Genomic DNA, 144,179 nt, shown 5'->3' with positions numbered 1-144,179 from the left:
TTGACTCCGAGCTTTCCTTTGCCCCCCCCCCTCACTGGCTCGCTCTTGTCATTTGCACCTCCAAAACATTTCTAGAATTCGACCTTTTCTTACTTTTGACTCCGCAAAAACTCTTAATGTTTCTCTTATTCATTCTCGTCTCGACTATTGTAACTCTCTTCTAATCGGTCTCCCTCTTATCAAACTTCCCCCCTCCAATCTGTCTTGAATGCTGCAGCCAGAATCATATTCTTCACCAATCGTTACACCGATGCCTCTACCTTGTCCCACTCATTACACTGGCTGCCCATCCACTCCAGAATCCAGTACAAACTTATTACCCTCACCCACAAAGCACTCCATGGCTCAGCACCACCCTACATCTCCTCCCTTGATTCAGTATACCACCCTACCCCCCGCCCTCCGTTCTGCTGATGACCTGAGGTTAGCATTCTCAATAATCAGACCCTCCCACTCCCGTCTCCAAGACTTTACAAGTGCTGCGCCAATTCTTTGGAATGCACTTCCCAGGTCAATACGATTAGTCCCCACTCCCCACAATTTTAAGCGTGCCCTGAAAACGCATTTATTCAGACTGGCCTACCGCCTCAACACATTAACCTAATCTATCCCTGGGTGGCAGTCAAAAGTTTTACTATAACCAGGTTCCCCGCATCATGTTCCCACATGCTTTATGCATCCATTAGCCCTCTGTGTCTGTACAGTTACACAATTAACATTATGGCTGGTCCAAACAATCAGGGCAACTGTTACCACCCACCTTTCGTGTCTACCTCTTTCCTCATAGACTGTAAGCTTGCGAGCATGGCCCACATTCCTTTTGGTATCTGTTATGATCTATGTGATTATTGTTATGCTGTAATGTCTATTATCTGTACAAGTCCCCTCTGAAATGTAAAGTGCTGCGGAATATGTCGGCGCTATAGAAATAAAATTTATTATTATTATTTAGCGCTATAGCAAGATTTTGTGCGTTTTGCAAAGTCTGGATAGACGTTAAGCGTTTCACCAGGGAGAAACAATAGACAGGCACCATTTGTCTATATTGAAACTAGAAGTATTGACAGTGATAAAAACTTCCAATATCCATACCATAGGATGATCCCAGAAAATCAAGAGCAGCTGGCATCTGTAGCCAAGGGGGGTTAGGTAGTGTCAACACTAGCCCCTTTATAGCTGCACAGTACCTGGCTGGTAGATGTAAGACAGTTTGAGGAATATTTGCATGTAAATTATAGAAACACAAATCACACATTTGATTGCTTATTGGAGAGTTAGCAGTCGGTGACAGCTGTAATGAGCAGCACGTCTCTCTCTATCTGCTCAGGCTATAATAAGATGGGATATGTTAATAGGAAGATTTTCCGTTCTCACTCTGCCTGTGATACACTTCTCCCTGCATACAGTCATTATTCATCTCAACTCCTTAATATACAGCAGCTTCCCCCGGCTAACACAATGATTAGGAACACAAGCCTGCGCCGCGCCCGCGAATATGTGTGTTTTGCCAATGGTTATATTTCATCTGAATATGCCGAGGACTGGGGTGACTCTACGGGCGACAATAATAAAGACATAGTGCAAATCCGCATTTATCAACATTACATTAATTTAAAGGGGTATTCTAACAGTTATTGATAGGGTTATCCAAGATTAGGAAAAAAGGGTCAAGTAGAACATCAGAGTGTGGAGCGGAGAGCGGAGCAGAGCGTCAGGGTGTGGAGAGCAGAGCCGCAGGTTACGGAGCGGAGAGCAGAGCAGAGCCGCGTGATGTGGTGCAGAGAGTGGAGCAGGACCGCAGGGTTCGGAACAGGAGCATAGCAGAAGGAGTAGACACAAGGCTACACACCACTGAGTAGGGAAGGAAACAGGCAGGTATAAGAACAGGTACAAGAAACGGACTTAGAACAGACAAGGACGGACACAGGAACAAATTCAGGACAAAGGATTCAGGCCTGGGAATGTAGCCCCCAGGGAGGCAGAAAGCACTGCAGGACCTGGCAACTCAGTAGCAGAGCGCAGACTGAGAGAGTTTGTTGCTCAGGCATCTCTGTTGTGAATTCTCTCTCTGGCTTCCATCTGGTGATTACTGAAGGTAGTGGAACTGGTCAGATGGACAGAGGGGTTGCAAGTTCTCTTTCTGGACTCCCTCTGGTGGTTATTGGAGGTAATGGAGCTGATCTGATTGACAGAGGCTTGCCACCTGATAATGAGGAAGATGATTGGAGATCTGGGATTTCTGATTGGGATTTAAGACAGCTGACTCCCTCTATCCCTGCTGGTGATTTTCTTCCTGTGCCCTCTGAGGTCTAATGTCTCCTGCTCTTTCCCTGCAGTGTTCAGCTAAGTGGATCATTTGTTATTCTGTTTGCATTTGATCTGGTTTTGTTTATCTCTGCTTTGTGCGGGTGAGCCTTCTCCGGCTGGGGCTGTGCTGAATCACCGCCCATATGTTACTGCATGTGCCAGTTTGTTTTGTCCCCTGTTATGTTGGTCTCTTTTTGCTTTGCTTTCAGAATATACCAGAGTGCTGATATAGTGGGGGCGAAGTTATGCGACTTCAGTGTTTTTTGTGCATCAGACGTGTTGGACTTTTTGCAGGGTTTTTTGCGTGATTGCAGACAGTGTCTTTCCTTTCCTGTCCTGTCTAGTCAGTGTGGGCCCCATCATTTGCTCAGTCTATTTTTCTGCCTGCATTTGTGTTTTCATCTTGTCTCACCGACAATATATGTTTAGGGGCTATCTATTCCTTTGGGGTCTGCTCCGGGGCAGTTTAGATTTCCCCTTTCTTGCTTTAGGCTTAGTTAGCTCTCCGCCTGTGCTGAGGCATCTAGGATCATCGTAGGCACGCTCCACGGCTACTGCTAGTTGTGTGGACAGGATCAGGGGTCTGCATCCGCTTAGTTACCAACCTCTCTGGTTTTCTGTGGCTTAGCTTGGACCTGCTATCCTCCTCGGTGCCCATTCATAACACATCTCCCTATGGGTGGAGATGCCTTAAGCACCCGATACCTCTTGGCAATAGGCTAGGGACATATTAGGAAAGTGCACACAGTCTCTATGAGACTCAGGAAGTGCAAGCGCCATCGCCCTAAGCATACAGCCAGGAAGTATGCACACAGTAAGTCAAGGACATAAGGTTCACACCATGGAGAAGACAGAGGGCAGAACTCACAGCATGGCCCAGAGAGGTAAGCAAGATGCTGTATCTGCCTGATGGGAGATGGAATTCCATACAGTAATGCCGGCAGGGACGTTACACCTGCTGCCCCTCTAGCTGGTATGACCTGCTGCCCCTCTGGCTCATAAGACCTGCTGCCCCTCTGGCTGGTATGACCTGCTGCCCCTCTGGCTGGTAAGACCTGCTGCCCCTCTGGCTGTTATATAAAACAACACCATACGGAACCAAATATACACTCACTGGCCACTTTATTAGGTACACCATGCTAGTAAGGGGTTGGACCCCCTTTTGCCTTCAGAACTGCCTCAATTCTTCGTGGCAGAGATTCAACAAGGTGCTGGAAGCATTCCTCAGAGATTTTGGACCATATTGACATGATGGCATCACACAGTTGGCGCAGATTTGTCGGCTGCACATCCCTGATGCGAATCTCCCGTTCCACCACATCCCAAAGATGCTCTATTGGATTGAGATCTGGTGACTGAGGAGGCCATTTGAGTACAGTAAACTCATTGTCATGTTCAAGAAACCAATCTGAGATGATTCGAGCTTTATGACATGGCGCATTATCCTGCTGAAAGTAGCCATCAGATGTTGGGTACATTGTGGTCATAAAGGGATGGACATGGTCAGCAACAATACTCAGGTAGGCTGTGGCGTTGCAACGATGCTCAATTGGTACCAAGGGGCCCAAAGAGTGCCCAGAAAAAATTCCCCACACCATGACACCACCACCACCAGCCTGAACCGTTGATACAAGGCAGGATGGATCCATGCTTTCATGTTGTTTACGCCAAATTCTGACCCTACCATCCGAATGTCGCAGCAGAAATCGAGACTCATCAGACCAGGCAACGTTTTTCCAATCTTCTACTGTCCAATTTCGATGAGCTTGTGCAAATTGTAGCCTCAGTTTCCTGTTCTTAGCTGAGAGGAGTGGTACCCAGTGTGGTCTTCTGCTGCTGTAGCCCATCTGCCTCAAAGTTCGACGCACTGTGCGTTCAGAGATGCTCTTCTGCCTACCTTGGTTGTAACGGGTGGCAATTTGAGTCACTGTTGCCTTTCTATCAGCTCGAACCAGTCTGCCCATTCTCCTCTGACCTCTGGCATCAACATGGCATTTCCGGCCACAGAACTGCCGCTCACTGGATTTTTTTTCTTTTTCGGACCATTCTCTGTAAACCCTAGAGATGGTTGTGCGTGAAAATCCCAGTAGATCAGCAGTTTCTGAAATTCTCAGACCAGCCCTTCTGGCACCAACAATCATGCCACGTTCAAAGGCACTCAAATCACCTTTCTTCCCCATACTGATGCTCGGTTTGAACTGCAGGAGATTGTCTTGACCATGTCTACATGCCTAAATGCACTGAGTTGCCGCCATGTGATTGGCTGATTAGAAATTAAGTCTTAACACACAGTTGGACAGGTGTACCTAATAAAGTGGCCAGTGAGTGTATATCCCAATAGAGTCGCCCACTTTGTAGTGCCGACTCAATGGGAATGAGGAATGGACACTCCAGCATAACATATTACACAGGGAGAAATGGAGTACAAGTCCAATATCATAAAAAATGACAAGATTTAATAAACATATAGTACTTACAAATTACATACATATATGACACAACTGAAGGATCAGATAATGTCCGCTACTTATTAGTCCTACAGATTACAATATAAAGTGCTTAGTGCTTATAATGGATATGGGCCATACTTAAGGGATAAAAAGGTAAAGAGAGATCCTAACAGGTGCGCATCCTGAAAAAATCCCACTATCCCATGCAATAGTGCTTACCCATATTGAACTCCACCAGGACAACAAGCAGCGCCGCCACCGACGCGCGTTTCGCCTCTTTCTCAAGGTGCCGTGATGTGTTGTGTAAGGGACCGGGTTATATATCCTGTTACCAGGTGCTCAATCATGCGGCGCGTGTGTCCGGTGTCCTGCCCCGGAAGCTGCATCACCACCGGCGACAGCGTGGCGTCGCGCAACAGACGACGTCACTGTGACGTCACTGACCCGCAAGCGTCACTGGTGCGCCTCAGCAATGCTCCACGGGCACGCACCGCAGACATGCGCACTAGAGCCACAGTCTAGGCAGTACATCTAAGGATCTGGAAATGGATCCTAAGAATGGTGGCTGTGCAAAATGAATACGTGTGTAAACGAATGCTGAAATATTACATAAAAGCAATCTAATGACAACTATATCAATATTAGTAAATGTGAACATTGGTGATTGATAAAATACAATCCATTATAATAGACATTTATGTGATTACACTATCCACTATGTCATCTTTTTATATATATAAAAAAGAGTGCATGTGAAGTACTTCAAAGAAATACACACATAATAAAACATGTGACATATATATAAGAATAATATGATACACGAACGTGGATATGAATATTATTTATCTTTTTTTCAAAGAAGTACACACATAATAAAACATGTAACACATATATAAGAATAATATGATACACCAACGTGAATATGAATATTATTTATCTTCTTTTCTTTTTTTGTCTTTTTTTCTTCTTTTTCTTTTTAATTGACTTATAGTCCCATTTAACCAACTTGATATAATGTTCTTAAGCCCAGGATATAACACTGGAGGTCCCTCCAGATCTTCCCCACTCAACGTCCTAGAAATTACGGTGTCCAATTAGAGATAACTGGATAGGGAAACAAACCAATACAATAAACATACATACATATATGAATAAAAACACAAAAAACTAATAACACAACACAAAATTTACAAATATGAGCTGAAACTCAACTGCTCATTGAGTCCAGCCGGTGTGATGGTATCAAGAACCGTAATCCACCGGCATTCCCTTTGATCTAAAACACATTTCGTGTCGCCCCCTCTTATTCCCGCACAGATCCTGTCAATACCCCACGCTTGTAGTCCACTCGGACATTATCTGATCCTTCAGTTGTGTCATATATGTATGTAATTTGTAAGTACTATATGTTTAATAAATCTTGTCATTTTTTATGATATTGGACTTGTACTCCATTTCTCCCTGTGTAATATGCCCCTCTGGCTGGTATGACCTGCTGCCTCTCTGGCTGCTATGACCTGCTGCCCCTCTTGCTGTTATAATCTGCTGCAGACATGATGCATAACCAGACACCAGCTTCTGGCAATGTTCCTAAGGAGTCTTACCCCATTTCTTATGGGCAATGACCTCCAGTTCACTAATATTTTTGGATTTGCTGCAACCTCCTTCTTCAAATCTCACCAAAGTTTTCTATGGGGCATAAGTTGTGCGATTGTAGCAGTCTCTCCAAATTCTTCCAGTACATTTTCTGAAACCAATTCTTTGCAATGGGGATTGAGTAATTTTGATTGTAGTAGAGCAGAATTGTAAAGACAGTTAAAGGGGTTGTCCAGGCTTGAGGATTAAGTCTGCAGTCACACTATGTGACTGCAGACTTGTGAATTGTCACAGCTTGCAAAGTGCACACTGTCAGTATTCTCTGATGCTGGGATTTGCATACTTCTTGTCACACTCCGACTAGATGTGTCCAACCTCGCTCAGTTCACTTGTATTGAGCAAAGCGTGCACGTCACGAGCCTACCAGCATCGGAGAATCCTAACACTGTGCACTGTGACAGAGTCAGCTATCGATGAGTCGTTTTCTAGAGTGGACCTCTGGGTCGTGGCACCCACCCACCGAGGGCAAGCTGACCTTGTGAGGAACCACCCCCTATACAGGGAGTGTCAGGGGCAAGACCAAGGGGGTGAGCCACCACGACTGCTGGAACCAGACGGCCGGCTCAAGGAAGACACGAGTGTCTGACGACAAGGGACATCCAGGAAACAAGACAAGACGTGATTTCAAGGTATCTTCATTAAGGCAAACTCAGGGTAACATCAGGTGCAAAACGTGATAACAGCAAAACACAGCAAGGTGTGTGCGTGGCACACCAAGGTCCATGGCATGGTACGTGCTTGATGACACGCCTAGGTACAAGCAAGGCTGGATGGCATCGGACTCCGGACAGCTGGCAACGATCGACAGGATCAAAGCATCAGGCTGCGGACATCAGATCCGGACATCAGGCCGCAGTCGACAGGCTTACGATCTCTGACAGCGATCGGCAGGTTCCGGGCATCTGGCAGGCAAAGCAGGGTTCAGGCAAGGAGGCACGACAGAGCTCCAGACATGGTGCGTGTTAGGGAAAACGCCAAGGTCCAAGGCAAAGTCCAAGGAAGGGTGCGTGCTAGGGCACACCAGGGTCCAAGGCAAGGTGCAAGGCAGGGTGCGTGCTAGGGACACGCCAGGGTCCAAGGCAAGGTGCAAGGCAGGGTGCATGCCAGGGTCCAAGGCAAGGTGCAAGGCAGGGTTCAACACACTAGGCATGGTGCGTGTTTAGGTGACACGCCAGGGTCAGAGTTCAAGGCAAGGTCCTGCACGTGCCGAAGGACACGCCAGGGTCAGGGTTCAAGGCAATGACCTGCGCGTGCTGAAGGACATGCCAGGGTCAGGGTTCAAGGCATAGTCCTGTGCATGCAGAGGGGCACGCCAGGGTCTGGTTCAAGTCAGGGGCCTGCGCGTGCTAGGAGACACGCCAGAGTTCCGGCTAAGGCAAGGGCCTGCGCATGCTAGGAGGCACGCCAGGGTTCAGGCTAAGGCCTGTGCATGCAAGAGGGCACGACAGGGTACAAGCTAGGGCCTGTGATTGCAAGAGGGCACAACAGGGTACATGGCAAGACCTGTGCGTACTTTTACAGAAGCACGGGGAGGTATGCCAAGGAGCTGGCTAGGGCCTGCGCGTGCTATTAGAGAAGCACGCAATGCACAGTGCGGGGCAGTGTGGGTGCAAGGAAGCACAGAACACAGCTGGGGCACTGGCTAGCTGGTCGGGCTGAGGCTCAGACCGGCGGGCACGACCGAGACAAGCACGGCTTAAGCACAACAGGCAGACACAGCTTAGTCACTGGCCGACGAGCATGGCTGAGGCACAAACAGGCGGGCATAGTTAAGGCGGGCACGGCTGAGGCACAGACAGGCGGGCGAGGGAAGGCCAGGCATGTGCAAGGGGCATGCGAAGAAACAAGGCAAAGCAAGGCAAAAAACAAGGCAAAGCAAGGCTAGGAAAAGTATAGAACAAGGAGCAGAATGTAGGCAGAAGCACAGAGCCGGGTCAGAGAGAGGATAGGGCTAGCAGCGGAGCGTAGGCCAAAGCCCAGAGCCGGGTCAAGGGAGAACCTTGAGACTAGCCAGGAAATGTGCTAGAGAGCACCATAGGACAGAGTCTAGCAGCGGAGCCCAGAGCCGGGTCAAGGCAGAACCTTGAGACTAGACATGGAATGTGCTAGCGAGCACCAGAAGCCAGAGTAAAGAAAACCAGACAAAGACAGGGAACATGGAAGTACTACAAGGCTCAGAATAGCAAAGACCAGACATGGTGAAACAAGCAAAGGCAGAGAACATAGGAAGTACTACAAGTCCAAGAATAGCAGAGACAAGACATGGCGAAGCAGGCAAAGGCAGAGGACAGAAAAGTACTACAAGTCAAAGAATAACAAGAACAAACACAGCACGAGAGACGACACAAGACAAGGCACGGGACAAGAGGCAGAGTACAAGCACAGAGCATGTGCAGAGAAGCACTACAGGGCAGAGTGCAGGGGCACAGAATACAGGGAGCGCCCGAGCATACCAAGCAGCCATGCAGGGAAGCAACACGATACTCAGGCCCCGACCATAGGAAGGAGCGGTCTGATATAGGGCATTAGCACCTGCACTTCCGGGTCAGAACCAGAAGAGGACTTCCAGTTCAGATCCTCCAGGATCATAGAGAGGCTAGTTAGACCAGATTCTGCTGGACCATAGAGAGAGTCACATGATCAGGGCCTCCAGGACCATCAAGAGGATTGCTGGATCAGATAATGCTGGACATAGAGAGGGTCACATGATCAGGGACTCCAGGACCATAGGGAGGATTGCTGGATTAGATTCTGCTGGACCATAGTGACGATCACAGCAGGCAGAGCAGAGATGGGTGCGCACACAGCAACGGCATGCAGCCATGAGGTGAGGTGCGCATGCACACTGCACCAGGATTGACGCAGCAAAACAGTCATGAGGTGCACGAGCATACTGCTCCAGGGGTCTTGCGGCATATCAGACATGGCGGGCATGACATCATGCAGCACACAAGACATGACGGGCAAGACAGTTAGGTGCGCTTGCACACTGCTCCAGGGGTCATGCGGCATATCAGACATGGCGGGCATGACATGCACACTTCACAAGTCTGCAGTCATATTCAGAGACTGCAGACTTGAACCCTTAGCCTGGACAACCCCTATAATGGAGCCCGTCTTACACTGAGACTTTAAGGGGCTTTCAAAAGTAGCTGATCGCGACATGTTTCCTGCACAGACATTTACATGACAAATGTGACAGGAGAAGGCACCATTGAAAACCAGTGGGCAGCCATGTAATACACGATTGCATGAAAATCCCCTCTTTGCTGCATTACTTCCCTTTAGATGATAGATTAGTATAATAAATGAGAGGAGTGGATCTTACAAACATCTGATTAAAGTTGTAAAATAACATCACAAATACAACCTACACCACCAGTGTGGTATCATGCATGCATCTTTATAATATTTTCCTCTTTAAGTTTACGTCCTCTTGGGAATTATCCTCTGCAGGATGCACACCGTGAAATACACAGAGGGAAAAGCTCTACAGATTTTGCCACATAAACAGTTGTGAATTTCCACTCTGCAGCACAGGTCAATTTATGCTGCAGATTTTTTTTTTCTGCAGCACGGTCTTAAAATATCATCTCACTCCACTTTGCTGACATTGCATTGAAATATCAATCCTGTTACTCCTAGGAATTTCTAAATGATCTAAACTACAAAAATTTTTTTAAAAAAAGTCCATCTTGTTGTCTAACTGCAACTAACTGAAAAAGGAAAAATGGAAAAATCAAAAACACTGTACCCATATGGTCACCACAGCACTAAGGGCTCATGCAGACATCCAATTTTTGCATATGGGTGCTATCCATGATTTTCACGGATAGCACTCGTACCTGTAATAGCCTGTGGGGCCATTCACATGACCATTACTTTTCACAGACTAATCAGACATGTCCTATTTTGATCCGATGATCACGGACACAGAGAACTAAGTCAATGGGCCCGTAAAAATGACATCTGACTGCAGTTCTATTTTCACTGACTGTCAGAAAGAAAAAAGATGGAGAAACTGATTTTTTTTCTATTTCTCCAAATGCGAGATGATACTCATAAGACGCTCAAAGTTTGATCAGAATAATCGGTCCATTTTTCAAATGCGTGGAAAAATCGGACGTGTGAATGAGTCTTTTGGGGTGCACCCAGAACTGGAAAAATTCGGCCCCGAGAGTCTTCCTATGAATGACTGTTAATATGTGTCACATTGATGCATCGTCTTATATAATTATATACAGTTGTGGCCAAAAGTATTGACACCCCTGCAATTCTGTCAGATAATACTCAGTTTCTTCCTGAAAATGATTGTAAACACAAATTCTTTGGTATTATTATCTTCATTTAATTTGTCTTAAATGAAAAAACACAAAAGAGAATGAAGCAAAAAGCAAAACATTGATCATTTCACACAAAACTCCAAAAATGGGCCAGACAAAAGTATTGGCACCCTCAGCCTAATACTTGGTTGCACAACCTTTAGCCAAAATAACTGCGACCAACCGCTTCCGGTAACCATCAATGAGTTCCTTACAATGCTCTGCTGGAATTTTAGACCATTCTTCTTTGGCAAACTGCTCCAGGTCCCTGATATTTGAAGGGTGCCTTCTCCAAACTGCCATTTTTAGATCTCTCCACAGGTGTTCTATGGGATTCAGGTCTGGACTCATTGCTGGCCACCTTAGAAGTCTCCTGTGCTTTCTCTCAAACCATTTTCTAGTGCTTTTTGAAGTGTGTTTTGGGTCATTGTCCTGCTGGAAGACCCATGACCTCTGAGGGAGACCCAGCTTTCTCACACTGGGCCCTACATTATGCTGCAAAATTTGTTGGTAGTCTTCAGACTTCATAATGCCATGCACACGGTCAAGCAGTCCAGTGCCAGAGGCAGCAAAGCAACCCCAAAACATCAGGGAACCTCCGCCATGTTTGACTGTAGGGACCGTGTTCTTTTCTTTGAATGCCTCTTTTTTCTCCTGTAAACTCTATGTTGATGCCTTTGCCCAAAAAGCTCTACTTTTGTCTCATCTGACCAGAGAACATTCTTCCAAAACGTTTTAGGCTTTTTCAGGTAAGTTTTGGCAAACTCCAGCCTGGCTTTTTTATGTCTCGGGGTAAGAAGTGGGGTCTTCCTGGGTCTCCTACCATACAGTCCCTTTTCATTCAGATGCCGACGGATAGTACGGGTTGACACTGTTATACACTCGGACTGCAGGGCAGCTTGAACTTGTTTGGATGTTAGTCAAGGTTCTTTATCCAACATCCGCACAATCTTGCGTTGAAATCTCTTGTCAATTTTTCTTTTCTGTCCACATCTAGGGAGGTTAGCCACAGTGCCATGGGCTTTAAACTTCTTGATGACACTGCGCACGGTAGACACAGGAACATTCAGGTCTTTGGAGATGGACTTGTAGCCTTGAGATTGCTCATGCTTCCTCACAATTTGGTTTCTCAAGTCCTCAGACAGTTCTTTGGTCTTCTTTCTTTTGTCCATGCTCAATGTGGTACACACAAGGACACAGGACAGAGGTTGAGTCAACTTTAATCCATGTCAACTGGCTGCAAGTGTGATTTAGTTATTGCCAACACCTGTTAGGTGCCACAGGTAAGTTACAGGTGCTGTTAATTACACAAATTAGAGAAGCATCACATGATTTTTCAAACAGTGCCAATACTTTTGTCCACCCTCTTTTTTATGTTTGGTGTGGAATTATATCCAATTTGGCTTTAGGACAATTCTTTTTGTGCTTTTTCATTTAAGACAAATTAAATGAAGATAATAATACCAAAGAATTTGTGTTTGCAATCATTTTCAGGAAGAAACTGAGTTCTATCTGACAGAATTGCAGGGGTGTCAATACTTTTGGCCACAACTGTAAATATAGTACAGTATATAGTAGCCATGATGTAAATTACTCGGAGGAAGCAGCTCAATATCATTATGGAGGTCACGGATTTCTTGCCGTCTGATTCCTCGGCACACTAAGGAGGAGAACGTTAAGATCTGCTGATACGATCAGGGTCTGCCAGCAGAACGTGAGGGTGATATTCCTGGCAAATCTTTACAGGCTCCCAGGAGCCCACAAGACCTGCCGTAATAAACTGCTTTCAGGATCTCGAAAGCCCAGGAGACAGTGTCATTGCAATTTTTGCTGTTTATGAACTCAAGTGGTAAATTGGATGCTTGACATTTGCTTTGACACCTATAGTTCAATGCAAGCATATGTTCATGCCGTGATATCACACACATCAACCTATGGTATATGGTTGGAGCAACCTAGACAGACCCCTAGGGGTCCGAGAGGTCAGGGGCACTACTACCCCTAGGTGTAATTGTGCATTACGGACTGCAAAGGACCCATATACTGTTCTTGCACAGGGCCCTCTTCTGTCTGTGGTAGCCCCTATTGTATACCATTATTCTATATTTCTATCTGATACCGTTTTTCTTCCTGTTTATAACTATAATAATAATAAGAAATCTGTACAAACACAATTGTGAGTGTTCCATTATGTGTTTTTTATGTGTGCATATGAGGGTTCTCTGGCACAGAATTTTGATTACTTAAAACCACCACTAGGTGGCGCTCACCACACATAGATTTATGGATGTATCAAAAAGGGAAAAAAAGCCCAAAAAATGAAAACTGCTTATAGAAAAAAACACTATTGTAAATTGGCATAAGAAAAATGCCCACATGGAAAATAACTCCTGAAGCTCGGTGTGATCTTGGTGGAGCCGTGTAATTGGAGCAGCGTGTATTGCGCTCCATGTATTAACCTCTGTGACACCTGATAACTGAACAGTATGATCCTACATCCAGACTTGAGTAATATCACACTGTCCGGTGTGTAGATAACACAGAGATTTATACGTGGCGCACTGACACTGTAGTCTGTGCAGACACTGAGCTGCCAACACCTTCTAACATCATCACTCTCTCATGTAGAGACAAATCAAGTTTATGAAGTCCTGTCTGTCTCTTCACATCTCTGCTGTCTGGAGAGCTCAGGGGTGCGGGATGTATGTAGCAGCATGATGGTGTGCCATGTCTGGCATTGTATGAGGTCACAGTCAGTGGCTTAATTAAAGTCCAATGGGCGCCAGTGCAAAATTTGGACTTGAGACTCCCCACTCCTACATATTGGCCAGATGCATCCTTCATCCTGGGTTCCTTTTTGGTATAGATGGCATATATGTCCAGCATCTTGGGTTCCTTCCTGGCATATATGTCTACCGTCTTGGTGTCATTCCTGGTTTATATGGCATATATGTCCCCCATCCTGGGTTCCTTCATGGAATATATGCCCTCCTTCTTCAGCCCTTCCAGGTATGTATGTCCCGCATCCTGGGCCCCTTCTTGGTACAAATGTCCCCCATCGTGGTATATATGCACCCATCCTGGGCTTGGTCATGTTTGGCAGTGCAGGGACCCAGTGAACATCCAGCTAAATTAGGTGCTGGCATTGTTGGACACCATTTCCACAATGGCCCATTCTAGGTCTAACCCTCTGTGACGGAGATCGTTACTCCCCTGGGCACTGTCTGGTATTGCTGTGTGACATTATCTGACATTACAGTGCTACTACATTCAGCATTATGGTGGTGCACTGTGGTAAATCATAACTTTGTTTCTCTGACTTCTTTAAAACACACCATTGTCTGCACTACAGAAAAACTAAAAAAGAATATTTAATCTAATAATATACGTATATGGAAAAGAAGTAAAAATAGTTGGGCTGTATTTTTTGGACTTTAGGACTACACATTTCCAATGGAAAATATTTAGGGTGATATAATAAAGATAGAGTACCACTGTGCTCCACAATAATGCCAGATCGCATTACACCATTCCCTTGCTACAATGCCAGATAGTGCACCACTCAGGGTCAGGATGAGGAGTAAGCAAGGGTAGATGCCACCATTGTACAAATTGAGTTCCTAACATTTCTTCCCTCCTCCTAAATCTTCCTCCATCACCTGTGAGTGATATCATTAAGTGGAAGGAAGCGTAGAAACTCTTAGAACCTGTAACGTTACAAAGCGGTGTCACCGATTGATGAGGAGCAGAGAACAGAAAAGTTCTGACTCCATAACTGCAGAGTCCAAACTTCCTCTGGTATAACATCAGCACAAACACTGCGCCCCCAACGGGAGCTACATGTCCGAGCAGCTGCATGCAGCCTTACATCACCAAGCACAATGCTGAGCATCGGATGGAGTGGTGTAAAGCCGCCACCACTGGACTCTGTGTTCTGTGCAGTGATGGATCACACTTCTCTATCTGGCGTCTGATGGTTGAGTCTGGGTTTGGTAAATGCCTGGAGAATGTTACTACCTGACTGTATTGTGTCCGCTGTACAGATGGTGGAGTAGGATAATATTAAATGCTTGTTTTTCAGAGGCCTGTCAACACCTAAGTTAGAGTGAAGAGAAAATGTAATGCCTCTGCACAAGGTATTGTGGACAATTGTAGCTTCTAGCTTTGAGGAAGCAGTTTGGAGAAGGTCCTTTTCCCAGTGCACCAGGTCCATACAGACATGGTTGGGTGAGTTTGGTGGAAAACATGATCCTCTCACAGAGCCCAGACCTCAGCCCTATCCAACATTTTTGGGACAAACTAAAATGGAGATTGTGAGCCCTGTCTCTCCCCAACATCTGTTCCTGACACAAATGCTCTTCTGGTTCAAGGGGTAAAAATGTTCAAAGTATTTTAGAACCTTCCCAAAAAAGTAGGAGCTGTTATAGCTGCAAAGGGGCTAAACTCCATATTAATCTGTATGGAAGGAGAATGGGAGGTCAGAAAAGTCTTAGGCTCTGTGCACACATTGCGGATTTTGATGTGTTTCCTCCGCTTTTTTGATCCATGGAATTGCATGAAATCCGCAGTGTAGTTCAGTACCAATGATAGTCAATGGGAATTTGAGAATTGGTGTGCACATGCTGCAGAAAAATCCGTGCGGATTCGCACCGTTTTATTTTCCGCAGCATGTCAATTCTTTGTGCAGAACCGCAGCGTTTCTGCACCCATTGACTATACATTGAGTAGGGCAAATCCGCACATCAAAAAACGCATGACAATCCACCAGAAATCAGCAAGTAATCCGCAAGAAATCCGCATCAATTCCACATTAGATCCACACAGATTTTTACCTGCGTTTTCTGCCAAGAGATGCGGAAAATTCCGCATTCAAATCTGCAACATGTGCACATACCCTTATTGAGGAGTCACATACTTTTCTCCACATAGTGTAAGATAGATAATAGATAGATAATCGATAAACAGATAGATGGATAACAGATAAAGAGATAGGTAGTAGATATATAGATAAAAGATAGCTAGCTAGATAGATATGAGATGGATAGATATGAGATGGATAGATAGATAGATAGATAGATATAGATAATAGATAGATATGGGATAGATAGATAGATAGATAGATAGATAGATAGATAGATAGATAGATAGATAGATAGGTGATTGATATATGGAGGTGATTAGAAGTCAGGCTACATGACCAAGCACTGAATGTTGAAGATTTATTTGGAATTTTACAGCTCATGTTTAATACCAAAAAGTTAATATTCTGCTTTGAAAGACTTGTCAAAACGAGGGACACAGCCAATATCAATATCAAGGTAGAATCTTTGAATAAAAATGTCCATACTTTACAAAGGTTGATAAGGCAAATCAAGACAGGATCGAGTACAGTCATAAAATAGTTTTCACCTTGATTTAGTTATAAATGTTACAACTCAATTTATATTTCAGGCAAACGCCTTTCAAAATATTGGAATTTCATTTCCATAGACATCTGATATCCGTGACTTTATACATGGTCATTTGTACTAATAAAGGAATTGTACCCATTCAATTAAGTTTCTATCCCAGCATTAGTTTATTATAAAACAACAAACTGCGCTGTACTCACCTTCCTCGGGTCCTTCCAGCAGGTCTCCGCCACTGTTACCAGTGTCAGGCATTGTGTGCAGCGTTGATGTCACATTGACAGCCCGGCAGCCAATCAGTGAGTTCAGCGGCTCTGCCAGCATACATGGAATGCCCCCTTCAGAGCCGCTGAGCTCACTGATTGGCTACTGAGCTGTCAATGTGACAGCGCCACAGCGAATACCAGACATTGATAGCAGCGGTGGAGACTCGCCAGTGGACTGTTGTATTTTAAATGGAAAGAATCATATTGTTTTGTAATGGTAACTCTTTATTTTTTTATTACTTTTTTCCAGAGCCTTGACCTAAACCCAATTGAGCATCTCTGGAGAGACCTGAAAATGGCTGTCCACCAACATTCACCATCCAACCTGACGGAACTGGAGAGGATCTGCAAGGAAGAGGATCCTCAAATCCAGGTCTGAATACTTATGACTATGTGATATTTCAGTTTTTCTTTATTAATAAATTTGCAAAAATTTCTACACTTCTGTTTTTTTCAGTCAAGATGGGGTGCAGAGTGTACATTAATGAGAAAAAAATGAACTTTTTGAATTTACCAAATGGCTGCAATGAAACAAAGAGTAAAAAAGTTAAAGGGGTCTGAATACTTTCCATACCCACTGTATATACAGTATATACTGTATATATATATATATATATATATATATATATACAGCATATATCATTGTTACGCAGTTTGCCCTCCAAGAGATCATAAAAGATCTCTAGGGAATTTTTCTTCCCTTTATTGCTCACTTTTTCCACGGTAACTGAAACATCCATATGAGCCCCAGTTACAGGGGAAAACAGCGCCCACTACAGTTATAGAGGTGGAATGGCAGACCTGATCTCGGTCTGCTAGGACCCAGCAGCCTATCTATGCAGAGACCCGGTGATCACGTGATGCTTTTCTTCACTCCATAGTGGTCACTGAGCAAAAGAGAAGATAGAAGCGTTGTTAAACTGTAAATTGATGGCACTTTTTTGTTGTCAGGTTAAACTAAATGGTCATTCAACTGACAGCGGTTCCTCACAATCTTCCCCCTGAATATATGCATGCTCATTTCACCATGCATGACATTTCACTGAGGAGAAAGGTATAAACTCATGCTAAACACCTCTGTCTGCAGCTTAGCTCCCTTGAGAACAAAGAACAAAGGATTAGGCATGTTGAAATTCAATATGCCAAATCCTTTTTTTTTGCCTGACATAGGTTGAACGAACATCAAATGAACATCAAAGTCACATTATATGTCCCTAATTTGGTAGGTTCGGCTGACCTTAGTGTATTATTTAAGGCCACGTTTAGAATCTAAAGCTATTACAGAATGCCCTCCATTGTTTCTATATATCCCGTAGACTGAAATGGAGACTTCCTACTCCAGTACTGCCTCTCTTCCAACAGAAGTAAGAAACATGTGTCCCAGTCTAGTGATCGTGAAGGTTCCAGTTGTCTGACCTCTTTAACTATGGGACTACATCCCTTGGTGGGTGGAGAGTCCAGTCCTTTATTCCATTCTACAAGTCATTGCCATTAGACCACCATCCAGCATTTTGTCCTATTATTCTGACCCCTTCTCCTCCCGTACAATCCCCCTGTGCTCATTATTCATTCTTTTTCTGTCCTTTGCTTCTACTACAATGAATTCTGCACCTGTCCTCGAGAAGGAGAAAAATCCCTTAAAGCTTCTCACTCTTGACTACATATTTTGGACACTTTGCCTTCAATGTCAGACTTCCGCTCTTTATTACGTTCTTTATATTTGAATGCAACATACAATTAATGAATTCTTCTCTTTCTAAATATATTTCTCAGTTTATGCAAAACTGCAAAGCTCGGCTCCAGATTACGTTCTTTTCTAGTCGTCACCAGAGACATAAAGGTCCACAAGCAACCGAGAATTAGTGCTGGAAACAGATTTTAATCCACACTTTTTGGATTAGCTACTATATTTTTTAAAGTGGCTTATATGTCTGTTTTCTCCCAGAAACAGTGTCCAACCAGTCCACTGGTTGTGTCTGGTATTGCGACTCTTATTTACTCCTTTCAATAGTGCTGGGCTGCAATACCAGGCACAACCCAAATACACATATGGCGCTGTTTCTGGAGTAAAGCAACCAGATTGTTCCAAGTTTAAGTCTACAATTTTCACTTCTTATTTCAATTCACAAAACCTCGCAAAACAAATGTGTTAAGGTGGACTCATCAATTCATAATAATCAGCTAAACAATTAGTGTTAGTAACTTTGCAAATCAACAGGAGAACGGATAACAATAAGTTTAGAATAACCAAGAAATTCTTTCACTATTTAACGTTAATATTAATGTGGTGCGCCAAACATGGAAGTCACCATGTATGGTCTCTCTAAAGCTATGGCCCTAGTGGGGGTCACCAGGTTTTCTGCTAGGCTGCAAGTCTCTTCCTGACGTAGTCTATCAGAACATATTGAGCTTCCCACACACCAACCACCCCCATCCCACCCTGTAATCCTAGTCCCAACCGACCCCGCTACCGTAGGTGATAGCTGGAAGTAATAGCCCTGCTCTCTTGCGCCGTTCCTCCGCTATTGCAGGAGTTCCTCTTCTGTTGCAGTCTTCACTTGGTTCTTCTCGGCTTGACTGTCGGCAGAAGTACCTCAGGCTCGGGGCGGAGAGGACTGGGCATCAGCTCTTTGCAGGCATAGTCTCGTTTTGGAGGCTTGACCAGCACAGAGTGCAGATCCTGGTTCTGATCAGCATAAGCGGTACTTGGGAATATTCTCCCGGGAGAAGGTGGTGACCAGTACCGGGGTGTTCCAGACTTCCCGCTGAGGCCCATCACGTTGGTCTCAGCCATGTCTCTGGAGCACGTCTGCCCTGCTCTCTTCCATGGTACCAAATCTCAGTGTGGTCTGGCAAGCAGGGTTTTTATATAAGGGCAGTCCTTCCAGTGGGTCACCTGATGCAGTCCAACACCTGAGTTCACTCCCCTTGCAAATCTTTCAGCACACTTTGGTTCCACTTGATTTCGGCTGCCTGTAAGGGACGTTATTATTCCCCACACTCGTCACGATTCTGAATGTGTATATACTGTTTTGTACTCATGTGCTGTTGAATGTATACTGATGCTTAGAGAAAGTGCAGTACCTCAGTTAGGACACTAGATGGGGTACATTAGTGTATATAGTTAAGATAGGAGGGGCCACTGTGGGTAAGCTAGGAACATTTCCTGATTGTGAGCAGTAGGGCCAGGGAGCCCACATAGTCCGGTCGAGCTTTAGAGCCCTAGACAGTGACCCCGCAATGTTGTGAAGTTAGGAGCTCAGTCATCCAGGGCCTATAGTGGCCAGAAGCTATAGGACAAGGCTACAGCAGAAAACAAAGAGGAGCAGCATCCAATCCAGGTGAGAAATATATAAATTTTTTCAGCCATGATAAAATGCAACGTTTCAACCACCAAGTGGTCTTTTTCAAGCATACGTATTGGATGCTGCTCCTCTTCGCTTTATTGGAATTCCTGTGGTCCTGTTGGGTCTCTGGACGGTGAGCGTGCATCCACTTGATCCTGCAAGAGCTGTTTGCCATTTTCTTTTTCAAGGCTACAGCAGAAGTCACAGCAGAATAGAAACCCAGGTCGCTCCAAGATGTGGCAGCTTTCTACGTGGGCAGATGCCCTCATGTCTGGAGTGAAGTGGACATGGGAACTCCTAAAAGTAATTAAGTCATACAGGGAGGATGCTGTGTTTCCAAGCGAGACAGTATGCCTGGGAGTATACCCGGAGACATGAGGAGGAGCACAGGGAGAGTGAAGGATGCAAAAATTAAAGATGTGTCTGGCAGGATATCAGGACTCTTCAGACCTACTGATGACTACCTATTCCTGCTAATAAGAATGAACAAGGAAAAAAAATGCAAACACACGAAATACTAATATAAAATGTAATAATCACATTAATGTAAATAAAGATATATAAAAAAGTGTGATTGAACCAATCTCCCAAGAAAAGGATGGCAGACCATCCGGTGTGTATGAAAAGATTTACCTGTAAGCCAATGACCGCAATGTGGATAGTATAGTAACGCGCCCCGACGCGCGTTTCGGAAATAAAATATCCTTCGTCAGGAGATTACCTTACAGGTATTTTTTTGTTCCAATAGCACACGCCTTAGGGCGCTTTGTATTATTTGCACAGCTGCACTTTTGCACTTTTGGCACATTTATTAATGTATTTTTTTTGTGTCACTATAAATATGCACTCCTCTACCTGTATTATTAATTCAGCCTTTTTTGTTATGGAACGGGTTTTCCAGTATACATAAGTATACCGCAAATGTGGTTGTATATTTTATTATTATTTTTTCTTTTTTATTATTATATATACATATATAATTTTAATGCACTTAATTGTTGTGCCAATATTTTAATAAAGGCATTTTTTCCACAAAAACTTTGCCATCTATTATTATCATCTTTATTATTTTATCATTGTATCATCATTCATGCTGCACATTTTGCTCTGATCTTGTGGCATTTTTCATTTCTATCCACCCTTGAGTAAATCTTTTCTATTCCTGCTAATACATGTGGGGACAAATGACACAGCAAGAAACAACCTGTAAACCATCTGCAGTGACTTTGAAAACTTAGGTAAGAAAGTGAAAGAACTGGAAATGCAGGTGGTCTTCTCTTCCATCCTCCCAGTGCATGGCCATGGAACAAGGAGGTGGAATAAGATTCTGCAGGTGAACAACTGGCTACGTCGATGGTGCCGTCAGCAAGGATTTGGATTTCTGGATCACGGACTGAATTACCTATACGATGGACTACTTGCTAGAGATGGGGTGCACCTTACGAAGACTGGAAAACATGTATTTGTAAGTTGCCTTACTATACTATACTCATCAGGAGAGCTTTAAACTAGAACAATGCAGGAAGGGAAGCAAAAGGCCAGAAAAAGCCATACACCTGACAAATGCTATTGAGAACTCTGCTGTTAGAAATGGCAGGAAAGAACAAAGACAAAAAAATCTAAATAATATAAATATTGGAGAAAGAGAAACCAATCACAAACTAAAATGTTTCTATACTAATGCACAAAGCATGGGCAACAAACAAGGAGAATTGGAACTACTAACGCAGGAGAAGAAATATGATGTCATTGGAATCACTGAAACTTGGTGGGACCATACACATGATTGGAATACAAGACTAGAAGGATACAACTTATTAGCAAGAAACAGATTTGATAAATGAGGAGGAGGTGTCGCATTGTATGTTGGAAACGCATATATCTGCACAGAGATTGAAGCTTCAGAGAATGGGAGTTCTGTGGAAACTGTTTGGGTAAGAATACAAGGACAGAACAATGGAAAGGACACCATTGTAGGCATTTACTACAGGCCGCCTATGCAAGCTGAAGATATGGATGAACTCTTTATGCATCAAATGGCCGAGTTCTCCAAAAAATATGACATAGTTGTCATGGGAGATTTCAACTATCAAGACATTTGTTGGGAATCTCTCTCAGGCAAAACTAACAGGTCAAGGAAATTCTTATCCTCTCTTGCTGACAACTTTATCTTCCAAAAGGTAGGGGAGAAAACAAGGGGAACTGCTACCTTGGATCTAATCCTTATAAACAGGGAGGAAATGGTTGAGGAGGTAAAAGTGGCTGGGACCATAGGAAGTAGTGACCATGCTATTTTAGAATTTTGGATAACTAGAGGAGGAAGACCTGTGAAGACTCAGACGTCAAGGTTTGATTTCAGAAAGGCAGATTTTAAAGGATTAAGAAAGAGAATTGGAGGGATCCAATGGCTGGATATCCTTAAAGACAAAAATGTCCAGGAAGGATGGGAAATCTTGAAAAATGAAATTCTCAAAGCACAATTGTTAACAATTCCGAAAAGAGGGAAGAATAGGAAGCATTTAAGGAAACCAGGATGGATGAACACAGAATTTAAACACATGCTAAAAAGGAAGAAAGAAATGTTTATAAAATGGAAAGAGGGAGGCATATCTAAAGAAGAATGTAATGCTGTCTGCAGAACCTGCAGGGCACGAAACAGATTATCTAAAGCTGACAATGAATTGAGGCTTGCAAGAGACGTCAAAAGCAATAATAAAGGATTTTGGGGATATGTCAAAGATGCTATAGGATTTTTACAGGATGAAAATGATGAAATTGTAAGAGGATGTTGAGAAGGCCAAACTTTTAAATTCCTATTTTGCATCTGTTTTCTCTCAGAAAGGAAATTTAACATCAACTATTCTTCACTGTCCTATTAAGGGAATAGCAGAATCCAGGATAGCAGAAGAAATTTTTGAACCACTCTCCATAATCTTTGAAAATTCGCGGAGAACAGGAGAAGTCTCAGAAGACTGGAAAAGAGCAAATGTTGTTCCTATCTTCAAAAAGGGGAAGAAGGTGGACCCAGGCAACTATAGGCCGGTGACTCTGACTTCTATACCAGGAAAGATCTTTGAACAAATTATCAAACAACATGTATGTCAGTACCTGGATAAGAATAAAGTGATTAAACAGAGTCAGCATGGGTTTGTAACTAATAAGTCATGTCAGACTAACTTAATTTACTTCTATGACGGAATCACTGATTGGGTGGATCAAGGAAATGCTGTAGATATAGTATATCTTGACTTCAGCAAAGCATTTGATAAAGTATCTCATACAATCCTTATTGAAAAAATGACTAAGTAGACTAAGTATGGAATGAACAAGGCAACTGTTAGGTGGATTCATAACTGGCTTAGTGATCAGACCCAAAGAGTGGTCGTAAATGGCTGCACATCCAGTTGGAAGAATGTTTCAAGTGGGGTACCACAGGGCTCTGTCCTGGGCCCTGTATTGTTCAACATCATTATGAAGGATTTAGATGAAAGAATTGAGGGTAAACTGATTAAATTTGCTGATGACAGAAAAAGCTAGGAGGGATAGCTAATACTAGAGAAGAGAGAGAGAAGATTCAAAAAAATATAAATAAACTGGAGCAGTGGGCAGCAACTAACAGAATGGTTTTTAACAGGGAAAAATGCAAAGTACTACATTTGGGCAATAAAAATGAAAAAAGCATATACAGAATGGGAGGAATAGGGCTAAGCAACAGCACAGGTGAAAAAGACTTGGGTATACTAATAGATCACAGACTGAATATGAGTCAACAGTGTGATGCAGCAGCAAAAAAGGCAAATGCTATTCTAGGATGTATTAACAGAAGCATACAGTCTAGATCACGTGAAGTCATTATTGCCCTCTACTCCTCTTTGGTCAGACCTCATCTGGAATACTGTGTCCAGTTTTGGGCACCACATTTTAAATAAGAAATCAACAAACTGTAGCAAGTTCAGAAAAGAGCGACCAGAATGGTGACCGGTCTGCAAACCCTGTCTTACGAGGAAAGGTTGCAGGATTTGGGAATGTTTAGCTTGCAAAAGAGAAGACTGAGAGGAGACTTAATAACTGTCTACAAATATCTCAAGGGCTGTCACATTGCAGAAGGATCATCTTTATTCTCAATTGCGCAAGGAAAGACTAGAAGCAATGGGATGAAACTGAATGGGAGGAGACACAGATTAGATATTAGAAAAAACTTTTTGACAGTTAGAGTGATCAATGAGTGGAAAAGGCTGCCACGAGAGGTGGTGAGTTCTCCTTCAACAGAAGTCTTCAAACAGAGGCTGGACAAATATTTGTCTGGGATGATTTAGCGAATCCTGCTTTGAGCAGGGAATTGGACCAGATGGTCCAGGAGGTCCCTTCCAACTCTACGATTCTATGATTCTACTGTGTGAATCCCATGTCAATGCAGTAACTGATCTGAACATGCTGCGTATGGAATCAAGTAAAGTTGTTCATTTAAAGTTGGAACTGAACTCTGTCTCTTTATGTTCTAAAATGAAGGAAGAAGTTTCACTGCGACTCAGGGAGGAACCTGAGAACCAGCAAGTGATGAGACAGTGGGACTATTTGTATGTGGTGCAGGTGGCCATGGCACGCTAAAACAGACACCTTTGTGGGCCATGACTATGGCCCTGGCTGCCACTCACACTTGGCGTAGTCGGCAGGATCCCCCAGCCTTGCAACGCGGGGATGCTGTGAAGAATGAAGATGTTGATACCCTGAATGAGACTAATACATTGGATGTGACTGAAACCGTGGATGTGACCGACACTGTATTTTTGACCAAGATTGCAGCTTTGGAGATGGCGGAGGAAAAAAGAGAACGACAACTGATCTCATCCTTCGTGGGCGTTCTGGCCCAGGTATAGCGTGAAGATCTGTCTGGCAACATCCCCCGGTGCGCCCATGGTAGGCGCGTCTGAGAAGGAAAAACCTCACCCTCTACCACCAAATGCTGATAAATGGGTGGAATGGATGGGGTCCAGGAGAAAACTACGTGTGCTGCTGCGTGGCTCCATTCGTGATAATGCACCGGCAGCGATGGAACATTCATGTACAGTACACATCACTGCGGAGGAGTAGGCCGTGTCGAGTGGAAATGGCATTAAAAGAGGAGAAGGCCTGACCCGGAAGAATAAGGGGAGTTGACGACGAATTCAATATGGACCGATTCCCTGTACCTGTGGAGGAGAGTTGGCAGCAGCTGCCGGAGCCGGAACATCATCCTCGGGAGCTGGAACCTCTTCACCCGGAGCTAGTGCTACAACATCATCGGTGTCATGATCCAGGTTGGATTATGACAGATAAATGCACAAGTAACTTTTTTTTCCTTAAGCTGTGTGCTTAAAGTTAGTTTCGCCCCCGGTGGCCATTAGGGTCATTGCACTCTGGTTACTTTAGTTTAGTGCACGTGATTATAAAGCAGGTGTGATTGCTCTGGCTCTGACCTATAAAAGAGTGTCAGGTGTTGCAATCACTGTTGGTGATATTGGTCATTTCCAACCATCCTTGGTGGAGGAAGGAGCTAGAGAGAGTTCCTTGCAGCACAGTCAGAGTCCTGGTGTGGAAGGACCCACAGTGAGGAGTTCCTTGCAGCTCTGACAACGCTTGGTGACGTAGCAGCTATTCTGGAGGGAAGCTGCCTTCTGGTGCTGGACTCTGTTGCTGGGAGCAAGAGCAACAGAGCAAAGCTAAGTGGTGTTACCCCTGTTTGTACCTTTCCTTTTTGTGTGTTTCAGTGCAGTGGTGGGATTAGTTTCTGCACCGTCCATTTCACTAAAAAGGGCTAGATGCTGTGCGAGCTAGGGTTTTTAGGTATCCTGCTCAGCGACAGGTGCGGAGCCTGCATATGGACTGTCAGGAGTATAGAGACACTGACTCAGGGGAGTGCAGGAGGTCTCCACGTCCCCGTTCCCTATCGCAGGGCCCTCCATTGTATCGTTTTCCCTGGTGTTTCCCTTTATTATTTAAATTTGCCCTGCTGGAGGCGGTGTATCCAGATACATGTGTAATTCTGAAATTCGCCTGCTGGAGGCGGTGTATCCAGCTGCACGTTATATTATTTAAATTTGCCCTACTGGAGGCGATGTATCCAGGGTCACGTGTGTCAGCGAAATTCGCCCTGCTGGAGGCGGTGTGCAGTCACACGTAACATCACATTCGGGAACTGGAAACAATGACTGCCCTGAAGGAGCCGGCGCCGGAAATGAGCCAGAACTTCAACATCGGGAGCCAGAGTGCGCAGCTGTATCGGCAGAGGAATTCAGCGGACGCGGGATGGGCACGGCCAGGATGCCGGAACAGGAAGTGGTGAGTCCACCTTGGCCTTTGGTCCCAGAAGGCTGGTCCATGCCTCGGCCACTCTCCACAGAAGCCCCGCCCGTCACTTGGTCTCCCATACTGGGGTACGAGTCCCTGCATAGCGGTTCCGTGCCTCTCGGCCTGTTTCATGCTCATCCAACTCAGGAGGCCAGACTCACGTCTAAAACAGCTTGTCTCTTTGATTGTTGTGATTCTATCGGGCGGTGGATAGCTGGATTGTGGGAGTTATTGAATGGAAAAAACAGTGTGAGAAGAAGGCCTGGGCGGAGCTACAGCAGAATAGAAATGCAGGCCGCTCCAAGATGTGGCAGCTTTCTACATGGGCAGCTGCCCTTATGCCTGGGGCAAAACAGACAGGGGAACTCCTAAAAGTAGTTTAGGCTGTACAGGGAATACGTTGCGGTACCAAGTGAGATGGTACGACCCGGGACTATAATAAATTATAATAATAATAATAAATTTTATTTTTATAGCGCCGACATATTCCGCAGCACTTTACATTTCAGAGGGGATTTGTACAGACAATAGACATTACAGCATAACAATAATCACATACAGTAGATTATAACAAATACCAAGAGGAGTGAGGGCCCTGCTCGCAAGCTTACAGTCTATGACTATAAACAGAGACGTGAGGAGGAGCACAGGGAGAGGGAAATGCAACACCGCAGAATAAATTCTAATCTAAGGGGGTCAGATTCCTTGTAGGAATGCTCGGACCTGACACCCATAACGTGATGGTGCACCATCTTGCTGGAAATACTTAGGTAATGTGAGAGGGCAACACATCATCATGTAGCAATTTCAGATATCCAGTGGCATTGAGGTTTCCATTGATGAAGAATGGCCCAACTATCTTTGTACCTCATATACCACACCATACCATTAATTATGGGTGTAAAGTCCGAGAATTCCTACATAAACAGTTTCCTGGAAAGTGGATTGGTCAACGTGGACCAGCTGAATGGCCACCAGGGTCTCCCGATCTGCCCCCCATAGACTTTTATCTGAAGCCAATTGTTTATGCTGTGAAGATACGAGATGTGCAGTATCTGAAACAATGGATACTGGAAGCCTGTGCTAGCATTTCTTCTGCAGTGTTGCTATCATTGTGTCAAGAGTGGGAGTGTCACGATCCAGGTCGGATCTGACAGATTAAATGCACAAAGTACTTTGGCTGTGTGCCAATGGTGGTTTTCCCCCCGGTGGCCATTAGAGTCATTGCACTCTGGTTACCTTAGTTAGTGCACGTATTATGTAATAGGTGTGATTGCTCTATAAGAGAGTGTCAGGTGTGTCAATCACTGTTGGTGATAAGTTCCTCATTTGCAAGCAAGCCTGGGTGAAGAATGGAGCTGAAGGAGAGTCACGGGCAGCTCAGTGAGAGTTCTGGAGTGTCAGCTATGGTGTCTGCAAGGAGGGCTGGCATGGCTTGGTGGAGTCACAGCTATGGTGTCAGCAAGGAGTTCTTGCATGGCTTGGTGGAGTGGCAGCTATGGTGTAGAGCTGCATTCAGGATGCTGGATTCGGTTCCTGGAAAGCTGGACTCAAAAAGTTGGACTCTTTGGCAGAAAAGCTGGACTCATTTGTTGGACTCTTTGGCAGAAAAGCTGGACTCATTTGTTGGACTCTGTTTCTGGACAGCTGCACGCAGGTGGTGGACTCTGTTTGCTCCAAGGCTGCACTGTTGTGAGTTCATTGAGTTCTCCTTCCAGGCTCCCTCTGGTGGTAACAGGAGGTAGTGACTCTGATTTTATCAGTAGAGATCTGCCACCTGATAATGAGGATGACGATTGGACCTCAGGAATCTCAGATTGGATTTAAGACAGCCGACGCCCTACACTGGTGCTGGTGATTCCTTCTGCTTGTCAGGTCTTGGTTCTCAGCTCTGTTCCAGTCAGCTCAAGCTAAGTTTCTCTGCTAATGTTCACACTTGATTTTGTTGTTCTATTCAGTTTTTTGTGTGATCAGCCAGCCCCGGCTGGGGCTGTGCTGAATTTCCACTCTTGTTTATTTGTATTTGCCAATTTGCTTTTTGTCCCTTATTAGATTGGCCTCTTTTTGCTCAAACTCAGAATATTTCAGAGTGCTGATATAGTGGGAGAAGTCTAGTGACTTCAGGGTTAATTTTGTTATCAGAAGTGTTGTAGGGTTTTGGGCAGATTGCAGACAGTGTCTTTCCTTTCCTCTCCTTTCTAGTTAGTTTGGGCCCCATCGTTTGCTCAGCCTATTTTCCTGCCTGTGTTTGTGTTTTCATCTTGTTTCACCGTCAATACATGTGTGGGGGCTGTCTATTCCTTTGGGGTCTGCTCTGGGGCAGTTAGTTTTCCACTTTTCTTGCTTTAGGCTTATTTAGTCCTCCGGCCATGACGAGGCGTCTAGGTTCATCATAGGTACGCTCCACGGCTGCTGCTAGTTGTGTGGTTAGGATCAGGGATCTGCAATCTGCATAGTTACCAACCTCTCTGGTTTTTCTGGACTTAACATGTTTAGGTTTTTTCCTCCTCGGTGACCCATTCATAACACTGCACTATGGTGTTAGATCCGGTCGAAGGAAAAGATGCATGCAGGTGGTGGGCTCTGTTGCTGGGAGAGTAAGCAACAGAGCAAAGCTAAGTGGTGTTCCCCTGTTATGTCACTTTTCCTTATGTGTGTTTAGTGCAGTGGTGGGATTAGTTTCTGCACCGACCAATTCCCTAGTGAGGGTTTAGGTGCAGGGCGAGTCAAGGTTTTTAGGTTCCTGATCGGCACCCAGTGCGGAACTGGCCTAGGGAACGTTAGGAGTGTAGAGACACTGACTCAGGGGAGTGCAGGAGGTCTCCACTTCCCTGTTCCCTATCGCAGGGCCACCATTGTTATTGTTACCCAGGTTTTCCCTATTCCCTTGTCTTATTGTATTAGTTACCGGCCTGCGGGCCGCGTCACATAGGACAATTACACGTGCCGCATCCTGTTGTATCAGTTACCGGCCTGCTGGCCGTGTCACTCAGGATGGGGCACGTGACAGGGAGAAGAGGGTTGCATTGACAATCCAACACAATGGGCAGTACTTTGAACACATTTTTTAAGTGGTCATAAACTTGTAAATAACTCATGAAAGAATAAAGTTACTTTAAAACCAAGCAAACCATTGTTTTTCTTGTGAAATTCTCAATAAGTTTGATGTGTCACATGACCCTCTTCCCATTGAAAAAAAATAAAGTTGGATCCAAAATGGCCTACTTCAAAATGGCCACCATGGTCACCACCCATCTTGAAAAGTTTCCCCCTCCCATATACTAACGTGCCACAAACAGGAAGTTGATATCATCAACCATTCCCATTTTATTTAGGTGTATCCATATAAATGGCCCACCCTGTACTATTACTATTTACTTGCTGTAGGGTATATGCTCATTTTGTTTATTGGACGGTTTTTTTTCAATAACAGACAATAGTAGCAGCAGTGAATAAAGAACAGTCTATTTTTTTATTTTTTTTTTTAATCCTTTGCACAGTTTTTCTTAAACTGGAAAATCCCTTTAAGTTCTGGTTAGGCATGTAACAATTTCTGTTCCAGCAATGAGGCAGGTAAAGGTCTTCAACCTAGTGATGATTATTCAAATGAACCTAAAAAGGGATTCATAATGTCAGCCAAAGGCTCGGCATTCAAGCCACAGCCTGCTGGCAACTTGAGCAGGAGATTGAAAGAGGAAGGCATCTCCCATGTTGGCCAACTTCGAGCAAAAAATACTGTGGTAGTCCTTCAGGTCACATTGACTAGCAGTGGGCCACAGAATAGACATTCAGTAGTCCACACTTAGAAAATAAGTTGGAGCCAAAAAGCTGAAGAGATCAGTCAGACACTTAGACTATTGAGGGAGCCGAGCATGGAGTAATAACGTGATAGAGCAATTTGGAAGGAGCCCCAAAGCCTGACTGTGGATTGATTCTGCATCTGAAACCCTTGCCCACATGAGGTATAACTCAACTGATTAAATAAATGTATTACTTGTTGATTTTTCCTTCAAAAAATTTTAAAATGGGTTGTCCATGGTTAGAAAAAAACATTGCAACTTTCTTTCAAGGAATGTGCCTCACCTGTCTACTCATGGAATATTGAGTTCCGGTAAAATGAACGGCATTGAGGTGCAACTCCACCTTCAACGCATAACCTGGAGTGGTGCCGATTTTAGAAGAAAGCAGTCATGGATGTCTTTAAGGACAATTTAGATATGATGGAGTCTAGAAATAGTTATGTAATCCTTCCTGAGAGAATTAGCACAAAGGATGTTGATGCGGAATTAATGTATTTTCAAGACAAGAACATTAGCATTAATTCCTTGTGAGGAGTAAATGAAATGTCACTGTGCTCATGCTACGGGGACGAAATAACACTGGAATTAGTAGTCGTGACAGCGCTCTGGAATTTCTGCAGCCGTCTATCTCACAACTACGTGCAGGGGATTACAGCAGATTGACTTGCGTTATGACACTGGAATGGTTGATGAGTTAAAATGGTGTAAAGAAGAAAGTTGAAGATCACAGTAACAGGTTGAAGTGATCTGCTTTTAGCAGAATAGATACTGTCTTTGAGCTGTTATGTCAAGTTCCTTTAGACAGGTGGAATATAGCAGCCGCAAAGTAGATCAGATTTTACTGAACCTCATCCAGATACTGTGGAAAATTGTCCGATGGTGCAGACTATTTTTACCCTTTCTTGCTCCATGATTTACTAAAGCTGAGCCGGTGTTAGTATCACCAGGCAAGGTGGACCCTCTACGCCTCAGGTCCAGATGGGCACTCAGATGCCGGGGTTTGATGCAGCGAGGCTTGTGGGCAGCAAGGATTTGGCACACCCAGGAGAAGCAGGGCGAAGAAGTGAAACCAGCAGGGATGTAAGCAAGTAAAAGCACATCATGCACAGAAAGTGGAGAACACCAAACATAGAGGTCTAGAGTCTCATTATCAATGTGGAGCACAGCAGAGGGCTGCAAACCCAGGGAAAGGAAACAGAGCCTGGGATACCCAGGATGGGCATGTAATAGTCGGCTCCACGCAGAGGAGGTGCCAGATGTGTTGTACAGTCAGCACCCATTACATGCTGCTAATTTAAAAAAAAGAACTTGAGTGGTGCAATTATGATGAGGGTCATTAAACGAGGGGTACAACAATTTTGACCACGTGTGTATTTGAGGCTCATCACCCACCCAGCCGTGTGATCAAAAGGTGCTGGTGGTGTGTAAACTACCGGCCTGGTGGTAGTCATTTCAGCGCAATCCATACTCACTGTGCTGTCAACTGCTTCTTCCCTGCCGTGTCCCCTGTTTTTCCTTCCACTCACAAGACAGGAGGCTGAGTCCAAAGCAACTTTAAACATAACAGATTTATTCTCTTCAGGACACAGCACATCCATAACACTTCAAGCACACCTGGCTGTCACAGTACCTGCAATGTATTATTCTTCGTCTTTCCCTAACTTCTTCTACTTCATAGGAATAGGCCACAAAGATATAACGGTGAAAACACCAATTCAATATATCTCCCTGGAACCGATTTCAGACCAGACTCGGAAATATCATCTACTGGGTCATCCACCCCCTTTTGGTTATCCTGCCCGCGCACTCGCTGGTGGCCAACTCTACTACTTCTGTTCCCAAACTTCTTCTGTAACTTCTTCACTACGTTGCTGCAGATACCATGCACTTCATTCTTCTCTTCCTTTCTTAATACTTCCACTCCTTTCTATGGATGTCTTGGCTTCTACTTCAGAACGTTGTGTGATAGCTGAGCAGCCCAGGCCCCAAGGCCACCTGAGCACCACAGGGGTCTCCCCCCGACTGGCTATAACCAGGAAAATGTATCTATTCCCCAGCTACCACTCCTACAATTAACCTCTAAGTGTTCTACAACTAAACCTTTCTATGCAGTGTACTCAGTACCCCCATCTAGTGGCCTTTTCCCTAACTGCACTGTCCCTAGCGTACATATTGCAATAAACATGTATATACAGCTTACATATTATACAAAGATACGTAAATACGACACATGCAAATATGGAAATTATGTACATTTAAATAGTAGCATTAACATTTAAAAGGGGCTAAGCCCTGACCTCCTTACAGGTGAGTTGCAAAGGTAAAAATGAAGCCAAAATTACAATGATAGAATTGCATTTTTTTCACTATTCAATCTTACTTTGATTTTTGTCCTGTTTTTTCAGTACATTACATAATAAAGTGAATGGCTGTCGCGATCCATTTTTGGGTTCATGGCAACTGGTTCCACTCTGTTGTAAATGTAGCTTTTTTCCTTTCAGGACCAGCAAGCGTTAATGTCAGTTTTCCCCTGCTGGCAATCTGCTGTAACTTCAGTGTTGCTGGGTCAGCTGATGTGGGTGGTGACCACTCTCACCATCTTTTAAATGGTCACCTGATGCATCAGCTGACTGTTGGTGATAGTGTAAGCAGGGGCCAGGACGATAGTCGTGGCCGAGGACACCAGGGCCTTGGTGTCCTGGCTTCCTCTCACAGAAAAATTGTCAGCTTCTACCGGCGTACCTGTTCAGGGTCGTGGTTCACTGTCAGGGACTCCACTGTGGTGTTGCACAGCTCCTGTACACTCAGTTTTGGTGCATAGGGTGGAAAGAACTAACACAGATACCGGTTCAGATGCCAAACAAACGATTTTACTTTTCAATGGTCCCGGGCACATCAGTTACATTACAGTCCACACAGCATTCCTCCTGCACTTTCTCTTTCCTGCTTTCTTTGTCCTCACGCGCATTACGGGGTAGTAGCGCCCTTGGCGGTACCGCAGCATCACATCTGTAGGACCTCAAAACATAGGGGATCCCGTTCATCCATTTCATCCCAGACTGACAAGCTTCCGCCCTATTTAAGATCTGCCACATTGTGAATATCCTGCACCCTGCACGATTCTTGGACCACAAAATTATTTCCTTTCCTTGCTGCCATGGAACACCGTAACTCCTGGGGTGCTTGGGTTTCATCCAGCACCCATCTGACTGTGCCCGTGCACTTTTCTTCCAACAGAACGTTTCATAGCTGCTATGTCTTCCTGGGCCTAGAGCCCTTGTGGACACTTCAGGAGTCCTCACCCTTCTAACTTGTTCCTATCTCCTACACTTACTTAACCCATAGCAGCTCCTCCTACCATTAACCCTCTATATACTTCCTATCAGCTATACCTAACTAGGCCCACTAGTATGCCACCATCTAGTGGCCCACTAGAGAACTACACTTACCCATAACTAGGAACTCTATACTAATTGTGCCCTCCTGTAATGAACCCGAAGGATGCACCAGCTTACCCTAATCTCTACATGAATATGCGGAACATTATACAATACTTTATATTACAATCTTTCAGCATGGTAACACATTTATGATGTGGCAGTACTAATAAAGCAAACAATGGTAATACACTATAAGTGTAGCAGTACCAAGAAAAATTACATATTTACATTAGCACTGTTTAAAGGGAGGTGACATTAAAGGGCACGTCTTGATTCACTCCCCTACATCAGAGTTTCTCTATAGAGACCAGCCTTGCAGTGGCAGCTCTCTGGTATTTGCTGTTTCTGGAGTTTGGAGTCTGGCTTCTGTGTCATCTTCAGTGTGGAGCTTGATAGCAGAGTCTGGAAGCTAAGTGTAGTGTCTTTTCCTCATCCCTTTCATGTTTGTCACTGTCCCCTGTGTGGTAGTATCTGCAGTGGTGAGGCTAGTGCCCCTTGCTGGCCAGTGCATTAGCCAAGGCAGTGCTAGGTGAAAGCAAGGGACGAAGTTCCTAACGATGGTGGGGGGAAGGACCCACTTAGGGCATTAGAGGAGTGCAGGGACAGGCTCAGGTTTGAGCTCAGGTGGTGACCATCTCCCATTTCCCTATCAGTAGGGCCTTCATCTCCCCATTTCCATCCTGTGTGTGTGTTGCGCCGTCCGCTGATTGATCCCCCGTTGGGTCATTTTACATCGTAACAATGGCGTTACTTAACACTACAACTCGTCCTGCACAAATCAAGTCCTCATACAGATATGTCAAAAAACAAAAAAGTTGTGGCTCTTGAAAGAAGAGGAGGAGAATGCAAAATTGCAAAAACTCAAATTGGCCACATCCTTAAAAGGGATTCTCCAGGAGACTGGTCAGCCCCTTCCTAAGTGCTACAGTGCCTGCCTCAAACAAAATCTAAAAAAGAAAAACATATTCACCTCATTGCTTTCCTGATGTCAATGCAGTTTTACATGATACATTGCTATACCGTGTGACTGCTGCAGCCGATCAGCAGTAGCACCTCTGCTACCCTGATAGACTGTCATGTGACCGCTGGGTGACACAGAGTTGACACTGTAGGAACGGCACAGGTCTGAGAGATGAGTATGTCCTTTATCACTGCAGCGGTTAAGAAGGGGCTGTCTAGTAATGTTTAAAAAGTTTTAAAAGGTACATGGAGGGTTACTAATGGACAACCCCTTTTTAAATGTCCCACAAAAAATAAAGAGCTCAAATACTTACACTACCTTTCAAAAGTTTAGGGTCACCCAGACAATTTTGTGTTTTCCATGAAAACTCATACTTTTATTAATCAAATGAGTTGCAAAATGAATTGAAAATCTAGTCCAAACATTTACAAGGTTCGATAAAAAGATTTTTATTTGAAATAATTTTCTCCTTTAAACTTTGTTTTCGTCAAAGAATGCTCCCTTTGCAGCAATTCCATCATTGCAGACCTTTGGCATTCTAGCAGTTAATTTGCTGAGGTAATCTGGAGAAATTTCCCCCCATGCTTCCAGAAGCCCCTCCCACAAGTTGGTTTGGCTTGATGGGCACTTTTTGCATACCATACGGTCAAGCTGCTCTCACAACAGATCAATGGGATTGAGATCTGGTTACTACTCTGGCCACTCCATTACAGATAGAATACCAGCTGCTTCTTCTTCCCTAAATAGTTTTTGCATAATTTGGAGGTGTGCTTTGCCCATATTAATTTTTTCCTTTTATTAGCCAGTCTCAGATATGGTTTTTTCCTTGCCAATCTTCCCGTTGTCGCCTCTTCACTGTAGATGTTGACACTGGCGTTTCACGTGTACTATTTAACGAAGCTGCCAGTTGAGGACCTGTGAGGTGTCGAATTCTCATACTACAGACTCTAATGTACTTGTCTTATTGCTCAGTTGTGCAGCAGGGCCTCCCACTTCTCTTTCTATTCCCGTTAGAGCCTGTTTGTGTTCTCCTCTGAAGGGAGTAGTACACACCGTTGTAGGAAATCTTCAGTTTCTTGGCAATCTCTCCCATGGAATAGCCTTCATTTCTAAAAATAAGAATAGACTTTTGAGTTTTACATGAAAGTTCTTTTTTTTCTGGCCAATTTGAGAGTTTAATGGAAACAACAAATGTAATGCTCCAGATTCTCAACTAGCTCAAAGGAAGGTCAGGTTTATAGCTTCTCTAATCAGCCAAACTGTTTTCAGCTGTGCTAACATACTTGCACAAGGCTTTTCAAGCATATTCTAACCATCCATTAGCCTTCTTACACAGTTAGAAAACACAAAGTACCATAAGAACACTGGAGTGATGGTTGTTGGAAAGGGGCCTCTATACACCTATGAAGATATTGCATTACAAACCAGACGTTTGCAGCTAGAATAGTCATTTACCATATTAACAATGTATAGAGTGTATTTCTGAATCAGTTAATGTTAGCTTCACTGGAAAAAGCTGTGCTTTTCTTTCTAAAATAAGGAAATTTCTAAGTGACCCTAAACTTTTGAATGGTAGTGTACCTCCCGGACTAGTGCAGCTTTGGCAAAGCCACCGATATGATTCCTGGCAGTCAAGTAACATTTTTATATTACGTGACTGCTGCTGACAATCAGTGACCGTTCATCAGCTGCAGCATTTCAGTATTGCATCAGAGTAGACTATATATATCCTAATTTATTTGACATTGATACATCCCACAGTGGTCATAGTGAATCAGGATGTATGAGAATGTAGCACCCCTGCGGTCTCAGTCGCCACAGGGTACTGCACTCCAACCAGAGGTGTGGTACTCTGCTCTCAGGTAAGGAAGGAGCACTGCCAGGATTCATACACCAGAACCCAACACTAATCCCCATCTGGCCAGGGGGAAGTTAAGTAGAGGGTGTTGGTGGACATAGTAGATTGGGGCAGAGCTTAAGGGAGTGACAGTTGGTGGGAGGAGTTAGTGCTGTGTTAAAGAGATTGTTCTGGAAGAAGTCAGAGAGTGGTGTGAGAGGACAGAAGTCAGTCAGAAGGGAGAGAGAAGGAGTTGATTGTGGAGATTGAAGCTGAGTGCAGCTTGTCTCCAGACTAAAGAGTGAGAGACGGAGTGAAGATAGAGAAGAAAGGAAGGAAAGCTCCAGGAGGAGAGGAAGAAGAGGGCTTAGGGGTACGGATAGTGAGCAATCCATCCATGGGGCTCGCATCCACCGGCGTGGCCGATGGAGGGACCAGGTCGCAGTTAGGGGACCGGCCCCAAAACTAGTGGAGAAACTAGGGACTCAGTTAGGAAACCGGAGGCAGCAGTATCTTTAAGTGTGGCAGCCGATCCCACACTCATTCGCTGAAAAGGCAGGCATATAGCTGTGGTAGGGGGCCGGATTGGGGGGTGGTCCACTGCTTACCGCGACTAGACGATGCAAAGACGAGACGGAGGCAGATTTCAGTTGTAACAAGTCTGAGTATATTGGCCGTCGTCCTGACGACCATAGCCATGCACCGCAGTTCCTTTATAGCTCTCTGTTTCCAGGCCCGGGTACCTTTCACCTTTCCTTTAGTCGTGATGACATCCCTCGTGGATCTTTTGCTGGAGCTGTCCTAGACCAATGTACCGCCAGCGCTTCACCTGCCCCGAGGTTGTTGTCCAATCGGTACCCCCGGGGCCTCGTCTGTCCTGCGGTACGTCGTGTCAGGGCCACCCCCCTGACTGTCTTCTCCTGTCAGTCCCCTGGTCGAGCTCTTCACTGTTCTCCATCTTCTGTCCTGAGTCTTCCTCTGCTGAGCTCCTCCTGGGACTAACCTCTCTGGAACCCCAATCAGTCCTATTTATCCCCTCTCACTGGGAATTCCCCTTCTGGGTTCCTATCTCCCCGCCCCCATGACTAAGCAGTTTCTATAGCCGTAAGCTGATGTTATGTCCTGAACTACACTCCCCCTGCCATCTTGTGGTCAAATTTCGGTACTACACTCCCTTTTCTGTCTTTCCCTGCTGTTACCTTTCTGTCATTGCCAACCTCCGACTGTAGTGCACAAATCGTCACCTCCTACTTCCAGTCAAGTCTGTCCATCAAGTCACCTTCCCCACATAGCATCCAGGGGTCTGATCAATGTCGCCCGACAAAATCTGAGTCTGCTGGCTCAGGACACTGTGTGTGAAGACACAGGGCAGAGGTGGTAGCCAGCGTAGTGAGACTGCCAGGAAAGGAACATCAAAGGGAGCCCAAGCAACGTACACCCCAAGCTACCTGAGAGCTGTCTGGACCACAAGCCTGGAGGACACAGCACCCCGGGTGGGAACTGTAACAAAGGAATTGTGAGTAAAAGTGTGATGACTGCACAATGCTGTATCCTCAGTTTATTTGCTGCATCATCTGCTCTGCACTACAACGCAACCACCATTATCTTCAACACAATAATCTGCCCTGGGGAATAGCACTGCCTGTGGAGAGCTGAAACAACTCTGCTACATCAACAACTGCCCCAGTGGACTGAATTTGCAGCGTCGGCTAACACCTTACTTGCCGAGTACCACAGGTGGCATCACGAATTATCCCTTAAAAACTATTATTTCCCCTTTTCATCATTTTTATTGGATACCCAGGGCCACGGACCGGGTAACTGCTGCCGTGACACATCGACTTAAGAACCGGCCCGGTACCGAGTACCCCCACGGCCCTGGCGGGTGCTCCAGGAACGTTAACCTATACGGTCAGAGCTCTTCCAAGAAGTGTGCACATACACAGATCAGTCATTTATAAGGCATTTGTCTTCCCAGGATAAATTGTACATATAATTTGGGGTGATCTCTGCGGATTTGCACCCGCTTTACTCTTGCTCATTAGGGAGAATTGTGCAGATCCTGTTTGTATTCTGCGGCAGGCAGTCAGCGAGCCTCCTGCATTTCAAGGGTCGTGTGACATCTGTACTGAACGCAATATGATTACTAGACCTTAATGGCATGACTTTTAATAAAGCCGCTCTGTAAATAAAGATTATAGGGCAGCCTGTTTTCTTGGGGCGAGCTGCAACAGATTATTATTCCTGTACATCAAAGCGAGCAGCAAATTCCTCTAATTACAGCCTGGGTGTTCCAAATTACAATGTAGTAGTGAGGATGCGAGCTGCATACAGAGCGCTCCTTCGTGTTCCCAGCCCAATGCCTGCCGCTGCCCGTCTCTGTTATCTGACTGCTGGCATCTCCACCGGGTCTGGGACGCAATTACTGGTGCCCAGGGCTACTGCAGGAAATGGCTTGCTCCACAGCAACTCATGCGCTAAAATTTGGAATTAGGAAGATGTAAAATAAATTATTTTTGCGAAGGGTATGACAATGTTAGTAATTTTATTCACTCACTTAAATGGCACTTAACAGACATTATCCTCATTGACGCTCCCAATCTAGATTTCCTACCAGTGTGCCTTAGAAGTAAACCCACGCAAACACGGGGAGAACATATAAACTACTTACAGATGTTGTCCGTGGTGGGATTTGAACCGAGGAACCCAAGTTGCAGTGCTAACCACTGAGCCACCATGCTGCCCGGAAAGCTTGCACTTTTGAAAAACAGCAGATTTCCTACTTTGGAGCTGTCCATGCCCAATTGAATACCTGTTTTAGCGTTGAACTTCTTAAATGATGAAAGTATTGTGATTGAAACGTGTTCACACCATGCTGTATTTATGCTGCATTACTGCATACATGTTGCAGTTCTCATCGCTAGCACTATGTGTCACTGTGACATAAGTTAGAAATTACTTGCAGGAAGAACAGACGGGTGGGACTGAGGCCGCATGGCGAGTTAGAGGAGCCAGTTGTACCTGTGCAACCGGCACAATCGTGCTGATGTTCTGCACAGTATAGAGTGAGTTATAGATCATCAAGGAGAATGCATTCAGTCTTACAATGTGTAGGTAGGAGCACATATAAAATAGATAACTTAAAAAATCAAGACAAATGTAAGTGTTGAATTGTGATTGTTATCCGGAAGCAATGCTGCATTCAAAGCTTCAGTCTATGGAAGTCTTCTAAATGAGTTCTGGATTGGTCTGGTATATCGGACAACTCATTGATTCCAGTGGGAACTATGCAGGGATTCAATTTACATGTTTTGGTTCTGCAGTCGAACTAACACTTTATACTGTAGTTTCTCTCACAGATTGCATATCATAACTAAGGGTCCCGGTAGTGAAAAAAATCTGTGATCATCCATTTACAGTATAAGGGAACTTCCAGTAAATAACATACTTTACATGCAGATGTGACCTGTGGTGGGATTCCAGGAGCACTCTCCCTATGTATGCCCACCAGCACCACCATGATATGAGGTCAGGAGACAAAGTCTGTTTATGCTGCCAAAGACCTCATAAGGGCACCTAGGACTTCTGTGTATGTGCCTTGGGCTGCCTCTAACGGAGGAGAAAGCACTGTGAAAATCCATGTGTTGCAGCAAAAGATTCAGTAAAACTTAAAGAAGCACTCCTACCCCTCCTCCTCCTCCATCAAAATCGGTGTCCTCTTAATATATTGAAGTCATCATATTATATAGCACTGTGTACTTACAATTGTTCATTTTGCCTCTCTACCCAGATAATTATTTTCTTTTCCATTAGGTCTATGACATCACATGAATAAAACTGACAAGCTGTATCCTTCTAAGCTCTATGTAGAAACAGGAGGTCAATTTTCCCTGTATGAGTCATAAGTCATTGCAAAAGGCAGAGGGGATGAGAGAGCAGCTGGGTCAGGAGTTGAAGAGGGGAATGATTATTGCAGGGAAAAGAGATTTCCTGTTTCCACATAGAGCAGAAAAAAGAGAAAAAATAGCTGGGTAGAAAGGCAAAATGAGCAATTGTAAGTGCACAGTACTTTATAATATGATAATTGCAATATATTAAGAGGATATAAACTTGGATGGGAGAAGGAGTGCTTCTTTAAAAAGTTGTTGACACTTGATCATTTTTGTTTATGGAGTCTATTAGGTGGTTTCCTCAATGATTGACAGCTGACATGTATATACACCACACATAATCACATATCTGTCCATCACTAACTAAGACCACCCACTGGACTCCTAAACCAAAATGAGTAGGCATGAACCCCTTCATGATATGTACTAGTACGGTGCATGTCATGTCTCCCCCTTTTATGTGGGTTCCGCCACTAAGCCCACATCTATCCCGACACACAACAGCTGTTATGAAAAGCTGACATGTGCCTCTAACAGCCGTGGGTGGAATTGTGATCTACCTGTGGCTGTTAACCTGTTAAATGCCGCTGTCAATTTCTGACAGTGGTATTTAACGCGCACTTCCCGCCCATCGGTGACCCCGGCATATGATTGCGGGTCACCGATGGGTCGGCATGACAACCAGAAGTTAACTGCTGTCATTGCCGGATTGCTATGAGCACCACCTGGTTGGTCGGCACTCATATCAAGGGAGCAATTCTGTTACACACAGGCGATCTGACCTTCGCCTGTGTGTTTAGCAGAGGTGATCGGACAAATGCAGCTTCTAGATTCCCATGGAGATTATTGAAGCATGCAAAAAGTTAAAAAAAAGTTTTAAAAAACTATTTAAAACATTTTAAAAATATAAAAGTTCAAATCACCCCCCTTTCACTCCATTCAAAATGCAACAATAAAAAATCAAACATACACATATTTGATATCACCGCATTCAGAATTGCACAATCTATCAAGCTATAAAAAGAATTAATCCAATCAGTAAACGGTGCAGTGAAAAAAAAGTCTAAACCCCAGAATTATGGTTTTTCGGTCGCCGCAACAATACATTAAAATGCAATAGCAGTATCTGCACCAAAATGGTATCATTAAAAATGTCAGCTTGGCGCGCAAAAAAACAAGCCCTCACACAGCCCCAGATCCTAAAAAACTGGAGACGCTACGGGTCTTGGAAAATAACACATTTTTCTTAAGCAAACTTTGGATTTTTTTTCACCATTTAAATAAAAAACCTAGACATGTTTAGTGTCTACTAGAGTTGAGCGAAACGGGTCGAAAAAATTCAATTTGGCAAAGTCGGGTTTCATGAAACGAAACCCGACCCTAGGATGAGGTCGGCCACTTACGCGCCAAAGTCGCGTTTCAAAAGTTTGTTTTGCGCTCTTTTTCAGCCAATCAGGATCCACGGACACTGTGGGCAACGTGATGACCTAGGCATGGGTCACCACCATCTTTCAGAAGGGCATGCAAGTGATTGGCTTGCTTTGGTGGGCGTCACAGGGGGTATAAAAGGGCGTGCACGCCGACCGCCATCTTACTTCTGCCGATCTTAGTATAGGGAGAGGTTGCTGCTGATTCTGTAGGGAGAGCGTTAGGCAGGGAAGAAGACAAAAAAACTGCTTCTGCTGCTAGCGATTTGGCCTGCACAACACACAAGTCAATGTGTGTGCAGTGCAAGGGGAGGCTATATAGTGGTGTATCAGTGGTGTTGGTTGTTGGGCTGCCTTCTAAGGCTTCCTGACACGCTGGCATTGCTGTTTACCCACTGCTCCGCAAACTGCTTTTTTAAAAGCAATCCAATCTCCCTTATCCTCTAGTCACTTTTGTCACAGCTGTGCCATCGAGCCTGTCACATAGCGCTCAGATATCAGTGGGCCTCACACAATCCACAAGTGTCCAGTGTCCAAAAGTGTGCGCAGAGATTCAAAATCTCCATTATCCTCTCGTCACTTTTGTCACAGGCAGCTGTGCCATCGAGCCTGTCACATAGCGCTCAGATATCAGTGGGCCTCACACAATCCAAAAGTGTCCAGTGTCCAAAAGTGTGCGCAGAGATTCAAAATCTCCATTATCCTCTCGTCACTTTTGTCACAGGCAGCTGTGCCATCGAGCCTGTCACATAGCGCTCAGATATCAGTGGGCCTCACACAATCCACAAGTGTCCAGTGTCCAAAAGTGTGCGCAGAGATTCAAAATCTCCCTTATCCTCTCGTCACTTTGGTCACAGCTGTGCCATCGAGCCTGTCACATAGCGCTCAGATATCAGTGGGCCTCACACAATCCAAAAGTGTCCACTGTCCACAAGTGTGTGCAGAAATTCTAAATCTCCCCTGTCCTATAGACACCTTGTACCTTGTTTTACATTACTATATAGTTTGTTGGATTTTGTCTACATTTCTACCAAAAATGAGGAAGGCTGGTGGAAGAGGCCGTGGAATTGGGCGGGGGTTGGCAGCTGGTAATGATGGTGTTGGTGGTGGATCTGATGGTAGTGGCAAGAGCAAAATAGGACCGAATGCAGGAGGTGCTGACCCTGCGTCATCGTCTGGCTACATAAGGCCTCGAACGCTTAGTTTTCTAGGAGTTGACAAACCGCTTTTAAAGCCAGAGCATCAGGAAAAAGTTTTGTCTTACATTGCTGACTCAGCCTCCAGCTCTATCGCCTCCTCTTCTTCAGTTGTAAAAAGTAAAAGCACTGAGTCGTCATTGGAGGCTCATGTTCATGAACCACACCTTTCCTTGTGTCCTTCACCCCAACCAAGATTGAAGGATGACGCAGGCCATACTACTGATTACTCCATGGAGCTGTTTTCACATACCATGCCTGGATTATCAAGTGAAATGGTGAATTACCCAGGCCAAGATGAATCTGATATGGAGTGCACTGATGCACAGCCGCTGATGGATGATTCTGCTGGTACATTCACTCAGAGCACTACATTGTCCTCGCAGTGTACAGAGCCAGATTCTGACCCTGATGAGACTCAGGTGCCCCTTCCCGCACACTATACCACCATACACAGTGACACAGAGGAAGGTGCACATGACATAGAAGAGGAGGTGATGGATGACCCAGTTGTTGACCCAGATTGGCATCCATTGGGGGAAGAGGGTGCTGCTTCCCATAGCTCAGATGAGGAGCATCCACAGCAGACATCGACATCGCAACAGCTGTTATCTGGCAGGCCCGGAGCACTCCAAAGACAGGTTCCAAACATCAAAAGAGTTGCTGGACAGCTTGTCCAGAGGGTCAAAAGATCACAGCGTGCTAGGCCGCAAAATGTCTGCCAAAGTAGGAAGAGTGCAGTGTGGCACTTTTTTGAACAAAATCCTCATGATCAGGCCAAGGTTATCTGTAAGAAGTGCGCAAAGACCTTTAGCCGAGGGAAAAATCTGAAAAATTTGAATACCAGTTGCATGCTTAGACATTTAACCAGCATGCACTTGCAAGCATGGACACACCAAACCTCAAGTGCCACATGTGCAACTGATCACAACGAAGGTAGTCAGCAACGCTACATTGTTTCCCCCACTGTAAGCGCACCGGTTAGCACAGCAGCAAATGTTGAGGTGTCGTTGCAAGACCACAGCTGTCAGGGAATCCCACTGTTATATCAACGAAAGACTGATTCTAGGCCATCAGAAAGAACACCAACTCCATCACCATCATCAACCCTCTCTCAGTCCGCCCTGTCCACCGCTACTTCCACCATATGCAGCTCTCAAGTCCAGCTCACCCTCCCAGACACTATGAGTAGGTCAAGAAAGTACTCAGTCTCTCATCCGCGTACACTGGGTTTGAACGCCCACATTGCCAAACTAATCTCGTTTGAGATGATGCCCTTTCGGTTGGTGGAAAGCACAGCTTTCCGCGAACTCATGGCCTATGCAGTACCACGCTATGACCTACCCAGTCGCCACTTCTTCTCTCGCAAAGCCATCCCAGCCCTCCACCATCATGTGAAAGACCGCATTGTCCATGCACTCAAGCAGTCAGTGAGCGGAAAGGTGCACCTCACAACTGATGCATGGTCCAGTCGGCATGGCCAGGGCCGTTACGTGTCCATCACTGCACACTGGGTTAATGTGGTGGATGCAGGGTCCACAGGGGACAGCAGTGGTGGGACAGTGCTGCCTAGCCCACGGTATAGGAAACAGTTGGCTGTAGGCGTTCGACCCTCCTCCTCCTCCTCCTCCTCCAGAAGCGAAAGCTCGTCCACAGAGCGCAGTCGTACGAGCACTCCATCTGCAGCTGCCACTGTTGCACACGATGTGTCCCCCTATCGAGCAGCTAGTGGAAAGCGTCAGCAGGCTGTGTTGCAGATGATGTGTTTGGGCGACAGACACACCGCCGAGGTGCTGGCTGAGTACTTGAAGCGACAAACTGAGTCATGGCTGGGCAGTGTACATCTTGAGGCAGGCAAGGTAGTTAGTGATAACGGCCGTAATTTTGTGGCAGCCATAGCCCTTTCAAAACTCAGCCACATACCTTGCTTGGCTCACACTTTGAACCTGGTGGTGCAGTGCTTCCTCAAAAATTATCCGGAGTTAACAGCCCTGCTCCAGAAGGTGCGAAGACTGTGCGCGCACATCCGCCGGTCGCCTGTACACTCCGTTCGTATGCAGAAGCTGCAGCGATTGCTCCACCTTCCCAACCACCGCCTCATTATCGACATTGCAACAAGGTGGAACTCCACCCTGCACATGGTGGAGCGGCTGTGCGAGCAGAGGCAGGCCATAATGCATTTGTGGGAGGATACACGGCCAGGCACTTTGAGAGCAGACATGGAGTTGACAGGCGTGCAGTGGTCGAAGCTGAAAGACCTTTGTAAAGTCCTTCAGTGTTTTGAGGAATGCACACGGCTGGTAAGCGCAGACGACGCCATCCTAAGCATGAGCATCCCACTTATGCGTCTGCTCATGCAAACTTTGACGCACCTTAAGGAGCAGGCGTCTGCAGCCAATGTTGATGAGGAGGAAGAGGAGGAGGGAATCCTTGATGACATTCAGCCATTGTCTGCTCAGGGACCTCTCCTGGACGAGGTGGAGGAAGAAGAGGAGGAGGAGGAGGATGATGGGGATGATTACTTAGGGGAGGAGGATGCATCTCGTGGGGCAAGTGAAAATGTTGGCGTGGCAAGGTCTGGTACAGGGTTTGTGCGTGACTGGAGGGATGTGGATTTGCCAGAAAGTGCTCCTCCAACCAGCACTCGCAGTGCATCATTGACACCGGGAACATTGGCCCACATGTCAGATTATGCCTTGCAGATCCTAAAAAGGGACCCACGCATTGCCAAAATGATGAACGATGACGACTACTGGTTGGCCAGCATCCTGGATCCACGCTATAAAGGCAAATTACAAAACATCATGCCACAGGAGAACCTTGACCTAATATTGGCTAATAAACAAGCAACTCTGGTAAATCGGTTGCTTGAGGCATTCCCAGCACACAGCAGCGGTGATGGTTCTCACACGAGCCGTACGGGCCGGGGGCAGCTTGGCAGAGGTGTTCGTGGTGCACACAGCAGAAGTGGCGTTGGAGACAGGGGTTTCATGACAATGTTGTGGACTGATTTTTCAAATACCGCTCACACAACTGGTAATACTGCATCAATGGAAAGTGACAGGAGACAGCAGTTGTCAACTATGGTTACAAACTACTTTTCCTCCCATATCGATGTTCTCCCACACAGGTCATTCCCCTTTGACTATTGGGCCGCTAAACTGGACACCTGGCCTGAATTGGCCCAATATGCCTTACAGGAGCTCGCTTGCCCAGCTGCAAGTGTGCTATCGGAAAGAGTCTTCAGTGCAGCTGGATCAATCCTGACAGAAAAAAGGACCCGTCTGTCAACCCAAAATGTGGATGATCTAACCTTCATTAAAATGAACCACGCATGGGTTTCCAAGGATTTTGTCCCACCTTCCCCTGATGACACATAGGGTGACAGAAAAATGGCTTGCTTTGGTCCACCTCTTCCTGGTACTTCACTTATTTCGCCTTTTGCATCAGCTGAATGTCCAACATCAACATATGCCACTTTCTTAAACTCCCTAACTGTGCTGCCTCCCCCCCATGGCCGGGGTCAACACCTAGCGCACGACACCGTGCGAGTGCCGTTGCCCTGGACAGGTGGGTAGGCCGACTCTTGGGCGCGGGCACTGGCACAGGGTCCCTCATAGTGCAATCAAGTGTCTCTGACGGTGGTGGTGCACACCCGCCGTCAGACACACCGCTGTACTATGAGGGGCCCAGTGCCAGTACCGACGCCCACGAGTGGGCCCCCCTTGCTTGGGCAGGGCCCCAGCATTTGCAATCTTTACCTCTCCCTGCTCCTCCGCTGTGTAATCAGGGCCGTCAAATCCATACTGGGCCTAACACCGTCTGAGCCTGCCTCCTGAGACATATATTTTGAATGTGTACGCTATCCATACATGTTATCCAGGGATACGGTACCCTTTCTAACCTTTGTGCAATCACGTGCAATCCATACTGGGCGCGAGAACGGCTGGCGAGCTGTTAAGCAAGCTACAGCACCTGTCCAGACAAGTACAGGGATTCCCTAGCGAGGAGACTTATTTGATTGTTTTCAATGTTGGGACAGCAATTTTTGGGGAGCACTATACTCTGGAGAATGATAGATGGGGCCCACCCCACCATACACTGGAACATTCCAAAGGTGGACATCAGACACTGGAGCAGCATTTACAGGGCCCATTATACACTAGAGCATTAGAAATGGGGCCCATTATGTTTGGAGCATTATTTGGTCCCATAAGACAGTGGAGCTTCATCCATGGGGACCAACATATACTGTAGCATTATGTGGAGCTCATCATATAGTGTTTCAAACATTATATGGGACCAATGATTCTGTATGGAGAAATAGATGGGCCTCGTCATGAGATGTAAAAAGTGAGGTATTTTTCATTGTACTATACCGCTATTTCTCTGCCGTATCGGAGCATGATGAGTTGTGGTATGTGTTAAAGGGGCGCTTTTTCGCCCAGGGCACATGAAAACCTGCAGCCAGCCCTCCCCCCCCACAACTTTAGCCAAATAACCCCCATTTTTCAGTGCGTAACTTGTATTCTGAAGTTAATTAAGGTTGACAAGCTTAAGTAAGAAGAATTGATGCTTTTGGCATTCAAATGGGCACTGTAGGTGTGTTTCCTGTCCTCCTCTCACTGCCGACTTTTATTCCCCATTGACTTACATTGGGTTTCGTGTTTCGGGACGACCCCGACTTTTCCCTATAATCGGACGATCTTGCTCGACCCGACTTTTGGAAAAGTCGGGTTTCACGAAACGAAACGCGACCCTAAAAAACCAAAAGTCGCTCAACTCTAGTGTCTACAAACTCGTAATGATCTGGAGAATAATAAGGCAGGTCAGTTTTAGCATTTGGTGAACATGGTAATAAAAAATCCCAAAAAAACTGTTGTGGAATTGTACTTTTTTTGCAATTTACCTGCACTTGGAATTTTTTTCCCGTTTTTGAGTACACAATATGGTAAAACCAATGATGTCGTTGAAAAGTACAACTCATTCCACAAAAAACAAACCCTAACATGGCCATATTGACAGAAAAATAAAAAAAGTTATGGCTCTGGGAAGAAGGGGAATGAAAAACAGAAACGCAAAAACAAAAAAGGGCTGCGTCATGAAGGGGTTAGCCTTAGAAGCCATTCTGAATAATTACAAGTATTAATCTGCTCAGATCCTACTGCTGTACTACAAGCTGCCTGTACATGGCACCTCATGCTCAAACTGACTGGTTCCCCTTATAAGCAAACTATTTTTATTTTACAGGTAATTGGTTTAATTTCTGTCTATTTCATCCTACCTCCCAAAACCTAAAATAAAAAGTGATGACAATGTTGCATGTACCACAAAATGTAATTAAGTAAAACTACAAATCATCCTTCACAAAAAATGACCTCTTAAAATAGTAACTGTACTTTTAACAAAATTTGCAAAAGTACAGAAGTTAAAAAAAGTTTTACTATATCTCATATCAGAATTTTCCTATTTTCTCTATTTATGAGCCACTTCTGCTGCCCTCCCTCCTGAAATAATCTTCCACTGTGAAAAAAGCTCAATTCCTACTTGCTTAAGACAAAACAAACTGCCAAGAACAGTGAGGTGTCAAGTTACACCTCCTATTATATTCAATATAGAGGGAAGGGTGGAGAAGCAGTGAGGAGCAGAGTGATGAATCAAACAATAGGAGACACAGAAATATCTTGCTGATCTTTCTAAGTCTTTTATTTCAACAGAGATGGAATCACATCTACACTGCTCACTAGTGTTGTATAATTTCCTCCAAGCCTCTATTGCATCATCTGTGTGATAATTAAGGAATGAAGAGTAGTAATCTATTCCTGTATGCTGTGCTATTCTGTGCTGAGCTGTGTTGTGTGTGGGAGAGGTTATAACTGCTAGTCTCCTCCAGCCAGCTCATAGTCCATTGAAAATTAGATATAAAGTCTGCAGAGGGGAAAACTGGTGAAAATTCAGGATACAAGTCATATATATAATGGCCAGAAATTGTGTTATTGACTCGCCCCCAGAGGCCGTCGGGTACTCGGTGCCGGACCCGTTGATTTCAATGGGAGATGTCACAGTGGCAGTGACCCGGTCCGTGGCCTCAGGTGGTCAATGTAAAAGGGGTAGAGTGATGGGGATAAAGTTGTTGAGATGATTCGTGACGCCACCTGTGGTTTCTGGTCAGTTTGACCAGCGCTGCAGGGTTTCTTCTCTGGGACAGATGGTGTGGTGCAGCAATGATGTTGAAGCTCCCCACAGGTGGAGCTGTAGTCCCAGGGCAGTGTTGATGAGGTTGGCAAGTGGGGAGATGGTGTGAAGAAGTAGATGTAGCAGAGCCGGGTGTAAGGCGCAAGAATAAGTGGAGGACACAAGGGCATGTAGTTCCAAGGCTTTACTCACAGTCTGATGCCCGCTTCAGTGCCGTGTTCTCCAGGTCAGGGATTCAGGCAAGGTAAAGTACACCTTTCCAGCACTCCTCCAACATGTGCCTTCTCTGAACGTCTCCACACTAACGCCTAATCTGAAGTACTTGTAGTTGCTTATTAAACTCAAGTTCCTCCTTCTTGATGTTACTTAGAACTCTACTTGTACGGCAGACAGCTATAGCCTGCTTCGGGGACTTCTGGCTTTCAAGTCCTGGCTCACACACGTTGCTGTTGTGCCCCCAAGTCTTAGATGGGAATAAAGTGGTGATTTCTGCTGCAGGAACATCAGTATCCATACAACCTCGGGGACCGGACCCCGGCCATGCGCTTCAAACTTGAGGAAGGGCTCTGCTCTGACCCTAGTCCTTAGTTCTCTTCTTCTCCTTACGTTCCAAACTAACCTATCTTCCCTCTGAAGAATCAGGCTTTCTATGGCTCTTTCCTGTGCCAGCAGCTCCTGGTCACAGGAGTCTGCTGCAGCACTTCCTTCACTCCATCCCTCTCAGGGGATCTTCTCTCCCAGACTGACCTTTTCCTAAGGGTATGTGCACACGGTGTGGATTCTGCTGCGGATCTGCAGCGTTTCTGCAGCTGCGGGTCCGCAGCAAATTTAGCTGCATTGTACAGTACCATTGTTTTCAAAGGTAAACTGGAAAACGCTCATGCTGTGGATTTTTTTGCGCGGTTTTACTGCGGTTTACAATCCGCAGCATGTCAATTCTTTTGTCCAGAAACGCTGCGGTTTCACACCTCATCCATTATGAGGTGTAAAACTGCAGGCAAAACCACAGATAAACCGCAGGACTTTAGTCCTGCGGATTTATCTGCGGTTTTCACTACAAAATCCGCAGAGGCAAAAAACTCTGTGTGCACATGGCCTAATAGTCTCCCACTCTCTTGTGCAGTCTAAGCTCCACCCACCTCCCATCATTCTTTGTGTTCCAACCAGGGAGCCACCAAGGTTGCTCTGCTACACTACTGGTGTGTGTGTGGGATGCGAGTGTTGGAGTGTGGTCAGGTGTCTCCACCTTACCTGGATAGTGCTGTAACATACCTCAGGAGGAGGTGCAGTACCTCTGTGGCGACTGAACCCTCAGGGGCGCCACATTATTCCATGTATACACACACAGAACAGCTTATTTTGAAAGTTTCTTGAAATTATAGTTGCCATTTAAAACTCTATTAACTAAATACTAAACTAAATGCTTTTTTTCCTCTGTAATAAAACAGGTGCGCTTTTGTGTATTAAAAATGTATTTTAAGTGCATAGAATGTTATGGGCACTAATGTGAACACATTTTTGTTGGTAATATGAATGATATAATAAGAACAATTTCATAGACTGTTTTAAATACTAGTAAAGTGAATTTTTAATGAGTTAATGTATTAAACAAAGGGAAATTTTTAGGGTAAGAAATTAGGATATAGGCATAGGAATAGGATAAAGATATAGATAAGGAATGAGAAAGTGTAGAGGAGGGCACACTAGAATTTGGAATTAGATAGGTACAGTATAGAAACAGTTTAAGTGTTCATGAACAGCCCCAACATGGGAGGGGAAGGTTTAATTAGAAAGGGGAAACACTTCCTGTTTTAGGGAGATGAGAAGATTAGATAGAAAGAATGATAAGTGAGGTCCAAGGCCAGAGGGCTCAAACGCACAAGAGAGTACGAAATTTTGGGCAGCATGCAGACGTCCGCCACTAACTTTAGGGGACATTCCTAGGAAGTCAGGGGACCAAATTAGGTACAAAGGAGCATGCCTTTATCATTTTCCAGAAGGCAGAGCTGGACGGGGAACCGTTTAGAAAGGCGTTTCGGAACCCATGAGAGCTGAAACTCCGGACAGAGTATCTCAGGGACCAATAGTGCCAAACAAGAAAGGGATAGCTGAGGCTGAAAAAAACATGAATGTAACATCATACTATGCTTTGACCAAGATGGAGTTTGGACTGCTAAGTAAAGTTAAACTGCTTGAAAAGGATTAAGTGTCTTCTGTTCAATGGGCGTCTGTTCTTGGATCTGGGATCATGGAGACAGCGGAGGATTGTTATAACGTACACCAACAGCACAAGCGAAATGGGACACTATTTACTTGTAGGGAGCCAGGGTGTGGGAACACAGCAGCCCCTTGCCCACAACTTCCGCTCTGTGCACCTTACACACACATTGGGTGTTTGGAGAGTTTTTTACATCAGTATTTGTAGGCCAAAGCCAGAAGTGGGTGATAGACAAAAGTGGTGGCGTGGTTCTATTATACTTTTCCTCTGATTGTTCCTCTCCTGGTTTTGGCTTACAAATACTGATGTAAAATACTGACCAAACACTGACCAATTAGTCAATGCGTGCACGTGGCCTAACACGATATTAATTTGATATCTCCAGATGTTCTGTGGAATACACCCAACTAGTTGAAAGCAAAAGCTCGAATCAAGTATCATGATTCATGAGTCACTGACTCTTGCTCACCTCCTGATGTGGAAATGAGTGGAGCCTGAATACTCCTTAAAACATTTGTCCAGACAAATTTATAGCTATTTAGTGATTCTTTATTAGTTATTCCATTCATGGTGGATCTCATATTGTCCATCCTTGAAGAACAATGTTTTTCCATGCAGGACCAACTGGGAGTTGTATTGGTTTAAGACATAATATATCCAGTGTTATTGAGCGACCAATAAGACCTATGACTACAAGAATATCAGAGCATTGTTATTACACCCCAGGTTCCAGGGAATTTTCCTTGGCATTAATCCGAATCCCCTCCATCTCATTTGTGTGTGACTAAGAGACTACCGTGCGTCTGTAGGAGGAGAGGCTGCATTTCAATGGTATTTAATTGCTCGGGACTGGGAGATAAAGCTGAGGATTTTCAATGTTTTTTTTTTTTTTTTTTTAAATCTTGTTTTTCAGATTTCAGCTGAGTGTTTGATTCATTGCCATCTGATCAGCATATTTGTACATTCATTCAATTTTCATAACCGCCTGGCCTCACAGCGCCTCTTAATTAGCCAAACAAAGCTATTAAATCCTTACTTACATGATTGCAGATAAATGCTGTCCCAGTGTGTTGCGCACAGGAAATATTACTGCTAGATTAAAAGAACCTGGGAGTAAACAACGTTTACCCCCTTATTATTCCTGGGTGTCCAATCATTTTCAACATTACTAGAAAGGTGGATGACATATATTTATTAAAACCAAGGAATATTTAAAGAGGACCTCTCACCAAGTCAAAAGTGGACAGTGTTTGCTCTTATTTTATTCCCACTGCTCCCCTGAGTATTCCACGTTTTTATTTTTTAAAATCTGCCATACAATTTCAGAGATATGGCTCTTAATATTTAGTACTATTGTTATGTTTTTTGCCAAGGAGGCGGTGGTCACAGTATCCTCTGCGGCAAGTGTTTAAGTTGCTCTGTAGAATTACCCTGTGAGCCACACCCCCTTGTTCAGACCATAAAAATTAGGCAAAATTATAGTTTGGAGATCCAGCCAGCAACCATAACCAAAGATCTCTGGACAGCTTTTCCCTGCGCGGAGGTGGTGCTCAGAGTATCCTATGGGGTGTGTCTTAGGGCTGCACTGCAGAATTACTCTGTGAGCCACACCCCCTTGTACAGACCATAAAAATTAGACAAAAATATAGTTTGGAGATCTGGTCGGGGACCATAACTGAAGATCCCTGGCCAGCTTCTCCAAGTGCTGCTAGAGTTGATTGACAAAACCTAAGACAGAAACAAAATGAACACATACACAATAATGCATATAAATATATAGGGTACTCGGTATACACCATTTTTGATCAAAAAAAGTGCAAAAACCATCCCACCAGTGTCATTGTGTACCCAAATTCGGGATGGTATTAACCTCTAGTATCAAAACTTTATCATGTGCCAAATTGACGACAATGTGAATAAAGGCTGAGCAGGACTGGGTCATAAACATGAGTACCCAGCAAAGTGGGAATCTATAGAAATGTAATGTCCATCTCAAAGAAAGCGAGGCCACAACCTTACCTGCACTAAGTGGAGAAACCTGAAACATGACTGAAGTATTTACTTTACAGCAGGGTACATTTTCAATTTGTTTCTGTCATAGGTTTTGTCTGTTTTATGACCAATGTGAACATTCTCCTATTTTGCATCCATGCCAACTTATACTCCAGTTATTTTTTTTTTCGGTAGAGTTGATTGACAGGTAACTCGCTATTGGAGAGGGCTGTCAATCATCTAGTTGGTGAAGGGTTACGGAACATGAGTAGTCACGTCTATCTTCCTCTTCTAATTATATTTTCTCCGAAATACCAGAGTGTTTCAGAGAAAAATTTACCTGTCTGCAATCCTATAAACCCATCTTTTTTTGTTCACTTAACTGCCAAGTTCTGTCTAATGATGCCCAAAGTCTGGGCAGTATGAATTAGATGACAGGTTCCCTTTAAAAATTATATTTTTTTGCCTGATATTGCATAGTGATTAAGATATTGGATTTCCACTGGTTTATTTGCCAGGTTTTGAGCAGGTAGGAAGTTTCTCTGGTGTTGCCTTGATAGCGGCCAATTCCATGTCTATTTCTCATTAGCTGCCGGCTACAAGTAAAATTGCGGATTTTTTTTCCGGCTGTATATTTATGCAGTGCTGCCTGATATTGCATCTGACATGTCTGCTCAGCGCCATGATTCAGAAATATTTGTGTCCATAGCCAGCAGTTGTAAACGTCACCTAATATTCCCTGCATTTTACGTTTGCAGTAATCCAGATCAATGTAACTCATTTTTGCTAAAGGTCATTGATTTAAAGAGCATTTCCCCTAAAGTAAAAACTACCTTGCTATAAAAGTTACTGAGTTATTCTAGTGTGAATTTTTAATATTCCATTAAGCAGTTTGTATGTGAAGTTACGGTGTTCAGATGCAGAAAGTTTAAGAAGAATAGAAATATAATTGATGCTCAGCAGAGCCAAGGCAGTATATTGCCACCAAGCGCTGGAGGTCCAATACCTAGGACGGCAACTTGTGGTGGGCAGTGCAAGGTAGCAGCCACTAAAGCCCCCGTCACACTAAGCAACGCACCAGCGATCCAGACAACGATATGAACTTGTCAGGATCGCTGGCGTGTCACTACATGATCGCTGGTGAGCTGTCAAACAGGCAGATCTCACCAGCGATCTGGACCAGTGATGACGTGGGTAACAACCGCGCGCGTCGCTTAGTTACCCGCTGTGTACCCTGGATACCAGCGTGCTCGCTCTGGGAGCTGGTATCCAAGGTAAACAGCGGATAACTAAGCGCGCTCAGCGTTGGGAGCTCGCTGATCGATCGTCTCCCGCTGCCACACGCAGCAATGCGTGCTGGCCAGCAGGAGACCAGCGATCAAAAAAATGTCCAGGATATTAGAGCACGATCAGTGATACCTGGCGGGGGGGTGGTCGCTGATACGTGTCACACACAGCGAGATCACTGGTGAGATCGCTGTTGCGTCACAAAACTTGTGACTCAGCAGCGATCTCGCTAGCGATCTCGCTTAGTGTGACGGGGGCTTAACTCCCAACAAAATTGCCAGTACATCCAGAATCAGATAAGAGGAAGAAAGAGGCTAAACCCATATACATACTCCGCAGTCTGTAGAGAGAGGAAAGGGAGGGAGATAAGCAGTATTCCTCAGTCTCCTCCTCTGCAGAGTACAGAACAAATCACTAATTATCGTGGGAGTGGGGCAAGGCAAGAGTTACGTAGTGGTCCACCAAAATCTACCACAATGATTATCAACAAAGTGACAAGACCTACCATCAAGAATATGTTCTACTCCTACATCTCATCTTCTTGGAGGGTAGAATGTGAAGTCTGTAATACATTGGGTGTCCTAATCTAGAGTCAGCATTAGTGGTCATAAATTGGGGTTGGTGTCACATTGGTGGTCGTAATCGCAGGTCTGTTTTACATTAGGAGTCATAGTCTAAGGTTTGCATTGCATTGAGAAAACTCATGGGGGGTCTATATTACTTTAGGAGTGCTAGTCCAAGGTATATATTAAATTAGGTGTTAGGTCTGAAGTCTTTATTACATTGAGGGGCTGCCTTTAGGGTCTGCATTACATGGGAAGTGAAACTCATTACATGGGAAGTCGGTTTATGTTACTTTGAGGGTCTTACGCTGAAGTCTGTTTTGCACTTGTGCTGAGTTTGAAGTCTGTATTACATTGTGGGGATGAGCTTAGGGTCTGCATTGCATTGGAAGTCTTAGTTTGGGGTTTAAATTATATTGAGTGCTGATCTCTGTATTACATTAAGGGGTTTCAGTCTGGGATGTTTAATATATGGGAGGCTGAAATTAGGGTCTGCATTATATTGGAAGTATTAGTTTGGAGTTAATAATAGATTGGGGGTCTTAATATGAAACATGTTTTGTATTGGGGGCTGAGTCTGATGTCTGTATTACATTGAAAGTCTTTTTCTGGGCTCTGTGTCACATTGAGGGGCTGAGTTTAGGGTCTGTATTTCATTGGGGACCTTTTTCTGGGATCTGTAATCCATTAGAGCCAAGCTTTGGGCTTGTTGAGTCTAGTGTCAATATCACCTTGTAATCTCAGTGTTGTGGTTTGCATTACTTTGAGACGGGCGAGCCTGAGTTAGAGGGGCAAATAAGTCACCAATATACCAGAGAACAGGCCTCTTCTGAACCTTCTAAAGTTACACTTTTTAGACTGGGAGGAGACCTTCATCTCCATAACTTACCTGAGTAAGATGTAAAGTCTTTATTTCTGGATAGTTCGAGCAGACGTCTGATTGATAATAAATGACACACCTGTAGTGGAGCCAAAGTTGTCTTTTATCAGTTTTTATTATGTTTTGTAGTAAGTCTGGTGTCAACAGATCTGAGCAACAGTGAGGTGTATTTTCTAAACTAAGTCAAGGTGAGCAACACGGACGAAGGCAAAGGAACGGTGGGCAGGACTTTCCCAATGGCATGTGAATCAGCAAGGACTTAAGGGGGTTTTACACTAAGCAATATTGCTAGCAATATCGCTAAAACGTCACTGGTTTTGTGACGTTATAGCGATATTGCTAGCGATATCGCTATGTGTGATACTTACCAGCGACCGGCTCCCCCGCTGCTCATCGCTGATCGTGCGAGAATGTCCGGCTCCATTTCTCGTCGGGCGCTTCCTGCTGAGACTTCCTGCTGTGACGTCCAGCGACGCGTGGAGGCGGGCGGGAGGACGCAGGATCGCTGTGTGTGAATGGTAAGTATCGTGCGCTGCGTCGCTGCTGCATCGCTGTGAGATCTTTCTGTATGAAAGCTCACTAGCGATCATTTAGCGATGCACCAGCGATCCTGACCGGGTCGGATCGCTCGTCGGATCACTGGTGCATCGCTAAATGTAAAAGGGCCTTAAGACAGCAGAGTAAGCAAACAACCAAGGTAGAACACAACACAAGACATACAGTCAGAACGATGGATGTACCCAGAAACTGTAGGTGTACAGTATAGTCAGTCCAGGACTTGCACCAAATAAATGGTTATAGATGAAGTTGTGTGCTATCAGTCAACAGGTAGTCCTAGTCAGGGATGTAGGCAGCAGAGATGAACAGGCTAATGGAATACTTGCTTGTAGAGCAGATACACTCTGAAGCAGCTGTGTTTGCAGTGTGAAGAAAACCAGAGAAGAGTTTGATATGTTTACAGCAGATTAATGGTAAATATGTAGGTCTGACCCAGGAAGTAAATTGAGATAGTAGACAAACAGGAGTTTTCAGTAGAGAAAATTGTCGGCAGGGACAACTTTATGGTGAGGCCAAGTTCAAGGTACATGGTACCAAAATACAATTCTTACCCCACTCAGCTGACTCTGCCTTAAAATGTCAAATGTGAGGATGCCATAGAATGCTGAGGAACTTGAAAAACCTGGTGTGGACCACAGTAGCCATATAGAAGGGAACAGGGCCCAGCCCCGGACTCGAGACAGATGAGTCACAGTAACATTAACTTTAAAAGAAAAAATACAGAAAAAAATAATCAAAATAACAATTATTTGAGAGGGAGGAAAAAAAGTGACATATTACTGAGATTTGGTATCAGGCAGAAATAATATACAATATTTGTTCATTCATCTAAGTGCGGCCTCTGCTGGCAATCCTTCATAAGACCAAAAACAATGACATCCATATGATTTGTGCCAAACAACAAACTCATCTCCACCACATTTCACTTTTCCATACTACCTCAGCTAAAGGGTCAGCTGCTTTATTAAACATTGATTTACCATTATGGAAAAATAGAGATCTGGTGGCGATAACATATCTGGAGGGATAAAGAGTCGGTCTCTTATATCCTTACTCATTTCTTGCTGCTGATCCTAAATATATTTATAGTTTCTTATGTTCTTTCTGGCCCTTAATTTGCAGCCCCCTACCCTGATCCTCGCTCCCAGCTGCATTGAGAAATATAGAGGACTGTCACTTTACAATATTGAATCTCCATCTCGTAATCCCCTCAACCTTATACAAGTCAGGCTCAAGGTCTGCTTAATCCATCTTCCCGGAGCAAAGTGGAGTCACAACTCTTGAGTGAAATTTCAGTAAATATCAGGAGATTAATCTCATACACGGTTACATTGGCACGTGCCACCGCCACCGCTTCTCTTACTGTATATCCCAAATCTCTTCCAGTGAAAATGTGATACAGTGTTGGTTATAGTCAGTACAAGGTATCATCAAGTACATGTAGGTGTAATTTACATATAAATGACTCCATTAAATCTATGCATGTTATAACATGGCTGAGCAGACAACATGCAATCCCCAGTGTTTTCCCCCTTTTCTAATTAATATTAATTGTAAATGTATAAAAAAATCTTACTTTATCACTTCAAATCCCCTTAGAATAGGAGGATTCCATGGGAAAAAAGTGGCCCCCTACCAAACTCATCTTTTCTAATTGATGCACAAGATTTAATATCCTGAGATAAAACATTCATTTATAAAGCATTCCAACATTTTGTCACTTAATGGGATTGTAAATCTTTAACAGAAAAATATATATGTTTAAATATACAAATCACATCAAAGTTAAATGTGCAGGGGGAAAGAAAGTGCCTGCAAAAGACAAACAGTTAATATAGAATTGTGTGTATATATATGGATTGTATTGTCCTCATCATGTATTGTTAATATTGGGATGTAGAATTGTGTATATATATATATATGAATTGTATTGGCCTCATCATGTATTGTTAATATTGGGGTGTAGAATTGTGCATATATATATTGTATTGTCCTCATCATGTATTGTTTGAGTGATCTGTATTGGGTTAATTGCAATATATTTATATTACATATTATATTTATATATATTAAATATTACTTTTTTGTATTACTGAGGTTTTAGTGGGTAAGGCACAATGTATTTATATTTTTGATGAATTTGTATATTTTGATTATTTGTATATATATATATATATATATATATATATTTGTATTATATAGAAACATTTTTTGCACTTTATGTATACATGAGTTCTATATTTTTATTTATCATTTATTATATTTTCTTATAGTCACAGATTGTTAGATATACTATACATTTACCTCATTATTAGATTAGTCATTTTTTCATTGGCCATTTGTATACTTTTTTTCCCCCGTTAATGTAGTGTCTATATTAGTGGAGTTTCGGTGCCCGGTTTTAGCGCATGCGCAAGTCATGACAACCTTGTGATTTCCTGCCTCGCTCCCAAGCACAAGGAAGAGGAAGTCACTATTGTTAATAGAGGAAGTCTGTGGACCGGCGCATGCGCAAATGTAAGCCGGAGACGCCGACATTGCCATCAGCTGTACAAAGGGATATTTATAGCCGCATAGTCCATGAAACACACATGGCCCTGTTTGAGGAAGCCTGTGAGGTGAAACGGCGCTGTCAGGGTGGCTGTGGGCGCCTGTGCAAAGATCTTTATACATGTAAGTGGAGGATATTAATATATTTGGGTGGCTAGCATGTTATATGCAGCATGTTAATATCAATACCTTCTTGCATCAAGCACTTGTCACATTGTGAATCATAATGAATAGGTACACTGTGACTAATTCATTGCATTAAGCACTTTACTAAATATTGTTTACAGAGTACTGGTCCCTAATGTGAACGTAATTGTGCTTATTTAATTGTTTAATCCCCATTTGATCTTTGGTCTATGCTGTACCCATGGTATCTATGTGTAAATCCCTTGTTTTGTTTTTATGAATTTGATGCTGAATAAACTTTGTTGAATTTTTTAATTATTGATGTACTTTTGCCTCTTTTTCTACCATCCAGTATTGGTGTATATGGTTAATTGAAAAGCCAAACAGTGCAACATTTTTAATACAAAAGTTTAGCTCTGTCATGTCTCATGATTTGGGAATCATACAGACAGTATTATATTATCATTGTGTTGTTTCATTGCTATGCAAAATGGTTTCCCTCTTTAGAGGTTTTTCCTTCCTCTCTTTCTGGTGTAGCTATGATGTCAGTAACCACTCGCTTCTTCCTCAATCTTCTTCCTCATTCACTGTTGTCAACCATCTTAGAAGCCCTTGTGTTTGCAGCTCTGGTTCAGAGAAGTCTTTTCTACCTACTGTATGTGTGCATAGCTACAATAATTCAGCTGGAAAACCAACCTTCTTCTGGAACCTTCATACAGGCCTCCTACAGTCAAGTTCAAGCTATCTGGCAATATCAGCTTGTTAGTAATGGTACATAGAGACAGCCATAGAAGCGGTGTCTCAAGCACCCTGCACTCTCAGCTTACTTATGAAGTCAGAATAGTAAAAAAGACTTCTGCCACATACTGTACATCTGTAAAGCCCTCCAGATTTCACCCTTCCACAAGTCAGCAGCTCATATCTCTGTACAGACCCATTCTGCCTGTGAAATACGATGGCCGAGAGAAAGACCATTTTTTACCAGATCCACTGTCAGATGAAGAATGTGTATAGAGTTTAATCCAGAGTCCAGTGAGAAGACTAAACACTCTACTAAGCTTACATCGAAAGTTAGAAAGAACTTTGAAACCATTAAATGTGAACTTTCTTGAGATATATCAGACTTATGGCAAAAATTACTCAGTCACATCAACAGTATCTCCTAGCCTACTTTTCTCGAACTACCACTAGAGTGAGCCCTAGGACAACTGTGTTCAGTTTATGAGATCTATACCAGAAAGGCAAACAAGTATATCACAACACTGCTGAGGCTTAATACATATGAATATCTTGAAGAGCTGCAAGGTTTCCAGCAACTTAATTTTGAGAGAGAGCGCATAGTGTGCAATATTAAAGCTAAGACAGAGGCAAGAATTAGACAAATACCCGAGATGTCCTCTCGCATTGATGGGTCCACCAGGCAGTCAAACCGATCATCTAAGTCATGCTCTTCAAAATCTTGAACACTCTGTGAACAGCTTATAAGAGCATGTGCAGAAACGGAGGCTACTAAGATACAAGTCGCCTTTGCGCAAAAGAAAACTGAGATGGAAGTGGAAGCAGCATGCAAGAAGGCAGAATTGGAGGTGGGTGTAGCAGCTGAAGCAGCATGCAAGAGGGCAGAAAAAGAGGCCCTAGAGAAGGAATGTGAGCATGCCACAAGATAAAAGGTCTTGGAACAAGTTATCTTTGGGAACCAAAGAAACAGCATCAGTTTAAGTGATTTCGATGCTGAAGACTTAAGTGCACAAGAACTACTAAGCCAAAATAGATCACCCCTGACTCCAACAATCATTTCTCACAGGGCAGAAATTCCTCCAAGGCAACAGGACACATCATTCTCCTGCATTCTGCATTCAGGGTCAGTACAAGGTACTGCCAATCACTCATCAGGAACCTCCTTCATGCACCTTCATCATGCACCAGAACGTACCAGGCCCCTGCAGCTCAGCAACCCTATACATAAAAGCCAATATGCAGGCAAGTCATGACATTCCAGTCAGCCACACAGTTCTGGCTTCACATATGGCAGAAACTATGCACATTATACCAGTTACTGGACTGAATGCCTATGCTGCACCATACTTGCCTTTGTACCTAGGTGAAAACGCCACAGACAACATGGATAACACTACTCAGCAAGCAATTGTCTTTCCAAAATCAGAGAAAACTAACATGTTTGACTTTGCAAGGTGCATAGTTCGCCATAAACTTACTAAGACGGGTTTCACAAAGTTTGATGATCAATCAGAGAACTATATAGGTTGGAAATGTGCCTTTAGATCCGTAATTAGCATTAGATCTGCTGAACTGGTGGCTTGGGCCACAATCCACAGAGTGGGTCAAGAGACTCAGATCTGTCCACAATAGTAATCCAGCAACTGGTCTCATGGCTGCATGGGAGAGACTAGAACGAAGCTTTGGTAATCCTAAAGCCATAGAAAATGCACTGTTCAAGTGACAACAGGGTTTAAAAAAAATCCAATAAGGACAGTTCAAAATTTCAAGAGCTCAGCAACCTTCAGGTCGAGCTCCAGCTGGCCAAGTCAGGCACTCAACCACCTGCCCTCAGCTACCTGGAAACTGCAAATGGGCTAAACCCAATAGTCTCTAAGCTGCCGTACAATGCTCAAGAATAGTGTACGACACTTGGGTCAAAATACAAAAGAGAAAATAAAGTCTCCTTTCCCCCATTATCCTACTTCAGCAAGTTTATAACAAATAATGCTGTGTGTAAGACTGGCACAAACATTTCTTACGATGAACCCAGCAGCCCTGGTTTACCTCATCCTAAATAGGAGAGTTCAGGTTCACATAACAGAAACCGCAGTGATCTAGACCGATGTTCCTCCTACAGCTACAAGTGCTTCTCACAAAATTATAAAATCATCAAAAAGTTAGTTTATTTCAGTTCTTCAATACAAAACGTGAAACTCATATATTATGTAAAGTCATTACAATCAGAGTGATCTATTTCACATGTTTATTTCTGTTAATCTTGATGATTATGGCTTACAGCCAATGAAAACCCAAAAGTCATTATTCAGTAAATTAGAATAATTAACAAAAAACACCTACAAAGGCCTCCTAAGAGTTAAAAAAGAGCCCTTAGCCCGTTTCAGTAGGCTCCAAAATCAAGAGGGAGGCTGCTGACTTGACAGATGTCCAGAAGGCAGTCATTGACACACTCCGTAAGGACAGGGCCGGCGTTAGTGACAGGCAGACCAGGCAGCTGCCTAGGGCCCCCGCTTCCCCCAGGGGCCCCCAGCTAGCGAAACATCACGCAGCCGCTATGGGGCCCCTGTGAGGCAGAGTGGCCCGCCTGCCACCAGCGCCGACTCCCCCTGCCGCCATCGCACTGATTTAATGAGCCATTCGCAGTTTCACTGCACCGTCCATGTGTACTTACATGTGCATGGCTTAATCTTTGAGACAAGCATATGCTACTGGCAGGATCAACCAGGTCATAGACGCCGGTAGAGTTCAAAGCAATGATGGAGGAGAGTGCGTCTGATGACGCTCCTTCTCCCATCATTCCCCTCTGCCTCTGAAACTGTGGGTGCATGATGACGTCATATCATCATGCATGATGACGTCATATCATCATGCACCCACTTTGTGCCGGGCTCGGGCAATGCAGCATCTGACAATGGAGCCGGGAGCAGCGCGGGGCATGAGGTGAGGATAGTGTTTTTGTTTTTTTAATATATTAGTGAGTACTGTATTGTGGGGCCATTCTGGGGGGCTGTATTATAGTCTATGTTTGGGTACATTATAGTCTATCGGGGGCTGTTTTTTAGTCTATGGGGGGCTGTATTATATTCTATGGGGGTTGCATTATAGCCTATGGAGGCTGTATTATAGTCTATGGTGGGGTACATTATATTCTGTGGGGGGCTGTATTATGGTCTGTGGGGGCCTGTTTTATAGTTTATGGAGGTCTATTGGGGGTACATTATATTCTATGTGGGGGTACATTATATTCTATGGGTGGTATATTATATTCTATGGGCAGTACATTATATTCTATGGGTGGGCTGTATTATATTCTATGGGGGACTACATTATATTCTGTTGGGAGGTGGGCTGTATTATATTCTATGGGGGGCTACATTATATTCTATGGGTGGTATATTATATTCTATGGGGGGGTACATTATATTCTATGGGTGGGCTGTATTATATTCTATGAGGGGCTACATTATATTATGTTGGGAGATGGGCTGTATTATATTCTATGGGGGGCTACATTATATTCTATGGGGAGGTGGGCTGTATTATATTCTGTGGGGGCTACATTATATTTTATGGGGAGGTGGGCTGTATTATATTCTATGGGGGCTACATTATACTCTATGGGGGGCTGTATTATATTTATTATATTCTATGAGGGGTGATTGCATCATACTCTATGAGAGGCTACATTATACTATATGAGGGGGTTACATTTGTATTCTATGGGGGCTGCATTATATTCTATGGGGGGCTAGATTACTGTATATTGTATGGAGGCTTCATTAGACTCTGAGGGAGCTACATTATATTCTGTGAGGAGGGTTACACTGTATTCTATGGAGGGGCTACATTATACTATATAAGGGGGCTGAATTACTATCTATGGAGTGGCAGCATTATATTCTGTGGGGGGCTGCATTATAATCAATGAGGGGGCTACCATATATTCTATGGAGAGGCTGCATTATACTATATGAGGGGAGCTTGCATTATATTCTATGGGGGTTACATTATATTGTATGGTGGGGTTGCATTATACTATGTGGGTGCTGTATTATACTCTGTGGGGTGGCTGCATTATACTCTGTGGGGTGGCTGGATTATACTATATATGGGCTGCATTATACTTTATCGAGGACTGTGGGGAATTACATTGTAACATAGTAACATAGTAACATAGTAATTAAGGTTGAAGGGAGACTTTAAGTCCATCTAGTTCAACCCATATCCTTTCCTAACTTGCCCTAACATGTTGATCCAGAGGAAGGCAAAAAAAACCCATGTGGCAACAGTAAGCATTTATTATACTATATGAAGAACTATGGCATGCATTATACTGTGGGAAGTGAATTGTACTACATGGATAACTATGGCAATGCATTATACTATATGGAGCACTACGAGGAGTGTATTATACTATATGGAGGATTGAATAGTGTATTATACTATATGGAGGACTGAGTAGTGTATTATACTATATGGAGGACTGAGTGTACTTTAATATATGGAGGGCTATGAGGAGTGTATTATACTATATGGAGGACTGAGGAGTGTATTATACTCTATGAAGTACTGAGTGAATTTTAATATATGGAAGGCTATGAGGGGAGTGTATTATACTATATGGAGAACTGAGGAGTGTATTATACTATATGGAGGACTGAGTGTACTTTAATATATGGAGGGCTATGATGAGTGTACTATACTATATGGAGGACTAAGGAGTGTATTATACTACATGAAGTACTGAGTGAATTTTAATATATGGAAGGCTATGAGGGGAGTGTATAATACTATATGGAGAACTGAGGAGTGTATTATGCTATATGGAGGGCTATGAGGAGTGTATTATACTATATGGAGGACTGAGTAGTGTATTATACTATATGGAGGACTGAGTAGTGTATTATACTATATGGAGGACTGAGTGTACTTTAGTATATGGAGGACTATGAGGAGTGTATTATACTATATGGAGGACTGAGGAGTGTATTATAATATATGAAGTACTGAGTGAATTTTAATATATGGAGGGCTATGAGGAGTGTATTATACTATATGGAGAACGGAGGAGTGTATTATACTTTATGGAGGACTGAGGAGTGTATTATACTATATGGAGGATCATGGGGAGTGAATTATACTATATGGAGGACTATGGGGAGTATATCATACTACATGGAGGACTATGGGGCACATTATACTATATGGAGGACTATGTGGTACATTATATTATATGGAGGACTGTGGTGCACATTATAATATATGAAGGAATATGGGGCATATTATACTAAACAAGCAAAATGCTGCCTATTCATCGAGTGATTGGATTGTTTATGCTGGAGCAAAAATCATTGTTCTCAGCAGCACTTTGCTGGTGTAAACTGTAGATGTGCTGCTGAAAACATGATACTGTATGGGGACACACTGATTTAATAGTGATTGTTCTGTTCCCATCATTCTTTCTCAGATGGTGTAAAGAGACCGGGAAACAAGCGTCGATCGCTTTTGTTGATCACACTCGTTTAGTGGCCTGAACTCAGCACACGTAACTTCAACAGAAATGCTTCTGTGTGATGTGCAGTCTGTGAGCATTTAGGGCCCCATTTTAAACTTTTGTCTAGGACCCCACTTTGCCTAAAACCGGCCCTGCACAAGGAGGGTAAGCCACAAAAGGTTATTGCTAAAGAAACTGGCTGTTCACAGAGTGCTGTATCCAAGCATATTAATGAAGAGTTAAGTGGAAAGAAAAATGTGGTAGAAAAAGGTGCACAAGCAACCGGGATAACCGCAGCCTTGAAAGGATTGTTAAGAAAAGGCCATTCAAAAATTTTGGGGAGATTCACAAGGAGTGGAATGCTGCTGGAGTCATTGCTTCAAGAGCCACCACACACAGACATATCCAGAACATGGGTTACAAGTGTTGCATTCCTTATGTCAAGCCACTCAAGACTGAGAGACAATGCCAGAAGCGTCTTACCTGGGCCAAGGAGAAAAAGAACTGGACTGTTTCTCAGGTGTCCAAGGTGTTGTTTTCAGATGAAAGTCAATTCTGCATTTCATTTGGAAATCAAGGTACCAGAGTCTGGATGAATAGTGAAGAAACAAACAATCCAAGCTGCTTGAGATCTATTGTGAAGTTTCCACAATCAGTGATGGTTTGGGGAGCCATGTCATCTGCTGGTGTAGGTCCACTGTGTTTTATCAATACCAAAGTAATTGCAGCCATCTACCAGGAAATTTAGAGCACTTCATGCTTCCCTCTGCCGACAAGATTTTTGGAGATGGAAATTTCATTCTCCAGCAGGACCTGACACCTGTCCACACTGCCTTGATTGGCCAGCAAACTTGTCTGACCTAAACTCCATATTGAATCTATGGGATATTGTAAAGAGGAAGATGAGAGACACCAGACTTCACAATGCAGACGAGCTGAAGGCTGCTATCAAAGCAACCTGGGCTTCCATAACACCTCAGCAGTGCCACAAGCTGATCACCTCCATGCCATGCTGCATTGATGCAGTAATTGATGCAAAAAGAGCCCTGACCAAGTACTGAGTATTAACAGAAATAAACGCTTGAAATAGATCACTCTGCTTGTAATGACTCTATATAATATATGAGTTTCACTTTTTGTATTGAAGAACTGAAATAAATTAATTTTTTGATGTTATTCTAATTTTGTGAGAAGCACCTGTACATTCATCTACATCGGTGAGCTGTGCTGTGTTCACCTGACTTAGTATTTGAGCAGTTCACATTGAGGTAATTTAATCCATGGATTCCTCTTGCTTCATCAATGCCCTCAGAAGATTCTTTTCTATCCGGGCACCTGCCAAACAACTCAGGTCTGACTGTGTTGTGAGCAGGTAAGAGGATGCAGTAATGCAGAGATGCAGAGCAAGGGTTAACAAGAGTACGGTTTAATTTACAGCAGCAAACTTCTCACAGGGTGATAACAGGGGAATAACAGGGAGATAACAGGAAGGGGACAAGCAGGTGAAAACAGTGTTAATGTGATACAAGGCAACAGTCTTGCTATCAAATTCAACTTATCATAACTCCGCTGTCCTTTAGTCGCGTACGGTCCAATGGATGATGGAATGGCGGTAGAGGCTGACACTGCTTCTTCAGGCTTCCCCGCCCAACACACAGTTCCACTTCTGGTGGCAACGGGCAATCAACGGTTCTGCCTGTTGAGCCTCTAGTCCATCAATCTGCAGAGCTGAAGTGTGGAGCTCTGCACAAGTCTCTACTCGGCGTGTGCTCTGCTACGCACCCGCCGATAGCTGGATACACACCCCACGATGCTGCTCCTGGTGCTCATTCCTCAGTGCACCCGCACCATGCTGCTTCTCTCGGTGCTTATCCATCTGTGCGCTCACTGGTATTCGGGAGCCCTCACTGACCCCTTCCCAGGTCTCTGCTCCAGGCTTCACCTTACTTCGCAGAGTGCAGTCGGCCACTGCCTTCTCCTTCCTCCTGCGAGAACTCTCTGGCTATTCCCGTGCTACACTCTCTCTCATCCCCCTGATTACCACGCCCCTTCTCTCCAGGTCATGGGTCCTCTTCGGCTCCCATTTCCTAACCCCCCTGCAACACTGGATGCAGCCTTGGCTGTTCCGGACCCGGCATTACACAGGTACCCGCAGCCCGGTCTTCCTCCTTACAGTGCCACTAACTTTGTGGGAGCCAGTAAGGGACTGCAGTTAGTAAACTTCTTAATTGACACAGGGTGCTTTTGGGTGTTCAACCCCCACATTAGTCACATGTAGGAGTATCCTGGGAACATATGGTTGAAATTGCACCAAGAATTCTCAATTCAATGTTGCTGGACCACAAGCTGCCTCTCACCCATGATGTTCTGGTCATCTTCCTAGCAGACGTGTCCACTATAATAAATGCAAGACCATTGGTAACAGTATCATCGGATCCTGATGCTCCAATGATTCTTAATCCAGCCACAAGTCTTACTCAGAAGGTTGGAACTGATGCAATCCCTCCAGGGAATTTTGACCACAGAGATATTTACAGATGTCACTGGAAGCCGGTAAAACACTTGTCTAAAGTCTTTTGGCACTGCTGGATGACTGAATATCTGCATTTGATTTAAGGCCATCACAAATGATAGGCTGCAAAACTTAACTTCCAAGAAGGAGACCTTGTCCTTCTAAAAGATAAGGAAGCTCATCACTATCACTAGCCAATGGGTCTTATCACCAAGGTAATGCCTAGCGATGGGAAAACTCGAAAGATGGAAGTCAAAGTGACAAAAGGTGGGTCAACATGAGTTTTTGTTAGCCCAATCACTGAATGTGTAATGCTTCTGCCAAAGAAGGATATCACTTGAAACAGGACATTACTACTGGACACAGCTCATGGCGGGGAGTATAACGCCATACACCTCCAGCTGTGTTAGGACATGGAACTTTCACCATTTGGATTGTAGGGTTGGTGGAAGGGATTGCAAGTTGCTGCTTCCCTTCTCAAAGCACAGTTGTTAACAATTCCGAAAAGAGGGAAGAATAGGAAGCATTTAAGGAAACCAGGATGGATGAACACAGAACTTAAGCACATGCTAAAAAGGAAGAAAAAAATGTTTATAAAATGGAAAGAGGGAGGCATATCTAAAGAAGAATATAATGCTGTCTGCAGAACCTGCAGGGCACAAATCAGATTATCTAAAGCTGAAAATGAATTGAGGCTTGCAAGAGATGTCAAAAGCAATAATAAAGGATTTTGGGGATATGTCAAAAGTAAAAGAAAAGTCAAAGATGCTATAGGATTTTTACAGGATGAAAATGATGAAATGGTAAGACAGGATGTTGAGAAGGCTGAACTTTTAAATTCCTATTTTGCATCTGTTTTCTCTCAGAAAGGAAATGTAACATCAACTGTTATTCACTGTCCTATTAAGGGAATAGAAGAATCCAGGATATCTATAAACAGAAAGATAGTGAGGAAACACTTAGCTAACCTAAATGAATTCAAGTCTCCAGGTCCAGATGAATTGCACCCCAGAGTACTGAAGGAGATAGCAGAAGAAATTTTTGAACCCCTCTCCATAATCTTTGAAAATTCTTGGAGAACAGGAGAAGTGCCAGAAGACTGGAGAAGAGCAAATGTTGTTCCTATCTTCAAAAAGGGGAAGAAGGTGGACCCAGGCAACTATAGGCCAGTGAGTCTGACTTCTATACCAGGAAAGATCTTTGAACAAATTATTAAACAACATGTATGTCAATACCTGGATAAGAATGAAGTGATTAAGCAGAGTCAGCATGGGTTTGTAACTAATAAGTCATGTCAGACTAATTTAATTTCCTTCTATGACGGTATTACTGATTGGGTGGATCAAGGAAATGCTGTAGATATAGTATATCTTGACTTCAGCAAAGCATTTGACAAAGTCTCTCATACAATCCTTATTGAAAAAATGACTAAGTATGGAATGGACAAGGCAACTGTTAGATGGATTCATAACTGGCTTAGTGATCGGACCCAAAGAGTGGTCATAAATGGCTGCACATCCAGTTGGAAGAATGTCTCAAGTGGGGTACCACAGGGCTCTGTCCTGGGCCCTGTATTGTTCAACATCTTTATCAACGATTTAGATGAAGGAATTGAGGGTAAACTGATTAAATTTGCTGATGACACAAAGCTAGGAGGGATAGCTAATACTAGAGAAGAGAGAGAGAGGATTCAAAAAGATTTAAATAAACTGGAGAAGTGGGCAGCAACTAACAGAATGGTTTTTAACAGGGAGAAATGCAAAGTACTACATCTGGGCAATAAAAATGAAAAAAGCATATATAGAATGGGAGGAATAGGGCTAAGTGACAGCACATGTGAAAAAGACTTGGGTATACTAATAGATCACAGACTGAATATGAGTCAACAGTGTGATGCAGCAGCAAAAAAGGCAAATGCAATTCTAGGATGTATTAACAGAAGCATACAGTCTAGAACACGTGAAGTCATTATTTCCCTCTACTCCTCTTTGGTCAGACCTCATCTGGAATATTGTGTCCAGTTTTGGGCACCACATTTTAAAAAAGACATCAACAAACTGGAGCAAGTTCAGAAAAGAGCGACCAGAATGGTGACCGGTCTGCAAACCCTGTCTTATGAGGAAAGGTTGCAGGATTTGGGAATGTTTAGTTTGCAAAAGAGAAGACTGAGAGGAGACTTAATAGCTGTCTACAAATATCTAAAGGGCTGTCACATTGTAGAAGGATCAACCTTATTCTCATTTGCACAAGGAAAGACTAGAAGCAATGGGATGAAACTGAATGGGAGGAGACACAGATTAGATATTAGAAAAAACTTTTTGACAGTTAGAGTGATCAATGAGTGGAACAGGCTGCCACGAGAAGTGGTGAGTTCTCCTTCAATGGAAGTCCTCAAACAGAGGCTGGACAGACATCTGACTGGGATGATTTAGCGAATCCTGCTTTGAGCAGGGGGTTGGACCAGATGGCCCAGGAGGTCCCTTCCAACTCTACGTTTCTATGATTCTATGATTAATCCTAAGATGGTTTTCCAATTGGACATGCATTATACTACTGTCGTGGACTTTGAGCCTCCAACCACGAATTTTGACTTACAACTGTTAAGTTTATTATTGCATGTTTGTGTGTTTTTTTCATCTTTCAGTTTAAAGATCGACAGTGGAAATCACACTAGGACTTCACGTCAACATGGGATCATCGTGAAATCTAAAGATATCAGATGGAGAATGTCATGTCCCATGATTTGTGAATCATACAGACCGTATTGTATTATCATTGTGTTGTTAGGTTGCGCTGTTTCAATGCTATGCAATAAGGCTTGCCCTCTTTAGAAGTCTGTCTTTCCTCTCACCCTGTCTCTCTCTGATTTAGCTCTGATGTCAGTAATGCCTCCCTTCTTCCTCATTCACTGTGGTCAGCGATCTTAGAAGCCCATGTGTTTGCAGCTCTGGTTCAGAAAAGTCTTTTTTCCCTGCTGAATGTGTGCATAACTACAAGAATTCAGCTGGAAAATAAACCTTCTTCTGGAATCTTCATACGTGCCTCCTGCAGTCGACTTCAAGCTATCTGACAATATCACTTCTCGACAGCAGCGTAGCTACCAGGGGGGCAGAGGGGGCGGTGGCCCCCCGCCCGTCATCGCAGGGTCAGCGGTGTCGGCTACAAGCCGACACAGCTGACCGCATTGATGACAGAAGGAGCGAGCGCTCCTTCTCTCATCATCCCCCTGTCAGCGTCTGATGTCACTGACGCCGACACTGACAGGGAGCGCAATGACGTCAGTACACGGCGCCTGCAGTCGGAGATGAGCGGGATCAGCGCAGGAACCAGGAGGAAGAGAGGTGAGTATTTAGTTTATGGGGGAGTGGTGCATTATCCTACAGAGGGTGGCTATGGGGGTGCATATGCATAGGGTAGCTATGGGGGTGCATATACAGAGGATGGCTATGGGGGTGCAATACAGAGGGTGGTTATGGGGGTGCATATACAGAGGATCGCTATGGGGGGTGCATATACAGAGGATGGCTATGGGGGTCCATATACAGAGGATCGCTATGGGGGTGCATATACAGAGGATGGCTATGGGGGTGCATATACAGAGGATGGCTATGAGGGTGCATATACAGAGGATGGCTATGGGGGTGCATATACAGAGGGTGGCTATGGGGGGTGCATATACAGAGGATGGCTATGGGGGTGCATATACAGAGGGTGGCTATGGGGGTGCATGTACAGAGGATGGCTATGGGGGTGCATATACAGAGGATGGCTATGGGGGTGCATATACAGAAGGTGGCTATGGGGGTGCATATACAGAGGATGGCTATGGGAGGTGCATATACAGAGGGTGGCTATGGGGGTGCATATACAGAGGATGGCTATGAGGGTGCATATACAGAGGATGGCTATGGGGGTGCATATACAGAGGATGGCTATGGGGGGTGCATATACAGAGGATGGCTATGGGGGTGCATATACAGAGGATGGCTATGGGGGTGCATATACAGAGGATGGCTATGGGGGTGCATATACAGAGGATGGCTATGGGGGTGCATATACAGAAGGTGGCTATGGGGGTGCATATACAGAAGGTGGCTATGGGGGTGCATATACAGAAGGTGGCTATGGGGGTGCATATACAGAGGGTGGCTATGGGGGTGTATATACAGAGGGTGGCTATGGGGTTGCATATACAGAGGGTGACTATGAGGGTGCGTATACAGAGGGTGGCTATGGGGTTGCATATACTACAGAGGATGGCTATGGGGGTACATTATACTATATAGAGTGGCTATGGGGGTGCATTATACTACAGAGGGTGGCTATGGGGGTGCATTACACTATAGAGGCTGCCTATAGGGGTGCATTACACTACAGAGGCTGTCTATGGGGAGTGCATTACACTATAGAGGCTGCCTATAGGGGTGCATTACACTACAGAGACTGCCTATGTGGAATTCATTATACTATAGAGTCTGCCTATGGGGAGTGCATTATGTACAGTATAGAGTCTGCCTATGGGGAGTGCATTATACAAAATAGAGTAAAAAAAAAGCATTATTACGTTCTAGGGGACAAAATGTGGGCACTGTTTTCTAGGGCACTTGCACCCGGCTTTAGTATTTTCTAGAGGGTTGCTTTAAAATTTAGAGGTCACACAGGGCCACACAGCAGGTGCATTAATAGGGTCACATACGACAGCAGCGGATCAGCATTGGGGCATCAGCAGGATGAGGAGTTTGTGCAGGTTGGGGATAGTCCCGTTTTGGACAATGCTGAAAATGTGAGAAGTGAAACATGTCTTTGTTGTATTCTCTGTAGCCGAGTCCTGGCTGGAGAAGTTGTCATGTCGGTCTGGGCCAGATGGAAAAGGCGTGAAAAGGGAACGGTTCCTTCCGAAAGAACGTCAGCGGTAGGTTATCTGTAGCTGTACTGTGATCTCTTATACAGTATGTTCTGTAGGACGGGTATCTACCACTGACCATATGGCGGTAATATCAATGTTGGTCTTTATATAGCAATTATTTTCAGTAACAGCGCGGTCATCTGCTTAGGTTCTCCTCCACTATTAAGGTGTGTCACCCAGTTATAATCAAGGTTACCTGGTTAGGGGCCCACTCAGAAGTTTCGCCCGCCCTGTACCAAAACCCTAGCTACGCCTCTGCTTCTCAAGTAACGGTACATACTGACAGCCAAAGAAACAGTATCTCAAGTGCCCTATACTCTCAGCTTAGTTATGGAGTCAGAATACGTTCCAAACACATGCATTTGTAGGTTAAAAGAAAGAATATATATAGTATATATCGGATAGTACAGCTAGTAGTGAATACCATATAGTGCAGCTCATCCAGGATGGCACATCAATGCGAACTGTGGCAAGACGGGTAGCTGTGTCTGTCAGCACAGTGTCCATGGAGAAGAAACAGTATCAGGAGACAGGCCAGTTCAATAGGAGACGTGGAGGGAGCTGTAGGAGGGCAAAACCCAGCAGCAGGACTGCTGCCTCCTCTTTTGTACAAGGAGGAGCAGTGCCAGAGCACTGCAAAATGATCTTCAACAGGCCAGTAACATCCATGTGTCTGCTCAAACTGTCAGAGTCCATGAGAGTGGTATGAGGACCCGATGTCCCCAAGTGGGTGTTGTGCTTACAGTCCAACACCGTGCAGGGCGATGGGAATTTGACAGAGAACATCAAGATTGGCAGATTCGACATTGTCTCTCTGTGCTCTTCAGGGATGAGAGCAGGTTCACACTGAGCACACGTGACAGACGTGACAGAGTCTGGAGACACCATGGAGAACGTTCTGCTGCCTGCAATATCCTTCAGCATGACCGGTTTGGAAGTGGGTCAGTAATGGTATAGGGAGGCATTTCTTTGGAGGGACACATAGCCCTCTATGTGCTAGCCAGAGGTACACTGACTGCCAATAGGTATCGAAATGAGATCCTCAGACCCATTGTGAGACCATTTGCAGGTGCAGCGGGCCTGGGGTCCTTCTGATGCATGATAATGCTAGACCTCATGTGGCTGATGCTTTAATCTGGGTCTGGGATGAGATCCCTCAGGAGAACATCTGCCACCTCATCAGGAGTATGTCCAGGCGTTGTAGGGAGGTCATAGAGGCACGTAGAAGCCACACACTGCCGAGCAACATTTCATTGTCTTGAGGCATTTCCACTGAAGTTGGATCAGCTTGTAATTTGATTTTCATTATCATTCCAGATCCAGACCTCTATGGTATATTAATTTTGATTTACATTGATAATTTTTATGTTTTATTGTTCTCAACTAATGATGGACGAACCCATGGATGTTCAGGTCTGGTGGGTTCGGCTGAACAGTTAAAAAAGACTTTGGTTTGGCTACCAGAACAGTACCCGAACCTGGACCCCATTCAGATTAATAGGGGGCCCGAACATCCATTGTTTGCCACGCTGTCATCTGCAAACACTTCCTGTGATTGGTGGCAATGTCATTACCACTGGTCAAAGAGCTGCGGCATCCATGCTGTTAGTTAAAAAGTTTACCTTAAGTCACAGGCGTTGACTGATGGGACTACTACTCCCATCAGCCTATGCCTGCTGGCGCTATTTGCTGGAGGTAATAATCTTACCGCCGGTGTCTCTCGCTCTTTCTTTTGCACGTGACAATGTGGGAAACAGCCAATGTTCGGGGTGCTGAGCCCGAACAGTAACACAGAATTCCTGGAGAAGTCCGTGGTCGTGGTTCATGACCGGACAGAAGGTGTTCAGTAAGGACCCGAAATTTTACTGTTCAGGCTTGCACATCTCTATTCTCAACGCATTCCACTATGTAATGAATAAAGATTTGCAACTTGAATATTTCATTCAGTGATATCTAAGATGTAGTATTTTAGCATTCCCTTTTTTTTGAGAAGTGTATATAAATTGCTCAAAGAAATAAAGGGAACACAAACAGCCTTTTGCAAATGGAATAGAGTTTCCTTTATTTTTTTGAGCAGTATATGTATATAGATATATATATATAGATATATATATATATAATATATATCTATAAATCTACACATATATATAATTGTTTTATTTTATTTTTTTTAACAGCATGTGTTTGGAGATAAACGTTTTATTAAAAATTTTGCACTGTTTAACTTTTATAGGTACTTTGTTGCCCTGCACATTGCACATTCAACTTTGACAAGTTCTGTGGCCTTGCATCAGCTGAGAAAAACCCAGAAAGAGCTATAAACTCTCCCATCATTTAATTTGAATGCGCTCACTGATGGTTTCTCTATTAACTCATTCTGCTGCCAACAATAGAGAACGATGAGTGGTATATTAAAGTCTGAACGACAGCAGATGTTACCCCCATCATCCAACACCTGCTGTCATTCGGACTTTAATATACCGCTCATCGTTCTCCTCTGCTTGCATGCAGAGCAGGGAGAATGACAGCCGGCTTCAGCAAAAGCCGCCGGGGGACAGAGGCTTAACAGTAGCCCTACTTCCCCATCGGTCATCCATGTGTCCGTGTGGTACTGATGAGGCATGCGGGTGGCACACGCTTGCCACACGTGTGCCGCACGTAGTACACAGACGGACACACGGACACTGATATCTCCGGTACCGGTTTTTCCGATACCTGAAATATCATGACGTGTGAAATCGGTCTTATGTTGTGGATCTTCTGCACAGAAATCAACGCAAAAAATCAGCAGCATGAATGCAACATATGAAATTGCCTATGAGAAATGATAGACAGTAGGGCCCATCCATTCAGTCTTATGATGGAAATATGCTGCCCATGTAGATCTATAGACCTATAATGTGCTTGGTTATTTAATATGGAGGCGTTGCATCTGTGAGATTTGAAAAAAAATGCCTATATCACACGTTATATTGCCGAGATACACCAAGCACAATGCAACCCTGCTTGGCTCTGTAGTTGAGATTTTCAGCCATAGAAGTGTTTGTAGTCAGTCTTTCCAATGTCACTATACCGTAATACAGTGTATGTCACATTACGATTATAAGGTTTGACACGAGATTTTTCTGTTTCACCCTATTGTACTTTAAATAGTAGTAGCCAGGAAAAAGAAAAATTCCATCCTTAGAACAATGGGCTGTGAACTCTGCAATGAACCCAGCAGAGCTCGCTAAATGGCATGATTGAGGTGACTGGTAGTTTGGAAGTTATTATTGGGTTACTGGGCAGACAAGAATGACAGCCAGAGCGCGCCACCAGAAAAAAGGAAATCAGGTGTAAAGCATGTGTGTTAAGAGGAAAAATGAAGTTATATTTTCTATTCTATTACTTTATTGTTTATAGACAAGTTCTTACAAAAGAGTAAATGTGAGAGAGAGAGATAGATAGATAATAGAAAGATGATAGATAATAGATAGATGATAGATAATAGATTATAGATAGACATATAGATAAAGTCCAAAAAATAGAAACAGTACTCCAAGTAGCAGTTGTAAAGTGCTCTTTAATGGCCCATGTCACGACGTTTCGGTCCTAGATGCAGACCTTTCTCAAGCTTGACTCCATTATGTGGCAACTTATAGCATGGGCTGATTCCCTCAGATCCAAAACGGCTGAGGGAACTTCCAAATGCAGTAAGTTTGGGCCGGATAACGCTGTGTCACCACAGAAGACAGTACAGAAAGGCAGGTCACTTGCCATGTGGCAACTGACTTCGGGAACAGATGATCTTATGTCTGGGGCTAAACAGGGAGGATGCTGAGGAACCATATGAGGCGGTCCGACCCGGGAATGTGCTGTGTGACTGTGAGAGAAGTACAGGGAAAGAGGAAAAGATGTGTAATGTGCCACATGTGATTAATGCTGTGAAATACTTGGATGTGCTGAGAAATGAATACAGTAAATTTGTCCTTTTGTAAGTTGAAATAGACTGTGACTCAATTCATGTGAAAATTTTTGCAGACAGCCTTCAGTGTCGCAGAAGGGTGATGCTGGACCTGCAGTCATAAGGTATGCTGACTAATGGATGTTGTTTTCATGTGATGGGAGGCCAGGGCACAGATGCCCCGGTGTCCTTCGGCCCTGGCCCTCCGTAACAACCTCAAACAGTCACACTCCGAACTCCACTATGGTGAAGCCCAGCCCAAAGAGCTGTCAAAGGACACCAGAAACAAAATTGTAGCCCTGCACCAGGCTGGGAAGACTGAATCTGCAATAAGCAAGCAGCTTTGTGTGAATCAACTGTTGGAGCAATAATAAGAAAATGGAAGACATACAAGACTACTAATAATCTTCCTCGATCTGAGGCTCCAAGCAAGATCTCACCCCGTGGGGTCAAAATGATCACAAAAAATCCCAGAACCACATGGGGGGACCTAGCGAATTAACTGCATAGAGCTGGGACCACCGTGCAAAGGCTACCATCATTAACACACTAAGCCGCCATGGACTCAGATCCCGCAGTGCCAGACGTGTCCCCCTGCAAAAGCCAATGCATGTCTGGGCCCGTCTGAAGTTTGCTAGAGAGCATTTGGATTATCCAGAAGAGTATTGAGAGAATATTATATGGTCTTATGAAACCAAAGTAGAAATATTTGGTGGAAACAAAACTCGTGTTTGGAGGAGACAGAATGCTGAGTTGAATCCAAAGAACTCCAATACCTACTGTGAAGCAAGGGGGGGCAATATCATGCTTTGGGGCTGTTTCTCTGCAAAGTGACCAGGACAACTGATCTGTTTACTTGAAAGAATGAATGGGGCCATGTATTGTGAGATTTTGAGTGCAAAACTCCTTCCATCAGCAAGGGAATTGAAGATGAAACGTGGATGGGTCTTTCAGCATGATAATGATCCCAAGCACACCGCCAGGGCAAAGAAGGAGTGGCTTCCTAAGAAGCATATGAAGGTCCTGGAGGGGCCTAGCCAGTCTCCATATCTCAACCCCATAGAAAACTTTTGGAGGGAGTTGAAAGTCCGTGTTACCCAGGGACAGGCCCAAAACATCATTGCTCTAGAGGAGATCTGCATGGAGAAATGGGCCAACATACCACCAACATTGTATGCCAAAATTGTGAAGACTTACAGAAAATGTTTGACCTTTGTCATTGTCAACAAAGGATATATAACAAAACATTGAGATGAACTTTTGTTAATGACCAAATACTTATTTTCCACCATAATTTGCAAAATAAATCTTGCCAAATCAGACAAGGTGATTTTCTGGATTTGTTTTCTCAATTTTGACTCTCATAGTTGTGGTCTACCTTTGATGTCAATTACAGGCCTCTCTCATCTTTTTCAGTGAGAGAACTTGCACAATTAGTGGCTGACTAAATACTTTTTTCCCCACTGTAGATAGATATTAGATAGATGATAGATAGATAGATGATAGATAGAAGATAGGTAGATAGATAGATACAGTATAGATAGATAGATCATAGATAGATATTAGAAAAGTTATGTATGTTAATCAGCTTTTGCTATCTGTGCCATACAATCATCTCACCGTATAAGAACAATGGATAACTGACAACATCTTACACCTAATTAAAGTGATTTTCCATCAATTACAATTAGTGATCTTCATCTTACAGTTCTCAAGCTGACGTGAAACCACTATTTTTTGCATGCCCGAAAACCCGCCGACTGAGAGTTGTAGTTACACAACAGCTGGAGATCCAAGTTTTGGAAACCATTGATTTTGGATAATGAATATAATGAATGAGATGATACTCCGTTAGATGTACAGTAGCAGGCGGATGCCCCGTTTTACACTACACTGACTAGCAGCTCAATCATCATTCTCCAGCTACATAAGCTCTAATCAATAACTTTGCATCATAGTCATGACATTTTATGACCATCTAATAGCTTACAACCCTATAAAGCAGGCGAATGACACTAATTTCATCATTTAAATGAAGATTTAAGAGTCAATGAGAGCTAAATGGAAGTAGTTTAATCCCTTGAATTGTCTGGATCCTGCACAATGTACCTAGGAGTTCTGAAATGCTGCCAGGACTGTAAATACTGTGACAATGCCTACGGCCATGTCATGCCTGTAGCCTTGCCAATGTAATAAGTAAAATGAACAGGTGGAAGGGTTCAAGAGACTCTTTAAGTATAAGTCAATGGGACTTTTATTACTCCCCCAGTGAATTATAAGAGACCCCTGAGAATAAAAATCCAATGAAGTGATTTTCAGAATGGGATAATTATAATTAATGTTTCATACATCAGAGACTTTTATGATGGTTTCCACTGAGGTCATATGGACAAACATTAATTTAATTGCCCTAGTCAACCCTCAATAATCCCTGTATCTATAGAAGAGTCTACAAGCTCCATAAACTGCTGTTCAATGCCTGCTGCTTTTCAGTCAACTTTCCCCTATAGTTTTTTCTTCCCACCCTTTATCATAGTGCTAAACTGATCATAGTGATAAGTAAAGTTGAGCGAAACGGGTCGGTCATATTAAAAAGTCGCCGACTTCGGGTTTCATGACTTCGGGTTTCGCTGAAGTCGGATTTCATGAAACTAAACCCGACCATAGCGTGAGGTCGGCCACGAGGTCGGCGACCAGAGCGCCAAAGTCGCGTTTCAAAAGATGCTTCCAGCGCCCTTTTTCAGCCAATGATGGAGGACGCACACTGTGGGCAACGCGATGACATAGGCATCGGTCACCACCATCTTTGAGAAGGGCATGCAAGTGATTGGCTGGCTTTGTGTGGAGTCACAGGGGCTATAAAAGGGTGTGAACGCCGACCGCCATCTTACTTATGCTGATCTTAGCATAGGGAGAGCTGCTGCTGCTGCTGCTGCTGATTCTGTAGGGAGAGCGTTAGGCAGGGAAGAAGAACCAAAAAAACTGCTTCTGCTGTTAGCGATTTCCACTTACAACACACCAGTTTGTGTTCAGTGACAGGGGAGGCAATATTTTTGTGCATCAGCTCTGTTGGTTATTAGGCTGCCTTATAAGGCTCCCTGACAGCTGCATTGCTGTTTGCACACTGCTGTGCAAACTGCTTTTTTAAAAGCAAAAATACTTTTCTTCCTCCTTTCTGCACAGTTACCAAGCGTTCATTTTTCCACCCTTTTGTGTGTGCACTGTGCAGCAGTCCTGCTTATTAGGCTGCCTGCGTCCATACTTGGACTGAGATCATCATTGTAAGCCTCCTAAAATCTCTAGTGAGATGCAAATTCTCACCAGTCCTGTAGACACCCTCCACCTTGTCATACACCATCCAATTTCAGCCTGTTACATTGAGGTGTAATCTTTACTGGGCCAGAGACAATAGTTCTGCTTCCTCAAATCTATAGTGAGATTCAAAATCTCACCAATCCTATAGACACCCTCCACCTTGTCATACACCATCCAATTTCAGCCTGTTACATTGAGGTGTAATCTCTCCTGGGCCTGAGACAATAGTTCTGCGTCTTCAAATCTCTAGTGAGATTCAAATTCTCACCAATCCTATAGACACCCTCCACCTTGTCAATCACCATCCAATTTCAGCCTGTTACATTGAGGTGTAATCTCTCCTGGGCCTGAGACAATAGTTCTGCGTCCTCAAATCTCTAGTGAGATTCAAATTCTCACCAATCCTATAGACACCCTCCACCTTGTCAATCACCATCCAATTTCAGCCTGTTACATTGAGGTGTAATCTCTCCTGGGCCTTAGACAATAGTTCTGCGTCCTCAAATCTATAGTGAGATTCAAAATCTCACCAATCCTATAGACACCCTCCACCTTGTCATACACCATCCAATTTCAGCCTGTTACATTGAGGTGTAATCTCTACTGGGCCAGAGACAATAGTTCAGCGTCCTCAAATCTCTAGTGAGAGTCAAATTCTCACCAATCCTATAGACACCCTGCACCTTGTCATACACCATCCAATTTCAGTCTGTTACATTGAGGTGTAATCTCTCCTGGGCCAGAGACAATAGTTCTGCATCCTCAAATCTATAGTGAGATTCAAAATCTCACCAATCCTATAGACACCCTCCACCTTGTCATACACCATCCAATTTCAGCCTGTTACATTGAGGTGTAATCTCTCCTGGACCAGAGACAATAGTTCAGCATCCTCAAATCTCTAGTGAGATTCAAATTCTCACCAATCCTATAGACACCCTCCACCTTGTCATTCACCATCCAATTTCAGCCTGTTACATTGAGGTGTAATCTCTCCTGGGCCTGAGACAATAGTTCTGCGTCCTCAAATCTATAGTGAGATTCAAAATCTCACCAATCCTATAGACACCCTCCACCTTGTCATACACCATCCAATTTCAGCCTGTTACATTGAGGTGTAATCTCTACTGGGCCAGAGACAATAGTTCAGCGTCCTCAAATCTCTAGTGAGATTCAAATTCTCACAAATCCTATAGACACCCTCCACCTTGTCATACACCATCCAATTTCAGTCTGTTACATTGAGGTGTAATCTCTCCTGGGCCAGAGACAATAGTTCTGCATCCTCAAATCTATAGTGAGATTCAAAATCTCACCAATCCTATAGACACCCTCCAACTTGTCATTCACCATCCTATTTCAGCCTGTTACATTGAGGTGTAATCTCTACTGGGTCAGAGACAATAGTTCTGCGTCCTCAAATCTATAGTGAGATTCAAATTCTCACCAATCCTATAGACACCCTCCACCTTGTCAAACACCATCCAATTTCAGCCTGTTACATTGAGGTGTAATCTCTCCTGTGCATGAGACAATAGTTCAGCATCCTCAAATCTATAGTGAGATTCAAATTCTCAGCAATAGTAGATACATCTTCTACCTTGTTTTACAGTACCATATAGCTGGTGGTATTTTGGGTACATTTTCACAAAAATAAGGAAGTATGGTGTAAGACGCCAAGGAAGTGGCCGGGGGTTGCCAGCTGGTCCTGATGGTGGTGGTGGTGGTATTGCATCTGTTGGTAGTGGCAAAAGCACAATAGCACCTAAGGCAGGAGGTGTTGAGCCTGCGTCATCGTCTGGCTCCACAAGGCCTCAAAGGCTCTCTTTTCTGGGAGTAGGAAAACTACTTTTAAAGCCGGAGCTTCAGGAACAAGTTTTGGCTTACATTGCTGACACAGCCTCCAGCTCTTTCGCCTCCTCTTCTGACGTTTCAAAAAATGATAGCTCTGAGTCGTTAGTGGAGGCTCCTCATCAGGAACAACACCTTTCCTTGTGTCCTTCACCCCTACCAAAAGTGAAGGATGTGGCAGGCCACACTACCGATTACTCCATGGAGCTCTTTTCACATACCATGCCTGGGTTAGCAAGTCAAATCGTGAATTCCCCAGTCCAAGATGAATCTGACATGGAGTGCACTGATACACAGCCACTGCTAGATTTTTCTGCTGGTACATTCACTCAGAGCACTACATTGTCCTTGCAGTGTACTGAGGCAGAATCAGACCCTGATGAAACTCAGGTGCCCCTTCCCGCATACTATATCACCTTACGCGGTGACACAGAGGAAGGTGCACATGAAATTGAAGAGGAGGTGATGGATGACCCAGTTGTTGACCCAGATTGGCATCCATTGGGGGTGCCGCTGCCAATAGCTGAGAAGAGGAGGAGGAGGATCCACAGCAGGCAACGACATCGCAACAGCTGTTGGCAGGACCGTAGCAGTCCAAAAACGTGTTACAAAAACCAAAAGAGTTGCAGGACAGCTTGGCCAGACGATCAAATTAGCACAGCGTGCAAGGTCTCAAAATGTCTTCCATAGTAGGAAGAGTGCAGTGTGGCACTTTTTTGAACAAAATCCTAATGATCAGGCAAAAGTTATCTGTAAGAAGTGCGCAAAGACCTTTAGCTGAGTGAAAACTCTGAGAAATTTGAATACCAGTTGCATGCTTAGACATTTAACCACCATGCACTTGCAAGCGTGGACGGACTACCAAACCTCACGTACCACATGTGCACCTGCTCCGAATGAAGGTAGTCAGCAACGCTACATCGCTTCAACCACTGAAAGCCCACCGGTTAGCACACCACCAGCAGCAAATGTCGAGGTGTCGTCGCAAGGGCAAAGCAGTCATGGAATCACAATGTTATTGCTACGAAAGACTGAATCTAGGCCATCAGCAACACCACCAACACCATCACCATCCCTCTCTCAGTCCGCCATGTCCACCGCTAGTTCCACCATATGCAGCTCTCAAGTCCAGCTCACCCTACCAGAGACTCTGAGTAGGACAAGAAAGTACTCATCCTCTCATCCACGTACACTGGCTTTGAACGCCCACATTGCCAAACTAATCTCGTTAGAGATGATGCCCTACCGGTTGGTTGAAAGCAAAGCTTTCCGCGAGCTCATGGCCTACGCAGTACCAGACACACCGCGGAGGTACTAGCCGATTACTTGCAGCGACAAAATGAGTCACGGCTGGGCAGTCTACATCTTGAGGCAGGCAAGATAGTTAGTGATAACGGCTGGAATTTTGTGGCAGCCATAGCCCTTTCAAAACTCAGACACATACCTTGCCTGGCTCACACCTTGAACCTGGTGGTGCAGTACTTCCTCAATAGTTATCCGGAGTTAACAGCCCTGCTCCATAAGGTGCGAAGACTGTGCTCGCACATCCGCCGGTCGCCCGTACACTCCAGTCGTATGCAGAAGCTGCAGGGATTGCTCCACCTTCCCAAGCACCGCCTAATTATTGACATTGCAACAAGGTGAAACTCCACCCTGCACATGGTTCAGAGGCTGTGCGAGCAGAGGCAGACTGTAATTCATTTGTGGGAGGATACACGGGCAGACAGTTTGCAGGCAGACCTGGAGTTGTCTGGTATGCAGTGGTCGAAGCTGAAAGATCTCTGTAAAGTCTTTCAGTATTTTGAGGAATGCACATGGCTGGTAAGCGCAGACGACGCCATCATAAGATTGAGCATCCCACTTATGTGTCTGCTCATGCAAACTTTGACGCACATTAAGCAGCAGGCGTCTGCAGCCGAGGAGGAAGAGGAGGAAGAGGATGAGGGAAGCCTTGATGACAGTCAGCCATTGTCTGCTCAGGGAAGTCTCGTGGACGAGGTGGAGGAAGAAGAGGAAGAGGAGGAGGAGGAGGATGATGGGGATGATTATTTTGGGGAGGAGGATGCTTCTCAGGGGGCAAGAAAAAATGTTGGCGTTGCAAGGTCAGGTACAGGGTTTGTGCGTGACGGGAGGGATGTGGATTTGCCAGAAAGTGCTCCTCCACCTAGCACTCGCAGTGCATCATTGACACCTGGAACATTGGCCCACATGTCTGACTATGCCTTGCAGATCCAAAAAGGGATGCCCGCATTGCCAAAATGTTGAACGATGACGACTACTGGTTGGCCAGCATCCTGGATCCACGCTATAAAGGCAAATTCCAAAACATCATGCCACAGTAGAACCTAGAGCTAATATTGGCTAACAAACAAGCAACTCTGGTTGACCGTTTGTTTGAAGCATTCCCAGCACACAGCGGCGGTGATATTTTTCCAAGGAGCCGTAGGGGGCAACATGGAAGAGGTGTTCGTGGTGCACACAGCCGAAGTGGCGTTGGACACAGGGGTTTCATGACCATGTTGTGGACTGATTTTTCAAGTACCGCTCACACGACTGGTAATACTGTGGCAGGACACAGCAGTTGTCAACTATGGTAACAAACTACTTCTCCTCCCATATCGATGTTCTCCCTCACCGGTCATTCCCCTTTGACTATTGGGCCAGTAAACTTGACACCTGGCCTGAATTGGCACAATATGCCTTACAGGAGCTCGCTTGCCCTGCTGCTAGTGTGTTATCTGAACAAGTCTTCAGTGCTGCTGGATTAATCATGACAGAAAAAAGGACCCATCTGTTGACCCAAAATGTTGATGATCTAACCTTCATTAAAATGAACCATGCATGGGTTTCAAAGGATTTTGTCCCACCCTCCCCTGCTGACACGCAGGTTGCCAGAAAAATGGCTTGCTTTTGTCCTCCTCTTCCGCGGACTTCTCCAATTACTCCATTTCCAGCTGCTGAATGTCCAACATCAACATATGCCATTTTTTCCACCTCCCTAACTGGGCTGCCTCCCCCCACAGGGTCGGGTTCACCACCTGGCGCACGCACCCGTGCGAGTGCTGTTGCCCTGGACAGGTGGGTGGGCAACCTCTTTGGCAATGGCACTGGCACAAGGTCCCTCATAGTAGAATCAAGTGTCTCTGATGGTGGGGGTGCACACCCGCTGTCAGACACACCGGCGTACTATGAGGGGCCCTGTGCCAGTACCGCCGCCCACGAGTGGGCCCCCCTGCTTGCTCTGGGCACCAGCACTTGCAATACTTACCTCTCCCTGCTCCACCACTATGTTGTTTGGCCTGTTAAATACTTCAATGGGACTGCCAATACAAATTTTGTGAAATGATAGATGATGGTTAAGACGTAGCTATGCCATGTCCTGCTGGGCTCTATCTTCAGATGATCAATGGCTTTCATTTGTCATGGACGTCGACTCACAATGAGATGCAGTGGTGGTTTATCATCAGCTTTCACGGTTTTCCGACTCACAGACGTGACATTCCTGCCCACATTTTTAAATGTGTCCTCTCATGCCAATCCTATAGAATCGCCTACGGCCTGTGGCTTGTGTCTTTTGCACTCCAAAGTTACCTGACAGATCATGATAGGCAGTGAGGACAATGTCTACATCTGTCCCTGTGATCACAATTTGATAGAGATGAGTAACGGTGATGGGTTCCACGGCACTGCGATACAGCAAACCTTTCTTCACAAGAACTGTTTTCGCTGTCTCCACAGACAAAGTAATTTAGGGTCTGCATTGCCTCTCAGAATTCTCCCGGGAGTTTTAACCTTAATTAGTAATTCCAAAATTTCTGCAATCAGTCGACTTTCCGTCTGTACTTGCATCCATCTCGTTTCCTCTTGCGGAGAGTCTGGACTGGCTTACTGAGACTGAAATATATATGAAGATTGAAAAATACCCCAACAGTGTATACTGGTGTACGCTTCGAATACATAACCCTTTTTCTACTTTTTAGATTCTTGTCTAATCCATACTGAGGCTGTGAGTGTCTAAATATACACGCAGATTTTTAATGTTTAAACTATGCTATATATACAGTTGCGGCCAAAAGTATTGACACCCCTGCAATTCTGTCAGATAATACTCAGTTTCTTCCTGAAAATGATTGCAAACACAAATTCTTTGGTATTATTATCTTCATTTAATTTGTCTTAAATGAAAAAACACAAAAGAGAATGAAGTAAAAAGCAAAACATTGATCATTTCACACAAAACTCCAAAAATGGGCCAGACAAAAGTATTGGCACCCTCAGCCTAATACTTGGTTGCACAACCTTTAGACAAAATAACTGCGACCAACAGCTTCCGGTAACCATCAATGAGTTTCTTACAATGCTCTGCTGGAATTTTAGACCATTCTTCTTTGGCAAACTGCTCCAGGTCCCTGATATTAGAAGGGTGCCTTCTCCAAACTGCCATTTTTAGATCTCTCCACAGGTGTTCTATGGGATTCAGGTCTGGACTCATTGCTGGCCACCTTAGAAGTCTCCAGTGCTTTCTCTCAAACCATTTTCTAGTGCTTTTTGAAGTGTATTTTGGGTCATTGTCCTGCTGGAAGACCCATGACCTCTGAGGGAGACCCAGCTTTCTCATACTGGGCCCTACATTATGCTGCAAAATTTGTTGGTAGTCTTCAGACTTCATAATGCCATGCACACGGTCAAGCAGTCCAGTGCCAGAGGCAGCAAAGCAACCCCAAAACATCAGGGAACCTCCGCCATGAGAGACCTGTGTGAAATTCAGAATCAATTTTTATCCCACTCCCAGCGTCACCCCCATCTTCCTGTCAGTCGGTCTGTCTGTCCTCCCCATCTCTCCTCTCTCAGGTTCTAACAGCAGCACAGCTTCAATCTCTAACAATGTCACAGACAGAGTGACAAGATGTAGCTGTGCTGCTGTTTCCCGCATTTGATACTCTGCTGTGATTGGAGAGTTACAGTTACTATCCAATCACAGCATTCAGAGATGCAGAGACGCTGTCATTGGTCCCTGCATCTCTTCACTGTCCTCCAAATGACATGATCGTTCATGATCAGGCATCAGTAGGGCTAATCAGTAGGGGGGCGGTGCTCAGCACTCCCTGGCTGTTCCAATACCGCCCCCCTCCCGACTCTCACAGCTGCAGGTCAGCCACTTTCATTTTCACTTTCTCCTCCGTTCTGGCAGGAGATCAGCATCTCCTACCAGATTGCACTGTGTTTGGTCTGTCAGATTGACTGACCAATCACAGCTCTCTGGGAGCGGGGACCGACTGCAAGGGTCCCTGCACCCCTTGCCGTGCCTGTCAGCTGTCATAGACAGCTGTCGGCACTTAACTGTCACTGCTTGTTTACAGGCAGTGACAGTTCAAAGGCATGACGTGCATAGTCCGTCCTGGTGCAGGAAGTTACCTCCTGCTATCACGGACTGTACACGTCAATAGACATTAAGGGGTTAAAGCAAGATTCCTGGTGACTTTCACCACTATATTTTTTTATTATTATTATTTTTTACTTAGTTTTTTTTTTTCAGGTGTACAGATTATTGCCATGCCTGCCCAAAATAGGACTCGCATCTAATTTCCCTATCTCAGAATGCTGATGCCATCCACTGAGCCACCATGTCTAACATGTCAACTTATGATGCCACTAAATAATGTAGTGCAGTTATTGATGCCCAGATTACTAGCTTTTGCTCATGATGTCAATCACAGTTAGCTTGTCCACTGCAGGATCTCTATGTACAGTATATCAGTGGGTTCTTCAGGACCTTGGTCAGCTCATACTAAAACATTGCTGCAGTATTTCTATGTAGAGTATATTAGTGCATGCTTCAGGACCATGGTCAGCTCTTACTAAACCATTGCTGCAGGATTTCTATGTGGAGCGCACATATCTACACTCCTCAACTTTGAAATTGCCGTTTCAGGAAGAAAAAGTCATGGAATCATGAAAATCACAGGATTGATAGACATGTTAATGATATGCAAGTGGTGAAGATAGAAATGCAAATAAAATTTTGTGGAAACCAACTATATTGCATGTGGAACTGTGGTGACCATCATACTGATTGGGGGACTGTGGGGGCCATCATGCTGAGTAAGGGTCTGTGGGGATCATCATAATGAGTGTAAGACTGTGGGGACTATCATAATACGTGAAGGATTGGGGGAGCCATCATATTGAATGGTGGACTGTGGAGATCATGATACTTAATGGGGGATAATGTATGGGGCTGTGGGGGCAACCATACTGAGTAGGAATTGGACAGTGAGATAATCATAGTGACTGAGGGTCAGTGAGGGCCATTATACTGAGTAGGGGACTGAGGGGTCATCATACTGTGTGAGGGTCTGTTAGGGCAAAATTAATAAAGGGGATGGGGGAACTACAATACCCAGAGAGATTAGCAAAATTAGGATTATTTAGTCTAGAAAGAAGACGACTGAGGGGCGATCTAATAACCATGTATAAGTATATAAGAGGACAATACAAATATCTCTCCGAGGATCTGTTTATACCAAGGAAGGTGACGTTTACAAGGGGGCATTCTCTGCATCTGGAGGAGAAAAGGTTTTTCCACCAACATAGAAGAGGATTCTTTACTGTTAGGGCAGTGAGAATCTCGAATTCCGTGCCTGAGGAGGAGGTGGTGATGGCGAACTCAGTCGAAGGGTTCAAGAGAGGCCTGGATGTCTTCCTGGAGCATAACGATATTGTATCTTACAGTTATTTTTTAGGTTCTTTAGAAGGACGTAGATCTGGGGATTTATTCTGACAGAATTTTATAGGCTGAACTGGATGGACTAATGTCTTTTTTCGGCCTTACTAACTATGTTACTATGTGGAGAACTGTGTAGGCCATGATACTGAATGGGGAACTGTGTGGGCCATCAAAATGAATGAAGAGCTGTGGAGGCCATCATACTGAATGGTGGACTGTGGGAGTCATCATAATGAGTGAGGGCTGTTGGGCTATCATACTAGGATGGGGGTATCATATGGAGGGACTTTAGGGGCCTTCGTATTGATTGGGGGCCATCATACTCAGTAGAGGCTGTGGGAACATCATACTGAGGGGCTATCATGCTGTGGAGGTCCCAATTAGAACTTTTGATATGGGGCTTTGTTGTTTTGATGTATGCCCCTGTACAAATTCTTCCTAAAAGTAACAATGGATTAGTGGTTAGCACTCATATCCTACAAACTAGATTTCTAGACCTGTCTCCAGCTAAGAACCAAATCTGTATTCTACAATATATTCATTCTCAACACAACATTAGTACTATGGTACATTTACATATGATCTATGACAGGTCTCAATAACATTTTTGCTGAAATGTCTGGATTAAAGCTTCTTAGAAAACTTCCTACAACATAACCTGTGAGATAAAAGTCACTTCCATGACATTTCTGATATATTAGGTTTTTCCATGGCATCCGCCAACGACGTGTGTTGTTTCCTTTAGTGCCATGGTCTTCTTTCAGACCTTGTTTGTGCAGACACATTGCAATTCTTTTAGAAGTATACTTGTCAGCACTGCAGGCTTCCCCCTGACAAGAAGGCAGCCAGCACTTTCATTCTTTTTAAGTTAAGTGCCTTAAAGTAATGGTTCCTTTCTTGAATAGGAATATAGGGCATAAGAGTCTTTCATTATTGGACAATTCAACCAGAGAAAAAATTGTCAGAAGCATGTAATTCTATAACTGGGAATATAACATTCTGTATGTTGTCAGGGATGCAATTAAATGCTATGTGTATTTTATAACATGCGGTTTTCTATATTCATTCTCAGACCTGTGACAAATTTTCTTCTTGGATTTATGATTTTTAGATTTCATATGTGAGAGTCAGCAAGAAATAGTACACCTTTATATTCATACATTGATTCCTTATTTATAATTATTACAAAAAAATACAAAATTGTGAGCCTTTACTAGAGCCACATGGACATTGAAATATAAATTGGTTAAAAGTTCGACATTTCTAACGCATTTAAGGGGTTTTCCAATATAGTAATATAGGATGAAAAAAGACAGTAGGTCAAGTTCAATCTTTCTGAACCAGGTCTTAAAATTACAAGTTATCCAGTATACATAGGATGGGATGGGAGAATAATTTACTGAATACTGAGAGTCTGACCTCTGGCACCCTTAGCAATCCTGAGATCAAGGCTTTGAAGTGGCAAAAATTAGCTCTGCAACTCCATCTTGATTGGAGCGGAGGTGTACATGCTCGACCTCTGCTCCATTCATAGTCCACGAGCCCAGTACTTGGCTTTCTCTATCAGCTCCATTAACAATGAATGGACTAGAGTAATGCGTGTGCTCCTTCACTTCATTCTGAACCAGGTTGAAGAGCCAGATCTTGTGTTTACAGAGCCTCGATTTTAAGATTGCCTGGGTGTCCTAATGATTGATCCTCCAGCCATCGGTTATGAGGAGGACATGAACTCCTTCTGGAATCCTCTGGCTTTCAGTCATAGAGGCGCTGCTGGCGTGGCTTCAGTCACTGCTCAGTACATAGCAGTACATACATTATAGCTCACAAAATGTGGCGATGCAGAAACTTTGTTTTGCAAAAAAAGCATCTGTTAGTGTATGACAGCAGATAAAAATAAAAAATCTATATAAATCTGCTGTCACTATAATTGCACAGTCGAAGAAAAAGTCATCTAATCACTTATACCACACGAAGAACTGTGTAAAAAATAAATAAAGCCAATTGTTCACCTGCTGTTTATTTGCTCATTCTTCCTCGCAAAGATCACAGTAAGGCTCGGCTCACATTTATCCTGCACTCTACGCTGAACGCTTACTTCGGGGTTTCTGTGTAAATTTCTGAAATATGTGATTCAGACTGAACCATCGGTGGACGATTCCCTATAATGAGGAAGATGGAGGCACTTTGGATGCTGTCTGGTCTATGATTCGGCTGTGTCTGCCTTTTTCAGTCAACCACAGTTTTGTGCACCTCATAAAGAAGGACACTAATAAACAGAGACGAGATGGAGTTCAGAGTAACTTTGAAGCCTCATTAGTGAATGAACCCGTCAGAGGTTTCATTTAAATCACGTTCGGAAATGTAGATGGAAATTTCGATGTAAGTGCTCAGCGTAGAGCACAGGATAAGTGTGATCAAAAATGTTATGTAAAATGTTCCCAATAAAAGCTTCAACTCAATCCACAAGAAAAGCAAGTCCCCACTCAGTTCTGTCAATGGAAATATAGGGGGGGGTTCCACGTTATTGGTAGTACAAAGGCTCTGGAAAATCGATATGGCTTCTCATCTCCCAAAAGAAATCCAGTGAATGCTGTGCTCTCAAATCCAAATACCCTTCTCCCTTCTGAGCCCCAGTGTGCCTAAACCACATTTAATGTCCACATGTTTGGCATTTCTGTAGCGGTGAGAGCTCACTTAATTTACAGGGTCCATATCTCCAGAAGAATGAGCTGGGCACAATGTAAAGGCATTACAATGTATGGGCACTACAAAGTACTGTGTACTACAATGGCAGATTTTAAATTTTCACTAGGCAACGTTCAAAGCTGCTTGTTTCTGGCAAACATTTAAGGAGTCAAAATCATCAATGCACCTGTAGATAAATTCCCAGAGGGGAGTAATTTTTCATTTGTGTCACTTGAGGGGTAATTCTGCTCTCCTGGCACTTAGGAGCTTTACGTATATAAAACTACTTTACGTCAGTAAACTATTTAAGATAATTTGTTCTCCAAGAGTCATATAGCGTTCCGTTCATTACGATTCTTGAAATGTGGCTAAGCAGAACTGTACAGTCATTTGTTTGACAAATTTTGGTGCCATTTTTATCGCTTTCTTCTGTGAAAATGTAAAATATAGAGCTAAAACAACATTTTTGTGGTAAAGCTTTAATTATTTTTACTTCACTGCCCAATGGTTTAAAATTCTGTGACACACCAGTGGAGTCAATATGATCACTGCACCCCTAGATGAATTCATTGAGAGGTGTAGTTTGTAAAATGGGGTCACTTATGGGGGTAGTGCTGTTCTGGCATCTCAGGAGCTCTTCCAGTGGGTCATGGCACCCGCAAACCATAACAGTAAAATCTGCACTGCTCCTTTCCTTCTGAGCTTTGCACTGTGCGCTAAAAGTAGTTTTCAACACATATGAGGAATTGGCATTCTCAGGAGAAATTGCATAACCCTAATCCTAACCCTAATCCTCACCCTCTGGTCCATTTTTTCTAATTATGCCTTTTGAATATTGAACACTTGGGGCCCAGGTAACAGTTTAGTTTAAATAAATGGTAATTTTCCATTGACTCAGCCCAATGTTTTATAATTCTGTGAATTGCCTGAAGATTAAAAATGCTCACTACACCGCTAAATGAGCTCATCAAGAAGTGTAGTTTCTTAGTTGGGGGGTTCTTCTGTTTTGACATGTCAGGAGCTTTTCAAATGTGACCTGGCATCCTCAATCTGTTCCAGCCAAAATTGCGCTACAGAATTCAATTGGCGCTCCTTCCCTTCCGAGCCCCGCTGTGCGCCCAAACACTAGTTTTTGACCACATATGGGGTATTGGTGTACTCAGATCAAATTTCACAACAAATTGTGAGGTCCATTTTCTCCCGTTATCTATGTGAAAATTATAAATTTGTGGATGAAGCAACATTTTTTAGGGAAAAAATTATTTTTTTTCATTTTCACAGCTCAGTGTTATACAATTCTGTGAAGCACCTGTGGGTTCAAGGTGCTCATTATACCTCTAGAAAAGTTCCTTTAGGGGTGTAGTTTCCAAAATGGGGTCACATGTTGGGGGTTTCCACTGTATTGGCATATCAGGGGCTCTGCAAACACATTGTGTCCGCTATCTATTACAGCCAATTTTGCACTCTAACATTCAAATAGTAACATAGTTATTAAGGTGGAAGGAAGACTTTAAGTCCATCTAGATCAACCCATATCCTATCCTAGCTTGCCCTAACATGTTGATCCAGAGGAAGGCAAAAAAAAACCCATGTGGCAAACAGTAAGCTTCACATTGGGGGAAACAATTCCTTCCCGACTCCACATACGGCAATCAGACTAGCTCCCTGGATCAACGCAATATCAAGGAAACTAGTGTATATAACCTGCAATATTATACTTTTAAAGAAAGGCATCCAGTCCCTTCTTAAATATTAGTAGGGAATCACTCATTACAACATCATGTGGCAGAGAGTTCCATAGTCTCACTGCTCTTACAGTAAAGAATCCGTGTCTGTGAGTATGCTTAAACCTTCCTTCCTCCAGACGTAGAGGATGCCCCCTTGTCCCTGTCACAGGTCTAAGAGTAAAAAGATCATTAGAAAGGTCTTTGTAATGTCCCTGCATATATGTATACATTGTAATAAGATCACCCCTAAGCCTTCGATTATCCAAACTAAATAACCCCAAGTGTAATAACCTGTCTTGGTATTGTAGACCCCCAGTTGCCTAATAACCTTGGTCGCTCTTCTCTGCACCCGCTCCAGTTCAGCTATGTCTTTTTAATACATCGGAGACCAGAACTGTACGCAGTATTCTAAGTGTCGTCGCACTAGTGACTTATATGGAGGTAAAATTATGTTCTCCTCATGAGCATCTATGCCTCTTTTAATGCATCCCATTATTTTATTTGCCTTTGCAGCAGCTGCCTGACACTGGCCACTAAATGTGAGTTTGTTGTCCACCCATACACCCAGGTCTTTTTCAGTGACAGATTTGCCCGGTGTTTTACAATTAAGCACATAATTATACATCTTGTTTGATCTACCCAAGTGCATGACCTTACATTTATCCCCATTAAAGCTCATTTCCCATTTATCAGCCCAAGCTTCTAGTTTACATAAATCCTCCTGTAATATAAAATTGTCCTCCTCTGTATTGATTCCCCTGCAGAGTTTAGTGTCATCTGCAAATATTGAAATTCTACTCAATATGCCCCCACAAGGTCATTAATAAATATGTTAAAAAGAAGCGGGCCCAAAACTGACCCCTATGGTACCCCACTGCTAACCGTGACCCAGTCTGAGTGTGCTCCATTATTAACCACCCTTTGTTTCCTATCCCTGAGCCAGCTCTTAACCCACTTACACATATTTTCCCCTATCCCTATTGTTCTCATTTTAAGTATCAACCTTTTGTGTGGCACTGTATCAAAAGCTTTTGAAAAGTCCATGTACAGCACGTCCACTGCATTCACTCGGTCCAGTCCGTAACTTACCTCTTCATAAAAGCTTATCAGATTACTCTGACAGGAACGGTCCCTTGTAAACCCATGTTTATTATTGGGTGATGAGGTTATTTTTCTTCAGATACTCCAAGTTCAGTTTTTGTCCGCTTTTTGAATATTGGCACCACATTTGCTATACGCCAGTCCTGTGGTACAGACCCTGTTATTATGGAATCTTTAAAGGTTAAAAATAATGGTCTATCTATGACTGTGCTTTATTCCTGCAGTACTCAGGGGTGTATCCCATCCGGGCCCGGGGATTTGTCAATTTTAGTGATTTTTAGACGCCGCTGTACTTCCTGCTGGGTTAAGCAGGTGACATTTAATGGAGAATTTTATCCGTCATGGGATTTTCTTGTGTAAATACTGTTGAAAAAAAGTCATTTAGCATATTGGCTTTTTCCTCATCAACATCCACCATTTCACCCAGATTATTTTTAAGGGGGCCAACACTATAATTTTTTAGTTTCTTACTATTTATGTAGTTAAAGAACATTTTAGGATTATTTTTACTTTCTCTGGCAATGAGTCTCTCTGTCTCAATCTTTGCTGCCTTGATTTAATTTTTACAGAATTTATTTAATTTTCTGTTTTTATTTAATGCCTCATCACTACCTACTTGCTTTAATTCTCTAAATGCTTTCTTTTTGTCACTTATTGCGCCCCTTACAGCTCTATTTAGCCATAGTGGTTTCCTCCTATTTCTAGCATGTTTATTCCCATACGGTATATATTGTGCACAGGTCCTATTCAGGATGCTTATAAACGTCTCCCATTTTCCTTGTGTACTTTTATGTCTCAGGATATCGTCCCAGTTCATTGCACCAAGATCATCTCTCATGCTCCTTCCCTGCCATGCACCCAAACAGTAGTTTTTCTCCACGCATTGGACATCGTTGTGCTTAGGACTACAGTAATTGCACAACAAATTATATGGTCCATTTTTTTCCTGTTACATTTGCAAAAGTTAAAAATGTGAGGCTAAAGAACATTTTTTTTGTGGTAAAATTAAAATGTTCATTTTTTCCTTTCATATTGCTTTAATTTGTCTGAAGCACCTAAAGGGTTAATTTAATTTCTGGCATGTGGTTTTTAGCAATTTGAGGGGTGCAGCTTTAAAATGGTGTTACTTTTATGTTTTTTCTGTCATATGGTCCCGCAAAGTCACTTCAAACATGATTTGGTCCCTATAAAAAAGGTTTGTAAGTTCTGTTGGAAAAATAAAAAATTGCAGATACACTTTTAACCCCTTAATGACCGCCGATTCGCCTTTTAATGGCGGTAGTTAAGGGTACTTAAACCAGAGCACCGTGAATTCACGGCGCTGTGGAAAAAGTGTATGGCGCACCCCAGAGTCAGATTTTCTCCGGGGTCTCGGCTGCCCGGGATAGCCGAGACCCCAGAGAACATGATTCGGGTTGGTTTTTACTGACCCCGCTTGTGCGATCGCCGTTATTAACCGTATAACGGCGACTGCAAAAAAAAAGTCTGATGTGCCATTTAATTTCTCTCTCCCCTGATATGATCGCACATCAGAGGAAAGAGAAATAGGGTCCCCGATCCCCCCGATACCTCCCGGTGATCCTCGACCCACGTGCTTCCACTTCATGGGCGCCGCCATCTTCTTCCGGGAAGAAAATGGCGGATGTATGCGCAGTGGGCCCGCCGAGATCTGCCGGCCAGCACCCGGCAACAATAGGAAAATTTTTCCTATTGGTTCATTTTGGTCACTGTGATAGACCCTATCACAATGATCAAAATAAAAAAATAGTAAATACCCCCCCCCTTTATCACCCCCATAGGTAGGGAAAAATAATGAAATAAAGAAAATATATTTACTTTCATTTTTCCATTAAGGTTAGGGTTAGGGTTAGAATTAGGGTTAGGGTTAGAATTAGGGTTAGAATTGGGGTTAGGGTTGGAATTAGGGTTAGGGTTGGAATTAGGGTTAGGATTAGGGTTAGGGTTGGAATTAAGGTTAGGATTAGGGTTAGGATTAGGGTTAGGGATTAGGGTTAGGGTTGGAATTAAGGTTAGGGGAGTGTCGGGGTTAGGTTTGTAGTTAGGGTTATGGTTAGGGTTAGGGTTGCTGTTAGGGTTATGTATAGGGTTGGGATTAGGTTAAGGGTGTGTTGGGCTTAGGGTTGTGGTTAGGGTTATGGTTAGGGTTGGGATTAGAGTTAGGGGTGTGTTGGGGTTAGGGTTGTGGTTAGGGTTATGGTTAGGGTTGGGAATAGGGTTAGGGGTGTGTTAGGGTTAGATTTGTGGTTAGAGTTATGGTTCGGGTTGGGATAGGGTTAGGGGTGTGTTGGGGTTAGGGTTGGAGTTAGAATTGAGGGGTTTCCACTATTTAGGCACATCAGGGGCTCTGCAAACGCAACATGACGCCCGCAGACCATTCCATCAAAGTCTGCATTCCAAAACGGCACTCCTTCCCTACCGAGCTCTGCCATGCGCCCAAACAGTGGTTCCCCCAACATATAGGATATCAGCGTCCTCAGGACAAATTGTAAAACAAATTCTGTGGTCCAATTTCTCCTGTTACCCTTGTGAAAATAAAAAGTAGTGGGCTAAAAAATCATTTTTGAGGAAAAAAAATGATTTTTTATTTTCACGGCTCTGCGTTATAAACTTCTGTGAAGCACTTGGGGGTTCAAAGTGGTCACCACAGATCTAGATAAGCTCCTTGGGGGGTCTAGTTTCCAAAATGGGGTCACTTGTGGGGGGTTTCTACTGTTTAGGCACATAGAATCATAGAATCATAGAATCGTAGAGTTGGAAGGGACCTCCTGGGCCATCTGGTCCAACCCCCTGCTCAAAGCAGGATTCGCTAAATCATCCCAGTCAGATGTCTGTCCAGCCTCTGTTTGAAGACTTCCATTGAAGGAGAACTCACCACTTCTCGTGTCAGCTTGTTCCACTCATTGATCACTCTAACTGTCAAAAAGTTTTTTCTAATATCTAATCTGTGTGTCCTCCCATTCAGTTTCATCCCATTGCTTCTAGTCTTTCCTTGTGCAAATGAGAATAAAGTTGATCCTTCTACAATGTGACAGCCCTTTAGATATTTGTAGACAGCTATTAAGTCTCCTCTCAGTCTTCTCTTTCGCAAACTAATTAATCCCAAATCCTGCAACCTTTCCTCATAAGACAGGGTTGGCAGACCGGTCACCATTCTGGTTGCTCTTTTCTGAACTTGCTCCAGTTTGTTGATGTCTTTTTTAAAATGTGGTGCCCAAAACTGGACACAATATTCCAGATGAGGTCTGACCAAAGAGGAGTAGAGGGAAATAATGACTTCACGTGATCTAGACTGCATGCTTCTGTTAATACATCAGTGCCATCAGTGGCTCTGCAAACGCAACATGACGCCCACAGAACATTCCATGAAAGTCTGCATTCCAAACGGCGCTCCTTCCCCTCCGAGCTCTCCCATGCGCCCAAGCAGTGGTTTTCCCCCACATATGGGGTATCAGCGTACTCAGGAAAAATTGCACATCAATTTTTGTGGTCCAATTTCTCCTGTTATCCTTGTGAAAATAAAAAATAGGGGGCTAAAAAAACCTTTTTGAGGAAAAAAAATATTTTTTATTTTCAAGGCTCTGCGTTATAAACTTCTGTGAAGCACTTTGGGGTTCAAAGTGCTCACCACACATCTAAATAAATTCCTTAAGGGGTCTAGTTTCCAAAATGGTGTCACTTGTGGGGGGTTTCCACTGTTTAGGCACATCAAGGACTCTACAAACGTGACATGGCATCCAATCTCAATTCCAGCCAATTCTGCATTGAAAAAGACAAATGGCGCTCCTTCCCTTCTGAGCTCCGCCGTGCTCCCAAACAGTGGTTTACCCCCATATATGGGGTATCGGCGTATTCAGGAGAAATTGCACAACAAATTTTGTGGTTCATTTTCTCTTTCCACACTTGTGAAAATAAGAAAAATTGGTTCTGAATTAAAATGTTTATAAAAAAAAGTTAAATGTTAATTTTTTCCTTCCACATTGCTTCAGGTCCTGTCAAGCACGTAAAGAGTTAACAAAAACTTCTTCAATGTGGTTTTGAGCACCTTGAGAGGTGCAGTTTTTAGAATGGTGTCACTTTTGGGTATTTTCTGTCATGTTGACCCCTCAAAGTGGCTTCAAATGTGTTGTGGTCCCGAAAAAAATGGTTTTGTAAATTTTGTTCTAAATATAAGAAATTGCTGGGCAACTTTTTTTTGTATTTAAATATTTTTATTAAAGTTTTTATAAAACTGGGAGGTGGATAGGGAGGGGGAACAAGAAAAAGGGAGAGGGAAAGGGTAAATGTACATAGGAAGGGTAAGGGTCATAAAAAATAGAGAACCCTTGTAACAAAGCATACATTAATAAGTATACAAAATACTAATATCAATAAGAGGCACAATAACGCTGAACCTTTAAGGAGGAGATGCAAGAAGGCGGTCTAGTCCAATCACTTAAGGAGGTGCATGAGAGAAATTTAAACTCGTCCAAATTTACTGTTCCATACCTTCCACTTATTAGAATAGGCGAGAATATTATTGTTACTAACTGCGAACCTCCATTCGAAAGCATTATGTTCGTAGATTTTGTCTAGGATATCTGAAAATTTAGGAGGGTCAGGCTTCTTCCAACAGTAAGCCAAGTTATTTTTAACTACCAAAAGGATGTGAATAGCTACCTGTCTCACCGACAGGTGTAATTGATCCAAGTCCAAAGAAAGCAATGCTTTTTGGGGAGTCAGGGTAAAATTGTCTGTAAAGGAGTCAATATGACGAGAAACCTGGAGCCACAGACGTTTTAGTTTCGGGCAACACCAAAAGATGTGGCCTCCATCAATGAGGGGAGTGGGCCTGGTTAATGTGGGAGAGTCTGATAGGCGTGTAATACCACCTAGTAAGTAGTTAGAAATAAGACTCGTGAAGAGTCATTGATATGGTAGATTTATACGTGTCCCATTGCTCAATCGGAACAACAGTCCCAAGGTCGGTCTCCCATCTCCTTAAATATATGTTCTTGCAAGAGAGTTCCTCTCTGTTGAAAGAGGAGTATATATTCCTTAAGCGCCAGGTATTTTTATTATTTAGGCGGCACAGCAGATTTTTTGTAACTTATCTTTTAGTATTAAGTAAGGGATATTTTCAGAGGAAGGGACATTATATTTGGCTTTTAATTCACTAAATGTGAAAAAAGTAGACCCATCGTGTATGTTTTTTATTTTTTTAATACCTAAATTATTCCAGATTTCTGAGAGAGGGAAGTCAAAAATTAAAGCCACTACACAAAGCGGAAACCTCAAGACCTGTTCAACTTTGTTAAATTTTTTATATGGTTTGATCAGTGATCTTCATGCAGAAATGATGGGACTGAAAATAGGATGGGAAGATACCTTTCGAGGCTCTTGAAACAAGAAGTAGAAAAGCAATTCTTTTAGAGAGCCAAATTTACTTATGTCTCTCCAGGTAAAACCAAGCTGGAATTTTTTGTTTATTGTTGAGCCAATACCAGCTCTGCTTAATTAATAAGGCCATATACTATGCATGCAGGTTAGGCATGCTCGTACCTCCTCTGTTCTTATGTTTATATAGAGTTTCTGCTGACACCCTAGGCCTCCTGTCATTCCACACAAATGATTTTAGCAGGTTTTGCAAATTTTGTATGGATTGAAATGGGAGAGTGATCGGGAGCGTAAAAAAAAAAAAATAGAGTATTTTGGGCAGAATGATGGATTTGCTGGGCAACTGTTAACCTGTTACGATCCAGGTTGGATCTGACAGAGTAAATGCACAGAGTAGCCATTTTTTTCCCTTGGCTGTGTGCCAAGGGTGGATTTGCCCGGTGGCCATTAGGGTCATTGCACTGTGGTGAATTCAGTTGTAGTTTCCCCCCCGTGGCCATTAGGGTCATTGCACTTTGGTTACCTTAGTTTGTGCACTTAATTATGTAACAGGTGTGGTAGCTCTATAAGAGAGTTTCAGCTATGTTATTCACTGTTGGTGATAAAGTATTCATGAAAAATGAGTTCACAACAGAGTGCTGGCATGGCGTGGTGGAGTCGCAGTTATGGTGTCAGCAAGCAGTTCGCGCATGGATTGGTGGAGTGGCAGCTGCGGCGTAGAGCTGCACTCAAAATGCTGGACTTGGTTGCTGAGAGCTGGACTCAAGCATGCTGGACTTTTTGGCAGAAAAGATGGACTCATTGGCGGCAAGGAGTGCTGGCATGGTGTGGTGGAGTCGCAGCTATGGTGTCAGCAAGGAGTTTGTGCATGGATTGGTGGAGTTGCAGCTGCAGAGTAGAGCTGCACTCAAAATGCTGGACTTGGTTGCTGAGAGCTGTACTCAAGCATGCTGGACTTTTTGGCAGAAAAGCTGGACTCATTTGCGGGGCTCTGTTTCTGGACAGCTGCACGCAGGTGTGGACTCTGTTTGCTCCAAGGCTGCACTATGATGCTGAGAAGGTCCATTTCTGGACAGCGCACCCAGATGTCGGACACGGTGGAGCGTAAGCAACAGAGCAAAGCTAAGTGGTGTTCCCCTGTTTTGTCACTTTTCCTTATGTGTGTTTAGTGCAGTGGTGGGATTAGTTTCCGCACCGACCAATTCCCTAGTGAGGGTTTAGGTGCAGGGCAAGTCAGGGTTTGAGGTTCCTGATCGTCGCCCGGTGCGGAACCGGACTAGGGAACGTTAGGAGTGTAGAGACACTGACTCAGGGGAGTGCAGGAGGTCTTCACTTCCCCGTTTCCCTATCGCAGGGCCACCATTGTTATTGTTACCCAGGTTTTCCCTATTCCCCATGTATTATTGTATTAGTTACTGGCCTGCGAGCCACGTCACATAGGACAATTACACGTGCCGCGTCCTGTTGTATCAGTTACCGGCCTGCTGGCCGTGTCACGCAGGACGGGGCACGTGACATAACCCTTATAAGTTCCTAACAAAAAAATACTGTTTCCAAAATTGTGCTGATGTAAAGTAGACATGTGGGTTATTTATTAAGTATTCGTGTGACAAACTGTATCTCTCTGATTTACGGACATAAAAATTAAAAGTTTGAAAATTACAAAATTTTAAACATTTTCTCCATATTTCCATTTTTTTCATAAATAAACGCAAGTCATATCAAAGAAATTTTGCCACTAACATGAAGTACAATATGTCACGAAAAAACAATCTCAGAATCCGTGTTCCGGAGTTATAACCTCATAAAGTGACAGTGGTCAGAATTGTAAAAATTGGCCCGGTCATTAAGCTGCAAATTGGCTCCGTCACTAAGGGGTTAACTTCCTAACTAAAACAATTTTGCTTAAAAAAATGATGGTGATGTAAAGTAGATGTGGGGAAAATGTTATTTATAAATTATTTTGTACAGCATGACTAACTGGTTTAAGGATATACTGTAAAAATTTGAAAGTTTGAAAATTGTGAAATGTTTGCCAAAATTCCAATATTTTCATAAATAAATGCAAAAACTTTAGATCTAAATTTACCACTGACATAAAGTACAATGTGTCACTAAAAACAATATCAGAATCACTGGGATTCGATGACGCGAATGTTCTTGCTCCTGTAACGAAAGTCTTTTTAATCTACCTCTGATTAATAACAACGATGTATTTCACGGGCTTTAGTATAGCAGACTGACATTGAGTAGAATATATCTAGACATAAGAGACATTTCCACATATAATTACAATTGGATCATTATTACAAACGGGCTTGAATTGTCTTGTTGGGCTAGATGAGCCAAAGCTAATTGTTTATTAAATGACTTCAGAATATTTCGCCCTCCACAGTAAATAAACCCCCGTGAACAGTAAGAGGGGTGCTGTCTTCACATTTTATTTTTGCTATCAGTTATTCCTGATCATGCAGGAGGTCAGAATAATGAGCGGGAAGATTTATGTCAACAGATAAATGTTTCCGGGCTTTGAGTAAGTGCTCTGTGATGATTGAACGCGTCATTAGAGGAAAATTTGTGAGTAATTACTTTTATTAGGTGACATTTCTGCATGCATAACCAAGTTAATTTTATGATTAAGAATCTTAGATGTGTCCCGTTGAACTTGCAGTGAATACCACCGTGTTCATACACATGGAAGCCCGCTGATTAATAGGAACAAAGTAGGTAATTAAAAAATACATTACTCCTATACATATGTGTGCAAACTATTGGTATTGTTTGTAGAGAGCGGGCCAGAAGACAAAAGCAAGGGCCAAAAACCATTAATTTGTAAAGTGAAGGCAACGACCTGAGAAAAGTGACATATTCAATGAGTTAAAGTCATGGGCAAAATCAATAAATGGATTTAATGAAGGTGATATGTATAGTAAATTAAAGGGGATTAAAGGGGCAGTCCTGTTGCCAGTATGAAAGTGAACAGTTCTGTCCAGCAAAAATAATAGTAATAATATGGTTATAGGTTAAAGGGTCAATGGTATTAGTTTATTGGGTATGCGCATATGGGCGGTGTACCAATCCTCAAGGCTGATGGTCAGGTGGGCACTTAGTACTTTAGTGATTATTAATGATATGGAGAAATGAAACAACAAAGTGCATGTATTTTCCTCCATGGGTACTCCATTGGGATTGATGAGTTTTATTTGACTTTATGGGCACTCTCTTCCTTGCATAAAATAGGAAATTAGAACATCCACTTCATTGTCATTGACACAGACTGGAAGAAGAGGAGGTGGGGAAGGATAAATCCAATGGAGGTCACATAGAAAGTTGTCATGAATATGACTTGTTTAGAGCTTAATCAAATCTATGAAAAGTTGCGCTATGTTTTTTCATTTTTGTTGAACACCTCATAACTTTTCAAAGAACAGTTTAATGAGATCCATATGTTTGTATACACTGCTAAAAAAAGGAACATTTAAACAACACAATGTAACTCCAAGTCAATCGGTCCAATTATGAAGCAACACCGATTGTGAATCAGTTTCTCCTGCTGTTGTGCAAATGGAACAGACAACAGGTAGAAATGAGAGTGTCACGATCTCCACTCTGTTCCTTCTGATATGTTACTTTGTGTAGGGGTTGTGCTGGGTCTGTGCTGCATCATCTGTGTTCACTTTCCTTCATTAGTCTTCTACTTAAGCATGCTAGCTCCTTCAGTCTGTGTCAGTCGTATACTTGCTGTTGCCTGTGTAAGTCTGATCTGGAGCGCCCACCAGGGCCGTGGGGTACTCGGTACCAGGCTGCTTCTTAAAGGGGCAGTGTCACAGCGGCGGTGACCCGGTCCGTGGCACTTGGCCTCCAATAAAAGGGGTTATATTTATAGGGGATGAAAATAAAGAGCTTATAGTAAAGTGTTTGTGATGCCACCTGTGGTATCTGATCAAAGGGGACCAGCGCTGCAGTGCAGATCCTCTGGGACTGATGGTGTGATGCAGCAGAGTTGGAATAGCACTCCACAGGCAGAGCTTAGTCCCAGGGCAGATGAAATAGATGTTGAGGGAGATGGTGATGTAGTGTCAGGCAAGGGATGTAGCAGTGCTGAGAAGGCATTGCAGAAGGAATTCAGAAGACACAACAGAGTGAAGTTTCCTTTACCTTTTACTGTGGTTTGTAGGTACAGTCCAGGGCTCAAGTTACAGTTGGTACAGGAGTCAGTCAGACTGAAAGCAATTGGGGAATCTCTCCATACAGGTGGGTTGTGAGGTCTTCTCTCTAGCGCTATTTTCCGAGGTACTTGCGGTTGTGAACTCCACTCAAGTTCCTCTTTCTGTCTGTTACTTTAGTAGAACTCCACTCGCATGACAGGCAGCTGTAGCCTCCTTCAGGAATTGCTTCTATCTGGCGTCTCCGGCTCACACATGCTGCTGTGTTGTCGAGTCTTAGTTGGGAACAGAGGATCTGCAGCTTCTTATCCTCTGGATTTTGTTGTGGGACCTTTAGCATCCACACAGCCTCGGACTCCGGGGTCCGGTTTCTGGTGCTGTAGCTTGGAGATGAGCTCTGCTATAGCTCCAATCTCCAGCTCTTCTCCGCACGTCCTCTCGCTTCCCTGCCCACACTCTAACGCCCTTACTTTCTCTCCCTGACCAGAGAGAGCAGCTCTCCTAAAGTCAGGTTTAGCACTCTCTCTGCTGGCCTGGAGCAGGAACTGTGTTGTATGCTGGAACTACCTGATAAAGAGATCCTTTCCTTGCTTTCAGGCATGACATCACTCTTCCTAGGAGGGAGGTAAGGCCACTGTGGCGACCGTACTCCTGGGGCACCACAGATCACTCTGTGCTATGTGCCTGGCCCAGCCTGACTTTTTTCCCTTCCTGATAAGTCAGGAAAATAGCGGTCTATTAGGAGCGCTGTGAGGGCAGCAAGGGAGTTAAAAAGGGGAGCAGGATTCACCTCCGCTCCAGTCGTGCACCTTCTAGAAGGTGCAAATAAATCTTGGAAATAAAAGCACGGTCACAGGAGCGCTGAAATCACATATAATAACTGATTAATCTTTATTGATATGCTCCATAGTAGCGTTTGGTCATACTTGCCACAATGGAGCAATGTGTACATGGAGAAATAGTGACCATGGTGCATTTACTAATAATGGAGAACCCAGTGTAATGATTTGATGATAACCGCATACTAATCTCTGGGTATTTCAATCATCGTAATCTCTCTGAGCACTGAAGTCACTCGCACATTACTGAGTAATGGGAACTTCATGTGAATCGTTATCTCACAGACACTTGAGTCGTGCGGGCGACAACAATACTGTCTGGAAAGGAAGGCATTTTTTTCCCTTCCCTTTTTCTATAACAGACGCTTATTGTATAAATTGCGAAGTGAAGTCAAAGGAAAGGTTGAGGCAATCGGAGTGAACAAGACAGAAACAACGTTTTTCACGTAAAGGGGTTTTTTTTAAATAAAATATTTATAAGAGAAATGGGCTGAATAGAAGGATGGGGAGAGTTAAAGGACAAAAAAACAGACTACAGAGGGAAAACGCAGCAAGAGGGGGTGTTCAGAGAAGAGGAGGATCCAGGTAGAGAAAAAGAACAATAGTGGAAGTCTCGGATCTACTGGTCGGATTCAATAGTAAGACGTCAGACAATGACTTTGTGCGCAGTATAAATCCTTACTTATGTGAAGAAACATATCATTATCTGTAGGGAATTGTTTGCTGTGTTATTTCAAAGACCCCCTCTTGAAGATTGTGAGCCCTCGCGGGCAGGGTCCTCTCTCCTCCTGTACCAGTTATGACTTGTATTGTTTAAGATTATTGTACTTGTTTTTATGTATACCCCCCTCACATGTAAAGCGCCATGGAATAAATGGCGCTATAATAATAAATAATAATAAATAATAATAATAATATCCATAAAGAAAAGCTGAAAAAATCTTGGACGTAGTTGGAGGGTTATAATGAGATGACAAGATTTCTTTGTTGTAACTCTCCCCTTATCCGGAAGATACTTTATACATGAGACACTAGAAAATTATTTACTTTTGTGTTATTGAGATTTTGGTCTAACATGAATTTTCTCCCTTAAAGGGAAGTACAGAGAAGATTATTGCATGCTGCAATTTTTTTTTTATTTGGACATTAATTCCGTGAAAAAAACAATCACTTGAGGAACCTTATTGACTAACATTGGAGTACTGGCAATTTTATTCATGGATAGCACTTGGACCAAAAATGCGGCCATGTGAACATAGCCTTACAAGGACGCAGAGTTCGATCAGAATGTTATCAAATTCTCTTGGATGAGGAGAAGATGGAGAAAAAAATTCTCCATCTCCTCCTTTCTGTTAGTCCATGGAAATCAGACTGCACTCAGATGTCATCCGAGTGCAGTCTGATGTTTTACCCAGACTCAATGACTTGCATGGCCGAGTGCAACTTTTTGACTGTGCAGGAAGTCTGTATCTTCAAATCAGAACAAAGATCGTTAGAGATTTGTTTGGAAATTATTCATCGGCACAAAACCTAAAACAATATACAGGGTGGGCCATTTATATGAATACACCTGGGTGGGCCGGCCATGTATATGGATACACGTAACTAAAATGGGAATAGTTGGTGATATCAACTTCCTGTTTGTGCAACATAAGTTTCCCCCTCCCATACACTAGTGTGCCACAAACAGGAATTGATATCCCCAACCATTCCCATTTTATTTAGGTGTATCCATATAAATGGCCCACCCTGTAGTATTAAAAGGTGCAGATTCCGTTGGTCATACATTTTACTCTTAGATTTTTTTTTTACTGTTCCCGGGCCCAATCTTAGATTGTTAGGTAGAAAAATCACACCATCACAGAGATTTTCCACCATGTTATAGACGCTGTTTGTGTGATATGAAATTCTATAGAAACTTGCCATTACTTGTGAAATGCAATGCTCTGGCTGTCTCCGACATAAACTGCTTTGTGCCCATTGTGGGAGTGGTTGAGGCCGACAGAGTAAAATACTATGTGGATAGCTTCATACACATATAGATAGCACAGAACGTTATAACACTTGCCAAGGCCAAGATGTAACAGGTTTTCTTGAACAAAGTAAGAGGTCCCAATGGAGAACGTCAAAATATTTGCATTTTTCTCTTCCAGCAAATAAAAATTGCAGCATATGTCCAGATTAACTTATATGTAGGATTTCATTTTCTTAGTTGTTACTCGGGGGGGGGGTAGGAATTAACAAATGTTATTTCATACACCTTTTCCCAACTGTTACACACCTATCACTGGTATCTTGTGCTCCGTTTCCTTCCCCTGGATCTGCTGCCCTATGCTGTGCTCCACATCTGTTTTTGCAGGTTGCCTGGAATAGATCAATGACTTAATCTCCCAAGACCTATCAAAGGTCCACATAGGCACACAACTGTGTCTCTGTGGATTGACGTTCCAGTGTTCCACGTTTGGTTTGCTCCATTAACTATGCTTTCTGTGTTTTCATTTTACATTTATCCCTGCTGGGTTCCGCTTCATCCATCTTGATGCTCTGAAAATTCCTGTGAGTGCCAAATCCTTGCTGCCCATGTGCCTTCCTGCTTACTGCATCAATGCCCTGGGTCTATGTCCCACCTGGACCTAAGGCTTAGAGGATCAACCTCACCTGGTGAGATCTAACACCAAAGTTGGCTTTACAAAAATACCTCATGGACCTGCAATTAGCAGATGTACGGTATCTGTAGCAGACCCATTGCCTGCATGTGGGCTCATTTCGTTCTCCGAGGATCAAGTATAAAGTTCTACATACTTCAGGCAAATCCAGAAATAATTTTCACAACAAACCTATTTCCATCTTGTTTGTAAAAAGGTTAAATGAGGACCGACGAGCTCCAGGGAGGGATTACTACCAGATTGCTAATTAAAGCTGTGTTTGCTTGTGGATTTTGGAGTTTTATCGGATGTGTTAAATCCTAAATGTGCATTCATTACCGTCCCACTTGCTTAACTACGGTCTTAGCAATCTATAAAACTGCTACGGGCTCCATAGTGTACAGTGCCTAATACAGAGAGGTATGAGGCTTATTTAAGTTAGGTTGTAAATTAATCTATTACGGAAAGAAAAGCTGTAGAAATTTATATGGCTGGACTGTGTCAACTTAGGTAATTGGGAAGAAATGCAAAGAAGGTGATGTCGCTACGGAGAATTCTATAATTATATTGGCCTCAGATGGAGACTCCAATTAGCCAATGTCAAAGACCTACTCTAAGACTATAGATATTGGAAGGACTTTACTTACAGTGGCGTTTTTATAGGACAGTCTTAAAGAGAAGCCTACAGGCGCATTTCTCACTGGAGGATCTGACCTGATCTGCAATACACATGCAAAGATGAATGGGAAATATGTAATGCTTCATTCCGCCTCTGGAGGCGCTGCAGGAAAATTGAAAACTTACTGCCAGGTCTGCCCTCAGAATATATCTGATTGCTCGTGGTCCCAGCCAAGAGACATTCTGCGATCAGCATTGGCAGGGGATGAAAAACCTGTTTGAAAAATTGGAATTTACATGGCCCCCATAAACAGCTGCCATATTGCAGATTTGGATGATGCAGGTGGAAAGAGAGTAACTGTAAATATCCCCACCATCATCATCACTGCAAAAGTGAATGCAAAGCTATAGTAAATGAGCTATTCCCTTGAGTTGTTGGGCACTGGGCAGTAGCATTCCCTGCTCAAGTTAGCTATATTAAAGCCCCTTAAAAGGGGTTTTCCGCAACAAGAATATTGACCTATATTCAAGACAACTTGCACGCTCACCATTGCCCATTATCCCACCACTGGCACCCTTGACAAGATTGTGGGTTGCCGATGTGTTGCTCTTCAGGCCCACATCACCACCATCTTTCTACTACCATGAAGTCCAGCTAAGAAGCTTGCCATTTCTTTTATATACTCCAGTACAAGTGACTAATTAATCATATGTTCAAGTCCCCCTAAAAGAGATAAAGTGTGCAAGTAGAAAAAAAAAGTTTTAAAAATCTAAAGAAAAGTACAAAAACATAAAAGTCAAACCAGACCCTTTTTCTCCAGATCAAAAATAAATAAAATAATATAAATAAAAATATATTTGGTATAATATTGTAAGTTAAATTCTGATTTAACCCGTAAGGTTAATTGAATGGCTTCATTCTACAGCTCATCCTGCAGAAAAAAAACAAGCCCACATACTGATAAAAAAAGTTATGATTCTTGGAAGAATAAAATAAGGAAAGTGTAAAAATGAAAAAAAAAGTCAAGAAATAATTAGAGATCTTTGAAAGTGGCACCCTTTTGGATATTTGGATATCCTTAGGGCATCAGCTTCAGTTAAACAACACATTGGGCAGGATAGGTTTCATAGAGGTTCCCCCACCTGTCTAACTACTTAGATGCCTCAGTTGCTGTTCAACATGGCTACTTAGGGGTCAACTGCTACGTGATAGCTCCAATCATTGCAGTTACCGGCAGAAGTTAGCTGTGCAAAACAGTTGGCACACAACATGTAAGTAGCAGGCTCAGCACGTGAGCCTGCTCTGCACAAGCACTTCCCACATAATAAGGATGTTGAGAGAAGTGGGCAGATGCCAGGCAGGGGATAGGGCTGTTCAGTATTGACCCCCTCCCCCAAGCTCACAGGCCTGTTAGCATTATCTTGGTCTGCAGTACTCCATAGAAGGAGCTGGGAGACCGGTACAAACCCTGGGGTTTTTAACTTTATAACAAACTTTTCTTTTGTTAGGTTCTCCTGTAAGTTTTCTTCAGATCACTGGATACAAGCGTTATCTCTTTCCACATGAACAAAACTAAAGCCTATTTGCGCGGATGTAAGAACCGTGGACAAAAAGTGTTAATTTTCCACTAAATTAGTTAATTTTCTGCTGTTTTGTCTGCAATTGTTAAATTTGTAAAAGCTTTTCTCAGTTTAGATCAACACCCAAAACACCAAAGAAAAAGACCATCATTCTGCATTTAGCAGCTGTGGCCCCGGCGCACGGCTCAGTGATTTAAGCACGGCGTGTAGATGGGCACCAGAAGCCAGTCACTTTCTAATGCACTCCAAGCTTTGCTACCATTTATCCAATGACCCATCACGGCAGGTTACATTTCACCCTGGTGTTTTGTGACGGGCCGCTCCTAACCCTGGAGCCCGATGAGTAATAGTTCCGTCCTGCAGCTTTATCCATCAGAATAAAATCACATTATGTCTAGAGATCTGAGCAGATTTTGCCGGTGATAGCGAAATGCGTTGGGCTTTAGCTTTTTATATATATAGCAGGACAAGGAAATTACTTGTGTGAGTGAGAGAACAGAGATAGAAAATCGTGTCAGAATGATAAATAAACTCTGGAGTCGACTAATGGATTTCGCAGTTAATCCAAGAAAAATACAGGCTTCGTCTGTACATATCTATAAAGCAAATGTAAAACTAATAGCCCTCATGTTACAGGCTGATGTAATGACAGTGACACATACAGTCAGTTAAAGGGTCATATCCTTCGCAAGAATAAAGTGATTTATTAACTGTCACACTTGTAATGGGTCAAAGGATCGGACTCTCCCAGCAAGAAGGTGACCATAGGGCCTTCTCATTTTCACTGGGTTGCAAGGTCAATTTTGTCTGCCGAGGTGGGTGAGGGGGGAGTTACGCATATAATGGTTAGAGGTCAGTGTCATGTATATCTCTTTATATCAAAAGGGAAGGCAACAGGTCGATGCCAGGTAGGAGCACGGAGAAGTGTTGAAGGGATGAAAAATCAGATTATTGTCGGTGTAGGGGAGGGAGAAATAAAAAATACTGTAATATACTGTATTTACTTGGAAGGTGGTAGCATGGATATAACAGAGCTGATGAAGTCATCCATTTACAGCTTTTATTATATATCCAGGAGATAGATGACATCCGAGTCGGTAATACAGGGTTGCGGGTTTTGTCCCTTGACATGGTCTTGTTTATATGATCCATACATTGGGATAATGATAATACTTCAGAAAGGAATGGGAAAAAAAGAAGAAAGGAAAAAGATCGTATACAATTTAAAAAATATGGGTAAAAATTTGATATTAGGATAGATCTGATCTGGCACATTTTCGAGTTTTTTGGGCAAGACGGGTAAATGTTATTTCTCGTTCAGATATTGAAATAAATTTTACATTTTTATTCCTGGATGTAATTTTTGTTCTTTTCATACTCTCTTTTTTTTTTATTGACAACAGTCGATATCTGTGGGAAAACAAAGGAAATTTGTGACTGAATCTTACATGTTTTGTTTGTTTATTTTTTTCTGACCACACAATGTTGTGCAGCTGCTGTACTCTGCAGTGATGTTTTAGAATGCCACTGTAGAGTAGAACGTGGACCACCTGGATTTTTATAGTCTATGGGAGGTTTGTAAGTACTTAATAGTTTAGGACAGTTAACATGGACCAAAGTAACCTTTTGGATTCTTCTCGGTTCTATGGCCTAGGTGCAGCTGCAACCCCTGCAGCCAGTATAGTTATGCCACTTCATAGGGTTTCCCATAGAGAACCCAAATAATACACTTTCTACTACGATACATACTAAAATGGCCAAATAGTTGCCTATATTATCCAAATCAATATAATTAGGGTGTGTGCAGGCTTAATGTAGCAGAATTTTTCATAAGTTTGGGCATTGCAGTGTGGGATTAGGCATAGAAGGCATTCCCTCTACTAATGTACCTATACCCGACACTGCCATTTCTGTGTGTGGTTCCACTATTACTCCCCAGCAACATGCCCGCTGTCTTGGGGTCATACTTGACTCCGAGCTTTCCTTTGCCCCCCACTTCCGATCACTGGCTCGCTCTTGTTATCTGCACCTCAAAAACATTTCTAGAATTCAACATTTTCTTACCTTTGACTCCACAAAAATTCTTACTGTTTCTCTTATTCATTCTCGTCTGAACTATTGTATCTCTCTTCTAATCGGTCTCCCTCTTATCAAACTTTAACACAGCCCCCCATAGAATATAATATATCCCCCATAGTATATAACACAGCCTCCCCCATAGAATATAATATACCCCTCAATAGTATATAACACAGCCCACATAGTATATAACACAGCCTTATAGAATATAACACAACCCACATAGTATATAACACTGGCACATAGTATATAACACAGCCTCATAGTATATAACACAGTCACGTAGTATATAACACAGCCCATATAGTATATAGCACAGCCACGTAGTTTACAGCACAGCCACACAGTATATAGCTCAGCCACATATTATATAACACAGCCCACGTAGTAAATAACACAGCCCACATAGTAAATAACACAGCCCACATAGTATATAACACAGCCCACATAGTATATAGCACAGCCCACATATAGTATATAGCCCAGCCATGTAGTATATAGCACAGCCCACATAGTATATAGCACAGCCCACATAGTATATAGCACAGCCACACAGTATATAGCACAGCCACGTATTATATAACACAGCCCATGTAGTATATAACACAGCCCACATAGAAAATAACACAGCCCACATAGTATATAACACAGCCCACATAGTATATAGCACAGCCCACATATAGTATATAGCACAGCCCACATAGTATATAGCACAGCCCACATAGTATATAGCACAGCCCATATAGTATATAGCACAGCTACATAGTATATAACACAGCCCATGTATTATATAGTACAGTCATGTCGTATATAACACAGCCCATGTAGTATTTAGCACAGCCACGTAGAATATAACACAGCCTCATAATATAACACAGCCACATACTATATAGCACAGCCACGTAATATATAACACAGCCCACATAGTATATAGCACAGCTCACATATAGTATATAGCACAGCCACGTAATATATAACACAGCCCTCATAGTATATAGCACAGCTCACATATAGTATAGAGCACAGCCACGTAATATATAACAAAGCCCACATAGTATATAGCACAGCCTATATATAGTATATAGCACAGCCACGTAGTATATAGCACAGCCACGTAGTATATAGCACAGCCCACACAGTATATAGCACAGCCCATGTCTCCCCCCTCACCGAGAATGGCCCCACAGTCCAGTACTCATTGTTATATTTAAAAAAAAAACAATCCTCACCCCTCCTCATGCCCACGCTGCTCCCGGCTCCTGTCTCAGTGGCTGCTCTGCTGGCACACAGTGAGTGCGTGATGACATCATTGCGCACCTGCCATGTCAGAGGCAGAACGGGGAATGATGGGAGAGGGAGCATCAGCTGATACTCTCTCCTCCATCATTGCTTGAACTGTACCGACAGGCGCCAGCATAGTTCAATGCGGCGTTGGCGGGGGGGAGTCGGTGCTGGGGGCAGGCGGGCTCCCCTGCCTCACAGGGGCCACATAGCAGCTACGTGATGTGCCGCTAGCTGGAATCCCCTGGGGGAGCGGGGGCCCTAAGCAGCTGCCTGGTCTGCCTGCCCCTAACGCCAGTCCTGGGTGTCAGATGTCTATTGCCATCCATAATATTATGTTACCTGCCCACTAGATACAGTACAGCTAGATGGACTCCATGCTACTTTTCTGCTCCTTGCTTGGTTTTTTCATGGATACATGATTTGGCGCTGATGACTGCACATACTTTATTTTTTTTTTTTTACTTCTACCTCCATTGTGGCTGTGGTAATTTCCATGACTATAATTTTGGCCCAATACCAGTATATGTGCTCATCCTTTAGCCCTATATCCGTATGTTTACAGTTGACTACAAGCTCTCCTGTTGTTTTTTACGTTCCAAGTAGTTTCTAATTGTACCGATTTGGAACAAGTGACATTTTAATTGACATTTTAAGTGCAAATAACAGAAAACTTAAAATTTTGGCATTTTGATTTTTTTTTATTCTTTATGGCGATTACATTAAGGGTTAAATAATTGTATATGTTCATAGATGGGATGCCTGCAGGTGTGTTAATGTAGAATATATTTATGTTGTTTTTTTTACTTTTTGTTTTTACAATGGAGAAAAGGGGCGATTCTATTCCTTTCATTTCTTAATTTTTTTTACATTTTTTAAGCTTTATTTTTGAGGGGACTTTGATTGCTTGTACTATATACTGCAATACTTGAAGCATATAGTGAAGCCCAGCCTACGTCTGTACTTTCCAGAAGTACCAACATGTCAGTCGCTGAGGAAGCCGATGGGAGTCGGAAGCCACTGTCCCTCTGTTTATAACCCCTTAAATGCTGTGGTCATGTTTGACATCAGCATCTAAGGGGTTAAACTAATTCTATCGGCCCTAGCTTCAATCCCAGAAATCATTCTTGGCTGCCAGCTGTATTACATGGCTGAATTTATATTATATCTGATGCAGAGCCTGAGGGGGCAGTAAATTACTTAGAGTGAATATCCTTGTGCCGTGCAACCCTCAGGTGTATCGGTTTTGCCCAAAGTGTCCCTTTAATTACTTCAAGTTAATAAATAATACAAAAATGTCTAATGCTTGAGGCTCTACCATCCATTGAGCCTTGAGAAAATTGTAGCCAATAATTTGTTATTATTTGCCCAAAAAACACACATAAAATGTGAATGTGACAGATGTTCAAGTTTCCTGATGCATATGTGATGAGAAAAAAAAAGCAAACAAATCCAAAATTGATGAACCATATGGAATACCTGGCTTATGTCGCTTCACATTTGTGGAACAAAGTTTAGTTTTGATATAAAGCCCTTGGCTACTACACAGAACATTTGGCACATAGACACAGCATTTGGAGTAATAAACTTCCCGCTCTTATTTCCCATCGCTTACGCTGCTTTGAGTTATTACTGCTCTTTCGCACTCTAGTTTTTATGTTTTGTAATAATTGCTCTTATTAGCTTTAATTATATTGCATTGAATTACTGATATCTGAAAGCCGTTAATCAGTAGAAATCATGAATATGGAGGACTACCTGGCAGCAGGTTAGAGCTTTTCTCATGGATGGCGATCAAGCTGACGTGAGTGAGTTGAACTGAGTTCATTGGCTGTGAACTCGCAGGAGCCTTTCTCACGGCATTGCGAGCATGAGAACTTTCCCATGCTTGCAGTGATGTCAGTGAGGTGAAAGGAGTTCACCACAAGACACTGAGCTAAGCAAGCACACACAGCTCAGTGTCTCTGTTGGATGGCAGGCTGTAAAGTTACATCATGCAACAATGCAGCCTGCTATCTACAGTAGAAGTAGTAGACCTAGACCCATCAAAGGACAAATGGATTATTATCTTCTTGGTGGACAGGTAAGGAATATTGTTTATTATTTTAACTCTGTTACAGGGGACATTGACTTCAGTGGACTTGGTGATGATGTGAGTATGGTTTAATTTAGATTCATGAAAGGAGTCTGTGTCATTCTTTCAATTGAAGGACTTTATTCTGGGTTTTTTTATACAGTATCACTATGGGGTTAGTAATAAGGGCTTCTTATAGATGCCTATCCTTTACTAAGCTCTGAGATTGAGGTCACCTGACAATACAAAGGTGATATCAACCCCCCCAACTATCAACACACTTGCCACCGCACCAGGGCAAGTGGGAAGAGCGAGGCTAAGTGCCAGATTTTGGCAGCTGAGAGGTGGTATTTTTAGTCTGGGAGTGGAGCAATATCCATGGCCACTTCCTAGGCTATTAATATCAGCCCACAGCTGTCTGCTTAGCCTTTACTGGTTATTAAATATAAGGGGACCCTACATAATTTTTGGGGGGTTCACCATTTTAATAACCAGTAAATGCTAAGTATAGAGCTGTGAGCTGATATTAATAGACTGGGAGGCTCCTTTAGTATTACCCCCTTCCCAGGCTATAAACATCTGCTCCCCAGCTGTCCGCTTTCCCTCTGTTGGTTAATAAAATATCGGGAGATCCCACGCCATTTTTTTCCAGAAAATAATTTACTATGTAAAAAAATACATGTACAGTAAGCTACACAAGCACAGTACTAATTATATATGTGACTGACATCTTTATATCTATCTATTCTATGTGTGTATATCTATTCTATTTTATCAGGTCATGCTGTGATTTTATTGTACGCAGCAGATGAATTACCGGCTTTCAAAGGACATTGATGTGTACAAATCGGACAGCACTTGTACGGCCTAAGTGCTGTGTGATTTTGTTCTTGCATCCATTGACTTGCATTGCTGAGTCTCGTCCTAGATATGAGGACAATCGCAGCATCCAGTGATTTTTTTTTCACAGTCCAAGGTCAGCTGAGAAAAAAATCGCAGATGAGCTTTGACTCACAGCTTAACATTGGTCAGAGTACAATCTGATTTTTTATCGGATTGCACTCGTCCGTTTTCCTCGCAGATGAGTATGAGCCCTTATCCGAACAGTCTCCGGCAACAGATTATCCGCAGAGTTAGTGATACAGGAGCTGAGCTGACCCTTTCACTGCCATCATCTGTACTCCAAATGAGTCTCTTCTAAATTAAGATAGAAGGGCCAATGTGCAAGAAGAGTAAAATGGGTCCTTTGGAGTTCCATAATGTATCTGTGGTAGAAGCCGCTTGCTGCTTTAGAGTTGGAAATTGGTCCTCCTTACCTTTTGCTGCACATGTTGCCACTGCAGTATGTCTGCCCTTGCTTTTGATTGCAATGCAACTGAAGGCTCGCAAATAGACCGCAGAATAAGAGGGGCTTGGAAGCCACTTAAGCTATGTTCACACCACGTTTGCCCTTGCGTTCAAGGCTTATGTACGATCCTCTGCAAAACGGGACATTGACTATATTAAAGCAGACAAAGCCAAGCGGAGGCAAGTAACAAAACATAATCGACTGTTTTGCTGGCCCTTCAACTGGTCCTTTACTGCTGAAAATGATGTATGACAGAGCACACTGACTCCGTCTGCATCATTATAGTCAATGGCCCCGTCAGTGCAGACTCCTGAATCTCGTTTAGGAGGGGTTCGAATGTAAACCACAGCAGAGTCACTGAACGTACACGTAAACGTGATGTGAACAAAGCCTTACATATATTTTTTTTTACAGGAAAAAAGACAAATTCCCTAATAAAGTGATGTGCAAAGTTTCAGAACTTTCCACATGGGACAAAATTATTACAAAAAAAAATCTTCCTCTGTTTAGTGCACACAACTCCTTTGCACTTGTATGTGTCTCCATAGTAACAGACTACCAAACTGTGTCGTCTGACTCTACTTCTCAATACTGTACATTCGGTAATGTTAAAAAATGATTCTATTTGAGCGGCCTGAAGACAAATATTAGAAGCAATTATGCAAATCTATTTGTGGAAAAGACGCTAGAAATAATTGTCACTGACTCTACGCTGCAGAGCAAGAAACACCAAATACTCACAAATGATAGGAGCTTTTCTTATGCAAATTGTATAATTGTGTTTGCTGCTTATTGCTTGTAAACAGTCTTATACTCCGTGTCTCCTGTGCATTGTGACAGCTTTTCTCCATGAAGTCGTGCACTATGAGTTGTGGCAGCAAGGACGGAGTAATTGATATAAATGATCACTTGTCATTTCTGCAGAAGCATCGTATAGAAATTCAGATTCTTTGTGGGAATATGAATGTTACACTGTGTTCTAACAACTGCTGCTCACATACATGACATGGGGCAGAGGGAAGAATCTGCCGCCCTATAGAGTTGGTGGCAGAAAAACACAAAAAAAAAGAGAAAAATCAGCGCTGTGCAGAGTGCTGCACAACCAGGAGAAAACATTGCGGAGGAACTTTTTTACTGATTGTGCAGCACTCTGAAGTGTGTTATCGTAATATGAATTGTGCTGTATGTTAAGAGTACAGATGTCCCAATATGAGGTAAATGTAATAATAATATTACAGATGTCCCAATATGTAGTAAATGTAATAATAATATTACAGATGTCCCGATATGTAGTAAATGTAATAATAATATTAGCAAATACCTCCAGTTAGAAATGTAATATAGGTTTTTTTAATCGCTATATCTATTTCCTCATGTGCAGGGATTGCAGGACCTTAGGTGTTTATGGTTACCACCGCTAGCAACTAACTAACAGACTTCACCAGTGAACACGTTGCATTTGGCGCAGGTCGCCGCACCGTCAAAAAGACGCATGCGGAGGCATCCGCATTCATCGGCACGGCCTGTGTACCCAATGCTAAAGATAGGGTACACAGGCCCCATGCGGACAGAGGCAAAGCTGACCGGAGGAAGTGTGGCAGGGGGAGGAGCTTCACAGAGGAAGACCGCAGCCCTCCGCAGCTCCTCCATACGCTAGTGTGAAACTAGCCTTAGTAATGGGAAACTCCAAATTTTTCATGTAGAGCACTTGGACATGTCAACGAGCCCTTAAGGGCCTGTCACACTAAGCGATATCGCTAGCAATATCGCTACAACTTGTGACGTTATAGCGATATTGCTAGCAATATCACTGTGTCTGATACTTACCTACGACCGGCTCCCCCGCTGGTTATCGCTGATCGCGCGAGAACGTCCTGGACCGTTTCTCGTCGTCAGCTTCCTGCGGCGCTTCCTGTGGAGAGACGAGCGTGGAGCCGGGCGGGAGGACGTCAGGATCGCCTAGTGTGACAGGTAAGTAGCGACCCCCGACCCCAGCAATGTCGCTGGTGAGATCTGCCTGTGTGGTTGTTCACTAGCGACCACTTAGCGATGCACCAGCGATCCTGACCGCGTCATATCGCTGGTCGGGATCGCTGGTGCATCGCTAAGTGTGACAGTACCTTTAGACCAGGTTTCCTGATCTGAAATACTTGCCTCATATATGAGTGAGAAGCATTCCATCAGAGCTTAGTCCATGTTTCACGGATGTCGGGAACCAGCCATATACAGAGAATCTCTATTGTTGGATTTCATGGGCCTCTCATCAGTTCTATATTGTTCTGTTTATTTATATTTTTTTATCTCTGTTATGTTTGTATTTATGTGGTAGGCTGGCGTCACACTAAACGTATGGAAAATTGGTCCAAGTCTCCCTGCTGAGAGTCGGACAAGTGTTCTCTGTATGGTCATCCATGTGTAAATGCGTTTGCAATGCAATGATGCGATTTTCTCTCACCTATGTATCCAAATGACATCCGTATGGCTTTATATTTCTCACTGATTTTCCTCATTGAATTAAATGGCTCAATGGGCTGCAATGAGGAAAATGTGTGCGTATTTGTCGCAAGCTACACGGATGGTCAGTGAAGTGTCTGAGTTTTTCTCGCACCCATAGGCTTACATTGGCTAGTCTCGGTGACAGTCACAGCATGCTGCGATCAGGGCCGGTGTTAGGGGCAGGCAGACCAGGCAGCTGCCTGGGCCCCCGCTCCCCCAGGGGTCCCTAGCTCACGGCACATCACGCAGCCGCTATGGGACCCATGAGGCAGGGGGGCCCGCCAGCGCTGGCTCCCCTCGCCGCCGACGCATTGAACTATACCGGTGTTTGCCGATACAGTTCAAAGCAATGATGGAGGAGAGAGCGTCAGCTGACGCTCCCTCTACCATCATTCCCCTCTGCTTCTGACACTACGGGTGCGTGATGATGTCATCGCACACTCACTGTGTGCAATGCAGTGCAGCCGCTGACGCAGGAGCCAGCCGGGAGCAGCGCGGGAATGAGGAGAGGTGAGTATTGTATTAAAAAAAAACACAACAGTGAGTATTGGACTGTGGGGCCATTCTCGGGGATGAGGAAGGGAGATGTGGGCTGTGTTATCTACTATGTGGGCTGTGTTATATACTATGTGGGCTGTATTATATACTATGTGGGCTGTGTTATATACTATGGCGGTATATTATATTCTATGGGGAGGCTGTGTTATATACTATGTGGCGGTGTCATATACTATCGGGGGTTACATTATATTCTATGGGGAGGTGGGCTGCATTATATTCTATTCGAGGCTACATTATATTCTATGGGGGTTGTATTATACAACGTGTGCAGAATTATTAGGCAAGTTGTATTTGAGAGGATTCTTTTTATTATTGAATAACAATTATGTTCTCAATCACCCCAAAAGACTCATAGATATCAAAGCTTAATATTTTTGGAAGTTGGAGTGGTTTTTTTTTTAGATTTGGCTATCTTAGGAGGATATCTGTTTGTGCAGGTAACTATTACAGTGCAGAATTATTAGGCAACTTAATAAAAACCAATTATATACCCATCTCACTTGTTTATTTTCACCAGGTAAAGCAATAGAGCAACACAAAATATAGAAATAAACATTTCTGACATTCAAAAACAAAACAAAAAAAATCAGTGACCAATATAACCACCTTTCTTTACGATGACACTCAAAAGCCTTCCATCCATAGATTCTGTCAGTTGCTTGATCTGTTTACGATCAACATTGTGTGCAGCAGCCACCACAGCCGCCCAGACAATGTTTGGAGAGGTGTACTGTTTTCACTCCCTGTAGATCTCACATTTTATGAGGGACCACAGGTTCTCTATGGGGTTCAGATCAGGTAAACAAGGGGACCATGTCATTATTTTTTCTTCTTTTAGACCTTTACTGGGCAGCCACGCTGTGGAGTATTTGGATGCATGTGATGGAGCATTGTCCTGCATGAAAATCATGTTTTTCTTGCTCGATACCAACTTCTTCCTGTACCACTGCTTGAAGAAGGTGTCTTCCAGAAACTGCCAGTAGGTCTGGGAGTTGAGCTTCTCTCCATCCTCAACCCGAAAAAGTCCCACAAGTTCATCTTTGATGATACCAGCCCATACCAGTACCCCACCTCCACCTTGCTGGCGTCTGAGTCAGAGTGGAGCTCTCTGGCCTTTACTGATCCAGCCTCGGGCCCATCCATCTGGCCAATCAAGAGTCGCTCTCATTTCATCAGTCCATAAAACCTTAGAAAAATCAGTCTTAAGATATTTCTTGGCCCAGTCTTGACGTTTTATCTTATGTTTCTTGCTGAAAGGTGATGGTTTTTCAGCCTTCCTTACCTTGGCCATGTCCCTGAGTATCGCACACCTTGAGCTTTTTGATACTCCAGTAACGTTGCAGCTCTGATATATGGCAAAGCTGGTAGCAAATGGCATCTTGGCAGCTTCACGCTTGATTTTCCTCAATTCATGGGCAGTTATTTTGTGCCTTTTTTTATCAACACACTTCTTGCGACCCTGTTGGATATTTGCCATGAAACGCTTGATTGTTCGGTGATCACGCTTCAAAAGTTTGGCAATTTCAAGACTGCTGCATCCCTCTGCAAGACATCTCACAATTTTTGACTTTTCAGAGTCTGTCAAATCTTTCATTGGACCCATTTTGCCAAAGGAAAGGAAGTTGCCTAATAATTAAGCACACCTTATATAGGGTGTTGATGTCATTAGACCACACCCCTCCTCATTACAGAGATGCAAATCACCTGATTTACATAATTGGCAGTTGGCTTTCAAGCCTATACAGCTTGGAGTAGGACAACATGTATAAAAAGGATGATGTGATCAAAATACTCATTTGCCTAATAATTCTGCACCCAGTGTATTTATTATATTCTATAAGGGGTGATTACATCATACTCTATGAGGGGGCTACATTATACTATATGAGGGGGGCCACATTATATTCTATGGGGAGTTACATTATACTCTATGGGGTGGTTGCATTATACTCTGTGGGGTGGTTGCATTATACTCTGTGGGGTGGCTGCATTATGCTCTATGGGGTGGCTGCATTATATTATATGGGGATTACATTATATTGTATGGCGGGGCTGCATTATACTCTGTGGGGTGGCTGCATTATGCTCTATGGGGTCGCTGCATTATACTATATGTCGGCTGCATTATAGTGTATCGAGGACTATGGGGAATACATTACGCTATATGAAAAACTATGCAGTGCATTATACTATGGGAAGTGAATTGTACTACATGGATGACTATGGCGGTGCATTACACTATATGGAGCACTATAGGGATTGTATTATACTATGTGGAGGACTGAGCAGTGTATTTTAATATATGGAGGACTATGAGGAGTGTATTATACTATATGGAGGACTATGGGAAGTGTATAATACTATATGGAGGACTGTGGAGTGTATTTTAATCTATGGAGGACTATAGGGAGTGTATTATACTAAATGGAATACAATGGGGAGTGTATTATACTATATGTAGAACTATAGTGAGTGTATTATACTATATGGAGGACTATGGGGAGTGTATTATACTATATGGAGGACTATTGGGCATATTATATTATTTGAAGGACTATGGGGTGTGCATTTTGCAATATGGAGGACTGTGGGGCACATTATAATATATGGAGGACTATGGGGTGTATTAAACTAAACAAGCAAAATGCTGCATATTCATGGAGTGATTGGATTGTTTATGCCAGAACAGAAATCATTGTTCTCAGCAGCACATCGCCGGCGTAAACTGTAGATGTGCTGCTGATAACATGATTTTGTATGGAGACAGATTGATCCATTAGTGATCGTTCTGCCCCCATCATTCTTTCTCAGATGGTGTAAAGAGGCCGGGAAACAAGTGTTGAACGATTTCATTATTGTCGATCACACTCATTTAGCATCCTGAACTGAAGTGCATGTAACTACAACCAAAATGCTTCTGTGTGATGTGCAATATGTTAGCATTTGGGGTCCCATTTTAAACTTTGCCTAGAGCCCCACTTTGCCTAAAACCAGCCCTGGCTGTGATTTTACACGTATGCCGAATACGCCTGAGAAAATAAACGCTGATGTGAACTGCACCATAGATTAACACGTGATGTTTTCTCATATAGCACTCATTCATATTCTCGATAGTGTGACTCCGGCCTAATGCATTTGTTTCTTTGTAAATCAATCTCAGGGTCTTCTAAGTCCTGGAGAACAAACACCTGGCAATGTTTTAGGTTATTTTGGGTATGGCGCCCCCATATCAGACATTACATAAGTACAAGGACCTTGTAAATAATAAGTGACTTATAAGTTATTTTAGAAGTTAAGGTTTGTCCCTGTTTATTTTTACCTTCTGTTTTTCACTTCAGACATAGTGCAGATAAAAAACAGTTTTACAGTCTTTTCACATGAAAAGCGCCATGGAATAAATGGCACTATAATAATAAATAATAATAATAATAAATAATATTAATAATACACATTATATAGTCATTATAGAAACCTTAAAGGACATATCACAATATCCATTTTTTAAGCATTTCTGAACAATAGGCTGATCACAAAGTTTAATACATGCTAGGGCGATTTTATGAAATTTGGGAAGGAACCTAGCAATAAGGGGTTAATTCCTCTGCAGCGCCACTTTAACTCATCAATGGTTTCTTCAGGGCAAAAACAAGAGTATTGGCAGGAAAAACATTGCATAAAATACGTGCGGTTTTACCGCATTTCTGCGGCATATTTTATGCTTTTTTTTATTTGAGTTGGTGAAAAATGCTGCAAAAATGCTGAAAGAATTGACATGCTGCAGATGAAAAAAACGCTTTGATGGTTTAAATCTGCAAGGAAAAAATAAGCGTGGTCAGGAGAGTTCAGTAATCGTACTACTGGTAATGTAAAATTACGCACTTTTTCCTTGGAAACAATGCATAGAAAAAAGTAACTGATCTGCATATAGTGCCATCTGTAGTATGTCATACAGTGCCAGACAGTATTTGCTTCCCTATAGTGCCATCCACAGTGTTCAACCAAATACAGTAGTGTCAGAAAGAGTGTGTACTGCCCATACAGTGCCAGAAAGAGTGTGCTATCCCATGCAGTTCCAGAAACAGTGTGCTGGATGGAGAGTTGAGAGTGCTACCATACAGTGCCCCAGAACAAGCTACAGTACAGTGCCCTGCAGTGTGCTGCAGTATAGTGCCCCACAGCGTACTACAGTATAGTGTGTTGCAGCGTGCTACAATACAGTGCCCTCACAGCGTGCTACTATACAGTGCCCTGCAGCATGCTACTGTACAGTGCCACACAGCATGTTACTGTACAGTGCCCCGCAGCGTTCTACTGTAGTAAGGGCCAGATTGGGGGGGTGGTCCACTACTTACCGCGCACAGATGACACAGAGACGAGACGGAGGCAGGTTTTCGGGTACAACAGGTCTGGGTTTATAGGCTGTCCTCCTGAAGACCGTAGCAATACACCGCAGCATCTTTACAGCTCTCCGTATTCAGGCCCGGGTACCTGCACCTTCCTTCTGTCGTAGTGACGTTCCTCGCGGCTCTTTCACTGGGGCTGCCCTAGGCCTATCTACCGCCAGCACTTCACCAGTCCGAGGTCGTCGTCAATTTGGTACCCCGAGGCCTCGTCTGATCTGCGGTTCTTCGTGTCGGGGCCACCCTCCTGATTTCTTTTCTCCTCAGTCCCCTGTTCGAGCTCTCCTCCACTGTTCGTTCTCATTTTCTCCTCCTGAGCTCCTCCCAGGACTGGACCGTCTGGAACCCTCTCCTGTCCTATTTATCTCCCTCCTCGGGAAATCTCCTCCTGGGTTCTTATCTCTTCGCCCCCATGACTAAGCGTTTTTGTAGCCTTAGGCTGTGTGCACACGCTGCGGATTTTGCTGCGGTTCCGCAGCGGTTTTGGCTGCTGCGGACCCGCAGCAGTTTCTGCTGCGGTGTACAGTACAATGATTCCCTATGGGAATCAAAAACCGCAATGCAGATGGTGCGGAATTTTCCGCGCGGATTATCTGCAGTTTTCAATCCGCAGAAAGAATTGACATGTCAATTCTTTCTGCGGATTCCGCTGCGGTTTGCCATCTCCTCCATTGAGGAGATGAAAAACCGCAGGGCAAAACCGCAGAGCAATCCGCAGGTAAAACCGCAGGTCTTTTGACCTGCGGTTTCACCTGCGGATTTTATAAAATCCGCGCGGATGAATCCGCACCTAATCCGCAGCGTGTGCACACAGCCTTAAGCTGCTGTCAAGTCCTGTTCCCACGCTCCCCCTGCCATCTTGTGGTCAAACTTAGGTACTGCACTCCTATTCCATTTTCCACAGCTGTTTCCCTTCTATTATGACAAACGTCCATCTATAGTGCACCAACCGTCCCTCCTCCCTACAGACAAGTCCGTCCGTCAGGTCACCTTCCCTATACTACCGTTCAGTGCCCCGCAGCATGCTACAGTATAGTGTGTTGCAGCATGCTACCATACAGAGGCCAACAGTGTGCTACAATACAGTGCCCTCACAGGGTGCTACTATACGGTGCCCTGCAGCGTGCTACTGTACAGTGCCCCCCAGCATGTTAACGTACAGTGCTCCGCAGTGTGCTACCATACAGTTCCCCGTAGCTTGCTACCATATAGTGTCCTGAACCGTGCTACAGTATAGTGCCCCACAGCATGCTACAGTATAGTGTGCGGTAGTGTGCTACCATACAGTGCCCTGAAGCATGCTACAGTATAGTGCCCCTCAGAATGCTACCATACAGTACCCCGCAGGCGGCTACCATACAGTGCCCCACAGTGTGCTACCATACAGTGCCCCGTAGCATACTACAATACAGTGCCCCCAGCATGCTACCATACAGCGCTCCACAGCGAGCTACTCTAGGGTCTGAGCAGGTTCTCAGGATGCAGTGACGAGACACGAGACAGGGTATGGGTTGTATAATCAACTTTTATAACTTGGAGCCGCTGGTGGCTATGCTGAACCAGTAAACAGAGGTAACAACAATTTGTCCTCGCAGGGACTCAAAACAATAAAACAATATCTTTATATTAACTGGGAGCAACCCAGCTAGTCCGGGTGTCGAAAGACGGAGTATGACAAACTAGGGTACTTATTACTATAGGTCACTTATCCTTCCATGTGTCGCTCGAAGTCGCAGATGTGGCCGCTTAGAGGTCGCTGATGCTGTCACCTCGACACCTCGGAGTCCCGGGAAGGTTTGGGCACAACAGGCCCTGGGGAACCTATGCCAGTGAGGTGCAACAGGCCCTGAAGAAACTGTGACGGTGGGGCGCAACAGGACCTGAAGAAACTGTGATGGTGGGGCGCAACAGGCCCTGAAGAAACTGTGCCGGTGGGGCACAACAGGCCCTGAAAAAACGGTGCCGGTGGGGTGCAACAGGCCCTGAAGAAACTGTGCCAGCGAGGCGCAACAGGCCCTGGAGAATCTGTGCCGGTGGGGCGCAACAGGCCCTGAAGAAACGGTGCCATTGGGGTGCAACTGGTCATGAAGAAACTGTGCCGGTGGGGGCGCAACAGACCCCGAAGAAACGGTGCTGATGGGGCGCAACAGGCATCTCCTTGCGGCTCTCGTCTCACCGCGGAGTTATGACGCAGTCTCTAACTATAACCGTTCACCAACCTCTGCTCAGGGTCCCTTAGCAAACCGGACGGGGGCCTCTACTGCCACCGGTAGCGAGGCGGCGCCCCCTGGGGCCGGTGATGACAGGGCCGCAGCTGTGGGAGAAAGCAGGGGGGCAGTGTCCTGACCGCGGTAAAGGAATGGTCTGTAGTCGCAGCCGTCACTGGAGGTCGCGGACTTGTCACAACAGGGCGGGAAACAGGGGGGGCAGCTGTATGCGACCGTGCGAGGGGAGCGGCCGCCAGTCAATAGCCCTCACGTGTCACTTGTCGGTGAGTGCGCAGCTTCCCTTCCACAGGCCCCTGTCGGTCTCTCCAAAACACACCGTCTGCTCCCCTGGTCCTCTCTCTCACACCGCTTCCTGTCTGACCTCTGGCTCTCTCTCAACTGCCACTTCAGCCTGCCCCCTGTTCCCTTTAAGCTTGCCCCGCCCCCTGTTTCCCTGACAACTTCAGTCAAGTCTTTCCTTTTACTGTTCTCCCAGTATCGTTCCCTCAGGAACCCTGATGGCGGTCAACCGGGTACCTGCCCATTCACTGTCTGGGAGTCCTCCTCCCCACACTCCAGCTTGCGAATCCTCGGGCGAGGGCCTTAGTCTACTGAGCTCGGACTGTAGGGGTTTCAATGTTCGTTGCCATATGAATTGATCTTGCTCGTATCGTTCGGGGAGTTTGCCAGCTGTTGACCGCTCGGAGCGTCTAAGTTCAACTGGGGTAGAGTCGTCTGGGGTGGTGGACATCGGTGGGCTGGTTGGTGCGGGCGGGTTAATTGTGTCAGATGATTCATTACTGCATGGAGGGCCTTCGGGTCCTGGGAGACACTCTTCATCATCGTCCGGGTCCCAACATACGGAAGACGGTTCGGATGTCGACGGGGTAGGCTCCGGTGGCTTCGGGTCGGAGGAAGTACATGGGCGTAACATATTACGATGCACAACACGAGTGGGCAGTGTTTCATCCTCCTCAGGTCGTATTTCGTACACCGGTCCTTCCGGATGGATACGGCGTAGTACCCGATAAGGACTCTCTTCCCAACGCGACTCCAGTTTGTTCTGGGGGGCGCTGAACAAGTACAAGCACCCGGTCCCCGCTTTGGAGCTGAGGAGGTGGAGTTGTATTCTTCCCTGGGTGTTCCCAGTCTTGGAGTTTGGTATGTACGATTCGGTGAAGAGTTTGCAGCCTGTGGCGATGATTTCGGACCCAGGACGACACTCCGGTCCAGGGCTGAGGCTCTTCGGGGTCCAACTCCACCTCCATGATCCCTTTACCCTCTCGTCCAAACAGAAGGGAATAAGGAGTGTAGCCAGTAACTCGATGTACCCGGTTATTATAGACCCATACCAGTTCAGAAACATATTCGGGCCAACGAGCCTTCTTGTCACTCTCCAGAGTACGCAGCATTTGAATCATTGTCTGATTAAATCGTTCACAAGCCCCATTTCCTTGCGGGTGATACGGTGTGGTCCGGGATTTGTCAATCCCATAGAGATGATGCAGTTCCTCCATAACTTTTCCCAAAAAACATGCTCCCTGGTCGGAATGTATACGTTGAGGACAGCCGTACACTTGTATAAAGTTTCTGCAAATTGCGGAGGCGGCCGACTCCGCAGTCTGGTCTCGAGTAGGAGTGACCACAGCGAACTTGGTGAGATGATCCACCATGACAAGGCAGTGTTCGTATCCCTGGAATGCGGGACCAATGGTCAGGTAATCCACCGTCAGGAGTTCAAGGGGTGCTGAAATCACAATTATCTGTGTTGCGGCGTGTTGAGCGGGCGGTTTGGCCAATTCACATAAGCGGCAAGTCCGGCAAACTTCGTCCACAACAGCCGGCAAGCGTGGGTGATAAGCTTTCTGTTGCAACCACTGCAAAGTCTTTTTAACTCCAAAGTGGGCCCCTTTTCATGAGCCTCTCGAGCCAGTTCATGTAGTTGAGCTCCGGGCGTAACCACCTGCCAAACCATCATAAAGGTTGTTTGTGATGTTATTTTACGGTACAATAGTCCCTTTCAGATTATCAACTTCTCCCATTGTCGCAGCATCAGTGACACGTCTTGGGTCAAAGTTTGTCGTCGAGTATCAGTGGGCAATTGGCCAGCGGCGACCCACGTCCAGAGAAGTCCCACTTCCTCGTCTTCTTGTTGTTATTGTATCCACTTATCCTGAGATTGTTCCAGTATGCCTCTAGGGGTCTCTGGGGTAGATACTTTTGGATTGACATTTGTGAGCACGGCAGCGGTGAGGGCGAACAGTATTTCTTCTCCTTCTAATTCTTCGTCTCGATTCTGCCCCAGAGTTGTATGTCGAATCCTGGAGAGTGCATCAGCATGAACATTCTCGGACCCTCTTTTGTAGATGATTTTATAATTCAGGCCACCCATCGCTGTTCCAGAGCCCCCAATTTGGCATTTTCCAAATGAGCCAGCGGGTTGTTGTCCATTCGCACCACCACCTCGGAGCCCGCTAGGTACTCTGCAAATCTCTCCATCATGGCCCACACCACTGCGAGGAGCTCGAGCTTGAAGGAGCTGTAATTGTCAGGGTTACGCTCGGAGTCATGAAGTGAGCGGCTTCCATATGCAATCACCCTCTCCCGGCCGTCTTGCACTTGTGACAACACAGCCCCCAGCCCGTGAAGACTCCCGTCAGTGTGTAGGATGAACGGTTGTGAGTAGTCCACATAAGCTAACACTGGGGCATCCGAGAGCGCAGTCTTGAGGTCTCAGATGGCCTCTTCCTGAGGGTGTTGCCACAGGATTCGACTTGCAAAATTCTTTACGAAACAACGGTAATATCCGGCTAACCCCAGAAAAGCCCGCACATCTTTTACCATCTCGGGGGTAGGCCATTCCTGGATAGCAGCAACTTTCTCCGAGGATGGCCTCACACCCTCTGCCGAAATGACATGACCCAGATACTCAATCTGGGAGCGAAATAGGTGGCATTTCTGGGGCTTCACCTTCAACCCGTACTTTTGCAGCCGGCTGAGTACCTGCCCCAACCGCTTTAGGTGGTCCTCGAATGTGGCGGCATAGACGATGATATCGTCCAGGTAGATCAACGTGGCCTCAAAATTGAGATCTCCTAGGCACCGCTCCATCAACTGCTGAAAGGTCCTGGGGGCGTTGGCCAGTCCAAACGGCATCCGATTAAACTCAAATAGTCCCATGGGCAATACGAACGCCGTCTTGGCTCTATCTTCTTCTCACATGGGCACCTGCCAGTACCCACTGGCTAAGTCCAGGGTCGAAAAGTATGTTTCCTTTCCCAAGGTGGACAAGGATTCTTCTATGCGGGGCAGTGGATACGAGTCTTTAATAGTGCAAGCTTTCAGTTTCCGAAAGTCCACACAGAACCGTAGTGTGCCATCTTTCTTCCGGACCAACACGATTGGAGCCGCCCAGGGGTTTTGACTTTCTCGTATCACCCCTTTTCGCAGCATCTGGGCCAGAAAAGTTTTTACTTCTTGATAGAGTTGTTGAGGAATCTGTCGATATCGTTCCCGGATAGGGGCCGCTCCTGCTGTGGGAATTTCATGAGTAATGGCGGTGGTACACCCAAAATCTTCTTCGTGACTAGCAAATACTTCGTAGTACTGTCCAAGCAATGTTTTTACCTGTGAGAGTTGGGTTGCAGCTAACCCGGAATGCTCAGCCCGCATCTGTTCCAGAATACTTTGACCCTTCTCCTGAGCCGAGACTTCGGTGGCCTGTAGGGATTGAATTGTGACTTCCCACGGATCCTCGGGGTGTATTCGCAATTGAACCGCCGGGGCTGGCAGCACTTCCTCTAAGGGCCTTACTAGTTTGGCCAGTTCAGTCCATGCTTTAAAAACGGTGTCTCGGTCTTCAAGGTTAACGCAGCGTACCAGGACGGTTCCTTTTTGCACGGTAGCCAGGGAACAGGCCATCAGTATTCCAGGAGGCAAGCGCTCCGAGTGACACGGCTCCACCTGCACCTCCACGCCCTCCAAAGGTATCGAGGCTCGAATTGGTAGGGCCACCACAGTCTGCCCAGGAGGTAATACAAGCAGGGGAGCCGCTGACGCGATGACCTTGCCTAGAGCCTTGCCTTCCCGGCAGTCCTGATGCACCCGCGCACCTCGCGCCAGCTGTTGGAATACCTGTCCTTGAGCTGTGCGAGAACCCCACTGCTTCAGTATCTTTCGTGTGGGATCATTAAGCAACAGGTTGCCAAACTCTCGTAAAATATTCATGCCTAGAGTGACGGGGTATCGTGGATCAGCTTCTCCTTGAGTCAGCATCACCCCTCTGCGACCAAGGGGTTTACCGCACAACGTCACCTGCACCCACACTACCCCAGCAACCGGGACCGGCAATTGGTTGGCGGCTATTAATCTGATCATGGGACCCCACTGAGGCCTTGCTGCCTCTGGAAAGGTTTGTTGAAAGTACATTGCGGGCATAGTGGTTACTTGTGACCCCGTGTCCACCGGACACCGGACAGCCTGGCCCTCCACTTCTGCCCAAACCACCGGACACTTTGATACCAAATCTTCGGGACTTCCACCACCCCTAGTTGTGGTTTTCGGCTCCGAGCGGCGTCCCCCCAGCCCCGAGCCCTTTAGTTTAATGGCCGCCGGGGTGGGTATCTCCCACGCTGCAGACACTCTCGGGCAAAGTGACCTGGTCCTCCACGCTCATAACACCGGGCCGGCATAGACTGACCACCCCTCGGGGAGCGTGACCCCCGGGGGCCAGGATTAAAGCAAGGTCGTCCAGTCCCAGTTTCAGTTCTTCTCTTTACTTCGACCAACTCGCCCTTAATATTTTTCAATTATCGCTTCATCTCCTCTACCCACTGAGGTTCCTCCACTGCGTTCGAGGAGGCCTCCACACCTCGGACCTTCTCCACAGGGACCGCCATCCCCTGTTTTTGCTCTCGAACCCGTGCCTGACTTCCCTCTTCTGAAAAGTCTATTTGGGGGTTCATTCTGATCTGCTCCCGTAATGCCTGCTTTATTAGTGGATCTCGCAGTCCAGTCACCAGTAGGTCACATAGGGTAATGTCAACAGGTCCTACCCCGTCTTTTCTTTCAATAGTCGTATGCAATTCTTGGAGGACATTCATGTACTGAGTGATCGTCTCCCCTTCTGCCTGCATCTGACTAAACAGACGGGTCCTCAACTCTGCCACATTAGTGGGATCCCCGTGGATCTGTTCCACTATCTGTAACACTTTTTCAAAAGTGTTGCAGTACCCCGGAGGTTTCAACATCACTGACCTATGCACCTCCCTGTCTAGGGCCTTGAGTGCCACTATGGCTTCCAAGTCAGGGGTCATTGGGTGCATCCGAAAGAGCCCCCACATCCGCTCTGTCCAGCTCCATAGCATAGTATTGGAGCCGGAAAATCTAGGCAGGTTGTTCAGCATGGCCCCCAATGAAATGCTGGTACGGGGACCCTCATTAGTTGTAGACTTTACAGCTCTGCCATGATCTGGGCCACTACTGTCCGTGCTCGGAGACTGCATCCTGCCGACTACGTCAAGTGTAGGGTCTGAGCAGGTTCTCAGGACGCAGTGACGAGACACGAGACAGGGTATGGGTTGTATAATCAACTTTTATAACTTGGAGCCGCTGGTGGCTATGCTGAACCAGTAAACAGAGGTAACAACAATTTGTCCTCACAGGGACTCAAAACAATAAAACAATATCTTTATATTAACTGGGAGCAACCTGGCTAGTCCGGGTGTCGAAAGACGGAGTATGACAAACTAGGGTACTTATTACTATAGGTCACTTATCCTTCCATGTGTCGCTCGAAGTCGCAGATGTGGCTGCTTAGAGGTCACTGATGCTGTCACCTCGACACCTCGGAGTCCCGGGAAGGTTTGGGCACCACAGGCCCTGGGGAACCTATGCCGGTGAGGCGCAACAGGCCCTGAAGAAACTGTGATGGTGGGGCACAACAGGCCCTGAAGAAACTGATGGTGGGGCGCAACAGGCCCTGAAGAAACTGTGCCGGTGGGACGCAACAGGCCCTGAAGAAACGTTGCCGGTGGGGCGCAACAGGCCCTGAAGAAACTGTGCCGGTGGGGCGCAACAGGCCCTGAAGAAACTGTGCCGATGGGGCGCAACAGGCCCTGAAGAAACTGTGCCGGCGGGCTGCAACAGGCCCTGGAGAATCTGTGCCGGTGGGGCACAACAGGCCCTGAAGAAATGGTGCCGTTGGAGCACAACAGGCCCTGAAGAAACTGTGCCGGTGGGGGCGCAACAGGCCCTGAAGAATCGGTGCTGATGGGGCGCAACAGGCATCTCCTTGCGGCTCTCATCTCACCGCGGAGTTATGACGCAGTCTCTAACTATAACCGTTCACCAACCTCTGCTCAGGGTCCCTTAGCAAACCGGACGGGGGCCTTTACTGCCGCTGGTAGCGAGGTGGCGCCCCCTGGGGCCGGTGATGACAGGGCCGCAGCTGTGGGAGAAGGCAGGGGGGCAGTGTCCTGACCGTGGTAGAGGAATGGTCTGTAGTCACAGCCATCACTGGAGGTCGCGGACTTGTCACAGCAGAGCGGGAAACAGCGTGGGTGGCTGTATGCGACCGTATGAGGGGAGCAGCCGTCGGTCAAAAGCCCTCACGTGTCACTTGTCGGTGAGTGCGCAGCTTCCCTTCCACAGGCCCCTGTTGGTCTCTCCAAAACACACCGTCCGCTCCCCTGGTCCTCTCTCTCTCTCACACCGCTTCCTGTCTGACCTCCAGCTTTCTCTCAACTGCCACTTCAGCGCGCCCCCTGCTCCCTTTAAGCTTGCCCCGCCCCCTGTTTCCCTGACAACTTCAGTCAAGTCTTTCCTTTTACTGTCCTCCCAGTATCGTTCCCTCAGGAACCCTGATGGCGGTCCCCTGGGTACCTGCCCATTCACTGTCTGGGAGTCCTCCTCCCCACACTACCATACAGTGCGATCGCAGCATGCTACTGTACAATGCCCCATGGCATGCTACCGTACAGTGCCCCGCAATGTACTACCATTCAGTACCCCACAGTATGATACCATACAGTGTCCCACAGCGTGATAACTTACAGTGCCCCACAGTGTGATATCATACAGTGCCCCACAGCGTGCTACCATACCGTACCCCACCAAGTGCTACCATACAGTGCCACGCAGCATGATGCCATACAGTGCCCTGAAGAGTTATTCCATACAGTGCCCCATCGAGTGCTATCATACAATGGCACGCTGCGTGCTACTACATAGATCCCCGTCGAGTGCTTCCATACAGTGCCCCGCAGTGCCAACACTCTTGATTTAATTGAAATATAGTTCATAGTTATTTAATGAATTCTATATGAATATTTAACCAAGGGGAATAACTGAATGGGGTGCAAATTATGACATCCACAAAGGCTCTGCTGCCATTGGAGGGTCCAATAACCTTACTGTCTCGTTTGAGGACACTGGTGATACAATGAATCATAGAATCATAGAATCATAGAATCGTAGAGTTGGAAGGGACCTCCTGGGCCATCTGGTCCAACCCCCTGCTCAAAGCAGGATTCGCTAAATCATCCCAGTCAGATGTCTGTCCAGCCTCTGTTTGAAGACTTCCATTGAAGGAGAACTCACCACTTCTCGTGGCAGCCTGTTCCACTCATTGATCACTCTAACTGTCAAAAAGTTTTTTCCAATATCTAATCTGTGCCTCCTCCCATTCAGTTTCATCCCATTGCTTCTAGTCTTTCCTCGTGCAAATGAGAATAAAGTTGATCCTTCTAAAATGTGACAGCCCTTTAGATATTTGTAGACAGCTATTAAGTCTCCTCTCAGTCTTCTCTTTTGCAAACTAAACATTCCCAAATCCTGCAACCTTTCCTCATAAGACAGGGTTTGCAGACCGGTCACCATTCTGGTCGCTCTTTTCTGAACTTGCTCCAGTTTGTTGATGTCTTTTTTAAAATGTGGTGCCCAAAACTGGACACAATATTCCAGATGAGGTCTGACCAAAGAGGAGTAGAGGGAAATAATGACTTCACGTGATCTAGACTGTATGCTTCTGGTTACTTATGTGCTTTGTTAGAGATCTGGCGTTTGGGTGAAAGCCCTGTACACTTTATGAGAATCCCGAGGTGTTCCCTCTTTCTGCAATCTCTGTACCTGTAATTTATTACAGAAATGTTTAGACATTTTTTTAAACTTATTATAACGAGTAGTTTTATATTAGTTTCACAGCTCTTCTCCTCAGGTTCTAAAAATAATGATGAGTTCCTTAAAATCTGCATATTTGACAGTAAAAAAAAGACATTCAAAGCATTTTTGCAGTTTATTCTCACCCTCCAACTTCTATCTGCTGATAAAGACAATTAGTCATGGGCTTGACTAGGGGCTGACAAGTATTTACTCATGGATTTGTCTTTGCACAAATTAGATGTATTATCAGTAAATTGTAAAGGCCCCCATACACAGTAGACTAATGTCAGCAAGTCCCCATATCAAAGGGTTGGACCTATTGCATTGTTCTCAGAGAGGCAAACAGGCAGCTTCACCAGAGATCAGCACCAGCGAGGACTCTGGTATCTAAGGTAAATATCAGGTTACTAAGGCCTGTTTCACACATCAGTTTTTTCAAATCAGTCAAAATCCGCCAAAATTTGAAAATGGCGGATCCGTTATTCTTGTGGCGGATCCGCCATTTTTTTCCATTGAAATACATTAGTGGCAAATTTTGGCGGATGGTCGTCCGTTACATCCGCTTTTCGGCGGATCCACCAGATTTCTGGTGGATTCTGTCTGAGGTGAACGAACTTTGATATGTTTTTTGGTGCCGTCAAAATGGCGGGAGACGGCGGATCCGCCGTCGTCCGCCATTCGATTGAGTGGTCGCCTATGGGCGGCGGATCCGCCGGGATCCGCTATTTAGCGGAATCCACAGGCGGAATCCGCTTTTTCGCACTGAGCATGCTCAGAAAAAAGATACTTTTCCAGACAGTCCAAAAACTATATAAAGGTGGGCTAATTAATCATTGGGCCCAGACATCCAGCACCAGCAAGACAGAGAAGAGAAGATAGAGAGAGAGTCTGCCATCAACTGCCCAGCAGCAAGACCCCTGCAAGCACAAGCCAGGAGCAAGAAGAGCACCTGACCAGCACCAAGCCACGACCAAGAGGCCTGCCAGTGCCAGCCAGCACCAACAGCCTGCCAGCAAAGCCTGCAATTGTGTGAGTATAAAACTTATTTGTGTGGGGCATGCCTGTGTGTGTCTGTGTGTGTGTGTGGCCTGACTGTGTATTGCCTGCCTGTGTGTGGCCTGCCTGTGTGTCCATGGCCTCCCAGTGTTGCATGTTTGTGTGTGTGCATTTTTATTGGTTGTTTTTTTCATACTTTAATTTTTTTTCTGTTGTATGTGTACTGCATTTTATTTTCATACTACTGTAATTTTATTTGAATATTTGCAAGTATGCTGTGATTGTGTTCTGTGTGTATTGTATGTGGTGTAACTTTGGTATTGTATGTGGTGCAACTGTATTATGTGTTCAGAATTTTTTTTATTTTTCATGTACTGTGGTATTTAAAATAAAGAGCAGAGTAGCTCCTACCTGTTAAAAAATTAAAACAAAAAAAATTATAATAACTAAAAACTGTTTTCCAAAAACTGTCCGTAGTATCATTGTAAAAATGATAAGTGTGGGTATATGTGCAAAAATGTCACATTAACTGTTGGTATTGGGTATACATGCAATACCTAAACAAGTTCACTTTAAAGTGTGGTTATACTCTCACTGAGAGAATGTCAGTTAAATCTACATCATGCAATTACACACATGCAATACCTAAACAAGGTAACTTTAAAGTGTGATTATACTCTCACTGAGAGATTCTCAGTTAACTCTACATCATGCAATTACACACATACAATACCTAAACAAGGTAACTTTAAAGTGTGGTTATACTCTCACTGAGATATTCTCAGTTAACTCTGCATCAGGGAATTACACATGCAATACACCAAAACAATGTCACTTTAAAGTGTGGGTATACTCTCACTGAGAGATTATCAGTTAACTCTGTATTAGGGAATTACACACATGCAATACCAAAACGAGCTCACTTTCACATATCAAAATTAAATTTTTTGGGGTGGTTTTTGCAATCAAAATATAGCTGAACATTTTTTTTTATCTTATTAAAAGTGTTTATAATTTCAGATCAGTTCAGGAAGTACCGCATACTTTGTATAGTAGCTTAACAAGTGTTTTTATACTTGCAGATCCAGCGAGGAAAGCAGCAGCAGATCCAGCCAGGAAAGCCGCAGCACATCCAACCAGGAAGGCCGCAGCAGACCCGCCTAGGAAAACACTTCAGTTTTCCCAGTAAGTATAAAGGCCTGAAAGCTTAATTTACCCTTTGTATAGTAGCTTAACAAGTGTTTTTATACTTGCAGATCCAGCCAAGAAAGCAGCAGCAGATCCAGCCAGGAAAACCACAGCACATCCAGCCAGGAAGGCCGCAGCAGACCCGCCTAGGAAAACACTTCAGTTTTCCCAGTAAGTATAAAGGCCTGAAAGCTTATTTTATCCCTTGTATAGTAGCTTAACAAGTGTCTTTATAGTTGCAGATCCAGCCAGGAAAACCGCAGCACATCCAGCCAGGAAGGCCGCAGCTGACCCGCCAAGGAAAACACTTCAGTTTTCCCAGTAAGTATAAAGGCCTGAAAGCTTATTTTATCCTTTGTATAGTAGCTTAACAAGTGTCTTTATACTTGCAGATCCAGCCAGGAAGGCTGCAGCAGATCCAGCCAGGAAGACCGCAGTAGATCCAGCCAGCAAGGCCACAGCAAACCCAAAGAGCCAGGCTGCAGCAGTTTTAATGTGGCTTCTGGGAGCTCCCCCTCACAGCATCAGCGAACTGAGGTAATATAAATAAAAAAAAAAATTTTGTAATTTTCCAAATTTTTTTTTTTTAACAATATATGCATGTATTATGTTTTCACAGGAAGCGGAATCTGAGGAGCTTCCAGGAGGAGACATGCAGGGTGGAGAAATGCAAGGAGGGGGCACGCAGAGTGTAAGTTTAGCACATACAAAAACTCACTCACATACATACACAATGCTACACCCAACACAAACATTCATCACAGCACACACAATAACTCCGCATCCATCCAACCACATACCTTTTTTTTTTTTATTTACAGTCTTCACAATCCGGTGCCCGCACTAGAGCGACTTCCAGGACATCCCAGCGTCGTCGAGGTGTGCCTCTGGTGGTCGGCGAACAGTAAGTAACCCTTTATTTGGGTGATTGATTAATGAACCTCATGTGTCTGAATTTAATATTCCTTTTTTTTTCACAGCGTGCTCCCCACAGACCAGTGGAAGAGGGGATGATAATAGATGTGGACGCCCTCATCGAGGTTGTGCAACCACAGGAGCCGCTGTGGAACATGGCAAACCGCTACCATGCCGACCAACCAACCACCCAACGGCTATGGGATGAGGTGTGTTCGGAGGTTGTAGAGAACTGGGAGGAGCTCGATGCGAGGGCCAGGGATTTTGTGCGCAAGTATTCCAATTTCAGTAACTTAATATTACAGCATGTGAAGTGTTGAATACTAACCACCTTTTTTTTTCCTTCACAGGTGACAGGGTTATCATACAGTGGCGGTCGCTCAGGGATCGCTTCAAGAGGGACTTCAACAAGGAGATGCAGGCCCCGAGTGGATCGAGAGGACGCAGGAGCAGCCAGTATAAACATTACAGAGCCCTGTCGTTCCTCCGGTCGACGATGGTAAGCAGAAGGTAAATATTGCACACACCATTTCTGTAGTACAAATGTTGACATGTTTAACCTAATTTTTTTTTCAGCAATGCTAAATGAAATATCAATATATTAATTTTTTTTTTCTCTTTTCTAGCACCATCTGCAGCACTCGGGAGCCTGCTTCTGAGTTGCCACCCTCTGGAGGGATCCCTACGGAGACCGCCACCGGGGACCACATCGAGGTATCCGACCCCTCTGTGCCTTCCCTCTTGTCTCGTCCCTCTGTCCCCTCCACCAGCACTGGAGAAGCAGGGCAGTCTTCATCACATGAATCTGCAGGTGACGATTTACAGTTCCCTTTACCCCACCCCTCTGACACTGCCACAACATCTCTACCAACTTTTGGTTCTGGACGGCAGCGTCAGAGATGTCAGGAAAGGATGACCTTGTCTGACTGTTTGAATCTGACTTCAACCGTTCAGAATGTATTCCAAATTGTGGGGCAACAGATAACTTCTGGGTTGAACATGATAAATCAAAGTATCATGGAACTCAGAAGTTACATGGAACGGATGAATTCTGAGTCAAACCAGGCGCTGAGACATATTTTTTTTCAGTCAGTTGTCCGGAAAATGGAAGATTTAAATCCTCACCTACAGATGCATGTGATGCAAGCATGTCACAATGCTCTGGTGACTGCAGTGTCCCAGGCGTCCCAATCTACTCATGCACCTATTCCATCACCTCATTCCACCTTCCATCCTCCCTCCATCCATCCTCCCTCCGTCCATCCTCCCTCCGTCCATCCTCCCTCCGTCCATCCTCCCTCCGTCCATCCTTCCCCTGTCCATCCTTCCCACGTCTATCCTCCTACCAACGTCCATCCTCCTACCACTCCTTCTCCTTTCTCTAGTTCCCCATTCCATTCTTCCCAGTACCTTCCTTCCCCATTGCATTATACCCCAATGCCCTCACCATACCCACCCCCACACACACCTTCAATGTTCCCACAAACATCCTCTTTCCAACTCCCGTCCCAACCTCATCTTCTCAACCCCCCTTCCACTTCTGATCCTCACCAACTCCGTTCCCATCCCACCCCCCTCGATGTGGTCAACCCTGTTAACCCCTCTGATGATATCTCCACCCAACAATACCGTAATCTGTAATTTAGTAAAAAATGGTTAAAATAAATGTAAAAATTTTTATTTAAAAAATTGCTAAAATAAATATTTTTTTGTTTCAAAAGAATTTTATTGTGTCGTTTAATTTTTTTCTTTAGTGTTAAAAACCTTAGCGACCACCGATACGCCTTTTAACGGCGGTAATTAAGTGTACATAAACCACAGCGCCACTAATTCCCGGCGCTGTGGAGAAAGTAAATAGCGCCCCCAGTGTCAGATTTTCTCCGGGGTCTCGGCTACCCCCGAGAACATGAATCGGTCGGTTTTTAAAGACCCCGCTTTTGCGATCGCCGTTATTAACCCAATAACGGCGACCGCAAAAAAAAGCTGCGATTTTGTATTAAATTTCTCTTTCCTCTGATGTGATTGCACATCAGAGGAGAGAGAACTAGGGTCCCCGATCCCCCCCCGGTACCTCTCCAGGGTCCTCTCCCGATGGTCCCGCGTCCCGCCGGCGTCCTCCAGTGGGCGCCACCATCTTGGATCGGAAGAAAATGGCGGGCGCATGCGCCGGGAATCTGCTGGCTCCGGCTGGCAGATTCCATTCATTCATTTTGATCACTATGATAAACTATCATAGTGATCAAAATAAAAAAATAGTACATAACCCCCCCGTTTATCACCCCCTTAGTTAGGCCAACATAACGAAATAAAGAAAATATTTTTTTTCCAGCTTTCCATTAGGGTTAGGGTTAGGGCAAGGGCTATTGTTAGGGTTAGGGCTAGGGTTAGGGCTAGGGTTAGGGTTAGGGTTGGGCTAGGGTTAGGGCTAGGGCTATGGCTAGGGCTATGGCTAGGGTTAGGGATAGGGTTAGGGATAGGGTTAGAATTAGGGTTAGGGCGAACTAGGATTAGAGTTAGAATTATGATTAGGGATTAGGGTTGGGGTTAGGGTTAGGGTTAGGATTAGGGTTAGGGGTGTGTTGGGGTTAGGGTTGGAGCAAGAATTGAGGGGTTTCCACTATTTACCAAGTTTGGGGGTCTAAAAATTGGGGTCTAAAAAATCACTTTTGTGGAAATAAAAAAGACTTTATTTTCACGGCTCTGCGTTTATAAACTTCTGTGAAACGCTTGGGGGTTCAAAGTGCTCACCACACATCTAGATAAGCTCCTTGGGGGTCTAATTTCCAAAATGGGGTCACTTGTGGGAGGGTTTCACTGTTTAGGTCCATCAGGGGCTCTGCAAACACAACATGATGCCCGCAGACCATTCCATCAAACTCTGCTGTCAAGATCCTGACAGCACCGGCGTACAGCCCTCGCGGAGCAGGGACTCACCAGTGCCATAGGGGTCCTGGGGACAGTAACAGCTGGAAAGTACAGATGCACAGGACCTGAACGCTGAAGTATTAGCAAGCAGGCATGGGACCTGCTGTCATGTGACCACAAGGGGGTGGGGCTTAGGGTCCTGCTTGCTAAGATGGAAGAACACTCAGAGTCGGGCAAACCAGAGATCATACACAATACGGGCGAGCGAGGTACAGGAGGGACAAGCAGATGGGAGGTCAGACGAAGCCAAAGGTCAAACACAAGAGGGTGGTGCGGTACAAAAGGGACGAGCAGAGAGCCGTCGAGTCACAAGCAGAGGGTCATACACGATAGGACGGTGCGGTACAAGAGGGTCAGGCAGAACTCGTAACAGGGACAGAACCAGATCACAACCAAACAAGCAACAAGTTATCAGGTACAAGGCACAAGAGGTCAACTAACTCAGCCGAGGGCAGGAGTATAACTGACTCCGGACCCAGGTCCAGTGAGCATTAAATAGCCGCCCTCTGCCAGAGAGAGGCAGAAACAATTAACCCCCTGTCTGACCAGGACAGGCCAAAGCGAAACCCCGTCCTGGATCATGACATGTGCATTCCAAAATGGCACTCCTTCCCTTCCAAGCTCTCCCGTGCGCCCAAACAGTGGTTTACCCCCACATATGGGGTATCAGCGTACTCGGAACAAATCGCACAACAACTGTGGGGGTATGATTTCTCCTGTTACCCTTGGAAAAATAAATATTTGGGGGCAAAAAGATAATTTTTGTGGAAACAAATTGATTTTTTATTTTCACGTTATAAACTTCTGTGAAGCAATTGAAGGTTCAAAGTGCTCACCACACATCTAGATAAGTTCCTTAAGGGGTCTAGTTTCCAAAATGGGGTCACTTATTGGAGGTTTCCACTGTTTAGGCACATTAAGGGCTCTCCGAACGCAACATGGCATCCGATCTCAATTCCAGCCAATTCTGCGTTGAAAAAGTCAAACGGCGCTCCATCCCTTGCGAGTTCTGCTGTGTGCTGAAAAAGTGGTTTACCCCCACATATGGGGTTTCAGCGTATTCAGGAGAAATTGTACAATAGATTTTGTGGTTGATTTTCTCTTTTAACACTTGTGAAAATAAAAAAAAATTGGTTCTGAAGTAAATTTTTTGCAAAAAAAGTTAAATGTTAATTTTTTCCTTCCACATTGCTTTAGTTCCTATGAAGCACGTAAAGGGTTAATAAACTTCTTGAATGTGGTTTTGTGCACCTTGAGGGGTCTAGTTTTTAGAATGGTGCCACTTTTGGGTATTTTCTGTCATGTACACCCCTCAAAATGACTTTAAATATGATGTGGTCCCTGAAAAAAATGGTTTTGTAAATTTTGTTGTAAAAATGAGAAATCGCTGGTCAACTTTTAACCCTTATAACTATCTAACAAAAAAAATTTTGCTTCCAAAATTGTGCTGATGTAAAGTAGACATGTGGGAAATGTTATTTATTAAGAAATTTGTGTGACACATCTCTCTGATTTAAGGGCATAAAAATTTAAAGTTTTAAAATTGCAAAATTTTCAAAATTTTTGCCAAATTTCGTTTTTTTCATAAATAAACACAAGACTTATGGAAGAAATGTTACCACTAACATGAAGTACAATATGTCATGAAAAAACAGTCTTAGAATCAGCGGGATCTATTAAAGCGTTCCAGAGTTATAACCTCATAAAGTGACAGTGGTCAGAATTGTAAAAATTGGCCTGGTCATTAAGCTGCAAACTGGCTCTGTTGCTAAGGGGTTAAAGTAAAACAAAAAAAAACACCATTGGTGTACAGGTGGTAATACACAACACTTGGTAAAGGTTCAAGGTACACCGGTGGTGTACATGTAAAAATACACAACACTTGGTAATGGTAAAGGTTCAAGGTACACCGGTGGTGTACAGGTAAAAATACACAACACTTCTTGGTAAAGGTACTGAAAATACACCACACTTTTATTACCCAAAATTGGTGTAAAGGTATCAAAACTATGAAAGAAAAAAGTAAAAATTGCAAAAGATTTTCTTATACAAAAAAGGAAACTTGGTATAAAATAAAAAAATTATGCCTTGTCATCTTGCCAGTCAACTCTTCCTTCTGGTGACAGAAAATAATCAGCAAATGTGTCCCTCATTCTTGTTACTTGCACAGTACTCCGAACACTTGTCTGGTGATAATCCCACAAGGTGGTTTGACAAACATTTTCTTCCATGGAAACAGGTTCCTTTGAAATTACAAAATTGTGCAGGATGATACATGCCTTCACCACCTCAGCCACAGTCTCAGTTTTCATTTAAATGGCAGTTAACAGCACTCTCCATTTTGATGTTAAAATCCCAAAAGCACACTCCACCACTCTTCGCGCTCTTGTCAATCGATAGTTCAAGATTTTTTTTGTGTGTGTCAATCGATTACTTCCATATGGCTTGAGAAGATGTTTAGAGAGTTGAAATGCATCGTCTCCAACACATACAAATGGCATTGGTGGGCCTGTTGTTCCAGGGAGTGGTCTTGGAGGTGGGAATTCAAAATTGTCTCCATACAAACGATGGCCCATTGCGGACATCTTGAATACCTGCGAATCATTGGATCGACCATACGCACCAATGTCGACCCCAATAAATTTGCATTTTGAGTCTGCAATGGCCATCAATACAATGGAGAAGGATTTCTTATAGTTGAAATATTCAGATCCGGATCCAATGGGTTTCACAATCCTTGTGTGCTTCCCATCCACTGCACCAACACAATTAGGAAACTGGCAGATTTCTTGAAAGTTTTCTGCAATCTTCAGCCACCTTGGCTGTGGGATGTACTCCTCCTTTAGACAATCCCACAATGCCCGGCAGGTCTGTTGGACTATTCCAGAGATTGTCGATATCCCAAGCCGGAACTGGTAATGGAGGGAGGTGAAGGATTCTCCAGTTGCCAGGAATCTGTTAAAAAAGCTACCTTGCAGAAAAGGAGAGACTTCTTTCCAATCACTGCACATCTGAGGAAACACAAGATTTTATACAGATGGGGTTTCCCTACAAAAATTCTAGTCATGAAAGAGAATACCACTTTTGCCTTGTCTAATATTGATAACTGTAATAGTTTTTTCCAAGATTTAGGTATCCCTCCACTGGAGACTCCATCATCATCATCATTCTACAATCAAGAAAGGAATATCCCCTTGCAGCAGCAAAGACGCCTTTCCCAGTCCTGGAATACGCAAAAGAAAAGAAAATAGACTTGGTGGGTACTGACCCTGGCTTTAGGCCTGAACTTTCTCTTTTTCACTCCCCACGTGATAACTGAGAGACATTCTCTCGGTACCATTTCTTTTGAGAAATCTAAATTTATCTAGTTCATAAGTTTTGTTCTGTTCTAGGTTGTAACATGTTTTTGTTTACAGGCACACCAGGCACTAACAAAAAATCACTAAGGAAACCCACTGTCTTTTGGATGTATTTTCGGGTGAAATGTTCTGTTTCAGTGAATCATCTAATGCTTTTTTTCCTTCCTGACACATTATGGAATTGAGGGTACTGTCATTTAATGTAAATGGGCTCAATAGCCCATTCAAGAGATTTGCTTTGTGGAAGGAGATTAAAAAATTGAAGGCCAACATAGCAATGATACAAGAAACACACCTTCTAGAAATTGATAACACAAGACTCAAAAATAAAGACTTCCCTCAGATTTTCTTTTCTAACACTGAGGGAAGGAAAAAAGCTGGGGTGGCCATCGCCTTCCACAAAGATTTGCCAATAGTGGTCTCAGACATATATAGGGACAGCAATGGAAGACAACTTGCTATTAATTTTACTTTGGAGGGTGTGGAATATACAGTGGTAAACGTATACACCCCTAATGTCCGACAAATTAGTTTTCTAAATAAGGTCAAGAAGAAATTGTCCAATTTTAGTAGAGGTCACATAATCTGGGGAGGAGATTTTAATTGTATAGTTGACCCAAGTACTGATTGCTCATCTGATGCCCCATATTATAGAAGCGTGAATCTGGGAAAGTGGTTGGGAGATTCCAATTTGCATGACAGCTGTAAGATATTGAACTCTACCTCAAGAGAGTACACAAGATTTTGTCCACACAACAAGTCTTACACTAGGATTGATCATGTGTTCACTAGCTTCTCGCTACTAGACTTATACATAGATTTCCAGACTGGTCCTATTACATGGTCAGACCATGCCCCAATCCTTCTGACCTTACATACTTCCTCCATGATCCCTAAACAATACAATTGGAGATATAGTAAATTCACTGTTGACTCCCCAGAAAA

The sequence above is a fragment of the Dendrobates tinctorius genome, unplaced genomic scaffold (genome assembly GCF_039654945.1).
Source record: "Dendrobates tinctorius isolate UK_male_01 unplaced genomic scaffold, ASM3965494v1 ptg000158l, whole genome shotgun sequence".
NCBI lineage: Eukaryota > Metazoa > Chordata > Amphibia > Anura > Dendrobatidae > Dendrobates > Dendrobates tinctorius.
Note: the sequence above shows the minus strand (reverse complement) of the source record.